General features: G+C 42.2%; 1 protein-coding gene across 7 annotated transcripts; it reads left to right on the top strand.

Annotated features, from left to right (window-relative positions):
• The first annotated feature begins 28,889 nt into the window (after positions 1 to 28,889).
• On the top strand, positions 28,890 to 105,730 carry PHF3 (PHD finger protein 3). Of its 7 annotated transcripts, none has more exons than XM_074991092.1 (16): positions 28,890 to 29,174; positions 45,155 to 45,421; positions 54,662 to 54,823; positions 57,657 to 59,445; positions 79,382 to 79,709; positions 82,411 to 82,594; positions 84,033 to 84,186; positions 84,265 to 84,421; positions 86,438 to 86,554; positions 90,779 to 90,910; positions 91,403 to 91,538; positions 92,909 to 93,104; positions 95,455 to 95,602; positions 97,975 to 98,064; positions 99,588 to 99,783; positions 102,709 to 105,730. In XM_074991092.1, exons 2-16 carry the CDS (start codon positions 45,178 to 45,180, stop codon positions 104,883 to 104,885), a joined length of 6,210 nt encoding a protein of 2,069 aa, XP_074847193.1. In that variant the 5' UTR covers positions 28,890 to 29,174; positions 45,155 to 45,177; the 3' UTR covers positions 104,886 to 105,730. The 7 variants fall into 7 exon arrangements, with proteins under 7 accessions (XP_074847193.1, XP_074847194.1, XP_074847199.1 ...); XM_074991095.1 differs by lacking the exon at positions 45,155 to 45,421 and adding an exon at positions 53,924 to 54,080 and having other exon boundaries at positions 29,059 to 29,174; XM_074991093.1 differs by lacking the exon at positions 45,155 to 45,421 and having other exon boundaries at positions 28,891 to 29,174.
• The last annotated feature ends 38,449 nt before the right edge of the window (positions 105,731 to 144,179 follow it).

Genomic DNA, 144,179 nt, shown 5'->3' with positions numbered 1-144,179 from the left:
GCATAGATGGTGTCGCCAGGAAGGCTTTGGTTTCTTTGACCACGGGATTCTTTTCTGGGAAGGACTGCTAGGCAGAGATGGCGTTCACCTTTCAAGGAAGGGGAAGACCATATTCGGACACAGGCTGGCTAACCTAGTGAGGAGGGCTTTATACTAGGTTCGACGGGGGCAGGGGAGCAAAGCCTGCAGGTAAGTGGAGAGCATGGATACCTGGGAGATGAACTTGAAATGGGAGGGAGTATGGACTACACTGGGAGAGTAAAAAGAGGGCCAGGGCAAAACTGGGAGGCAAGACCAAATCAATGTCTGAGATGCCTATATATAGAAATGCAAGAAGTAAGGGAAATAAGAATTGGAAGTACTAATAAATGAATACAACTATGATATCATTGGCATCACAGAAACTTGGTGGGATAATACTCATGATTGGAATGTTGGTATTGAAGGATACAGCCTGCTTAGGAAGGACAGACAGGGAAAGAAGGGAAGAGGTGTTGCCTTGTATATTAAAAATGTACACACTTGGACAGAGGTGGAGATGGATGTAGGAGATGGACAGGTTGAGAGTCTCTGGGTTAGACTCAGAGGAGTGAAAAACAAGGATGAGGTCCTACTAGGAGTCTACTACAGGCCCCCTAGCCAGGTGGATGAGGCTTTCTTTAAACAGCTAACAAAATCATCCAGGGCCCAGAATTTGGTGGTGATGGGGGACTTCAACTATCCATCTATATGTTGGGAAACTAATACAACAGGGGACAGACTGTCCAATAAATTCTTGGATTACATTGCAGACAACTTTTTATTCCAAAAGGTTGAAAAAGCTACTGGTGGGGAAGCTATTCTAGATTTAATTTTAACAAATAGGGAGGAAATTATTGAGAATTTGAAAGTGGAAGGATGCTTGGGTGAAAGTGATCATGAAATCATAGAGTTCACAATTCTAAGGAAGAATAGAAGGGAATAAAGTACAATAGAGAGAATGGATTTCAGGAAAGCACATTTTGGTAAACTCAGACAGCCGGTAGGTAAGGTCCCATGGGAAGCTAAACTGAGGGGAAAAACGGCTGAGGAGAGTTGGCAGTTTTTCAAAGGGACATTATTAAGGGCCCAAAAGCAAGCTATCCCGCTGCATAGGAAAGATAGAAAACATGGCAAAAGACTGCCTTGGCTTAACCAGGAGATCTTGCATGATCTCAAACTAAAAAAGGAATCGTATAAGAAATGGAAACTAGGACAAATTACAAAGGACGAATATAGGCAAACAACACGAGCATGCAGGAGCAAGATTAGAAAGGCTAAGGCACAAAATGAGCTCAAACTAGCTACAAGCATAAAGGGAAACAAGAAGGCTTTTTACAAATACATTGGCAACAAGAGGAAGACCAAGGAGAGGGTAGGGCTGTTGGTCAGTGAGGAGGGAGAAACAGTGACAGGGAATTTGGAAATGGCAGAGATGTTTGATTTCTTTGTTTCGGTCTTCACTGAGAAATCTGAAGGAATGCCTGACATGGAGAATGCTAGTGCAAAAGGGGTAGGTTTAGAAGTTGAAATAAGAAAAGAACAAATTAAAATTTACTTAGAAAAATTAGATGTCTGCAAATCACCAGGGCCTGATGAAATGAATCCTCAAGGAGCTGATAGAACAGATATCTAAGCCTTTAGCAATCATTTCTGGAAAATCATGGGAGACGGGAGAGATTCCAGAAGACTAGAAAAAGGTGAATATAGTACCCATTTATAAAAAAGGGAACAAGAATAACCCAGGAAACTACAGGCCAGTCAGCTTAACTTCTGTGCCAGGAAAGATAATGGAGCAGGTCATTAAAGAAATCATCTGCAAGCATTTGGAAGGTGGTAAGGTGATAGGGAACAGCCAGTATGGTTTTGTTAAAAACAGATCATGTCAAACCAATCTAATAGCTTTATTTGATAGAATAACGAGCCTTGTGGATAAGGGAGAAGTGGTGGATGTGGTATACCTAGACTTCAGTAAAGCATTTGACATGGTCTCATGTAATATACTTATCAATAAACTACGCAAATACAACTTAGATGCGGCTACTATAAGGTGGGTGAACAACTGGCTGGATAACCGTATCCAGAGAGGAGTAGTTAATGGTTCTCAATCCTGCTGGAAAAGCAAAACTAGTGGGGTTCCGCAGGGCTCTGTTTTAGGACCGGTTCTGTTCAATATCTTCATTAGCGATTTAGATATTGACATAGAAAGTACACGTATTAAGTTTGCAGATGATACCAAGCTGGGAGGGGTTGCAACTTCTGTGGAGGATAGGGTCATAATTCAAAAGGATCTGGATAAATTGGAGAAATGGGCTGAGGTAAACAGGATGAAGTTTAATAAGGACAAATGCAAAGTGCTCCACTTAGGAAGGAACAATCAGTGTCACACATACAGAATGGGAAAGGACTGCCTAGGAATGAGTACAGCAGCAAGGGATCTATGGGTTATAGTGGACCACAAGCTAAATATGAGTCAACAGTGTGATGCTGTTGCAAAAAAAGCAAACATGATTCTAGGATGCATTAACAGGTGTGTTGTGAACAAGACATGAGAAGTCATTCTCCTGCTCTACTCTGCACTGGTTAGGCCTCAGCTGGAGTATTGTGTCCAGTTCTGGGCACTGCAGTTCAGGAAGGATGTGGAAAAATTGGAGAGGGTTCCACAGGAGAGCAACAAGAATGATCAAAGGTCTAGAGAACATGACCTATGAAGGAAGGCTGAATTGGGCTTGTTTAGTTTGGAAAAGAGAAGATTGAGGGGGGCCCTGATAGCAGTTTTCAGGTATCTAAAAGGGTGTCATAAGGCAGAGGGAGGGAACTTGTTCTTCCTTGCCTCTGAGGATAGAACAAGAGTCAATGGACTTAAATTGCAGCAGCGGAGGTTCAGGCTGGACATTAGGAAGAAGTTCCTAACTGTCAGGGTGATCAAACCCTGGAATGAATTGCCAAGGGAGGTGGTAGAATCTCCATCACTGGAGATATTTAAGAAGAGGTTAGATAGATGGCTTTCAGGGATGGTCTAGAAAGTGCTTGGTCCTGCCATGAGGGCAGGGGGCTGGACTCGATGGCCTCTTGAGGTCCCTTCCCTTCCTACTCTTCTATGATTCTATGAACATGCAGGAGTGTACCAATTCTTCTTCGAGTGTCCCCGTGGGTGCTCCACATTAGGTGTCGGGCTCGCCCGGCGCCGCAGATCGGATCTTCCAAGCAGTTTCTGCCGGACCGCGCATGCGCCGGTGCGCGCCGCTCCCCCGCGCGCTCCCGGCCATGTGCGCGATCCGGTCCCCGCCAGTTCCTCTTAACCGCCGTCGGCTGCAGACGGAATCCAACTAGGCTAAGGCCAAGTAGTGTATTCAATGGCTTTATCTGTTTTTTCTTAAAGTTTTTTCAGGCACTTAGGCTACTATAAGCTAGCCGTTTGCTATTTTGTAAAAAAAAAAAAAAAAAAAAAACAACAACGAACAAGCTAGGAGAGGGACAGCTCAGCCAGTCCCAGTAACAAGCGCCGGAGGCCAGGAGCTAGGGCTATCAGCCCTCCGGCTAAGGCAGACCATCGGACGGGGAAAACGGCACAAAGAAGGTGCTAAGTACCCACTTAAAAACACAAAGACTCACCAACAATGTCCTCTTCAGGCTTTAAAAAAAAAAAAAAAAAAATGCTGCTTCTTGACAAGGCCCTCCAGCCAGAAGTGCCGGAGCGGCCGCAGCAGGAGGGACCCTCCGGGGCCCTTAAAAGGAAAGCTGCCTCCCTCACCCCATCAGCGCAGAAACGGAGGAAAGTATCTCCAGCCCGATCCCTGCCGGCAGCAACAGCGAGCGGGACGGGAGGAGCAAGCAGCCCCCAGCCGCAGCAACAGCTGATCGGCGGCGGCACGGAGAGCCACGTGGAAGCGGCTCAGCCTCCAATACTCAGCCAGCCGCCCCGCACCGCAGGCAGGGCGGCGGCTAAGCAAACGCCGGTACTGGCGGCACCGCAGGCAGCGGCACCGACCCCCGGGGAACCGGCGGTGCAGAGCGCGCAGGCACGCAGCCTGCCGGCACCGGAGGACACCGCACATGCGGCATCGCCCTCGAGCGTGCCGAGCTCGGTGCAGACGGGGCCGGAATCCCCTGTATGCTCCCCAGCCCGATCCCTGCCGGCAGCAACAGCGAGTGGGACGGGAGGAGCGAGCAGCCCCCAGCCGCAGCAACAGCTGATCGGCGGCGGCACGGAGAGCCACGTGGAAGCAGCTCAGCCTCCGATAATCAGCCAGCCGCCCCGCACCGCAGGCAGGGCGGCGGCTAAACAAGCGCTGGTACCAGCGGCGCCGCAGGCAGCGGCACCGACCCCTGGGGAACCGGCGGTGCAGAGCGCGCAGGCACGTAGCCTGCCGGCACTGGAGGACACCGCACGTGCGGCACCGCCCTTGAGCGTGCCGAGCTCGGTGCGGACGCCGGAATGCCCTGTATGCCCCCCAGCCCGATCCCTGCCGGCAGCAACAACGAGCGGGACGGGAGGAGCGAGCAGCCCCCAGCCGCAGCAACAGCTGATCGGCGGCGGCACGGAGAGCCACGTGCAAGCGGCTCACCCTTCGATAATCAGCCAGCCGCCCCGCACCGCAGGCAGGGCGGCGGCTAAACAAGCGCCGGTACCACCTACCCCCGGAAAACCGGCGGTGCAGAGCGCGCAGGCACGCAGCCTGCCGGCACCGAAGGACACCGCACATGCGGCACCGACTTCGAGTGTGCCGAGCTCGGTGCGGACGTGGCCGGGATCCCCTGTATGTCAGGGGCGGAGTTACCTCCTCAAGGGAGGGGGAAGACTGCACACAAGAGGAGGCATTGCAGCCCCTCTCCGCACAGGGCTGTGTAGTTGCTTTCTCACAGCCCTCCGCTATGTTGCAGACTCCAACTAGAAGGCAGGGGTCCCCCCCCTCCTTGGCCTACCCAGAGCCCCCTTCTCCATTTCTGCAACCAGCCTCACCCTGGCTGGGACCACCTCCACCCTTCCTGGGATTTGAACCGCTGGACTATTAGGCAAAGTCGCTCTCTCCAGGGTCTCGACGGTCTCCCTCCCCCAGACGCAAAGGGTATGCACCAAGGGAGTGGTCTAGGTCACCTTCCCAAGACCAGTGCTTATACTGCCGTGGTCGCCCCTACCACGCAGGGCATAGACACCATCGGCAATCTCCTAGGGAAAGATCCCTACGAACGATCTCGTACCCCCAAGGGCAATTGTGACCGGGGACAGAGACTTAAGCATCTCAGGGGGGACTGGTTATGGAACCCCGAGATTTTTCCTCGCACACCTCTAGTGAGAGGGTGTACCATCATCAGCAGGAACCGGAAGGGTCCAGAAAGACGTACCCCAGCGGTTCCTCGCTTTCCTCCCCGGATGAGGCTACGGCCCCGGGGGGCGTCCATCCTCCGGACGATCTCAAACAGTTCCAAGAGCTGTTTTACGAGGGTGGCCTTCACGCAAGGCTTCCAGACAGCAAAGGTGCAAGAGCAACACCATAAGCTCCTCAAAAATCTGAGACCTCCGGCCTCCTCCAAAATAGCAATACCGCTGATGACGCAATCTTGGAGCCTGCCACTATGATATGGCAGACTCCCGCGACTATTCCGCCTGTCCACAAAAGAGCGAAAAAAAAAAAAAAAAAAAAAAAATACTTCGTGCCCACGAAGGGCATGGAGTTCCTGTTCAGCCACCCACAACCAAATTCTTTGGTGGCGGAGTCGTCGCAACGTGGGGGAATAAACAAACATGCCAAAAAGCTAGAGCTGTTGGGCAGAAAGGTCTACTCCTCCTCCACGCTACTGTTGCCAATGGCAAATTACGCAGCGCATCTAGCGAACCATAATTTCAACAACCACATTAGGTTGATCTCCCTCATGGACTCGCTTCCAGAGGGCACGAAACCAGTGCTCAAGGCCATCATCCGACCATTTTATAACCAGTGGCAAAGGATCACCACAGACACATGGGTGCTGGAGATCATAGCCACGGGGTACGCCATCCCCTCCCAGTTGCTCCCACCGCCATGACCTCCACCCGGGGCCCCACCTCCAGGAGACCTCCCATGTAGCGAGGCTCAAGCAGGAGGTAGACCATCTCATGCTCGTAGGGGCAGTGGAAAGAGTGCCGGAGCAACTGCAAGGGAGAGGGTTCTACTCGAGGTACTTCCTCACGGGGAGGTCCATCTTAGATTTTCGAGGCCTCACCGGTACCTGCGCAAGCAACGTTTTCGGATGATCACAAACGCCTCCATCCTTACGGCACTAGACGATGGAGATTGGTTCGCAGCCCTCGACTTACAAGGTCCTACCGTTTGGGCTCTCCTCAGCCCCCAGAGTCTTCACCAAGACCTTGGCAGTGGTGTCAGCCTACCTGCACAGACAGGGGGTATTTATATTCCAGTATCTGAATGACTGCCTACTCAAAGGGGCCTCAAAGGAGGAGGTACTACGCATAATATGTGTCACAGCAGGCACGTTCTCTTCGCTCGGCCTGCTTATCAATCTGACAAAACCAAAGACAGACCCCACACAGGACATAGAGTTCGTAGGGGCACGCATAAATTCTATTACAGCGAGGGCGTATCTACCAGAGACTCGCTTTCGGGCCATCGGCTCCCTCGCGCAAGGCTTCACCTTCAGCCCTATGGTGCCGGTTCTGACGTGCTTACAGCCGCTGGGCCACATGGCAGCAGCAACGTTTCGTACAACAGAACGCCAGGTTACACATGCGCAGCATGCAGCATTGGCTGGCGAGCGTATACAAACCGGCAGCACACACTGTTCACAGGATGGCGTCGCCCACAACGGAGGTGCGCAAATCCCTGCAATGGTGGGTAAACCCAGAGAACCTGCTAACAAGGGTACCCTTCCACCAACCACACGTATTGGTTTTTCTTACTACAGATGCCCCCCTCATAGGGTGGGGAGCACACATGGGCGAAGAGGTGACGCAAGGGCTGTGGTCCTCTATGGAGCAGTCACTGCACACAAATATACTGGAGCTCAAAGCAGTGTTCAACGCCTGCAGACACTTTCGAGACCAACTGAAAGGCAAGGTAGTCGGGATCAGTACAGACGATACCTCCACCATGTTTTATATAAATCGGCAAGGAGGAGCTCGGTCCCGTGCCTTATGTGTAGAAACAGTCCGGTTGTGGAACTGCTGCATCGCCAACAATGTAACCTTGAAAGCCTCGTACTTACCAGGCGCTCGCAATGTGAAGGCAGACCAGCTGAGCAGGCGTTTCGCACTCACGCACGAGTGGCAGATCCGTCCCGATCTGCTGCAACCGATTTTTCCACGCATGGGGTTTTTCCCCAGATAGACCCTGTTTGCTACTCAGCACAACAAGAAGTGCCCACAATTCTGCTCCAGGGCAGGACTGGGACGGGGGTCCCTGAGGGATGCCTTCGCGATCTCATGGAGGGGCCCCCTGCTTTACGCTTTCCCTCCCACAGTGCTCATCCACAAAGTGTTGCAGAAAGCCAGGAGGGAAGGAACCTGAATGATCCCGATAGTCCCAACGTGGGATCGACAGCAATGGTTCCCCCTATTCCTGCGCATGTCGGACCGGCCACTGAGGTCCCCTCCGGTGGCGCGGGATCTGCTCACGCAAGCCCAGGGGTCCATAGTGCATCCGCACCCCCAAAGCCTGCGACTACAAACGTGGTTAATCCATGGCTTAGCTCCCTAGAGAGCACATGTACGGAGGAAGTGCAGCAAGTCCTAGAAAGTAGCAGGAGGACTTCCACCAGGAAGACCTTCAAGCAGAAATGGACTCGCTTTACGGCATGGTGTTCTACCAAACAGCTAGCCCCCTTTCGGTGCCTATGGCTGTGATATTAGAGTATTTACTGGACCTCAAGAGAGGAGGACTCTCGCTATCCTCGTTTCAGGTCCACCTGGCCGCCATTTTGGTGTTCAGACACGAAGAGGAAGGGCACACGGTGTTCGCCCATCCCATGGTTACCAGGTTCTTCAAAGGGCTGGTAAGCCTATACCCCCCTCAGAAACCGCTTCCACCTCTGTGGAACTCGGACCTGGTGCTTAATGCGAAAAGGGGACCACCGTTTGAGCCTTTGGCCACGGTTTCCCTCCGCCTCCTTATGATGAAGACGACCTTTCTTCTCGCAATCACGTCAGCTCGCAGGGTGAGCGAGCTTGAGGCAGTTATGGCAACGCCGCCCTGCGCTGTTTTTCCAAGGAGGCGGTAACCATACGGCTGCATCCAGCCTTTGTTCCTAAAGTTTCTTTCTGAGTTTCATACTAACGAACCTATTGTTTACCCTTGTTTATCCAAAGCCTCATAACTCTAACAAAGAGGTGCGCCTACACCTCCTGGACGTGAGCAGGCGCTAGCTTTCTATATGGACAGGACCAAGTCCTTCCGGAGAACGGATAGGCTCCTAGTCTCTATCGCTCCCAAATCAAAAGGAGAATGTCTCTCTTCGCAGAGAATCTCTAAGCACATCGTATCTTGCATAAAAATGTGCTACAAACTCAAAAAGACTCCTTTACTGGCCACGCCCAGGGCTCATTCCACTAGGGCGGTGGCAGCATCAACAGTCTTTTTTCAAGGGCGTTGCGCTAAAAGACATTTGCAGAGTGGCGACCTGGTCATCCTGTGACACCTTCGCCAAACATTACGCCCTTCACAGGGTATTCCAAGAGGATACCCGTCTCTTGGCAGCGGTCCTCTCGGGGACAAGCTGCACATAATCCGATTACCCACCTCCTATCTTGGGTTACTGCTGGGTAGTCACCTAATGTGGAGCACCCACGGGGACACTCGAAGAAGAAAGAAAGGTTACTCACCGTAGTAACGGTGGTTCTTCGAGATGTGTCCCCGTGGGTGCTCCACTACCCGCCCATCCTCCCCGCTCCGGATCTCTGTTTAGTGTTTTGCAGGAGCATCCGAGGCGGTTGGTCAAGGAACTGGCGGGGACCGGATCGCGCACATGGCCGGGAGCGCGCGGGGGAGCGGCGCGCACCGGCGCATGCGCGGTCCGGCAGAAACTGCTTGGAAGATCCGATCTGCGGCGCCGGGCGAGCCCGACACCTAATGTGGAGCACCCACGGGGACACATCTCGAAGAACCACCGTTACTACGGTGAGTAACCTTTCTTTTCTTGTGTTTGCTTTCAGGTGACATAGTAAACAAGTGTTTCATGGCACTTTTGTGGCATATATTGCAATGGATTTACATGCCAGATCTGCTAATTATTCATGTGTCCCCCTTTATGCTCTGGCCACCATTCCAAGATGGTATGCTTCCAAGCAGATGATGCTCTTTCTTTTTTTTTCCCCAAAAAAAGACTGCTACCACAGTCAACGCAAGGTTTAAAATCACAAGTGCCTTCCAGAACTCTGAGGCATGAGGCATAAAATGTGCTTTCAGGAGTCATTAAAAGAGCAACATTCTGCAGAAACTACAAAATCTGAACCACTAGAAAAGAAAATCAACCACCTGCTGGGTACATCTCAGATGAAAAAAAAATGAACAAATGATCATCTATCCTGTTTTGGATTGTTCTCAAGCAGCATCCATTAGCAGCATGGATGCATGTTGTCTGGAATGGTGTTTGAAGCAGGAGAAACACAAGAAACCAGCACATTTGGCAATGCTGGCTGCAAGTCATGTGAATGTCTATGGTCCCTTTCAGATGACATTGTAAATAAAGCAATCAGTTTTATTTCCTTCAGACTTGTTTGAGAGGATAAGTTGTAGTTCTGTGTGGACTTTGAAGATCATTTGTACACTGTTTTTTCCACACTTGTTTTTACAAAGCAAATATTTAATAAATGTAAACTGAGCACTGTACACTCATTTCAACTGCAACACATAATACAGTATAGGCGAAAGTGTAGGAAAGATACAGAAACATTTTAAATAAATGCCATTCTTTTGTTAATGGCATGATTCATCCACAGCTCTCCTCTGGAACAATTCTGCACTATCAAAGTTGATGCTGCTTCCAAATCGAATGCACCCCAAAAATATTCTAGCGGAAACCTGCTTTTAAATGTAGGCTTCCAAAATGTGTGGACATAGCATCCTGATGAGAAGGTGGAATCTCTTACTAGTAAAACTTTTTAGGTACCTGAGTTTGACAGTAATCTTGGGTGTATATTCCTGTTCTTAACTGCCATTTGCTGCCTCTAGTGCTGTGCAGAAGTCCTGAATTTGATTGTGAATCTCAAATTACCAGTTCTGAAAGAATAGCCATGTATGCTATCAGCTTGAGTTTTGAATTGAATTTTGTTGTCAGAAGAAAAAGATGAAAACTTCTAATACACTATATGTTCACAGCATGATTATCTGAAATAATGGACAGGAAGGATAGAATACTTCACGCCACTAAAATCAGTGGGTATCTGCAGTTGCTTTTTTGCTAATATAAATTTTAAAACATTACAAATGTGGATATCTGCTTTATATCTACAGGTATCCACATCTGCTGATGTGGAGGAAGCTATCCACGGCTCACTTTTGTGAATGTAGATGTGGATACACAAGTTTTGTATCCTTCTAGGACTCTAATGACGCTGCTCCCTGAGATTTTGGCTTGTGAGGGGCAGTAAATTCTAGCCCAGGATTGATAAAGAACTTTTACATCTTTTCATTTCTTCCATTGATAATTGCTTCAGTATGAATTAGTATGGCCCCTATTTCTCTCCAGCTATAGTTGTCTGTGGCACTTTGTAATTCAACTCAGACTAGTTTGTCATTGTCTACTCAGCAACTCTAGGTACGTTACAACAACACAGTATTGAGTTTACAGCTCCAAGACAACCAGTCTATAAGCAAGCAGGTCACTACCCTGGCTACCACTTTCTGCTTAGTTTTTGCAGGGTAACCCTAACAGTTTACCCCCCCCCGTCCCAAAATGCCTCAAAAGCCTACCCTGTGATGTCCAGGTCTTGTGGGGAACGCTCAGTTTTCTTGAATGGTCAGTAAACACAGCTCATTAATTTACCTGGTGTTTGATAAATACTTTCTTAAATATTTATAGCACTGAACTGGCTTATAGTAGAAGCAACAAATTTATTAAACAACATCATAGGTTTCAGTGATATCAAGTGTAAAATTCAACAAAATAACCTGCTAAAACAAATTTAATTTCACTAAAATTAAATAGTCTTTGCCTCACTATTTAATTCCTGGAAACTTCCAGCTCTTCGACTGAAAGATACAGTATTCTGTGCTTGCCAGAACTCTGAGCCCTTTAGCCTCTTAACTGATGGATGCCAAAATGTCTTTTCCTTGTATTTTCCAAGAGTGCATTGACACTCTGCTTCAAGAAGACCTCATGTGGGCTCAGCTTGCTTTATCATCCAGGAAGCAGTGCAGTTAATTTCTGCAGTCTCTTACCCTGCCAGCCTCACCACCACTTTTAGCCTCCTAACTGTCAAGATGGTCGCTCCATACTCACTCATTTGATGGCTTTTTATATAACTATCCTTTATTGTCTTTATCTGATGACCAGGCTGGTCTCCCAAGCAAATACATATTGCTTTATCTAAGGCAGACTGCTAACGCACAGCTTGACAAACATTTTAAGTCCTCATACAATGGTTGCACATGTGTACTCTGTACACACCCCACAGGTACATCACATGGGGATGGTAATGATCAGTGAGCTCTTTGTTTTCTGATGATATATGACATACCACCTTTTACGGATATATCATGAAAAGAGTATGTGAGGTGTACTGAATATGTCCATGCTCACATTACTGACAAAGCAGTGAGCCACCAAGGGGCCTCTATCATACTCCCCCACTTCCAGGGCTGAACCAACAGCATGATAACTGGGTAGTTTATGCCAACGTTCACTTCAAGACCCACGCACGCACACATTCTTTCTAAGTTCCCTTCACCAAATGCCTGCCCATAAGCAAGAAAATGTGGTCTATAGGATTTTAAGTCCTATTCTTTTAATTCCAAATCCTCAGTTGCCAAGAGTAGTACTTTGGGGGCACCACATTCCCTTGAGTTGTGGAATAAAGAGAAATGTGACAAGCTAGGAAAACAATGTGCCTGGAATGGAATTGCGTCTCATAAAACCAAACAGAAAAGAGAATCACCAAATCATGTACAGTTCTGAAAACTGATATAACTGAGGTTGCTTCTACACACACCTCCTCCCGTCAGAGGTGGCATCGTAATGATGCCATTTGAAGCAGGCTAATCATCATAGAATCATAGAACAACAGAGCTGGAAGAGACCTAAAAAAGCCATCGGGTCCAGCCCCCTCCTCTAAACAGGACCAAACCCATCAGATCAGTCCTGCCAGGGCTTTGTCGAGGCAAGACTTAAACACCTCCAGGGATGGAGACTCCACTACTTCCCTGGGTAGACCATTCCAATGCTTCACCACCCTCCTAGAGAAAAAGTTTTTCCTAATGTTCAACCTGGACCTTTCCAACTGCAACTTGAGACCATTGTTCTGTGTTCTGCCATCCATGACCACTGTGAACAGCCTCTTTCCAGCCTCTTTGCAACCTCCCTTCAGTAAGTTAAAGGCTGTTATCAAGTCCCCTCTTAGTTTTCTCTTCTGCAGACTAAACAGTCCCAATTCCCTCAATCTTTCTTCGTAAGTCATATGCTCCAGCCCCCTAATTATTTTGTAACAGCAACAAAGGGTCCTGTGGCACCTTATAGACTAACAGAAAAGTTCTGAGCATGAGCTTTCATGAGCACAGACTCACTTCACGAAAGCTCACGCTCAAAACTTTTGTGTTAGTCTATAAGGTGCCACAGGACCCTTCATTGCTGTTACAGATCCAGACTAACACGGCTACCCCTCCAATACCTAATTATTTTGGTCACCCTCTGCTGGATCCTCTCCAGTGTATCCACATCCCTCCTATAATTGGGGGCCCAGAACTGGACACAGTATTCCAGATGCAGCCTCACCAAAGCCGAACAAAGGGGAATAATCACTTATCTGGATCTACTGGCAATGCTCCTCTTGATGCAACCTAATATGCCATTAGCTTTCTTGGCTACAACAGCACATTGTTGACTCATGTCCAGCTTCTCATCCACTACAACTCCCAGGTCCTTTTCTGCAAAACTACTACCGAGCCAGTCAGACCCCAGCCTGTAACAACACTTGGGATGGTTCCGGCCCAAGTGCAAGACTCTGCACTTGGCCTTATTGAACCTCATCAGATTTTTTGCAGCCCAGTCTTCCAATTTGTCTAAGTCAGTCTGGACTCTCTCCCTACCCTCCAGCATATCTACTTCTCCCCCTAGCTTAGTGTCATCTGCAAACTTGCTGAGGGTGCAATCTAACCCCTCATCCAGGTCATTGATAAATATGCTGAACAGAACAGGACCCAGAACAAAACCATGGGGCACTCCACTAGAAACCGACCGCCATCCCGACATCGAGCCATTGATCACTACCTGCTGGGCCCGACCTTCTAGCCAGCTTTCTGTCCATCTTACCGTCCATTTATCCAATCCACATTCTTTTAACTTGCTGACAAGACTATTGTGGGAAACCATATCAAAAGCTTTGCTAAAGTCAAGATAAATCACATCCATTGATTTTTTTCCCCTAGTCACAGAGCCAGTTATCTCATCGTAGAAACTAATCAGATTGGTCAGGCATGACTTGCCCTTCATGAATCCATGCTGACTATTCCTGGTCACTCTCCCCTCCTCCAAGCGCCTCAAAATGGCTACGTCTACACTAGCCCCAAACTTCGAAATGGCCGCGCAAATGGCCATTTCGAAGTTTACTAATGAAGCACTCAAATGCATATTCAGCGCTTCATTAGCACGCGGGCGGCCGCGGCACTTCGAAATTGACGCGCCTCGCCACCGCGCGGCTCGTCCCGACGGGGCTCCTTTTCGAAAGGACCCCGCCTACTTCGAAGTCCCCTTATTCCCATCAGCTGACTTCGAAGCAGGCGGGGTCCTTTCGAAAAGGAGCCCCGTCGGGACGAGCCGCGCGGCGGTGAGGCGCGTCAATTTCGAAGTGCCGCGGCCGCCCTCGTGCTAATGAAGCGCTGAATATGCATTTCAGTGCTTCATTAGTAAACTTCGAAATGGCCATTTGCGTGGCCATTTCGAAGTTTGGGGCTAGTGTAGACACGGCCAATGACTTCCTTGAGGAGCCCCTCCATAATTTTTCCGGGGACTGATGTAAGACGGACTGGCCTGTAGTTCCCTGGATCATCCTTCTTCCCTTTTTTAAAGATGGGAACTACATTTGCCTTTTTCCAGTCATCCAGGATCTCTCCCGATCTCCACGACTTTTCAAAGATAACGGCCAAAGGCTCATCAACAACATATGCCAACTCTGTCAGAACCCTGGGATGAATTAGGTCCAGGCCCATCAATTTATGTACATTTAGCTTTTTTAGATAGCTCCTATCCTGTTCTTTCCCCACCAAAGGCTGTCCACCTTCATCCCACAATGCATCACTTATCGCATTAGTCCAGGAGCTGTCTTTGTCCATGAAGACAGAGGCAAAGAAAGCATTAAGTACTTCACCTTTCCGTACATCATCTGTCACTCGGTTACCTCCCTCATCCAGTAGGGGCCCCATGCCCTCTCTGATCACCTTCTTCTTGGTAACATGCCTGTCGAAGCTTTTCTTGTTATCCTTCACATTCCTCATGAGTCGCAATTCCACTTGTGCTTTCGCCTTCCTGATAACTGCCCTGCATTCTCGAGCTATATGTTTATACCCTTCCCTCGACACCTGTCTAAGTTTCCACTTTTTGTAAGCTGCACAAATTTCAAAATGCAGACGTCGAATTGCAGATTGACAGTGAAGATGGGGAGAGCTTCGAAATAAGCATCCCGCTTCAACATTCCCTTTCTCTGATCTTGTTCTGTGGGAGTAAGGGAATGTCAAAGTCGGGCGCTTATTTCAAAGCTCACCCCATCTACACTGTCAATCTGCAATTGGAAGGCTGCGTTTTGAAATTTGCACGGCTGCCATTATGCTAATGAGGTGCTCAATATACACGTTAATGCCTCATTAGCCTGCTTTAAATTGCCTCGTAACCCTATCACCTCCGACGGGAGGGATTAAGTGTAGAAGCAGCCTGAGCAACTGTTGAAAGAGTCTAAACCAAGATGAGCCAGAAAAACAGGGTGAACCGGTAATAAGGATGGCTTCTCAATGCCAGAAAGAGATACAATGGAGAAATTTGGAAAGAGACAGAACCAAAATTGTCCAGAAAAATAAGATGAAGCTGGAATTAGGATTGCTCCTCAATAAACCTTACAGAAAAAAAGGTAAGTGGAAAAGAAATTGACTATAGCCCTTTTTTTGTTAAAATGTAGCACGTGATTGGAGTTCATAGGGAGGAAAACTTGATAGAATTCCCTTTAAAAAAGGTATTAAAAAGAATTAAATGGACATATTTTAACAATCCTTTTTAATAAGAAATCCAAAATAAAAATAAATAGAAATAATGTTATTTTAGAAAAATAGAATAATGTAAATAGAGCATGTACATTTTCCTCTTATTTAAAAACAAAGAAACCTTAACAATACCAGATAAATCTGTTAATAATAAATACAAAGAGAATTCCATATTTTTTATGCATGGCCTGAAAAACTCCCTGACTTCAGCTTACAGCTAGTGTTGAACAGTGTTACTCTACGTCCTGGTGTAGACAGACAGATATTTGTCTGTCTGTTTGTATGTGTACTACATACAAGGATACGTTCTTTGTTTCCCTCACCAGGAAGTTTGGCGGCGATTGTATCAGATCTCAAGAGGACACATGTAAAGTGGACAAGAAATATGAAATGTTAAAGTCTGATAAATGAAAATATTTTATGAATCCAAGTCCTTATTTTTCGCAAGACTTTTAAGAATGTTAGAGTACCAGTGCCTGGCATATGGTGTCTATTACAGTACATCTAGTTTAAAGGGATACCTAATAGAGTCCTGGAGTAGACAAATTATTTACAGTTCTGTTCCTTCTAGCCCAGGGGTAGGCAAAATATGGCCCATGGGGCAGACATGGCCTGCCAAGCCTCCAGATCTAGCCCATGGCCAAGTAGAAGCCTCAGCTAGACTCCCTGTCTGCCCTGCTCTGCACGATGCTAGGAGAAGCCATTTGCAGGAACTATGTGTGCTCTGAATGTTGTGCACTGGCCCGTCCCACCGCATAATCTCACATACCCTGTCCTTGCAATCCCCGATTCAGGTAACAATCTGAACCCCATCATGCACCTCTCCTTCACATCAGAATCCTCTCCTGTATGCATACCCCATTCCCAGGGCATGTATCCTCTCCTGCACCGATCTCCTGCCCCAGGTCACAAACCCCTCCTACACACAAACACCCTCCCAACTCCTACACCACCTCCTGCACCCTAATCTCTTACTCCAAGCTTCCTTGTGCACCCAACTTCCATCTCAGATTCCACACTTCCTCCATTAATATCATGGAAGAGTGTGACCCCTGGCCACCTAGGCCAAACCCTTGGAGTGGCCCACCCTGAAAAATTATTGCCCACCTCTGGTCTTGCCTAATTTCTATTATTTCAGTTCATGCAGCTGAATAGCCCCACTGAAAAATTCACTTCAAGACAAATTGTGAATAAAACACTGTCTAATAAAGATACCTGCAGAGCACCATCAAACTAGAATATAAAGCTAGGAAAAAATCATTGTTTACTTTAAAACTGAGACTGTTATTCCCTGCTAATATTAAAAGTTGTAGAGCAGTAAGTTTGAGAGCATGATAACTGAATTTAACCAGTTGCACAGCATTTGGACTCTGTGAGAAAGGCTTAAGTGAGCTTGAATCTCTTAGGGTTTGTCTACACTTACAGGTGGGGAGGGGCCTCAAGGTGCCGCTATCAACCTTCCAGGGCCTGATTTTGCCATTTGTTTAAAGACACGGCAAAATCAAACACTCTGGGCTCAGATGTCAACCTTGGTACTCCAGGCTAATGTGTGGAGTAAGGGACATTGGCATGAACCTGAAGATCCTTGGTCCACACCACGGAACTAAGTCAATCCTGATATGTCAATTCTACCCATGCTAATGGTATGGCTAGAATTATGTATCTAGGATCGACTTTGATCCCTAGTGTAGACCAGGCCTTACTCTCACAGCACAGGCTCACATTGAGCATAAATCAATTATGAGGTACAGTAAACCTCAAATATACGCCATGTTTACTTGCGCACCCCTTGCGCTAACATGAGTCGAAAAACACTGCTGTTAAGTGCAACTTGTAGTGGAAAAATAAACTGTTAAAAAAGAGGGCCTAAGGCTGTGGATTAGAAATCAGGAACTGAAGGAAAGGTAAAGGTGTAAAAGGAGTAGGCAGGCAGACACTACCCAGTCCCACTGCTGTTAAGAGATGGGCTGGGGAAGGCACATGAAGCATCTCATCTTAGTGATACACATTTATTCCCCTAGCACCTTAAACAGCAACAATTTATTAGGTGAAGAGCTTTTGTAGGTAAGATCCACTTCATCCAACTGATTCATCAGATCATCAGTCAGATCAAGTGGGTCTTACCCACGAAAGCTCATTACCTAACTAAATAAAACTGTTAGTCTTTAGGGCGCTACAGGACTGTTTATTTATCCCCCAGCTGCTGTGCCCCTCCCTGACTTTGGGAGCAAACAAGTAAAGCTTATTGGTGCAAGTGTTATCTATTTACCTCTTGTGGCCTGATCCCAAGCCCACCAGGGGAGAGAGAGGGATAGAGCTCTGTAAGTGAGCCGTGGCAGAAAATGGGAAGTAGCGTATAATGTGGCCTTGTGCATGCCCCGCCATGTGTCACCTCTCTGCAAGGAAGGGATGAGACAGGTAGGATGGGAGCAGGCAGTCTGCAGTAGCGTTCCTGGGTAGCATAGCGCTCACTGTGCAGAGCTAAATTTGTTATCCAGTCCAAGGGAAAGAGCAACCCCTTTCCTGGATAATTGGGACTCTTATGGAGAAAGCGAAAGAGAAAGGATGAGACACCCAGACTCCAGGAGGCTCCTGAACTCTCTTTTATATTCAAATTCGACACATAAACACGTGGTTTGAACCGCTATGTGAATTTTCTGGGTCATTATAGGGGCTCTTTTGCATGCTTGGCTTAATCTAATTCTTGACTTCCCCCCCCCCCGCCCATATACTCTCTGACTTGCTCACCTTGATAATTTTTTTTCTGATTTGTCAACCTTGATTACCATTTTTGGTTCTCCTCAGCCTTAAATATTGAGTCTATTCTGGTATGGCTATGGTGTGAAGATGTGGGTCTGTCCCATGAAAGCCCACCTAATAAATTATTTTGTTAGTCTTTAAAGTGCTACTTTACTGTTTTTTTGTTTTGATTGCACAATTATCTCAGCAATGGTCCCTGCTGGTCATGTTGTGCCATATACAATCTGGCCCTGCACCACTCCCTACACTCAGTAGGTTGTTGTGAGGAGGTACAATCCCTATATTGCATTTCCAAGTCAGTTTCTCGCTCTGGGTCTATAGCACAAACCCAGCAGCTCAATGTTCTTTATTTTAGTCCTTCTATGGGATGCTGCAGTAGTTGGATGAAATCTCAGCGGGGTAGTCGGGTTGGTTGTTTTTTGTGAAGTGACAGACTAATTCTGCAGAACCTTAAAAGCTAACAAATTTATTTATTAAATGAGCTTTCGTGGGCAAGACCCACTTCTTCAGATTTTCATATACAAAGACCCTTCTTTAGGACAATGGAATCAAATGATTGCCTTAAAAGCGTGATTTATTAACAAAAGTGATAAAGCATACTTGGTTACTAGGTATTACAGGGCAACTAAAAAAAGGAAGATAAAAGCTGAAGTGGGCTTTACCCACAAAAACACATTACAGGTTGAACCTCTCTCCTTCAGCAACTTCAGGGCCTGACCGGTGCCAGATGAGAGAATATGCTGGACTACAGGAAGTAACTATTGTCTAGCACATTACCAACACTTCACAGCTTACCGGGCTCTGACAAGACATTTAAAGGTAAATTACAGCTAAACAACAGCAGAAAACACTGAGAGCAAGGATTGGTGGTTGTATGCAAACTTTATGGGACCATGGGAAACTTGGCCACACCCATAACAAGTGATCATTCACCTATCCGGCAAACTAAAATCATCCAGACAAGAGAGTTCCAGACTAGAGAGGTTCAATGGGTAACTAATAAATAAATTTGCTAGCCTTTAAGGTGCGACAGGCCTGCTTGTTGTTACAGAGAAAATCTGGGACACTGGACTCTCGTGAGCTGCCCAGCTGCTCACCTACACTGCTCAGTAGTAGCAGGCATCCTTCAATCCCGAGGGATCATGGGTTTGTGCCCCAGCTGGACTGATTCGAGCAGCATCTTCTGTGGCTGTGCAATCCAATCCAGGAGTGGCAGTCCTTTCCGCACTATGAGCAGCAGTAGGCAGATATCGCTCTGGTATCACGGGCATGGATCTTCCTGAGGGCTCTCCTGTCTTTCGCATCCTTCACCAAGGGAGTTTCATACAGAGCAAGAGCTTCCTTCACTCCCTGTTTCCAGGCATGCCTGTCTGAGGCGAGCGAATGCCAGGTGTTCACACTGATAGAGAGAGCGCTGAGGTCACGCTTGCACGTGTCCTTGTAGCACAATTTAGGTCGCCCTTTTGACCTCTTTCCAGATGCCAGTTCGCCGAAGAGGAGGTACTTCGGTATTCGGCCATCTGCCATGCGTGAGACATGGCCCAGCCAGCGCATACACCTCTGTTTGAGAAGGGTGAACATGGAGGTGGTGCCTGCCCTCTCAAGCACTGAGCTATTGGGGACCTTGTCCTGCCACGAGATACCGAGTATGCGCCTAAGGCAGCGCATGTGGAATGTGTAGAGCCGCTGCTCTTGTTTTGAGCGCAAAGTCCATGTTTCACTGGCGTACAGCAGTGTGCTCAAAACACAGACTGTGTAGACCTGCACCTTGGTGTGTACAGTGAGCTTACTGTTAGCCCATACTCTCTTTGTCAGCCTGGAGAACATTGTGGCAGCTTTTCCAATGTGCTTGTTGATCTCGCTATCAAGTGACAAGTTGTCCGAGATTGTCGAGCCTAAGTACATGAACTCATGGACGACTTCCAGTTCATAGTCTAACACGTTGATAGATGGCTCATTACCCACGTTTTGGCCCATCACCTGGGCCTTCTTTAAGCTGATCGTGAGGCCAAATTCCATACATGCATCCGCAAAGCGAGTTACGAGTGACTGCAGTTCCTGCCGAGCGTGAGCAGCACTAGCTGCATCATCAGCAAAAAGGAACTCCCTTAGATGCTTCATAAGCACCCTGGTCCTTGCTCTAAGCCTCGAAAGTTTGAAGAGGTTGCTGTCTGTTCTCGTGCGGAGAGAGATGCCCTCTGTAGCAGTTCTGAAGGCATGTTTGAGCAAAACTGCAAAGAAGATACTGAACAGTGTTGGAGCCAGCACATACCCCTGCTTCACTCCGCTGAGAATCTCAAATGGTTCAGATGTGGATCTGTCGTATACAACGGTCCCCTTCATGCCTTCATGGAAGGCCCTAATAATGCTGAGCAGAGATGGGGGACAGCCGATCTTAGCCAGAACCGCGAACAGACTTTTCTGCTGATGAGGTCAAATGCCTTGGTCAGGTCGATGAAGGCAATATACAGAGGTTTGTTCTGCCCCCTGCACTTTTCTTGTAGTTGCCTAACAGAGAAAACCATGTCTATGGCGGACCGTTCAGCTCTGAACCCACACTGAGACTCAGGGTAGACTCCCTCCGCAAGAACACTGAGCCTCTTCAGAACAACACATGCAAATAGCTTCCCCACAGTACTGAGAAGGGAGATGCCATGATAGTTGTTACAATGGCTTTTGTCACCCTTGTTCTTGCAGACAGTAACGATGTTAGCAACCCTCATATCTTGCAGTACGCTGCTTTCTCTCCAGCATCGGCAAAGTATTCCATGCAGCTCTGAAACTAGGGTACCACTGGCACATTTGAGGATTTCTGAGGGAATACCATCTTTCCCTGGGGCTTTTCCAGAAGAGAGTGCTTTTAGCACGTCGCTGAGTTCCTCCAAGGTGGGCTCAGCAACGAGTTCAGTCATGGTGGGCAGAGGCTCAATGGAATTCAGGGCTCTCTCTGTAACTACGGTCTCTCTGGTGTACAACTGTGAGTAGTGTTCCACCCAGCGTTCCATCTGCTTGGTTCTGTCCTTCAAGACCTCGCCTGTGGCCGACTTAAGTAGGGCAGTCTTTCTTTGTGACGGGCCGATGGCCTGCTTGAACCCATCGTACTTTCCTCGCATGTTACCTGTATCCACGGCCTGCTGAATCTTGGAGCAGAGTTGGAGCCAGTAATTGTTGGCACACCACTGAGCAACCTGCTGCACTTGACTCCAAGCAGATCGGAGCGCCTGCAGGTTCACCTCACTGGGAGAGGACCTGTATGCAGCCAGTGCCTGTCTCTTCTTCTCAATCAGGGGCATCAGAACGTCAGTGTGCACTTCAAACCATACAGCAGATTTGACTGTCTTCTTCCCAAAGGTAGTAGTAGCATCCTTCAGTCCACGTAGACTATGGATCGTACCCTTCGTAGTTCCGTTTGGCATCCTCATTTGCAGCGTCGGCTGTGACTGTGAAGACCCACACGAGAGTGACAGTCCTTGCTGCATCTGTTGCATATGTAATGGGTGTCTGGCAGGTCCTTGCTGTGCTTTCTGTGGGCTCGCTTCTCCTTTGCTAGCTGTCTGATCCTCAACTCACCCTTCTGAAGGCCCTTGTAAAGTTCCTGCCTCCATCTGCTGCGATTGTTTGCCAGCTCCTCCCAGCTGTCCGGCTCGATGTCTACTTCCCTGAGGTCCCTCTTGCAAACATCTTTGCAGCGCAGCTGCGGGCATCCGGGAGGTCTTTTGCCGGAGGCTAGCTCTCCATACAGGATGACTTTTGGGATCCTTCCATCATTCATCCTGTAGACGTGGCCAAGCCAGTGGAGCCGCCGCTGCCTGAGGAGGGTGTGCATACTTGGGATTCCAGCTTGCTTAAGGACGGTAGTGTTGGATACTCTGTTCTTCCACGATATTCCAAGGATGCGCCTGAGGCAGCGTAAGTGGAAGATGTTCAGCCTCTTTTCCTGGCGGGCATACAGGGTCCAAGTCTCGCTGCCGTAAAGGAGGGTGCTGAGGATGCAGGCCCTGTTGACTTGCATTTTGGTGTGAGTGTACAGCTTGTTGTTATTCCACACTCTCTCGCTGAGTCTGGACAGAGTTGTGGCTGCTTTACTGATCCTCCTATTTAGCTCAGTCTCCAAGGACAGGGTGTCAGTGATGGTGGACCCGAGGTAAGTGAACTCATGGACGACCTCTAACGTATAGTCGTCAATGCTGATTGATGGAGAAACAGCAACGTCCTGAGCAAGTACATTTGTCTTCTTTAGGCTGATGGAGAGCCCAAAGTCCTTGCATGCTCTGGAGAACTGATCCAGCAGCTTCTGAAGCTGGTCTTCTGTGTGTGACACGACAGCAGCATCATCTGCGAACAACATATCTCTGATGAGGACTTCCCGCACCTTAGATTTAGCTTTCAGTCTTGCAAGATTAAACAGTTTCCTGTCAGACCTTGTGTGCAAAAAGATGCCCTCTGTTGAAGATCCAAAGGCGTGTTTAAGGAGGAGTGCGAAGAAGATCCCGAACAGTGTTGGAGCAAGTACGCATCCTTGTTTGACGCCGCTCCTGATGCTGAAAGCATCCGATAATGTGCCATCGTATTGGACGGTTCCTCTCATGTCTACGTGGAAAGACTGGATCATCTTGAGTAACCGTGGCGGACATCCTATCTTGTGGAGCAGTTTGAACAGTCCATCCCTGCTGACCAAGTCGAAGGCCTTCGTCAGGTCGATGAAGGCAATATAGAGTGGCTTCCTCTGCTCCCTGCATTTTTCCTGCAGCTGCCTCAGAGAGAAGACCATGTTGACAGTAGATCTCTCTGTGCGGAATCCGCACTGTGATTCAGGATACACCCTCTCAGAAATCTTCTGGAGTCTGCCAAGGATGACACGAGCGAACAGTTTACCAGTGATGCTTAGGAGGGAGATTCCACGGTAATTGTTGCAGTCGCTTCTGTCTCCTTTGTTCTTATACAACGTTACAATGTTAGCGTCGCGCATGTCCTGTGGAACCTCTCCCTCTCTCCAGCACAGGCACAGTAGCTCATGTCGAGGTTCCAGGAGAGTGTCTGTGGCACATGTGATTACCTCTGGTGGTATACCATGCTGGCCCGGGGCCTTTCCTACTGCAATGTTGTCAATGGCTTTCTTCAGCTCATCCACAGTTGGTTCCTGGTCCAGTTCATCCATTACTGGGAGGAGTTCAACAGCATCGGGGGCTGAGTCAACCACAATGTTCTCACGTGAGTACAGCTCGGAGTAGTACTCGACCCAGCGCTCCATCTGTTCGGCTTTGTCAGTGATGACTTCACCAGATTTGGATTTCAGAGGTGCCATCTTGTTCTGGGTGGGTCCTAAGGCCTTCTTGATGTCCTCGTACATTCCCCTGAGGTTACCAAAGTCAGCACTGGTCTGGATGCTGCTGCATAGCTCAAGCCAGTAGTTGTTGACACAGTGCCTGGCCGTCTGCTGTACTGTTTTTCTGGCTGCTCTGAGTGCTTGCAGCGTATTGTGGCTCGGCGAACGTTTGTACTCCAGGAACGCAGTGCGCTTTTTTTCGATGGCTGGAATCATCTCATCGGAGTTAGCTTCGAACCAGTCATTTGTGTTTCTAGCTGTTCTTCCAAACACCGACAAGGCCGTGTTGTACATTGTATCCCTCGGATGCTGCCATCTGGATGTCACATCAGCACCCCCAGGGTTGCTGCGCAGATTCTCCTTGAGGGTTGCTCTGAACTTTTCAGCTCTCTCTGAGTTAGCCGTCTTTCTGGCATCGATGCGGGGCCTTCCAGTTGGTTTAGAGTGGTGCAGCTTCTTGGGAATCACCTTGAGTTTGGAGTAAACTAACGAGTGATCTGTATCACAGTCAGCACTATGATAGCTGAATGTCAGAAGGACGTTTTTGAGGTTATCACGTCTAGCGATGACCATGTCTAGTTGATGCCAGTGTTTTGAGCGTGGGTGTCTCCATGACACCGTGCTGTGGCTTGGTTTGGAAAAATGTGTTTGTGATGCACAGATTGTGGTATGTGCGAAGTTCAAGAAGATGCTGACCATTTTCATTCATTTTTCCCACACCAAAGTGGCCTAAGCAGGAAGGCCACAAGTCACGATCAGCTCCAACTCTCGCATTGAAGTCACCCAGAATGTACAGTTGTTCGCAAGCAGGTATTTGCACTATGGCAGCACGAAGCACGTCATAAAACCTGTCTTTTACTTCCGGTGCAGCATACAGGGTTGGGGCGTAAGCGCTGATGAGGTGGAAAGGACCAGCGCGAGTTTGAAGTATGAGCTGAAGGAGTCTTTCTGATCCACCCATGACTAATTCCACCATTTATAGAAGGGTGTTTCTGATGGCGAAGCCAACACCATGCTCCTTGGGTTCTTCTCAGGCTTTACCCTGCGAGAAAAAGGTGTAGTCCTTTTCTTTTAGAGATCCCGAATCTGCGAGGCGTGTCTCTTGCAGAGCAGCAATGTCAACTTGGAGCCTCTTCAGTTCCTCATTGATGACAGCGGTCTTTCGGGTGTCGCTGATGTCCTGAAGATCTTCAGTCAGACCTGTCAGAATGGTCCGCACATTCCAGCGAGCAAGCTTAAAACTCTGATGGTTTCCTTTTCTTATTGATTTTCCTATTGGTTTGCCTGGTGCTCATCTTTCAGGTCACTTGTCAGGTTTGGGAACCTTAAGCCTCACGCACCCAGTGAGGCAGGTGAACTGTGGCGGGACAGTACCCTATTGGCTGGGGGCTGCTCAGCTTGAGGCGGGCGGTGACTGTCCAGTGAGATACAATGATCTCTCCCACCGTCGGAGGCAACCCCTGGTGCTCGTTCTCTATGCCAATCGAGCAAGAGCTTAAAACCAGTACCTGTTACCTCCCGTGTTGGTTCATCGCTGTTAGCGATGCTGGAGTACGTCTCCAGGCGCGAGCTTGGGCGATTACTGGGACCCTGGGCTGCCCAGACGCCAGTGCTCCCCTCTCGGCTTTACTGATATAGTCCAAAGGAGAGGATAACCTCTACGTCTGGTACCAGCTCAGCTGCAGGAGTTGCCGGGTCAATGCCAGGAAGTTGGCACAGAACCGCCTTAGGACTCCCCTCCGGATTTTCTGTCAGGGTTTACTCCCTTAGCCTTGCTCCTTTCCAGGATAGCCCACAAGGCAGTGGGGCATGGAGAACGTGGGTACAGTCCCACTACCTCTTGCACCTCCCTGGCACCACATGTCCCCAGAGCTCCCCGTGACGACCACCTCACCTCCCCAGACCCCTGCTCCCCACCCCTCTGCCTCTCATCAGCTACCGTCACCCCCCAGATCCTCCCTCCCTGTCCCCTTTTCCCCCAATCCACTCCCATGTCTCCTGACTGCACCACACTGCCCCCTATCAGTTCTTGTTGCCCCCAGGTCCCCCTTCCCCTGGCCTCTCCGCACCTGGCCAAACACTGCTGCAGCCCCACGTCCTCCAGGAAGGCGCCGATTTCGCAGCCCAGCCGCACCCTGGGTCCCAGTCAAAGCTACCAACTCTTCATCTGGCTACCGCTGTCCCTGGAGCCCCACAGATCTGGTGCGCCGCATGCATGCAGGGAGTGCAGGACTGGGACTGGAAGCCATGCAATCTGGGGCAGCACGCCGCAAGCAGCCTCCGTGGGTGCTGCCATCCTCACAGCCGTACCAGACACCCCCAAACCACTTGCCCACCACTGACATCCCTCGATCTCGCCCCCCGCAATGCTGTAGCGGGTCCCTCAGCTCCAGCCAGCTGTTGGGGATGATGCTGCCTCTTACACCTGAAGTAGTAACTAGCTCCAAGCTCCCTCTCAAAACTCCCTGCTGTTAGCAACCACCCTGTTCGCATGCACCCGGTCACATGCTCCCCGGTCGCTTGCCAGCAGGGCTTTAGAGCTCTGGCCTACCTGAGAGAGCCCCTCCCTCTGACTACTGCTCAGCCAATCGGCACGCAGCCCAAGCACATGGCCTTTCAAACAAACAAACAGACAGCACAGCACTCCAAACACCAAACAAACAGACAAACCCAGGCCCAGAACCCCCACACCCAGGCACCCACACACTCCCAAAGGTAGATATCTCAGTATTATAGATAGCGTCCCATAAATGCTCCCATCTCTTGCTGATACCAGTGTCGTCCGGGCGGGGCAAGGCCCCTTCAAGTGCTTGGACAAACTCGCATACTTTTGAAGGGTCACAAGTGTTGCCAGTGTCAATACCTGGCCTCCCTTCCTTTCTGGAGCGAAAGAATCTTCGCGGTTGGATGTGCACCTTACTACACACGAGCAAATCGTCAGTGTCACACTCGGTGCTGTGGTAGCTACGTGTCACCCTGACATTACCTAAACGGCTGCATTTGGCGAAGACAAGGTCAAGCTGGTGCCAATGTTTCGATCTAGGGTGTCGCCACGAAACTTTGTGCTGGGGTTTGACGTTGAAGAAGGTATTGGTTACGCAGAGGTCATGTTGGGAGCAGAGTTCAAGGAGGCGCTGTCTGTTTTCATTCATCTTCCCTGTTCCAAACAGTCCCAGACAGGATGGCCAGCTGTGGTGGTCGCTGCCAACTCTGGCGTTAAAGTCACCAAGGATGAACAGCGGCTCATGGGAAGGTACCTCACTGATGGCAATGCTAAGTTCATTATAGAACTTGTCCTTAAGTTCCTGGGCAGAAGTTAAAGTAGGCGCATAGACACTGAAGATGTTGACCACGTCCACTGGTGTTTGAAGCTGGATTTTCAGCATTCTCTCAGTTCCCACATTTGGTGGTATGACTGAGCCAACTAGGCTGTTTCTGACTGCGAAGCCAACACCGTGTTCCCTGGTCTCTTCTGGAGGCTTCCCGTGCCAGAAAAAGGAAAAGTCCTTCTCCCTGAGACATCCAGAGGACAACAGCCTTGTTTCCTGGAGGGCCATGATGTCCACCCGCAGTCTTCTCAGCTCATTATTAATGATTGCTGTCTTCCGGGGGTTACTAATTCTCTGTAGGTCTTCTGTAAGGCCCGGAGTCATGGTCCTTACATTCCATGTGCCCAACCTGAAGGCTGGATTATTTTGTTGTTTGTTTTGCCTGGTGTAAGGTTAACGATCCACCTGTCGGTGAGTCCCTAAGCCTCACACACCCAGTGGAGCAAGTGGACCGTGGTGAGGTAGCACCTACTTGGCTCAGGGCTGCCCATCTTGAGGCGGGTGGTAGCTGCCCAATGAGATCCAAAGACCTCTCCCACCATCGGAAGCAACCCCTGGCACCTCACGCTATGCCAATCGAGTGCAATGGCTTAATACTGGTAACTGCTGCTTTCCGTGTTGTGTCACCGCTCAGAAAGTGATGCCGGAGTGTCCTCTCCAGGGCGCAGGCCTGGGCAAGTAAGTTTGAAGAACCAGCTGATGCCCAGCAACAGGTTCCCCCTCTCCACGCCATTGATGTAATCCAAGGGAAAGGCAAAAGCCAGTACAGCTTGGCACCAATGTCATCGCAGGAGCTGCCAGAGTGAGATTGAGCACAACCTCAAACTCCCTTAGGGGCTCCATCTCCGGATTTTTCCTCGGGCTTTACTCCCGAAGCCTTTCGCATGACTAGGTATCGCCGCAAGGCAGTGGAGGTTTTGTATCAGAGTTTCCTTCTCCTAGGTGGGTGGCCTTCCCAGGCTGACAAGCCCCATCTGCCTGAAGCAGCTGGTTTTAAGGCACCAGTCCCCGCCTTCGCCCCTTCTCCTGTCAGTGCAAACAGTTTCGCTGGGCTTAGAAACTAAGCCACACGTGAAGGCCAGGAGCTGGACTTTGGTTGTCAGAGGCTATCGGAGACACACGCCATGGGAGCATTATATAGATAGTGGGAGCTTATCCCCGCTACCACCCCCAGCTATGACAACCCTTGAAACCACACAGAACCCCAGCAAAGCTATGGGCAACAGGTTGACAGCGCAGCCCCTAGGGGTATTACCTGTCAGGAAAGCAGAAGCCAGGTTGGGGGCGTGTCTACACTTGCCTTTCCTTTCAGAAGGGGCTTGGTAAGGAGCCAGTTGGGAACATGCTAATGAGGTGCTACCATGAATATGCAGCACTGTATTAGCATAATGACAGCCATGCACAATTCAAAAGTGCCACTTTTGAATGGTACCCTGCTGTGTGTAGACGTGGGGGAGCCTTTTCAAAGGACCCCCCCCCAGACTTCGAAAGCCCCTTCTTCCAAACAGGTGCTTTCAAATCGTGCGTGGCTGCTATTATGCTAATAAGGTACTACATATGCATATCAGCATCTCATTAGCATACTCCCAACTTGCTCATTACCATGTTCTTTCTGAAGGACGGGGCTCGTCCAGACTTAGCCTGAGAGGCAGCGCTTCTCCACCAGTTATCCGAGTGTGAATATGCTCCAACACTCAGTGCTTCCCGGCCCGGGCGCTGTGCACCCGCAGGCACTGAGCAGCGTCCGGCCTGGGCTCCCCGTCTGCGCCATTACCGGCCTGGGCAGAACTCATCCCCCGCCCCATCAGGGGCTATGGCCGCAGTGTCTGCCCCGCTCGCTGCAGGCGCCTGCGCAGAGTCCTTCACCGCCAACCACCCGCCAGACCGAAGCGGTCGAGCTCGAGGCCGAGGCGCCGGGAAGTAACGTGCGAAGCAACAGAGTGCACGGCCGGTCAGGCAGCGCCCCGCGAGAAGCAGACCCTACCGCGAGGCGTTGCTACCCAAACGCGACTCCCCCTGGAGACGATTACGCATGCGCCCCGCACCCTGCCTCCGGTAAACACACAGGTCACGTGAGCCGGCCTGCGCGGCCCCGCTCGCACACGCACGCTGCAAGGGGGGAGGGGAGCGCGTACGCGGGCACGCGGCGGTCGGCAGCGAGCCCCAGGCCGGGCAGGCGAGACCACCTGAGGCAAGGGGCGACTGCGGGGGGTGGGCACCTGAGCGCACCCCCCCCGAACAAGGAACGAGCCGCGCGCGTGCGCGCTGCCGCCACCGTCTCCTGCTGCTCGGCCGCTGCCCTCCTTCTAGACCTTGGCCGCGGGCAGCGCTGGACGGCGGAGCAGGGTGAGTTACCGCCGCCGGACAGGGGGGAGGGACCTGCCGTGCGGCCGCGTCGAGCCCTCTCTGGCCGCCTGGGCCCGAAGCGGCGGTGGGGCCTGGTGTAGAGGCCTCTGCGGTGGCTGCTCCGGCTTGAGGCCTCTGTTCCGCCATGCCGCTGGCAGTGGCCAGGGCCAGCCCATGGCCGTCGGGTGTCGAGATAGTGTCGCCTCCGCCCTTTCCTCGGGGGCGGCCTTGGGGTATGTTGCCCGCCTCCGCAGGGAGCAGGAGCCGCCGCCGCCGCCTCCCGCTGCTGCCTCCCTTCCCCCCAGGGACTTCTGCCCAGGGCCTGCTGCCTCTTCCCCTCCCCCGCGTGGCCTACTAGCGCCCCCGGTCGTCTATTGCCTTGGGCCTACTACTCCCCTTTCCCCTCCCACCCCCTGGCGTCTGCTGCCCTGGGCATGCTGTCTTCTCCTGTCCCCTGATCTGCTATCTCTTCCTCTGTCTTACTCTCTTCCTCTTCTCCAGGGCCTGCTCCTGACCATACCGTTCTTAGTCTCTTCCCTAACACTTGCTCCTACAACCATTATCGACTGAAATCCTGTTTTAACCATTTCTTGCCATACCCGTTCCTACTCCCATTAACCCCAAAAGAGTGGTGGCAGGACTTTCTGCACCTCACCTCGCTACCCACAGTGCCTGCTCAATTATTCATTCCTTGCTGTTTTTTCCTATGCACCCCCACCCCCCCCACACACAACTTCCAGTGGCTGGGACCTTACTTTTTGTCTTTTGACCTTTGCTGATTTATTTCTTCCCCTCACACTAAGATAACATCAGAACAGATGCAAATCTCTGCATTAAGTATTTTTGATAGTATTTCTAGTGTGGACTAAAGATAAAAAACAGAGGAGGGGAAATAACCAACCTTCCCTAGCTAAATGAACAGGATTTGCCAAAATGTAATACCCAAAATAGTAGCTGTTTCCCAATTAGCGTGTGCACCATTTGTCCCTTCCTCAATGTCTGCAGCCTAAAGTCATTGAGGAGGGGACACATGGGATGTGATACATGGAGACTGAGGACCATGGAGTAGGGATTTGAAAGTGGAGGTGGTCTGTTCACGAGTAACTCCAAAGTTTAGTTCTTGTATCTGCTTTATATATTTTAATAGATTACAGATTTGTTCAGTGTTCTGATGGTTTTTAAAAATTAGTATAAATTCACTGAAACTAGTAAAATGTTTTGGTGTGAGTATAAGAACTATAATAAATTTTAAGGAGGGTAAATAAATGTGTAACTTCTTTCAATTAAAATGGTAGATTTGCATTTGAATTTGTTTAATAGCTGTATTAAATATACTAATATAATTTAGCATTTTTATATAGGATCTTTTTAAATGTTGGGTTTTCTATTTCTTGAAGTAATTAAACTGTCCAATAAACGGATGAGGGTCTTAGGTTTTGTGTTTACCTATAATAAAAACATTCCTGTAGCCATTTATGTAATTTCTCAGCCATCCTTTTTTTCACAAGCTTTTACTCTATTTCCTGTACAAAAATCTTCAGATATATTCTAAATCTAGACTCAATTTTCCCCGCTATTTCTTAGCAATCATAACCATTTAGATGGGGGGTGGGAAACCAAAACCAACACATAAAAGCAAAATCCTGTATGACTTTATCTGTATGAGCTGAAGCTTATTGCTCAGTCAGTTATCTTCCAGAGCAGGGATGGGGAAAGTTGGCCTGTGGTCTGGATCCAGACTCCAGCTTCTGGCATGGAGGGTTTGGATCGCTAAACCTTCTGGGCTGGATCAGGCATGCCAGGTCCAGATCTGGACCATGGGCTCTGCTGAGGGGTCAGGAAGGCATGAGGGCGGGAAGCAGCTCTGGGCTATGCTGCCACTTGCTTCTGTTCCCCCAGTCAGGTAAAGGGAAGGGGAGCAAGAGAAGCCTCTGCAGCCTGCCTGGAGGCTTCATACCACTGCTCTGATTGGCCAGGATTCTGGCAGCAGAGGGCAGTGCCTGGGAGCAGGTGGAGGGGGAGCAGAGCCATGTGTGTCCGGGGGTGAGTAGCTAAGATGTGCCCCATTGCCCAGACCCCATGCCTATTGGCTAGGGTTACCATATAAAAAAAGAGGACTCCCCTGAGAGGGAGCGTATCTATCAACTCATGTTGTATTAATGTGTTTTATGGACATTAATACAATGTGAGTTGATAGATGCTGACACAGATACACTCCTTCTCACTGTGTCCTCTTTTTTTGAAAGGTCAAAGTAACCCTGTCTTCAACCACTCCTGCAAGCCCTCCCATCCAGACTCCTACTACCTTCCTGCACCCTCCCTCCTGGACCTCCAACACATCTCCTGCATCCTGTCCTCTTCCTGCCCAGACTTCATAACCCTGGCACCCATACAGTCAGGAACCACATCACTGAGGTTTTTTCTTGTTTGGTTGGTTTTTTGCTTTTAACTTTTGTGGTCCCTGACTGAGAAAAGTTTCCCCAATCATGTTCTAGAGGTAATGAGCAATTACAGGGTTAACAAGTAACAGAGAGAAAGCCATGCTAGTCTATATACTATCAAAACAAAAAAGCAGTAAAGTTGCACCTTGAAGACTAACGAAATAACTTATTAGGTGAGCATTCATGGGACAGACCCACTTCTTCAGACCATAGCCATACCAGAACAGACTCAATATTTAAGGCACAGAGAATCAAAAATAGTAATCAAGGTTTTTGCTCACCTTGATAAGGTTAACAAATGTGACCGTACCAGTACTTGTGTGATACTGGGTAGATTTAACACAGCACACTCACTAGACTGTAAACTGTTGATTTACAGTCTCAAAATAATCTTGTTTCCAAATCTTGAATTGAAGCCTAGACTTAGTATATTCGTTATACTCCCTTCATCTCCTAATATTTAATTCATACTGACATTCCAACTTGCTTTAGCACATAGACTGAAACTAATGCTGATTATAAATAAAGGGTAAATTGTGGAACCTTCAGTTGGGTGCCTCAGGGATTTGTTTTGGGTCTGTTTCCAGTTGAAGTAAGTAATAATATGGGAGCTAATAAATATTGAGTTTACAAACTCCATTTAACACATGGCACACACTAGTAAGAAAAGGAATATGTGCAAGAGCTACAAAACATATATTAACTTGCATTTGTGCATCTGGGAAAAATAATAGGAATGTTTGGAAAAAATAAGGCTATAACAAATTGTGATCTAATTACAACAAATAAAAAATGGAATGGTATGTGTAAGAGGCATGAGAGGATACCCCATCTATATTGCGCTAGCACAGTATCACCATACGGGGGCTTGCTTAGGATCTTTGGAAACTCTTAAATTACATCTCAGGTACCTAAGTACTTTAAAAATCTGGCTGTATGTATATTTCAGAGCAGCTCATTAACAGAATGCTGTTGATACATTGAAAGGAATTTCTGAATAAAATTGTTACAGCAATGGATGGATTGGTCTGTTGGTCAACACTAAAAGAAATATATACAGTGTGACGTTACTATTAATACTTAGCATTTACATCAAGTGCAGTTTTAAATGCTTAAGACCAAGAAGACAGATTAGTTAGCTAATGTGGTCAAGGCATATGAGTAGTGTGATAAGACTTAATATAAGAAACTTTAAAATGGGTTTTTGGGAAACATTTAATAATGAGCTCTAATACTGTTGAACAGTTTTCCAAGGGAATTAGAGGAAGCACCTTTGTGATAGAGTGAAGGGTAAGGTTATTTAAAAAAAGTTTTCAATTTTTCTGAGGCATATTAACACATTGTAACAAGGTAAGATGCACAAAAATAAGTGGGAGGGTAGTATAGTGGTTAGTCAGTTGCATTATGAAATAGAATGCATACTGTATTCCAGCAGGGCCTTTTGATTGGAGGGTAGTTGTATATCATCTTGCTGCAAAAGTAGGGAAAAAGGCTGAGTAAAGTATGGGAGGAAGCATGGGCTAATCTGTTTGAGGAGAATTGCTGATGGGAGTGTTGGTGAAATATTTCTGGTTTCTGAGTAGCCTTTCTCCTTTTTTGTCTTCTCTAACCTTGGTTTAACACTATTATTTTGGATCACGTTTACTGGATCTCTTAGACAAAAATCCTAAAATAAGCTTTTTTGATTGCTTAGGTAGTTTGAAATACTGACAAAGTTAATGGTCTAGGATCTGCTGTCTATCAGTGAAGCAAATGAGAAATTATGTTGAGCAGAATAAAGCATAGTACCGAGTTTTTAAAATATATTAGGATCACAAAGTATTGTGATGAGTATTGGTCCAGTAGTAGATGGAAATGGGTGAACTTATAATCACGCAGAAAAGGCAGAGGTGTTAAGTAAATATTTCAGTTCTTTAGGGGAGAAAACAGAAGACATAGCCTCATCATATATTCAATTGCACTGCTATCTCTGGAGGATGTTAAGTGGAATTTACTGAAGTTGGACATTCTGAGGTCTGCAGGTCAAGATAATTTGCATCCAGTTCTTTTAAAAGAGCTGGCTGAGATGTGTACTGGACCATTAATGTTGTTTTTCAGTATGTTTTGGAGCACTGGGAAAGTTCTGGGGAACTGGTGGAAAGATGGTGTACCAATTTTTAATGGGATGACCTTGGTAGTTGTAGGCCTGTCAGCCTGATGCCAAGCTGATGTATCCCTGGCAAGGTAATGGCAGATACAAGGCTTACATAACAAAGAATTTAAGTAAAGCGATGGATGTAATTAATGGAAATTAAGATAGTTTTGTTTGAGAATAGGTCATGTCAGATTACGTTATAACTTTTTAAGTTGAGATTGCAAGTTTGTTTGAGAAAAGTAATTACCTTCATGCAGTTTCCTTAGATTTCAGTCAGGAGTTTGTTAGCATTGTGTGATATTTTAATTAAAAAAAACCGGAATGTTATGAAACTAACATGGCACGCATTGTTAGCTGATGGCTGGGGGTGAGATACCACGTGTGCCTTCGCTTCATCCGAGTCTTTAACTGCTAAGACAGACAGTCACTTTGTAGCGGGCAGCCAGGGGTTGCTGACGGATGCCCCAAGGATTCTCACCTGAGTCTTTAACTGCTAGGACGGAAAGTCCCTTCACAGCGGGCAGCCAGGGAGGCTGATGGGCGCCTCAAAGGTTGTACTGAGAGCCTCCTTCTCCCGCGTCTGACTGCTAGGACAGACAGTCCCTTCACAGTGGGCAGCCAGGGAGGCTGACAGGTGCCCCAAGAGCCTGCCCCATGGGGGCAGCACAACTCAGCATGCCTCCCCAGTGACCACACTAATACAGCCGAAAACCGGCTGGGATTCTTTTATTTGTGTTCGGTTTGCACAGTAACAGGAGGAGTCAGGCTAAAAACTTAAATAGTTATTGTTTATTTGATAAGAGAGCTTAACTTTTATGGTTACAAGGCTTATATTTTACTTCTTTAGTTACAAGCAGCTAGCACATAACAAAGTACTTTAATTCATAGATCTATTATTAAATGCGTGCAAAAGCAAAACACATAGCCGGTCTTATTCTCACCTCTGCATTACCCGACTTTGGCGTGGCCAGCATCTGTCACTCAGTCCCTCGGGAAGAAGAGTATGAGGAGGGCGTCCCCTGGGACGTCGGGAGGCAAAGACCTTCCTGACCAGCGGGTGTAGGTAATTGGAGCTCAATTAGAGGGGGCTGCCAGACACTTCTTTATATCCCTTGGGTCATGTATGCTCTTCCTTATCTTAAAGATGCCAATTGTGTTAGATCATCTTGTGATGCTAGTTCTCACAGGAGTTTCAGGGACTTAATTCACACCTGCGAGGTAGAGATAATTTAGACATTCTTTTCTTATGGGCATGAGATTCCTCTCCTGGGATGATGTGTGGGCATATCAATCACCAGTACTAGCCAAGGGCAGACTGAGGCCCTGGTCGTCTGCTAACCTGTTTGTCTTTGTTGTCTGGTTTCGGCCCATTCAGGGTCATGATGAGGCAGTACATCTGTACGATGAGGCATCAAAGACTGTGCTTGAGATTAGCACATCTGTGCTCTCAGGCATTCCAAGACTGGGCTGTTTCCTTTGGTCCTATGTGCTCTGAAGCACCTAAGAGGGGCAAGATGGAGTAGAGCAGGGGGATTCTGTCTGGCTACATGCATTCAAGGGGTTAAAACTGGCTATACTGTCAAACTAATTGTAAATGGGGAATGGTCGTGGAAAAGGTTTGTTTCCAATAGTATTCTCCAGGGAGTAATTTTTGGCCTTGTAAAAATAATTACAGTAAACTCTTTCATATCTGGTGTTCTGTCATCTGGAATGCTCAAAAAACTGGCATTTTTAACCATAAGTAAATTTTAATTGTTTTTAGAAAGTACAGGAGAGTGAAAATAATTACAAATACAGCAAATACAGTTTGTACAGTAAGTTTAGAGTGTACAGTACTACTGTTTGTAAATAAAGTACTCTGCATACATTTTTGTTTGTTTCTTAATCTTGTTTTTCTTTAGTGTTATGTATTGCTAGTTATAGCTCTCTATTATCCAGAATATATGACTATCCAGCAACCTCCCAGTCCTAGGGCTGCCAGATATGAAAGAGTTTACTGTAATGGTAAAGTGTGCAGATAATGCACAAACTGGGGTGTGATAAATAATAAAGCTCATGTGTTCAGGGTGATTTGGGCTGCATGATAACATGGGTGCATGACTTTCCCCAGCTCCATGCTCCAGGCCACAGGGGCTCTCTGACCTGGGCTGGAGAGACTTCCAGCTGCTGACAACCTCTGTGGCTGGGGCTCTTTGGTCCTGCAACATCCATCGTCCTGCCAGATGATGGATGATGCTGGATCGGATCAGTATGTCCCAGACCAGAGGGATTCAATGTGTATCATTAGCCAACCTAATGTAAAATACTGTTGATAAAGTACTATGTAAACAAAAGTAATTAACTTGTTTGTTCTACAAATAAAAACACACAACTTTAATATTAGTTGTCTTGCCTTTAATGTGGTGGATGTGGCTTCCCTCCCTGGCCACAATAGACCCCACTCTGAAAAGGAGGGGGGTCTGTCCCCTGCCACAGCAAATTATAGAGCTGCAGCTGGGAGGGAGGGCTGTTTTCTCCCCAGAAGCCACAGTCCACAGGGAAAATAGTCTCTCTTTCTGGCTGTCGCAGCCCTGCACACCACAAATTCCCCCTACCCTCTCTGCAACCCTCTTCCACGTACTAACCTCCTGATTTCCTTACTGCAGCCCACTGCCTCCTCCTACCTATCCTTTTTTTTCCCCCAAAACCCACCACTTCACCTTACATGTGCATCTTCTCCAGGGTCCAAACAACTAATTAGTAGAGTCATACCTTCATGGCTTCACTGTCTAGGTGGGCGGCCCTTTATTTTCTTGTGTGCAGCGGCTTAGGCATGTACATGGCAGACCTGTCTGCAGACTGTGTGAGCTGAGCTTGTGAACCACAGTTTGAAAATCTCTGTATTAGATCATCACAGGTGTCCATTCTGGCCTTGGGATTTGTGGATAAAAGTAAGGGACAGAGTGCTGAGCAGATTTTTCCCATGTGGTGTGGTTAATGTGCCATAGACCTGACCTACAACTATTCTGGTATTCATTATATTCTTTTGAGTACAGGAGACTTACTTATGCACATATTTGGATGGCTTTGAGATTGGAATAAAGTTGAAGAGCAGGAAAGAGACTAAATTCAGCGATGTTTCCATCTGCCTTGTGTCTTCTTTTTTTTCTTTTTTTTAAGGACATTTCCAAGATAGCTTTTGTAACTTTAAAATTATTTCCTGTACTTATGTAGGAACTCAGTTGCTTAACAGAAATTGGTGGCCCTACCAAATATTTTTTTCTCTGTGGCCTGCCCTAGTTGCTCTTGACTGTTGGACTTGAGAGATAGCGGTCCGGTGGATGTTACATTGGCAGTGGCATCATGAGACCCAGTAACGTGCAGTATGACTTCTCATCTCTGTACCTCTGCTCCGTTTCCAATATTTCATTTCTCTTGTCTGTTCATAGTGCAAATGCTGTGTGGCATAGAATCTTCCTGTGTGTCAGAACAATAACTGGTATGATGAGGCTTTGTCTGTGAGCGCCTAGCACTACTGTAATACAAATATTTGCTCCTGGCCTTAAAATACAAACCCACAATAACTTGAATCAGAGTAACGTCAAACCCTTATTATCTTTTTAAAAATTTTTATTTATTATGAAAGGATAGCTGGGTTTAAAACTAACATCTACTGAGTTTCTCCTTTCCAACAGAAATTCCTTGGTGTTTTAACCAAGGTTTCCCAGGATGTCAGCAATCTCTGGTAGGTCTCAACATTTATAATCTTGTGGGGGGAAAAGGTAAACTAAATTTTATTTGATAAATTCTCTTATCATTTGGGTTATTTAAGCTATGGTATTTAGCATAAAATTAAACTTTGATTTTTCTGTTATTTCAGTGTAGTTAATTTCATACCAGCTAAGATGGTGCTCTCCTCTATTGCCTCCCAGTCAGTGACTTTTTATCATAGTAGGGCTATATACTGTTTCCTAACGTTATCTCACCTTTTTTGTGGAGTCTCTAAATATGGTCCAGCTCATTTACAATGGTTGTGTACAAACATATTTTAAAACATTTAGTTATTGAACAGTTTGAAAGACAACAAAGTCCTTTTTGAAGGTGGGTAGGTTGTTTAGTGTCTCAGACTTAGGCCTGGTCTTGCAAATGACTACTTGGCACAAGGAGCTACCCACTCCACTGATTGGACTGTAGTGCAAGTATATTCTCTACAAAATATGCACACTTGATCCAGGAGACCTCATTAACACTATTGAGAAAAATACTTCAAACATTGGAACTAATTATATCTTATCCTTAATATATTAACTTTCCACAGCAACAGAAGACTTAATTGATTGACTCAGCTAATACCATTTAGCATTCTAATTGTCAGATAAGGAACCTTTTAAAACTGTAAACTTCGCTTTTTTTCCCCTTCAGTTTGGATTCTGTCAAATTCCATTATTCATAGCTTTAGTTAAATTTGTTATAATTAAAATTTTTTAAGAAGGGAACCTGATTTTCTCATCATCTTTGACCACTTGACTTAGAAAGCTTGTATGAAACTTGACCAAAATAAATTTAAAAATATAAAATGAGTCACATGACTCATTACAAAATATGCAGAGCAGTACTAGGTTAAAAAGTTTTTAAGGAAGGTAAATTATAGTTAATATTAAAAAAAAAGAAAACTGATCTACATAAGCTAATAGTAAGTGGAGGGAGAATCTTCTTTTTTTTAAAAAAAAGCTAACTCTTAGAAAAAGGAGACTAAAGAATAAATTAAAAGAAAAAATCCAAGAAATCCAAAAGAATAAATCCAAAGAAAATCCAGAATATGTAAATACAAAGTATAATTAAAGATATGTGTAATTTGAGGTGGACTATAATGCTGCATCTGCACAGCAGCCTTATATCAAAATAAGCTCTTCTGAAATATGTATTTTGAAATAGGGCTGTTACACACACACAAATATATTTCAAAATAACACTTACGTGCAGATTATGTATTTCAGTATAGATAAGTGATCTTATGGTGTGTAGCAGCCCTATTTCAAAATACTGCTTTGAAAGTGTTTAATTCCAAATAGCTATTTTGAAATAAGCACTATCCAATGTCTTAACAGCACCTATATCGATATAGTTATTTTGAAATAGGTGCTGTTCCTCCTGCAGTCAGGTTTACAGAATTTGAAATAACACGCCCCCTATTTTAATTTTCTTTTGAAATAGCATGTGCAAAGTGTAGAGAACAGCAAAGTTCTTTTGAAATAACAGCTGTTATCTCAAAATAATTTGGTTGTGTGACCATAGCTTAATATTCCTTCCAGACAAGTAAATGTAACAAAAATTTGTGTGAACATCACCTTTCTTCAGTTCTTTCCATCCCTCAGTATTACACTTTATTTTTTTTCCTGCAAGGCTGATTTGAAGAAGGAGAAATTTGACATGTGAATTTCTTTGTCTTGGAAGTTACTTTTAATACAGTGCTGTATATGTACTCTATAAATCTTGTGCTGTATGACTCTCTGCCACACTGAATAATATTGTAACGATACTTTAGTGATGCACTCTTTGGGATGCAGGTACAGGATCAATTATGCTTATTTAGTGGCAGAAAAATAAATTTTACCAACTGGAAACCTCCCAGAATGATGAAAATGAGAAAGGATAGACTAAAACAATGAGATGGAGAACCTGGACCAATGTTAGGTTTTAAGTGAAACTGTGGAAGATACTCAAGTTTCTACAGCAAATATTTGTGATGAAGTTCTGGAAATAAATTTTATTTTCCTAAAGCTAATCCAGAAATTAAAGTTGAAAATAAAATAAAAAAAAAAGTTACTGACTTTAAAAAACCCTATGGGCAGAAAACTGCCTTGTTTAGGACAGAAGACGAAAAACAAACTCCTAGTTTTGCTAATGTATGTAATATATTATTACTGAAAGGATGTTAGGAGGAATGACTTCCTCGAAATCAAGTACCTTAGGTGCAGTATGAAAAGTAATTTATATTTTTCATATGTTTGTTTACAGTAGGGAGTATAGATTCTGAATAACACTCTCCGTGATAGCTTTACAGGTATGACATTTGAAGCCACATGCCGTAGCAGCAGAAACATTTTTGTGAATACTAAACTTCAGTATGGTATAATTTATTGCAGAAGAGTTCAGAACTTCTGTCACTGGAACAGTGACAGTCTATGACCCTTGTTGATCTTGCTTTTAACTACATGTTTTTGAATGTTAAGGCTATTCTGTCTGTGGCCATGTCTACACTACAAAAATAACTTCAGAGGTTGAGCATCTGCGCACACTCTGCTTCGAAGTTGGCACTCCTCCGTTCCCAGGAGTGGAGTAAGGACTTCGAAGTTGTGCTTCCTTAATTTTGAAGTAAGGGAAGACGTGTGTAGAGACTCTGCAGGTTGCTTTGAAGTAGCACCTAACTTCGAAGTTAGTTCCTAGTGTGGATGCACCCTGTGTGTTTTTGTTATAAACGGGGCTTGTGGCAGCAAAACTTGATGTAGAATTTTGCTCCAAAATCTTAAGTTTTTGTATATAAAAATTAAGGCTAACCTGTAGTGTTTCCTCTAATCTTTTATGTCTTTGGATATGTACGATGGAGAGAAACATGCTGGGTGGCTGTGTGCGTTCTGCTAATCAGCTGGGTGGCACCTGAATTTCATTTGGGCAGCTGCCCAAGTGCTGTGCTTACAGGGAACGGTGCTAGCCTGCTGTTTGTGACCACTTAGTATCACTGTTGGCTGCAAAAATGGCATGTCCATCACTCATTAGTTGCTGTGGGAACAAATCATGTTTTAATCCTTTTAAGAGTCTAAGACTGGTTGCTGGCACCAAGGGTCAGCAACCTTTCTGAGGTGGAGTGATGAAATGCAGCCTTTTGACCTTTATGTACTATTTGTATGGAAAGTCACTCATAGTCCTACTTGAAACGGCTTCTTTAATAAATAAGGATAGATGCATAGCTTTACCATTTAAGTGGTGTTTGGTAGCATTATCTGGTATTTTGTTAATCTACAGGCGGCATGGCTTTAAGCAAGCTCCTGGTTGCATCGGGGAGGAGAGGCAAGGCTGAGCTTCCACCTCTCATGCTGATGAAAATCTGCTCACGTGCCACTCTTGGCATCAGTGCTGGGGGTTGGTGACCCCTGATCCTCACCATTTGTTTCAAATTCCACAGTTGAATTTGTAGTCAGTTCAACTACATTAGTGTTGGCAACATTGTTTTAAAAGATGGCGAACTGAAATGCCTACCCTAGACAATGTACCATTTAAAACTTCTCTGAGTACACTGTGTTAACAGTGGCCTAACTGTATTAATGGTTCCCATGTTGTGAACGAACATGTGACTTGTGCCAGCACCCATTTGAAAAACTTAGAAAATCTCCCCAGTGCAGAAAAGGCACAGAGAATTTCAATGTTGTAAGTGAATTCCAAGCTTTTGCACGTTCAAGCACCTTGTATCCACACACATTCAGCTGTTTGTAATAAAGCAAGAGCATTTCCATCACAGTTATTCTTCTTCAAGGCATACATATGTCACAACAATTATGTCCAATATCTGTTTCTCTCTATGGGGGTAGGGGCGGCAGCTTGTTATAAGTTGTTTCACATATATGTCTTTAGTTAATTCATGAAACTAAATTCGTTGTAAGTTGCACTGATATGCACTTATGTCATTTGGGAGCCAAGGGTCTCAAAAGCTAGGAATGTGTCTGGTGGCCGGGTGGCAGGAGCTGTAGTGCAGGGGCCCTGGGAGCAAGCCCAGAAGTCATGGGGGATCAGCGAGGAACCAGTAGGAATCTAGAGTGGGACAGCGGGGAGTTGCGGGGAGCTTTCAGGTAGCCGGGGGAGCTGTGGGGAGTCAGCAGAGACTGTCGGGGAGCTGGTGGGAAGCTGTGGGAAACCAGGGATGGGAGGCTGGTGTGGAGCTGTGGGGAGCTTGGCAGGTAGCCAGGGCAGTCGGCAGAGAGCTGCGGGAAGTCGGGAGGTAGGTGGGGACCGGAAGGGAGCTGAGGGGAGCCATGGGAAGACAGGGCGGTAGGTAGCCAGGCTGGCTGCTGTGAACAGCTGCAGGCTGCCTGGATCTGTAGATGGCAGGGAGCCCTGGTGGGTAGTGGTTGCTAGGACCCAGGAGCAACCAGAAGCTGGGACCCAGCTGTGATCAGTCAGGAGCCAGCTGGGGGCACTGGGGGAAGATGACTTTCCCTCATTCAGAAAATTCTCTTATCCAGCTCGGATCAGGTCCTGAGGGTACTGGCTAAGAGGTACAGTACTGTGCCATAGTGCAGCCATATGGTGGAGCAGGTGTTAGAAGAGACAGCCACACTGCCTAACAAAGGCAGCTGGGGGCAGGGGCAGGCTGTGTGCCAGGCTGAAGGGTGGTGGCAGTACATACATGCCCTTGTATTGCAAGTGGAATGTCCCATTGCAAGGGAGAACATCCGGGGTGTGCCTTGCCTGCACTCCCTCCTGCAGAGCCAGCTTTTTCCTCCCCTTAGTGATGCTGCAGCTTCAGGAAACAGGACTTTACAGTGCCCCCATAAAAAATTCAGCACCCCTCCAAGGGACTGTGCACCCCACACTCTCCGCATCCCTGCTGTAGTATGCCATGACATCACAACAGTCCTTTGCGTCTTCCTTACTTTTTGTAAGTTTTGAAGTGAATGCATTGCAAGTACACATACTTCATCTTAATATACTGTACAGTACTGTATTTGTATAATCTATTTCTATTTACTGCTTTTGGTGTGCTATAGGTACACTATATGCACCATGTGTGTGAACTGTATGCGTTGGGAATGTATATCAAGCTAATTACTTTACTCGTTACAGGTATTAATTCCCCTTTATAAGGCATTTCCCTATAAGCTGCATTATTTAGGAACAAAACCTGAACTTGTAACGAATTACAAGTTGTACCTCATACCTGGCACGCTCAGGACCTGATCTGAGCCAGATAAGAAAATTTTCTGAATATAAAAAGGGTTGATATTACAGGAGCAGCATATTCATTAGCTTTTCCAGCACACTTCCATGATATTGTAGTCCGAATTTCTTATTTTGAGCTAGTAACAGAGAGGGAGCCGTTCTAGTCTATAAACTGTCAAAACAAAAAAGCAGTCAAGTAGCACTTAGACTAACAAAATAATTTATTAGGTGAGCTTTCGTGGCACAGACCCACTTCTTCAGACCATAGCCATACCAGAACAGACTCAATATTTAAGGCACAGAGAACCAAAAATAGTAATCGAAGTTGACAAATCAGAAAAAAAAATTATCAAGGTGAGCAAATCAGAGGGCAGAGGGGTGGGGAGAGGGAGTCAAGAATTAGATAAGAATACTATAAATAATAGTAAATAATTAGAATAAATAATGATCTAAATAATATATAGATAATTTCTTATCTAAATAATTAGATAAGAATATTTGGCTTAATCTAATTCTTGACTCCTCCCCCCCAACCCTCTGTCCTCTGATTTACTCACCTTGATAATTTTTTTCTGATTTGTCAGCTTTGATTACTGTTTTTGGTTCTCTATGCCTTAAATATTGAGTCTGTTCTGGTATAGCTATGGTCTGAAGAAGTGGGTCTGACCCACAAAAGCTCACCTAATAAATTATTTTGTTAGTCTTTAAAGTGCTACTTGACTGCTTTTTTATTTTGAGCTATTGGACCTTTTTTATGCTTTTATGCATACAATATTTGTTCAATAGTTGGTTTGTGGATACAATCATAATCCTGTCTTGTTTTAAAAATTAAAGCTGTGCTAATAGAATATGCTATGTAAAATGACTTTTTAGACTGCAAATGGCTGATTTAAAAGCTCGTATTTTAAAAACATTTTTAGTGTAGCACCTCTCTAGTTGCTTGCTATTTCCTCAGCTGTCTATTTTGAGGCCTCTACTGGGAATTGGAACAGCAATAGAGAATACGAAAAATGGACATTTTTCATTTTTTAATGGTAGTCAGGATAGTTAGTGTAGATACACTACATCATTCAGAAATTACCCATTCCACATTGTGTGTCAGATTGACATATTATGAACTTGTTACAAAAATATTAATTTGTAGTGGCTTTGTTCTTTGAATGTGAATGTCAAAGTACTGCAGCGTTGATAATTATTCCGATGTGTTCAGTTGATATGCCGCATTATTACTGTAAGCTGGAGTGATTGTTGGGTTAAGGCTGCTGCTTACTGTCAAGGGTTACTGGAGTGGAGGGCTAGGAAAGAGTTATGACTCCACATCCACAGAGGCTTGTTCCCCCACCTTAATTAAAAACAGAATACAAAAGCCTTTGACCTTGGCCCCGTAGGGAAGAGAGAACAAGAGAAGATCTGCATCCTTTCTTTTCCAAAAGCCTCAACTATTTTCTGGCTGTCAAAACTTCAGTCTACCAAAACCTTACTCTACGCCAGCATGCCATCTTTCTGTTACCCAGCTTTTGTACATAACAGCCTTCTCCTTATCCCTATCTGTTTCTACATTGCAGTTAATATATTTTCAATCCAGAAACATGAGGCATACTGATGACAATATACAATTCAAATATTGAATGTTAATTTTTAATGTTTAGTGAAATATTCACTCTGCTTTTTTTATTGATTTACTGAATCTGCAACAGAATTTCCAGTTTGTTGTTTCAAAATACTTCAGAAACCAGGACAGGTCTTGTCACAGAATGTAGGCAACTTGATAGTAGAGTACACTTGGGTGTCCTTAACACAACACAGCAAGCTAAAGTTAGCAAGTTGTGAAATCCTGTCCCTATTGAAACAAGTGACAAAATTTTCATTAATTTAAGTGGGGCAATAATTTCACCCCAAATATGTATTTGTAGTATACTATTGAACATAAGTGAAGTATCTGATGTGAGTTTTCTTTTTTTAAATAATATCTCGAAATACGTAGCTTTTTTCGCATGAACTGGAATGTAGTTCTCTCTCCAGTTTTGGGCACAATCTTGTTAGTTGCTGAGCTCCTTCTAGTCTGTTATTCTCAGTGGGAATTGAGGCTAATCAGATCTTTAGTTTTCAAGGTGAAGAGATGTCTTAGCAGTGGATCTTTGAGGTAACAATTGACCCAGATTTAGTTGACCTTGATTCCTCCCCCCCCCACCATTGACTGAGGTCCAACCAGACTTTTTTAAAGGGAATGTTTAAATTCATTGTATGCATATATAAATACCAACACTTCAGTGCTGATATGAGCATACAATAACAACCTAGTCTGTATGTGCTGATGGAGGAAAAAACAATTTTTTTAGGTTTCCTAGGAGTAATAAGCAGGAATTTGTTACAATTCTAAAGTATCTTAAGCATTCTTTAGAAAACACAACAACCAGGACAACTTGTTGGTTTCTTAGCTTATTTACATTTGTAGCTTATTTTCTTATGATATTTTTCTTATCTTTCTATAGGGCTGAAAGACACAGGAATCTTCATGGATATAGTTGGTACATTTAACCATTTAATTCCTACTGAACACTTAGATGATGCCCTATTTCTAGGATCCAACCTGGAGAATGAAGTCTGTGAGGATTTTAGTACAAGTCAGAACCTCTTAGAGGATTCGCTGAAGAACATGCTCAGCGATAAGGATCCTATGCTAGGATCTGCAAGTGCCCAGTTCTGTTTGCCTGTTTTGGATAGCAATGATCCCAATTTCCAGATGTCTTGTTCAACAGGTAAATCTTACAATTTTTTAAGACTACAATTTAAAATACTTAGTACCAACCCTTTTTGGTAATGTAGAAAATAATGAGTTGGGCTTTTCCCCTTCCATTTTATGAATTAGGTCCCAGATATTAAAACCCAGGCTGTTCTTTCATATGAAGGCATCTCTAATATTTAGCTAGGGAGACTTTGTATTGGTGATGGGCAGGGAGGTCCAGTCTCAGTCAGGATTTTTTTAGGTTTGTCTTCAGTATGTGTGACTTTCTTTTCCTGAAACCAAAATAGTGATAAACTTTGAATTAGTACTACACCTAATGAGCACAAGTAGTTATCTGCCTTCAAAATTGCAGTAATTCAGAGTTAGGAGTAGGAGTGCTTGAAAGATGCATATTCTTCCTGAGAGCTCTGATCTTCTCTGATAATTGGCGGCTTTCTAGTACTCGGATCCCAAGGTATTCACCTTTGGTTGGTTTCAAACCAAACCACTGCTGTTGCTAACAGGGTTCTTTTTAATAGCAGTGGTGTATTTGATGGCAATGTTTAGAATTGAAATGCCATATTTAATGGTTACTGAAAAAGCTTTTGCAGTACTTTTGGAAGTTAGAAAATGCCACCAGACCAGTTTTAATCTCATTTACATTGATGGACTACAGTAGAACCGTTAAGTTATGCGAGGGTTCTATTCCGTGCACCATCGCATAACCTGCATTTTGCATAAGTGGGATCAGGCTTTCTCCCCAGCAGAACACACGTTCTGCAGCCAGGGAAGCAGCAGAAAGGTAAGCCGTGGGGTGGGGGTGGGGACAGTTGGGGAGGGTGAAGCCTAATGGTGGGTTGGGGCCATGGGAGGTGGGCGGTGGGGTTTAAGCCTGGGATGGGTTAGGGCTGCAGGCTGGCTAGGGGTGGAGTTGAACCAGAGCTCTGTGTGGGGATTATGAGCTAGAGCCGGGCATGGGGGTGGCGGGGTGAACTGGAGCTGTGCGCAGGTGGTGTGCCAGCAGAAGGGTTGAACTGGGGCTGGGGAGGTTGGGCTGGAGTTGCACCTGAGGGGTGTTGCGCTAGAGCCAGAGGCGGGGGTGGGGAATGAGCAGGAGCAATGCATGGGTGGTGAGCGGAGCTGGGGAGAGCAGGGTGCTGATCTGGGGTCATGTGGAGCCAGGAGGGTTGAGCCAGGACTGGGGCAGGGAGCAAGTTAAGCGCGACTGGAAATCGTGCATTTCCAGTGTTTACTGTAGAAATAGGGGTCAGCCACATAAGAGTGGAGTCACATACCCTGAGACCTTACTGTAATTATATTGAATTCATTGCAAATCTGGCCTGTAGTTCACACATCCTATGGTTAAAAGTTCAAAAAGGTGCTTTTTGTAGTTGATTGGTAGTACAAATAGAATATTGAGATGGATATTATAGTAATTTCAGTAGCGCTTTGCAGCATTTAAATCTTTGGATGTTTTCAGATATTCAAGTTCTTTCATCAGTTTTTTTCCACCCCTCATCAAAACAATAAAGTCCCATAAAACTATTTCCTCACTCCTGTCCTCTAACTTTTCTGTTTCATAATGCCAGCTAACTGATCAAGGAAGGTGACAACCAGGGCAATTATAGATGAGAATTGTAAAGCAAAATTAAATATTTTGACATTTACTTCTCCTTTATTATTACTAAAGACAGCCTCATATAATATTTTCTGCTGTATCGTTCTCCCTTCTGCATTCCCTTCAACCTACAATTTTCAAGCCCCCCGCCCCCAATAAATACTGCGTTATACATTAGACATATGAAATCTTCACTGTCTTCCCTCGTTGTTCATGGACTTTGACAAAATTTGGGTTCTATGAATAATGATAATGCACAAGGTTGTTTTTTCAGTTACAGCTCCATTTTTTTCTAAGTAATGTTGGAGATGCCAAATCTTATCCTAAAATATGTCAGAATTGCACATCCTCTTGGTGCACGTTCTGCATATAAATGTGCATTAATGTGGATATAAATTAGTATACCCTGTCTATATGTATCTTGTACAGACATTTGAGGAAAAGATAAAGGTTGAAACGTGGAGATATACATATCTCATAAAGGTGGAAGGGACCTCGAGAGATCATGGAGTTCAAGTTCAGTCCTCTGCCCTCACAGCACGACCCATCATCTCCATAACAGATTTTTTTTTTTTTTTTAAATCTGTCCTGCCCCAGACCCTTGAACTTATAACACTGGGTTTACAAGGCCAATGTTCTAACCACTTGAGCTATCCCTCTCTCCTAGAAAGAGAAATGACACAGTCAGATTCAGGGGAACCAGTAGACTCGGTGGACAAGGTATGTATGGGTGGGTGGGGTTGAGACAGGGATGGGCAGACTGGCTCCATAGTTCCATAAGGGACAATGCCTCTAGCAGAAGAGGTGAGATCCTGCCCCACCTCCCTGCCCACCATCAGCAGAACTGGAAAGATTATATAGCAAAACTTCATCAAAACTTGAATATACAAAATTCATTTCAGTATGGAGACTCCAATTCTTCTAATCCACGTTGCAGTCCCACAAACACATCTCTGTCCCTCGCAAAGATTTACAGTGCTCACGCTTCCATGTACTCCATAGCAAGCTGAATCTCAGTTCTGCACTAATATTCTTGGAGTTTGTGGCACTGTAGTGGAAATTCTGTAACAGCTATTTTTAGATTTTTGTTAAAGTGGTGTTTTTAATGGCTGAAATATGAGAGCTCATAATATGAGAACAGATCTTATTTTTATTAAAGTTAACATATTTTACTCTGTTCTTACACTTGTGTTTCTCAGCATTCCAGATATTTTTGTTTCTACAAGTTGTATAGAAATTATCAGGACAAAGCTGGAGGATTTGGCAGCTGCAAAGAAAGGAGTTGTGGCTTTTGGCACAGTAGCTGGATGTTTTTGCTAAAATGAGCAGTAGTAATTAACAATACTGATATTTAAACTGTCATACTTGCTTCAAGCTTGCCATACCATTTTGAAAAATGGCCAAATTTACCCTTTTGACAGCTATTGTTTCAGGCTCTTTACAGACTTGAATCACATGGGTTTATACTCTGTTCACATTTTCATGGTTTTCTTTCAAACCCTTAAGGCTAGTAAATATTTTTTTAAAGTATGGAAACTTGTGGTTTTGGGGCACAGTTCTGTCATGCAACCACGATACAGTGGGATAATAGCATCCACCCAGTTGTACTTTTAATTCATGGGTCTCAAGAAAGGCTTTTATTCTAAAGTTGATCTTGCACCAGCATTTTGTATGCTTTGTGTTTGGGAACATCCATTTTAACTTCTAAGTAATTGTTTTCTGGAAGTCCCCACTGAAGAAGTGTTAATATAGTTGATGGCTGATGTGGTAGTGTGTCTGAAGGGCTATGCAGTTTTACTGTAACTGACAAAAGTGCAGTCATGGAAGTTGGTGGATTGCAATGTGCTTTGCATCATCAAGCTCCTGGGGAGCTCTTTGGATGCGTAGTGAACCATCATAGCAGTAATTGTTCACATCTCAAATACTCGCATCTGGGAGTTCTAGTCAAAACTGCCATGCCTTTGTAGTTATTACATGAGGAGAAATAAAACAGGTAGGCCTTTATACCCTTTACGTAACAGCACACTATTGGCTTCTGCTGCTCATTGTGATGGTAGTTTGTGTAGAACGATGTCTGCTCTATCTCTGTCTCTTAGAACTTTCTGCTCAGATATTGAAACCACCAGGTACGGGATATTGAATCATTTGTTGAGAGTGCCTCTGAAACTATAGAGGTTCATTAGATATAGTGATCATCTCATCTCTTTAAAAAGAAAAACTTACAATATATATTCCATCAATCTATGATCTTATTGAGAGGTTTCAGTCTGAATTCCCATCTCTCTTGCAGTCATTCACATGGAGAAAGACCAGTGTTGATGTCTTGTCTCAGCCATCAAGCCGGGAAAAAAGTGAAAGCCAAAACAGAGGCTAAAAAGATTTTTCTGCATTTGCTGTATTGTTGCATGCACCAGCTATAAGACCAACAATCTTGCTGATTAGCTTAGCTACTACAAATTAGATAAGGAAAGAGAAAGAAGCAAGCTTTTGAGCAAATTGTACTTCACAGCTCAGTCTAACAGAAAGATACATTCTTCTCACGTTGACAACCATAGGCATGAAGAGGAAATCCTAGTGTTCTTTTGATTGTGTTTCCATTAATATTCCCAGTTTTTTCTCTCCGCATCCGGCGTAGCCAGAAATATCAGCACAAACTAAGCTTCAGTAATCCTGATTGTACGTTCCTAAGTCAGTTTCTCTGCATGTACCAGGTCTACTATAGATATTTCCAGTTTCTTATTACTTCATTCACTGGTGCTCTTTGATTCACCCTGACCCTAAGGGTCTAATGCTTACTTTATGGAAACTGAAAGATAATACTACTTAAAACAGTTACTCATGAGCTTGTTGATTGCCTCTGTACTTCAGGAAAAGCTTACACCCAACCAAGTTTTTAGGAGCATGTAGAGGATGATTTTTTTTCTTAATTGTCATTACCAATAAAAAGAAAAGCGCTTGGCCCAGTACATCCAACTCCTTCCTATTCCATCCAGCTGCTTCATCCACAATTCCGAAAAGCATATCACTTCAGAGATTATCATGTATAATGTCAGCATAGTCTAGTGTTGTGGGCACTTACTGTATTTTGTTTTAAACCTTTAGTTGAGAGGTATTAAATCATTTTTGACTAAAGTTTGCTTCTCTTTTGACCATCAAATGGGCTAGCTTGGTTCTTAAGAGAAATTGAATATGCCAGCCAGTTAATCAGTCAGTTTTCTTACCTTAAATCTTCTCATGTTTTGGCAAAAGATGTGTTTGTATATATTGTCAAGGTAGCAAAATTTGGTTCACAAAAAATATGATGGAACAAATGTTTGCTGTGATTTTTATTGGGATTACATCTGAGACATAGAGGATTTTGATGCTTTGCTCTGCACCCTTTTCCTAGCTCTAGTTGACCATTAACTTGTTTTCCAACCTTAGTTGCACTAGTTTGGAAGGTTTAGATACTCTCTTTTTGGAGTACAGCTTGGTGGACGGAGAAGCACACAACCTGGTTCTAGAGATGCGTTTATAGATTCATGAAGCACTACAAAATTGACCTTCATTTGGTGTTGCCTTATCATATAGTTCTTTGTTCTGTTTGTGGTGCTTTCATTTGAAGGCTGCCTGTTTCAAAAATAAGATCAATTTTTGTACCATTTGGCTTATTAATTCTACTGCAAGCAATTTTAATTTTTATGCTTAAAATTGTTGTAGGATGTCCTTTATTGTTTGGTAATTCCAAACTTTACAAAATGGCGATTACCTTGACAGACAATTTGTGAAGTCAGAGCGCATATTGTAAAACTGCCTTCTCTAAATGGGAATTCAGTGCTCCACCAGGATCCATACTGTATTATTACTGTAGCATGTTCTATGTATTTGGCTACACAGTGATAATTGAGCCCTCTCTATGTTTTCAGGGCTGTAAGATGAGATGACAAATGTCTTTTAATATTTTTGGGGGGAAGAGAAGAGGAACAAGTGTGCAGTATGTTGCTTTTCTTTTTTGTTTCCCCTTAGTTTCAGCAGTACCAATTGTAGGATATTGTTAGCAACTGTCTCTCCCCCTAGGGGGTGTTGACAGGCATATCTTCTTTGAGCTAAACAAATATACTTTAAAACAACACACAGGATAAATTAATTCAGCATCTGCAATTTGGATTATTAAGTTACGTAAGTAATGACTTAAAATTTGGAGGAAACTGATTTTTCTTTACCAATTAAGAAATAAACTCGGTTTAGATTGTTTAATCTTGGTGTTGCATGAAATAACAGAAATGTGTGTGAAGATCACTTTCATTGTCACGATAAAAGCTTTATGTAGCTGACTATTAATTGTTTCCTTCTTTACAAATCTTTCATCAAACTTCAAGGCTTTCACAGATGTGTGGTTTCCTTAGTAGCTTCCTTCACCTTCTATGTTGATGGCCTTGTTACATCACATCACAGCATGCAACAGGGAAGAAATGCTAAAGCATGGACTGCTTTTTCACAGCATTTATGGGTTTAAACCATGAGTTAATAGAGATAGAGACTGCATACAAAAACAGTAAAAGTAATAAAAACAGTATTTTGTTCCTAATGATCAGCCTGTTCTCCTCCAGCCCCCATCCTGAATTAAACAAACCAGAAATCAAACTGGGATAACACCTGTTGTGGAGAACTGGGAAAATTGGTTTAGAACAACAGTTTGGAATTACTTTGTTTCACGTCAAAAGTTTAACCATCTCCATTTAGTCTTCAGTAATTTTTTTTTATTTATATCTATATAACGGAGGAGTTGTTTTGCTAAAATATAAACCAGTGATGAGGCATACATCTTATAGTTCTAACTTCTGAATGTAATTTGTTCCACAAAACCCCTGTCACCCTGGATTCTGTAGTCTTGTTTTTTTGCAATATTCCATTACTGGAGGAACAGCAAATGGCTGTATCTTTTTATTTTTGTGGAAATAGTTTTTTTTTAATGTTGTAAGTAAAAATAATTATGTATGCATGATGTAAATATGCACTACCATTTGACATTAATACATTGCTGTTGTGGTTTTTTAAAATTTTTATATTTTGGATTACTGAGATTTAAAACATTACATTGATTGTTGATATTAACATCTTTATGTTGTAGTTTACATCTTACTCAGTTTTTTTCCCTCGTCTTTCCTTTATGTTCAAGTTATCCATGTCTGTACAACCCGGTTGTCTTCGAAACACACGCCCACACACACACACAAACAAACCATGGTTCAAAAAAGTGTTATTCTCTTCAGTGGTTTTCACTTTATCTAGCTTGCTTATTTTCTATTGCTGATTGATGCCTCTTTATTTTTCCGTTGCCTTGCTTAGTATAATTTTGTTTGTACTGTACACTTTTTGTTGTACATTTTCACACTTCATTTCTGTTACTTGTTGCAATGTTTGCCCGTTTATCAGGTCTCTTTTCTGTCTTTCTGACTCTCTTTAATTTGCCAGTCTTTTCTTGAGTCATGTCTTTCTGAATAAGTATTTCTGCTCTGTCGCTTTTTTCCCATCATTTTCTGTGTTGAGTGCTCCTCAACCAGTTGCAGACAGTTTGAAATAGTTACAGTGCACCTCAAGGGACTCTAAATTAACATGGCTGAATGGTGCTGATTCCCCTATAAGATGGAAATTTCAGCACAGTGTGTGTGAATGTTGATATTTTAGTTGCAGTGCTACAATAGAGGGTTTCTAGAATCTCTCAGCAGCAGCTGCAAATTTCCCTTCACCTTTAGTAATAAGGAGGTGAGGAGCACTGTGAAAATGCTGCATCTTGAACACAAATATCAGAAAACCTGGGACCTCCAAGTAGTGCTTCAGAAGTTATTTGACTAAGCAATCTTTATTCATTATCTTATGTGGGGAAAGGAAATGTAATTACACACGGAAGAGACAGAATTCTTTGCAAGTAAGATTAGTGTGAACGTGGCTATGTTACGAACCAAATGCAGAAATCTTTGAATAATAAGTCATTCAAATGAGCAGGGTGTAACTACCATTATCAGTGTTGTGGCATACATAAGCGTATTAAAAAGCTTGACTAAATAGTGTCAAAATATTGTTGGTCTTTTGAATTTATACTTGAAAGCTGACACTGTCTTGTCTTCAAGCAGTCTGTGGCATATGGTGCAATGCCAAAAATTGTCAAAATAGAAATCGAGTGAAAGCCAATGGAAGTAAATTAATGTTCGTTTTGGAAACTCTTAACTCTAGCTTCCTAACTGTCTGCTCAACATTGTGCAGAATTAAGTTCAAATAGCAAATTCAAGTGTAAATCTTATCAAGAGACATATATATTGTTTTATGCTGTTTGCTGTTAATCTGTGTAATCTGGCGGTATAAAAACTGAAATATTTTGCTAAAATGATTTTTCTCCCTTTGTAGTAGAAAAATGGAGGGGGAAGTAGGGGCTCCTTCTCTTAAAACTTGCTTATTGACCATTATTTGGTTAGCTGTATCAGTGTTGTGCAGTTTTATCCCTTTTATAGTTGGAGTATTTTAAAAGAATACACAACATTGAACAATGTTCACAGATTTCATTAACAAGTCTTTTTTTTTCTTTGTGAGCATTGCAAAGACATGAGAATTGAAAAAGGACAGTTACTTTCTGATGTGACAGTCTAAAAAATTAATGGTGGTTTAAATCCCCTTTAACAGTTTGATTTTGCTGAGTTTCAAGACAACTATATTGTGTTATGTAACAGTTTTAAATAACCATTTTAACCATTTATCAGAAACTTTTCAAATCCTACTTGTTATATAAATTAGTTTGCCTTGAAATGCTTCTAGATAGCTGTCGACCATTCAGGCATCTGTGTCAGCTGTCTAGAGTCTATGCTGTATTTGTCAAACCCTGCTGCTTATTCTGCAAAATCACTTGGGTACATGAATTGATCTCACAGATTTCGCATCCCACAGGGACCAGGATTCATTAATCACACATAGGATCTTGGGATAGGAGAGGCTACCATTGCAGAACCATACTTAGAGAAAGTGAGGAGAATGGCTGGTACAGTGGCTTTGACTGCCTCTTAGGAAACCTATGTTCAAGAGCAACCTCTGGGATCCTTCTCAGGTTAGTGGAGGCTAGGAATGTGACAGATGATGTTCTCAGTCTCTGGCGGAAAGCCTAGTGCATGCTGTACTCAGTGTTCTTCCTAGTGGCATTAGTGAATAAAATGAAGATGATGCATAATGTGATTTGGGATTTAAAATTTTAAAACTGGCCTAGAACAACAGTGTGGCTTAAACTGTCTTTATTTTTGGATCACCTTTTTTTACTCTCTGCCTTTATTTTTCACTTAGGTGGGAAGGCACAGCTAATCCTATAAACTTGGGCATCTTCCCATGTTGTTTTTTAATTTAAAAGAAAAAAGTGATTCCCCTGGAAGTGGCATGAGTCTTTGACAAGAACCATCCTTAGAAATAAGCTTTGGGTGATAGCTTTTTCTGCACTGAAACTGCCTCATATTAGAATTTTCTGTCTCACTTCCTCATTTTTCATTTGATTTGTTCTCAAATGCCCTCTCTTTTTTTTTTTTTTAAATCTGGACTTCCCTGTTTCCCCCCCCACATTCCCCTTTCCTTCCCTTCCCAGCCTCTTATAGCTAGATACTTTTAAGTTTTAGGCTCCTTTTTGTTTATTTTTTTTTCCAGTTATTGGTCTTGATGATATTATGGATGACGAAGGAGTTAAAGAAAGTGGTAACGATACCATTGATGAAGATGATGTAATTTTACCTAACAAGAATTTAAGGGACCGTTTGGATGAAACTTCAATCAAGTCACCAAGAAAATCACCACGGTTAATGGCACAAGGTGATTATTCAAATATTGCAAAGACTTGTGTACCTGAATACATTTGGGATTTTTCTCTTTTAAACTTTAGGCCAGTGTGGTTAATGACTTGGTTATATGAAGTATAATGTTTGGAAATTTAGTTTTCATCAGAACTGTTCAACAGCATCAATGTAGTAAACATGTAAGGATTTTGGTACAATTGACCTGTTTAAGGTATAGTAAACTCTTGCTTTATGCGTCTTCAGGTTGCGCAAAACTCGCTTTAACATGAGTTTCACACAATATGAAGCTGCTGGGCTCTCAGCCTGCCTAGTTTCCTGCAACTGCAGGCAGCTAAGCATGTTAAGAGCCCCTTCTCCCTGCCTTCCCAGAGCAGCACTAGCCACCGCTCTGGGAAGGTAGGGGGAAGGCTTTTAGCTGTCCTAGCTCCCCACCGCTGCAGACAGCCAGGTGGGCTAAAACCCCCTTCTTAGAGCAGCGCTGCTGTCAAGCTGACAGTGGCCCTGCCCTGGGAGGGTAGGGAGAAGCATTTAGTTCCCCCACCCCTGCAGTCCTAGCTCAGCCCTAACCCGCACATGTGGTTTCCAGCCCCCCAGCACAGTACACCCCCCACGCAGGGCTTGGGCTCCAGCCCCCTGCACACCACCCCCATTGACTCTGCTTCAACCTCTGCAGCCCCAGCTCAGCTCCACCCTCCCACCCTGCCCCTGCAGCAGTAACCCACCCCAGGCTTAACCCCTTGGCCCATTCTCACCCCCAAGCCCCACTGACTTACCCAAAATGCAGTACATGCAAGGGTTGTGTAGCACATAACCCTCACGTGTCCTGAGGGACTGTTGTATATGGTTCCCATTAGTTTAGTTTTGGATGATAATTTTAGTGATTGAGGTGTTGGTATCATTAATCTAACCCAGGTAAAGAGATCAGAAAGATAGGAACTATGACTCAGTTAAAGAGATGAAATAATGGTTAGTGGAGCTATTTTATGTACTCAGACAGCACTGAAATAAACCACTAACTTTAAAATTGGCATTTTTAGACTGTCTGACCAGTGTTCCCTGTCAGCTGAGTGCTTGGGTGGATGCTCAGGAGAGATTCAGGTGCTGCCCAGCTGATTTGCAGAGCAGATTATTATTTATATTAATTACTTATAATTTAAATATTATTGTATTATATTATATTAGCATCCACAGCTGGCAGCATATGTTTCTTCTGGTCATTCACATCCCCTTATGCATGGGTCTGCAACCTGTGGCTCTTTAAGGACTTCTTTGTGGCTCCTGATGCTATAATTGCAAAGTATTTAAAAAAAGAAAAATCTCCTCATTGTTTTCAAAAAATGGTGAACATCCTGCAGTAATCATGTGTCATAGTACAAATTGTGTGTGCGCTTGTCTTAAAGTAGGGGCTACAAAAAGTATAGCGTGTCGCTATTTATTAGGGAACGTCTTGTATTCACGTTCATTGCGGCTCTTCAATTATTGTGGGTTTTTTTTAACTGAATTAAAAAAATTGGTTCTTGCTATTTTGGTTGCTGACCTCTGCTCATATGCCTTGAGGCATGTAACAAAATGTGTTCCACCCATGGATGGACAATACTAGTGGGAGCCCTGACACTAACCATTATTGCCATATATGTAGTGCAGTATGGTATTAAGACTTAGAATTTTTGGAAGTACATTATTTCATATAAAAGTTAATTGAGAGAAGGTGATGAGATGAGAAAGGTGAGGGATGAGAAAATACATCAGAATTGAAGCAGTATAGACCAAACTGCTTTTAAAACTACTGGTTAGGTTTGGAAATGTCTGGTTTATAATGTACACAAAGTAATTTTCTCAACTTCATGTAAGTGATTTTAAATCACATCAGTTCTACAGGTCTTGAATTTCAATGCTTACACTGTTTTGCCTCTGTAGTTTTTAAGTAAAGTTGTTTTAGTAATAATTATCAGAACTTGCAAAAAGAAGTCATTCATTCAAAGATCTCAACATGCTTTATGAATGATTAACTGTGGAAGTGTATCAGAGAGATAGCTGAGTTAGTCTGTATCTTCAAAAACAACAAAAAGTCCTGTGGCGTCTTACAGACTAACAGATATTTTGGAGCATAAGCTTTTGTGGGCAAAGACCTGCTTCGTCAGATGCGTCAGTTTGGGCGGGATTTCAGAGGAGGATTTAAAGAGAGGGTCTCAGTAAAGGGGAGAGTCAGCTGAAAAGGTATATTCAGTCACGGTGGATATGGCCTATTATTGGCATCAAGAGAAGAGAAAACAAGTCAGCTCAGTCGAGGGGATGTGGCCCTTTGTCAGATGCTAATGTGGAAGTGTGAACATGAAGAGCAGAGAAACTGCTTTTGTAATGGGCCAACCATTCCCAGTCTCTGTTGAAGTACAAGTTCACATCAAACATGAACTTTAATTGATGTTAGAGGATTACTGTGAGAACCCCAAAATTTGTATGCAAGTTTGTTTTTACTGAGAGGTTGCCACAACTTTATCGGTATGATATTTACTTCAGGTAGCCATTAAAAGGACAATTAAATATTCTTCCTATATCAGTGATCATATGACCTTTCTGAGCTGAAAAAAAACTGTCTTCCTTACTATTCAGAATTTGCATGTGCAGTTATATTTGTCCAAATAGTTAGTGTCAAATTGAAATACCGCTCTTTTTTGTATTACATTTTAATTTTAATAATGCTATTGAACCCAACAGACAATGATTAACATTTTGTCAGTTAATCTTGTAAGGTAAACATTTTGTTGATTCATAAGTTATTTTCACTCTAATCTTGTATTTTCAAGGAAGAGAATGAAATATTATATAAGATATTTTTTTTTCTTTAATAGAACCTATACGGAGTTTGCGACAAAGTACTATAGCGAAGCGTTCAAACATCGCACCGCTTGCTAATACGAAGAAAGCATCTGTAAAATCTGGATGTGCCCAAAAGGGAGGCGCAAAACAGCAAGAGAAGGCTCAAATTAAAGAGGAAGTTAGTACATCAATTAAACTAGAACATCTTAAAGAGGTTAGGCGCAGTAGTAGACTATCTGGGCAGACAGAGGAAGCAGAAGAAGCCTCATCACCTTCGCCAAGTAGTTCAAAATTGCCTACTTGTGATGAAAAGATGGATGAAATAAAATCTGAAACTTTGAAGCAAGGAAAGTTGGATGAAACGTCCAATGAATTAAGTGGTGGTTCTCTTTCAACGGGCACTTCTTCTTCTACTGAAGAAACAGGTAGCAAAGTAGAGACTATTATGAAAACTGGGCTGGATTTTTTAAATTCTGAAGTTAATGAAACTAGTAAAGTGGATGAAACTCTGAATTCTGATGCATCTTCAGAAAGAAAGAATGAATATAAAATCAAGGAAATAGAGGAGAGAGATGAAGAAAATGACAAAAGCAAGATAAGTGGAAGGACTACCATTTCGTCTGTTACAACAGTTTGCATGAATTCAAGTGAAATATTGGAGACTCTTTCAGTTCTGTCCAGATCTGTAGAGGAGAAGATAGAATGTAGGTTAGATCCACTGACTGTGGAATCTGTTGGTGAAAATGTTGTGTCATCAGAAGAATGTAAACCAGAGTCTCTTGATGACCCCAAAGAGGCTGATAAAAATGTTAATCCTAACAAACACTTGGACAGTACAGAACTTGATAAAACAGATGTGCAAAATACTATTTCTGCTGAAGTAGGAACTAATATTTTAGAAAGCAGTATTCATGATTGTTCAAGCCAAAATGTACAGCATCAGGATAGCTATATTAAAATGGAAGGCTCTGACACAACAAAACTTCAAGGTGATAATAGCATTCCAGCAAAAAGTCCCAAAACTGTCAAGCCCAAACACATTATACAGATTAAACAAAAACAGTTTAAACAAAATTTGACTGCAGATTCAGGACAAAAATTATTAACAACTAAGCAACAATTAAGCCATTCGAAAACAAGGGCTGGTGTTAATAGTTCAGGTTTTCGCAGTGCACCTTCAGTAAGTCTAAAAAGGAGTGCAGATGACCAAGACAGTCAGCAGCATTTTCAAAAACCAGTAAAAGTAAAGAAGAAACAAACTGATAAAGATGTGAAAGCACAGAGCTTTGGTACGGGAGTCCCAGTGAAGAGGCAGACTGAGACATTGGTGAGAAAAGTTTCACGAGTCCAAACACCCATGCATGTTCAAAAGACATCAGTTCAGAGTGTGAGTGACAAGCCTGTGAGTCACCAGGCTTGTTCAAAAGAAATCCACCATCCTGTCTCAGCATCTGTACACCCACTATCTGGTCACTTGCTGCATCAAAATCAAAAACAAACACAGAAACATCAACTTACAGCTGCACTTAAAACAAATAGCTACGTAAAAGAAGAGAGAGAGACAAAAGACTCCATGGGTTTAGAACATTTAAAGGAGGATGAAAAAGAAAAACTGAAATTGAAAAAGTTTGAGAAGACTCTTCAGCCTCGCCAGAGGAGAAGCAGTAAAAGCCTTTCACTTGATGAACCTCCTTTGTTTATTCCAGACAACATTTCTACTGTGAAACGTGAAGGCTCAGAACATACCTCTCCAAGTGAAAGCAAATATGTATGGGTTCCCACCAAGCAGTGTGGGTTTTGCAGAAAGCCGCATGGCAACAGGTGTGTGTGGTTTGGGATACACATTGTTTTTCTTGGTTTCGAAAGATAAAAGTGCTCCTCTTATATTCAGGTTTCTGCTGGTCTTTGTTTTAGTTTATCTTTGTCATATCAAACAAAAAAAAAGCAGGCACAAACTTTCCAGTGGAAATCTCTGTCCATCATGCTATTAACTGCCTACCTGTATATATCTCTGTGTGCTTTCTCTCTGACTTTTAAAACAAACTAGAGTAGTAGAAGCTGTCTTACTCAAAAGGAAATATTACTACAGGTTGAACCTCTCTTGTCTGGCACTCTTGGGACCTGACCAGTGCCAGATGAGATTTGCAGGATGATAGGAGGTCAGTATTTTCTAGTACATTACCAACACTTCTGAGAGCCCACTAAGCAGTGGAAGACATTTAGATTACAGCTAGATAACAGCACAGAACACTGAGAGTCAGTTTTACTGGTGTCTGTTTTAAAAAAACACATAATGGGACCACAGGAAACTTGGCCACACTTATAAGTGGTCGTCTGGCTAACTAAAATCATGCTGGATTATGGAGTTTGCTGGATGAGAGTTCTGGATTAGAGAGGTTCAACCTGTAGACAGTGTTTTTTTTATTATATGCTTTTCTTTAGAGGGACATATAATTCTGCTAACTTGTGTTAGGTAAAATAGAGATCTGAAAACTCACCGTTTGGAAAATATCAAACTAAGGCTTTGGTATTTTAAATTGATTTTGTAACAGTTATTTTTCCTAAAAATGGGTAAAAGTGAATGTTACACTGTAAATTAAAGGGATCACCGTCAACTTGAAATTCAAGTAATAGTTTAAAAGTTTTGATTGTTTATAACTAACCCTGTGATTACCATGCCTGAAAGATTAGAAGAAGAGAGTATTTTTCTAGTTTTCTTTGTGTATTAGTCAATAACATGGGTTCTGTGAATCTCTCATACAACTGTGAGAGAAGAAAAAATTTAAAAAATGGCAGACACGTTTGTTGGAGAGGGGAACTTGCATTCAGATGTGGCATTTGAAGTTGTATTTAGCTCACTATTACTGAATGAAATGTTCGTTTTCAGAATGATATGTGGATGGTGTGGAATCAGGCATCATGTTCTGCTGAGATAGCAGTGTTGTTCAACAGCATGTTCTTTTGCCTCACTTCTTACATTATTTCTACAATTTATGAAAAATTGTTCTTGCTCACTTTAATTTGGGTAATTAAATTGGTAATTTTGCCCATCCTTTGAAATAGAGAGAACATGATATGCTTTCACTACCAGTCAGATGAATTTCTAATCAAAAATACCTGTTATCTTACAAATACTCCAGAACTTCATTTTTCTGACAAACAGGCAACATTCAATTTTGCTGACTAAAGCTGGCATCTTATTTAGCCATTCATAAGACCACATTGTATACAGGTTTGGCATTTGCATCCATGAGCTATCCATGTTCCAGTATGTCATGATTACTTGTCACAACATTCCTGAAGTAAATGTGTATTTTAATATTTACAGTGCAGCTAATTGCATATTAATTCATCTGAGAGAGATGCAGCATACATAAGAAAACAGAAAACTGAACATGCTGAAAGGATATTAAAATTATTGTGTAATACATGATTGAAGGGACATTGCTACATTTAAATGTTTTTAAATCTTGTTACTCTTAATATTGTAGACTTAACATTTTAGTTTAGATAATCTATACTTGTTTTCACCCTTTGATTTTTGTGTGTATCATTTCATTCAGCTTGAACAAAAAATATAGATTTTGTTCAGTTTTACTTTTGCTTTATTATTATGTTCTTACTCACTTGCACAACCTTCAGCTGGCATCCTCTCAGATTAATCCACTGGTGGGCTGTGAGACTGTCCACAGGCACTCTGCCAGTAGGAGCAGTTGGGGGCTGTGCCTGAAAATACTCAACATAAACAAAATGTCTTGTGGACTGCCAGCAGATTATCTTTAGGGACTGCTTGCCAAAAGTTGCTACACAGTGTTTGTATTTCAAAAAATTTAGTGGAATGTTTAAACCTAATCAGATTGCTTTAAACACACAAGTGAAATGATTTTGTAAAATATTTTAAATATAAAATTTTGACCTTAGTTATTTTGACAGCATGCCTTCACTAATTGATGCTGAATTGAAACATTTGTGTGGATGTCTAAATTTTTTCTTCTAATTCTGGATGTCTGATTTGTAAGAGACTTTTAAAGCATTTTGTTTTAAAATTAGGCTGATGAAGTTCAGTAGTAGATAGAGAATCTGATCGCTACAGGGGAGTCTGGAGAGTGGCAGTCAGGTTGGAATGAATTTGGTGCATTTCTAGTTTGACTCATCTTTCCAGTTAAAAATGTATAAAACTTCGGGGCGGGGGGACTAGGATGTTGTGGGGAATTGTAATGGTATGGGACATATTTCATCTTGTTAGACAGTATGTCTAAATGTTGTGTTTGTACATTGGGTAGAGCAGAGAGCCATTTTTATTTGCGGATCTTTAGGTGCAACATCATACAAATAATACAGGTTGAACCTTGCTAATCTGGCACTCTGGTCCTGCATGATTTTGTTTAACTGGATGTCCACTTATCATGGGTATGACCAAGTTTCCAGTGGTTCTGTAAAGTTTGTTTACAGCCACTAGTCCTGGCACTCAGTGTTCTGTGCTGTAATTTACCCTGAAATGTCTTCTAAGAGCCCAGTGAGTATTGGGGGTGTTGACAATGCTGCTAGACAACCTTGAATTCCCATGGTTCAGCAAATTCTCTTCTTTCAGCACTGGTCAAGTCCTGAGGCTGCCATACTAGAGAGTATGACCTGTATTTTCTAGTTCTCCAGTTCAGTTTATGGATGTAAAATCCTGTTTAATTGATTAATCAGTTAAATGGTAGGTGTAACCAATTAACTGATGTGGGTTGTGGGGTGGCTGGGGAGGCCATTGTAACTTCCCCTGCCCGCAGCACATTCACTTCTTTGCCTGCGGTAGAACTGTGTGTACGGGGTGCTCCAGCTCAGATGGAGCAGCTCCTGTCTGAGGCGCGTCACAGGTAGGGATGCTCCAGTGAGGGTGGAGCAGCCCTGGCCCCAGGCATGCCAGAAGCTGTTTGCTCTCCTACCCTCCCCAACTGCCTCCACCCCTCTCTGGCCACTGCAGACGGGGGGCTGCTCTGTCTGGGCTGGAGCACCGCTTCCCACAGGGCTCAGAGGACCAGGGCTGCTCTGGTCTGGTTGGAGCATCCCTGCCCATGGCAGGCCTGTGTGGCTGGAGGAACCCCCTGCCTATGGGGAGGAGGGGTGTGCTGCTGCAGCCGGTACTGGTAAGCCATAACCAGTAAACCTTATCTGTTTAGGTTTAAGTTAACCATTTAACTGCTTAAATGTGAATATCCCTAGTTCAGTCACTGTCCAGGGTGGCAGTGTATAAGAGTTGCCACTATCAGTTCAGTGTCATGACTTTTATATCATAAGCCTATTTTCTTTTGGACGGATTTCTGTATCACTACAATTGGCACTAATTGACACATTCAGTATTAACAGAAATGTCCAGGATCAAATGGGGTTTGAATTGAACCACTTTCTCCTTATACTTGAGCACTCTGTGGCTATGTGTACGCTTGCATTCCTCTTTCGAAAGAGGAATGCAAACGAGAGAAATAAAAATGCAAATGAGGTACTGATTTGCATATCATGTTTCATTTTCATAATTTATTTTTTTTCAGGGAGAAGGGTTTTTTTTGAAGGTGGGGTTTATTTTCAAAAGAGCTCAGTCTACACTGCTTTTTTTATTTCGAAAGACTCTCTTCTGAAAATAGATTATGCAAATAAAGCATGAGATGTAAATCAGTGCCTCATTTGCATTTTCAATTTCCTCATGTGCATTCCTCTTTCGAAAGACGTAGCCTATATGTGTCTCAATTTCCACTGTTTTTACAAACTAAACAGTGAAACCAAACCATTACAGCATTTAAGTTACGGGTTTTTCAATTACTTTTTACTTTATTTTGGACTTGTATGTTAAAGAAAACAAACCTTAAAAGTTTTTTTCTAAAAAACTAGGGTGAGTATGGAATAGAAGAGGAAGCAAAACTCCTATTATATTTTTCTAAGCAGGGATAGTTTGTGGTTGACTTATTAGTGCTTGTTTCTGCAGCAGTAATTAAACCTGCTTTTAAAAGGGAGAGCAGCTTAAATTAAAATTAAATTAAATTACCTCTCTTTGAAATGATTTTTAATAAATATTAGTAGTAGTCTAACATACAGAAGTAATAAAACTGAGAGCTCCAAAAATGTTTACTTTGTACTTAACATTTGTTTTTTCAGTTTCTCCATTTCCCTTGGGTAAGCACCTTGTATAGCCAATTTTCCCTGTGGTTGTGTGGCATGTTGGTGAGGCAGTTCAGAAGATGCTAATGAGGCACTGACATGAATGTGAAGTGCCACATTAGCATCATGGCAGCCGTCCGTGATTTGAAAGTGCTGCTTTCGGAACACATGCTGTCCGTGTAGCCAGGTGCCTTTCAAAGGGACCCTCCCCCTGCCCCCGACTTTGAAAGCCCCTTCCTATTTGGTTTTAGGAAGAAGGGCCTTTTGAATCTACATAGGCTGTGTGTGTTCTGAAAGCAGCACTTTTGAATAGCATAATGGTGGCCGCATGTGAATGAGGCACTTCATATTCTTATCTCAGGGGTAGCCGAGTCAGTTTGTATCTTCAAAAACAACAAGAAGTCCTGTGGCATTTTATATACTAACATTCTGAAGCATAAGCTTTTGTGGGCAAAGACCTGCTTCATCAGATGCATGAGTGGTGGCGTTTCAGAGGAGGGTTTAAAGAGGGAGTCTCAGTCAAGAGGAGGGCCAGAGTTGACGAGGTCTGCTCAGTCACAGAGGATGTGGTCCATTTTAAGCAGTTTATATGGAGTTGTGAACATCGAGAGGAGAAATCAAGTCATTTCAGTGAGGCAGGATGTGACCCATTTTCAGTAGCTAGTGTGGAGATGTGAACATCAAGAGCAGAGAAACTGCTTTGTAATGGGCCAGCCACTCCTAGTTTCTGTTCAGTCCTTGGTGGTTGATGTCAAATTTGCAAATGAATTGCAGCTCAGTAGTTTCTCTTTGGAGTTTATTTCTGAATTTTTTTTTTTTGTTACAGGACTACTACCTTTAAACCTGTTACAGTGTGTCCTGGGAGCTTGAAGTGTTCTCCTACAGGTTTTTGTGTGTTACCTTTCCTGATGTCTTCTGTATGTCCATTTATTTTACATAGAGACTGTCCAGTTTGGCCAATGTAAATTGCAGTGGGGCATTCCTAGCACATGATGGTATATATTATATTAGTAGATGTGCAGGTGAAAGAGCCCCTGATGGTGTGGTTGATGTCGTTAGGTCCTATGATGATATCACTGGTGTAGATATGTGAGCAGAGTTGGCTGCAAGTGGTTTATTGCAGGGAGTGGTTCCAGGTTCAGAGTTACTGTGTTATGATCAATAGTTGCTGGTGAGGATTTGTTTATAGTTCGCAGGCTGTCTGTAGGTGAGGATAGGCCTTCCTTCCAAGGTCAGAGTGTAAAGGATCATTCTCCAGGATTGGGTGTAGATCACTGATGATGCACTGGCAAGGCTTTAGCTGGGGGCTGTATGTGATGGCCAGTGGTGTTCTCTTGTTTTCCTTGTTGGGCCTGTCTTGTAGCAGGTGGCTTCTGGGTACATGTCTAGCTCTTTCAGTCTTTTTCTTCAGTTCCTTAGGTGGGCATTGTAGCTTCAGAAAAGCTTGGTAAAGGTCTTGGAGGTGTTTGCCTCTGTGTGAGGGATTGGAGCGAATGTGGTTGTACCTTAGTGCCTGACTGTGTACAATGGATCATGTAGTGTGCCCTGGATGGAAGCTGGAGGTGTGTAGGTAAGCATAGTGGTCTGTGGATTTCCGGTATAGGGTGGTATTTACATGATCATCACTTATTTGCACAGTAGTATCCAGGAAGTGGATCTCTTGGGTGGACTGGTCCAGGCTGAGGTTGATGGTGGGGTGGAAATTGTTGAAATCATGGTGGAACTTTTCAGGAGGCTCTTTCCCATGGGTCCATATGATGATGTCATCAATGTAGCACAAATAGAGGAGGACACTAGGGGATGAGAGCTGAGGAAGCATTGTTCCAGGCCAGCCATAAAAATGTTGGCATACTGTGGGGCCATGCAGGTGCCCATAGCAGTGCCGCTGATTTGAAGGTATAAATTGTCCTCAAACCTGAAATGTGTGGGTGAGGACAAAGTCACAAAGCTCAACCACTATTTGTGCCTCGGTCTCATCAGGAATAATGTTCCTAACAGCTTGAAGTCCATCTTCATGTGGGATATTGGTGTTAAGGGCCTCTACGTCCATAATGGCCAGGATGGTGTTTTCAGGAAGGTCACCAATGAATTGTAGTTTCCTCAGGCAGTCGGTGGTATTTCGAAGAAAGCTGGTAGCACTGCTTGTGTCTGAGTAGAGATTCCACATATCCGGACAGTCCTGTAGTGAGAGTGCCAGTGCCTGAGATGATGGAGCATCTAGGATTCCCAGGTTCATGGATTGTGGGTAGTAGATAGAATAAACATGCTTGAGGTTCTAGGGGTGTGTCTGTGTAGATTTGTTCCTTTGTTTTTATTGGGAGGGTCTTGAGCAGATGCTGTAGTTTCTTTGTGTACTCTTCAGTGGGATCCTGGGACAGTGGCTTATAGAATGTGGTATTGGAGAGTTGCCTGGCAGCCTCCTTTTGGTAGTCTGTCCTATTCATGATGACAACAGCACTTCCTTTGTCATCCTTTTGGGTGACAGTGTCAGAGTTGTTTGAGGCGGCTGATGGCATTGAGTTCTGCACGGCCGAGGTTGTGGGGTAAGCGATGCCGCTTTTCCGCAGTTTCTGCCTTTGCACGTCAGCGTAAGCATTCTGTGCATAGGTCCAGTTTGTCATTTTGACCATCGTGGGAGAGTCCATGAGGAATTTTTCTTGTAGTGTTGGTGGGAGGTTATGTGTGTGTCAGTGCACTCTTCAGTGTCGTGTTGGAGTATTCCTTGAGTCAGAGACTGCGAAAGTAGGCTTCCAGATCCACTCAGAACTGTATCAAGTTAGTGGGGGTGGTGGGGCAAAAAGAGAGTCCCTGAGAAAGGGCAGACTGTTCTGCTGGGTTGAGTGTGCAGTTGGATAGGTTGACAATATTTTTGGATGAGTTAAGGGTACCGCTATTGTGGTCCCATGTGGAAAGTAAGAGTTTCAATAGTTTACAGTCCTTTCTTCTGTAGAGAAATGTGCATTGTAAATCTCCTGTCTTGTTTTAGTGAAGTCCAGCTATATGGAGGTTTATGTGGAAAGTTGGTTTTTTTAATGTGTGTCTCCAGATTTGAGATCTCTCTCTTGATGTTTTCCTGTTTGCTGTACAGATGTTGATCAGATGCATCTGTGTAGTATGTTGATTTTGGTGTGTTTTTCACCTTCAGTCCTTTTGGTATGATAGCCATCTGTGTGCATTTGGAGAGGAAGATGTCTGTCTGTCTGTATCTGCAAGTTTTTTCATGAGGTTGATGGATTCCACTCAGTATGGCTAAATGCGAGTGCCTTGCATGGTGACAAGTATCAGAGGGGTAGCCCAGTTAGTATTTATTTTCAAAAAAAAAAAAAAAAAAAAAAGTCCTTTGGCACCTTATAGATTAACAGATATTTTGGAGCATAAGCTTTTGTGGGCAAAGACTCCAGTCAGATGTGTGAGTGGAAGTGTTTCAGAGGAGGGTGTAAAAAGAGTTTCAGTCAAGGGAAGGGCCAGAGTTCACAATGTCTGTTCAGTCACAGAGGAGTTGTAAATATGAAGAGAGGAGAAATCAAGTCAGTTCAGTCATGTCAGCGCCTCATTAGCATCTTCCAAGCTTCCCCCTCCAAAAGGAGGGGGCATGTGTAGACACAGCCTCTTTGTGTGACTCATTACATAGGAAAAGAGAGAAATGGAAAAACACTGGAAGCTGGGAACTTAATTTTTAAAAAATTGACTAGATTTTAAGTTCATGGTGTCCCTTTTCACAGTTCTTTAAACATTGTTAGATGTTTCTTATCAATGCTGTATTGTAGATAGTATAGAAAACAAGAAATTGAACTGAAGTCTCAAATTAGGAAAAAGTGTGCCAAGAACTTTTTAAAACAAAAAAGCAGTCCAGTGGCACTTTAAAGACTAGCAAAATAATTTATTAGGTGATGAGCTTTCGTGGGACAGACCCACTTCTCCAGATCATAGCCATACCAGAACAAACTCAATATTTAAGCCATAGAGAACCAAAAATAGTAATTGGGGTTGACAAACTGGAAAAATATTATCAAGGTGAGCAAATCTGAGAGTAGAGGGGCAGAAGGGGGGCAGGTGGGGAGACAAGAATTAGATTAAGCCAAGTATGCAAAAGAGCCCCTATAAATGACCTAAAAAATTCCCATCCTGGTTCAAACCACGTGTTAATGTGTCGAATTTGAATATAAAAGAATTCAGCAGCCTCTCTTTCCAAAGTGTTGTGAAAATTCCTCTTCAGTAAGATACAAACTGTAGGACAACCTACAGGCAACCTCCCGACCTTATGAGTCTTCTCACATACCACCACAGTCTATACTGCAACAACCCCAGTCCTGGAACTTTTCCTTGCAACAAAGCCGGTTGCCAACTTTGTCCACATATCTATTCTGGAGATACCATCCCTGGATCTAACCAGGTTATTCACAGAATCACGGGCACATTCTCATGTTCTTCAGCTAACATCATATATGCTGTCATGTGCCCACATGCTTTGTATATTGGACAGACTTCAAACTCTCTTAGACAAAGAATTAATGAGCATAAAACAGACATAAAAACACTTCTGATCAACAGACCGGTCAGTCACCACTTTAATGGAGTGGGCCATTCTGTTAATAACCTGAAAGTTCGCGTCTTCCTGAAGAGGAATTTTCATAACACTTTGGAAAGAGAGGCTGCTGAATTCTTTTATATTCAAATTCGACACATTGACACGTGATTTTAACCGGGATGGGAATTTTTTAGGTCATTTATAGGGGCTCTTTTGCATACTTGGCTTAATCTAATTCTTGTCTCCCCACCTGCCCCCCTTCTGCCCCTCTACTCTCAGATTTGCTCACCTTGATAATATTTTTCCAGTTTGTCAACCTTGATTACTATTTTTGGTTCTCTATGGCTAAAATATTGAGTTTGTTCTGGTATGTCTATGATCTGGAGAAGTGGGTCTGTCCCACGAAAGCTCATCACCTAATAAATTATTTTGCTAGTTTTTAAAGTGCTACTGGACTGGGTATTTGTTTTCATAGTGTATAGACTAGCACGGCTTTCTCTCTGTTACTATAAGAGTATTTTAGTTTGACTTGCAATTTCAATTTCACTTTTCAATAAAATACAACTTGAATTAAGGCTGCCAGAAATGTTTATTTTAACATGCTATGCAAACTCAAATCCCCACCTCCACCCAACGTAAAACAAAGGTTGCAAAAAGTAATCACTTAAATCAGGGTGAGCAAACTTTTTGTGTGTTGGGCCACACTTTTCATCCCTGCAGTTATCAGGCCCTCCCCCCCCCCCCACCTGTTTAATGTAATCCAAACTGATGGAAATTTCCATTATGTTCATATAAAAAAACCCTTTTGGCATATGTAAGAAAATAAGTATGTAGAATGTAAAAACTTTATTAATCGGCATACAGATGTGAATACAAATACATAAAAACAGTAACATAATTCAACATCTTAATGAGATACATGAGCCTGAAATCCAGCAGCTGATAGTGTGGAGCTCCCTTTATGAAATTTCACGTTCCCCAAGGGGACCCACCCTCCGCTTTGCTCACCCCTGACTTAAGAAATACCAGATGTTTGCTCCATCATTGTTAACTTGGGAATTTCTTGCATGTACAAGGATCACGTTTTGAGATATTGTACTAATGACTTTCACAATCATACGCAACAGTGTCTGTTAAAAACACCTCAGGAAAGGAGGGATTTTTTTGGTATTGTGAAATGCTGGTAACCTTGAACAAAACAGTAAGATTGCTCTTTCAGAGGTTTCCAACTGAACATTCACTTAGTACAGTTGTGAAACTTCCTTGGGAAGAAAGATGCTTTTAACCAACTTAAACAAGCACTAAGTTTCCTTACACTGTCAAATATTTTTAAATTACTTCTTTGTTAGTAGCTTTTGTTTAACACAATATTGTATTGTATTTGCTTTTTTTGTCTTTGCTGCTGCCTGATTGCATACCTTTTCGTATGATGTGTGGTTGACCAGTCAGTTCCATAACTGGTATTCATAACTCTGAGGTGCCACTATAACAGTAATAAATTAGTGAATATCTTTGATCTTTACATTGTTAATCTTCAGGGTCAGTACCATACTGAGATTGTCGGACAGTTCACCTTTTAGGACAAGATGTTGTCAGTCTTTTGCCTTGTGCAAAGCTAAAGTACTTTGTATAGGGGACCTAAAAGAAGTTGATTGGAATGTAAAGTAGGACACTCTGCTTTCAGTGTGAATAAGCTTTATAGACATGAAAATGTGGCAGGATCTGTAATAGCAGTTGGAGCCCATGTTTATTTCCTGCTGAGTCTTGTGCCTGTTGACTTTTTTATTGGCAGATATTCTGGTCACTCACTATTGCCAAAACAGCTCTGCATAGTTTTTGTGCATAGTATCTATTCCTTTTACCCCACCACTGATAGCAGAACCAAGGTAGTATTAGCATGCTTTGGATCTACTGTCATCTATGAAATGTGTAAAGGTATGGCAGTTTTTGTTGTTAGAACCATTGCTTAATTTTCCCTGCTGACCATACTGATTTTCATTGTCAGTGATATCTTTTCATTCTAAGAGTAAGAAAGAAAAGCCAGTGATTTTCTGGTAGTTGGCCATTTTCACCACATTCCCTGTTTATTTTCCTGGCTCAATGTCAACTGTGAGGTGGTATTTTTATTAGTACATACCAAAGATGGGGTATATCATGTCTGAGTTAGTTTTATGAGAAACCCTAAGTTTCTGGATTTCCTAACTTGTTTTATTTTGTAATCTTTTATATTAGTGCTAAGGTGCTCCCCTTCCCACCCTCAATTAATAGCATATATTTATGTGTGATTGCAGCATTTATAAGTGAGAAATTTTTCCTTCCACTTTCTATAAGTACTGTTGTTGAAAATGTGTAGCTTTCTGGATTTTGATCTAGTGAATATACTTTCAAAGTACTAACAAATAGGAGGAATAATAAAGGGGCAGTAGTTTGAAGCTTACTTTTTCTGAAGCTGATGCTTATCTCTTACAACTTATAATAAATATTTTTTTCATTGTGTATAACATGTTAAATCCTGGGATCTGCACACAGAAAGAATCTTATGTTTGTCTCTGTGCTAGTAGAAAACATACAACCCTACACAGCATGTTTCCCCATCCCTGCTATTCCCCTTTTAATTATATTGTTTCCAGTGTTACAGGTTTTTGCATCTATGCACAGGATCTATGGGCTTTGGGGCTTGAAATCTGTGGGAAACTTCGCAAGGGCATACTGCAGTCCCTTTCTCTCTTTTGGCCCCCTTCTTGAGTTTTCTCTTGAGGGAAGAGGGCTCACCAAATGCCTACTTACTAAATTACATTGCTTACTGTATGTTGTAAGGGAAGACCTTTATTGGAAAAATTATTGTAATGAAATTGCAATACCATTGTTCAATTTTAAAAAGGTTTCATTTTTTTCTATCAACTTATTTTCTTTGGTGCAATGCGTTTTTGACTTTTTTAAAAAAACTGTTAGTGCACTTGGTATCTAATCCTGCAGTTTGTGTACGCACTGTGCCCCTGCAGAACTCTGTGGAAGTCACATGCAGCAGTCCACCTGCATGCAACAAATTGGCCTTAGTTGGATTTTCCTTCACTTCAAACTTAAAATAAGTACAAATCTCAAGGTTTCACAGGAGGGTAATTTTAAAATGCAAACATTAAGGATTAGCAAACAATCTTATCTCTGAGTTGTGGTGTGTAAATCATCCACAGATGTGGTCTTGCAGTAGTTTTTGTTTTTCTGGAACATATGGAAAACTACTTTTCTGTCTAGTTTACTTGCCAGCTAGAAAAATATTTAAACTTTCATTTTTTTCCTTGTAAAATTGCAGTTTTCACTATATTAAAACAATTCCATACATCACAGTGTGGAAATAATGTTTAAGCTATTTTGATGCTTTGAGATTAGCAACATGTAATACATCCGTACATAGTAAAGAAGTAGAACAGTGTTGGCCAAACTGGTTTCTAAGCCACGTTCGGTTCATCTTATGCTTAAAATATGGCTGCAGCGTTCTCCCTTTGCTCCCAGAAGACCTAGTCATTCCCCCTGCCCTCCCCAATGTCAGGGTGGAGTGGGTTGAGGTTCCTGTACGTGACAACTGTTACTGGCTGGAAGTGGGAGGCTGCCAGAGTTTAAAGGCTCATTCTCTCCCCCACCCAGGAGCAGCTCCTAGGTGTTAGCTCTAGGTGGAGAGGCAGTAACAAACAACTGGGAGCTGCAGGGAAGGACCACTGCTTTAGCTCCCAAGAGGAGGGTCAGCAGCAAAAACAACAGCTCTCTCTGCCCCTTCCAGCTGCTTGCAGCTGCCTTGCCCCTCAGCTGCATCAAGCTTTGGGAGCCTGGCAGCACCATGTGCCCAAGGGGGCCAGTAAACCCTGGCATAAATGTGGGAGGAAGGGGCAGTAGAGCATGGGACCCCATATGCCTGTCTTCTCACTGATTACCACTGGCAGCCGGGTGTGGAGTCTCGGAACTTGAGTATTGTGGGGTATGCCTTTCGTGGCTCAGGACTGATGGTCCAAGCCCCACTATGTAAGCCTCTGGTCTCGAGCTTCTGAAGATTGTTATATGCAGTTCAGAGGTCAGTTTAGATCAGTAGGAAATAGAATTAAAGGGAAACTATTAAAATTTGTACCAGTAGGCCAACAAATTAAAGGAATGTCAATTGAAAAGCCTAACTGAGGGTTTTTTAGCTGTTTAAGCAGGTCCAGCCAAAGAGCTTGTGGGGCCCAGTGCAGCAAGCTTGTTGATTGTGGTGCCTGGTTGGAGGGAGTGCAAGGAACTGAAGGCACAGGACACGGGGCAACCACATTGCATGCTTTGACCTAAAGCCAGGCCTCTGTTTAAGTTACGAGCAACGCATGAGGCTCTGAATCTGCCTTCATGGTTCTGCTTGCATGTTTGGTGTCAAAAATTTGTATAAATGAAAAATTAGGGAATATATTTGTTTTCAGTTTCATTACATTGTGTATTTGATTTAACTCTGTTTTGTTTGGTTCATCATATTGTTGAGGGTCCTATCTCATAGACTGTAGCTTTTTGGTTTTAGTTGTTGAGTTTTCCCTGTCTTTCTTACTGGAAAGATCTTTCCAACAATAGGCGTTCAGAAGAAAGTCTTTTCTTTTCGTTTGGGAGAAAAATCAGGACACACTTACTGGTTGTTTTATAGAAACTTATTGTAAAAAGTTAAGTTGACATCTTATCTTTGCCATGCTAACAGTCCCATCTGGAAAATTAGATGATATATTTTTAAAAGGCAGGTTGTTCTTGTTGCTAAAAAATAAAAAAACAAAGTCATCGGTAGGTAGATTGGCACTAAAAAAACAAATCAAAGTCAGGTACAAAGATGTTTTAATGACAAGAGAACACATACTAATATATTTGCTGTGAATCTCCTAGAAAATGAGCTGTCTTTCAGACTTAATCTGAAGCAGAGCCTATGGAAGTCAGTAGGAGTTGCTTGTTAGCGTGAAACATAGAAGTCTCTTAAACCCACTGTGGATATCTCTAAATGTGTGCGTGTCTGGCTGGTGGTTGAACAAGAGTGCAGCCATTTATCCTTAGTTCGTTCTCCAACTCCCTAGATCTCTATTAACTCAAGAAAGATAAAATAAAATTTGCTTTCCATCCTGTATCTCCTACTGAGTTGTAGAATGTGGTACAGATATAGCACAACTGAGCCAGCCGTAGATAAATTGTTCCAGAAAATAGATTTCCATTGGGTGAATGAATCTTTTACAATGAGACTGTTTTTTAAAACAGTGCTGTTATATTTCTTGCATTATGTAAGATTTAAAATAATGATGCAATTAAAGAAGGGAGTGGTCTTTAATATTTCTAAATTATTAATTGCACATTACTACAGTTTTTATTTTATCTTTTCTTTCCAGCTAAGCCCCCAGTTCTTCAAACATGCATGTATTTAATATTACACACATGAATAATAAACTTCAAGTGTAAATTTTTGAGAGATTGGGGCCCTTTTCCCATTAATGGAGAGAGTGCTGGAATGAAGCACTGCTGCAAGATGTGTTTTTCATAATCTCCTGTTGCTATGTACTCCAAATTAAAAAGGCTATGCAGATTACTTTCATATGCTAATGTACTTATTAACCATATCAAATAATGTTGATCACAGATGATTGTTGATCTTCGTATTGTCTGATTTATAGGGCCTTTTTCTGTTTTGCATGTGTGATTTTTATTAACCAGTGAAATTTTACGACTAAACTAACTTCTGGATAATGTATTTTAAAACTTGTATTCCTCAGTAATTGTCAGCCATTCAACTATTTGCTTTGGTTGATACACATTCATTCTCGTAAATAGTGTTAGAAATATACAACTTGGACATTTTAATCTTTGAAATTAATCATTAATCATGGTCTTTCCTTCCTTGTGCAAGGAGATGTGCATGCCAGGAGATTGGAAAAGGTGTGCTAATCCTAAAGGAGACAATTGGAGGTTTTCATTAATCTGTATCTTTTCTTTATATAATGCAATTCCTTTCTTATATTTGATACTTCAAGTGACTGTATCTCTTCATCTTAGTTTGTGGAGACAAATAGGTATTGCTCTCTAAAGGGAATGGAACAATAACTTCTTCTGCCCTCAAAAATTCTGTTTAATTAAGAGGTTTCTTGCAGAGACGTTGATATTTCTAAACACAGTCAGCTCTTTTGTGATGGTTCTTGTATATTACTGAATTTTTAAATTGAATAGTCAAAGCTGTTTTTTAGTATTTTAATCTGTTGTCATGAATTAATATTTTAAAATGTATTTCTTTCTCTTTCAGCTTTACATCTTCCAATCCAGCCTTACAACATGGGTAAAGTCCTCACACTACAAACTATGAAGCTGTCTGCAGTCAAAATTTTTGGTGTTAATAGTCCAGGATATCAGAACATCTTCAATCACAAGTCTGTAACAGCTGTGCAAGAAGAAATCCTTGATCCTTCAAGCCAGGCCTCAAACCTCCTTGACTTCTGTTTTAGTCTTTGGGCATTACCTTGCTTCTCCATTACCCAACCATAACTCCTGTTACTTACATTATTTTTATCATGGCAGCTGAACACTCATAATATAGACAAAGATTAGAAAAGACCCGATGAAGAACCAAATTTTTCACTTTCTGCTGATTAAATAGGAGCTTTCATTCTTCCCTCTCTCTTTACTCTTCCAACATAAAGGGAAATAGCAAGATCATCTACCTGTCAGATTTGAAATGCGTAATGAGCTTTTTCTTGATTTGTAAGTAAATACACTGAAAACCATTTTAAAATGAATAACAAATTGCATAAGAATAGAAGAACCTTCAGTTTACCAATGTTGCAGGTTCACTGGTAAAAAGAGTGAAAGTTATAATGTAGGTAGTACACATACGTTCCTCTTAGGTAGGATTAGACAAAATCATTTGTAAGTGTGCGTTTACAGCCTCCATAATTGGTACTACTGGTGGAAAGTTTTGAGGTCCCAGACTTCCCATTTTGGAGATAGCCTTACTTCGTTTATAGGAATTTTTTGTGCAATCTTAAATGCAATAAAAGTTGTCGTTTTCATAAAATTCCGAAAAAGTTAAGGATCTCTTGTCGTCATATAGTCATTTCTTTTGTTTATTCATCCCAGAAAGTTCAGAGTGAGGTCATGTTTGTTGTAAAAGAAATATATATAAAATTCATTCTGATTTGAGAAGTCTATAGGCCTTGTCTCTTAAGAGTCTTACTTTGTTTTCATGGATCTTTAACAAATAGAAACTATACTATGTATAGCATGTTTGTCCTTAATAAAGCAGAAATATATGAGGTTTTTGAGCAACATTAAGTTTCTCTTTTGAAAACTATCTAGCACCTCAAATGTACTTCATGGCTTGAAATTATCCATATTAAATATAGATAGAATAATTAAAGATTCCCTTAAAACACGACACTTGCCTTTTTCAGTATTTGTTAACAAATAGCATAGGCTTTTCTAGTGTGTGTTTCAGACAGGCGAAATTAAAGTTACAACACTTGATTTACAGAATAAGATATTTCAGGCTGATAAAGCTGTCAATATTTAAGGCTCTGAAAAGTAAAGGCTTCATACTTAACCGCCTAGCTCTTCCAGTATTCAGAATAAAATGGATAGCCAGTGAGAACTTCACAGGACCAAATCCTAAGCTCCTTCAACTCCTGGGTTGATGGTGCTCAAGTACCTCTTTATGTTTGGGCAATACGTTGTTCCTCTTGTGAAAGTAACCATACTGACGGAATATTCAAAAATCAGTTTACAGAGATCTTTTCTCTACCCTTGATCATCTTAATCTATTTTCTTCATTTAGAAAGCAATCTAAATGTTTGATGATTTTTTCTTATCTCAAAAAACTTTAATGGTCATTTAACTGCAGAAAAAGTCATGAAGATAAAGCCAAAAGTTTCTTTGTTCCTTCAGAAGTTGTCTAGTCTTGGATTTTTCATATCTGCATTTCCATATCAAATTAGCATATGAGAGTTAAGCAGTGTCTAAATTTAATTCCACTTCAAGGATCAGGCACAACTCCTGACATTACATACCTTGTTTCACTCAGATTTTGACCAAAATGAATTAGAAGAGCGTTGGTACAACAAAAATGGACAAAATGTCTTTGTTTACACATGACAAAAATTAAACTGACTTTGTTTTAAAAAACAAACTATTTTCCAGCTAAAATGGAAACATTTTGTTTTGATCTCTGTTGCAGGGATGCTTTTTTTATATCCATTTTTGATATGCTAGAGCTTGACCTACTTTTTCTTACATTGAGGCAGACATTTGTTTTCTAAATGGAACATATTCCCATGGGTCATTGAATTGTAAAACAGGAATTCATGCTAAGTATACTTCCATCAGGATTTGCCACATGATTGACAGTAAAGAACAATTTTCTAGCTTTTAATATGTCTTCAGTCTCTTTGGATCTCTGGATGGAATGTGCATGGAGATTCGGGTGGTGGTTGTGGTGTGACTGTGAAAAGTGATTGCTTCCAAACCTGACCGAGGCTTCATCTACAGTTATTGGGAATGTTGACAGCAGCGACGCAATTTTAGGTACACCAGTGGCGTACCTAAAATGGATTTTGCAGCCTTTGACATTGGTCCCTGTTTTCATGGCTGAATGTCGATGGGAGTTCTCCTTCTGTGGACATTCCTTAATTCTTTTCGGCTCACAAGGAGTTCTGGGTTCAACGTTGATCCTGGCATGTGGTTTTTGACACGTGCGAAACTGTGTCCCAGAAGATTGAACCAAAGTGTTTGATCTTCCACATATAGTGTAGACCTAGCCCAACTTCCTTAACTTAATTGCCAGAGTATAGATCTGAAAATACTCCTAACTAGAAAGTTTGCAGGAAATAGTAGCTTTATGATTAGAAATCAGCACAACTGTAAGTGCTACTTGCAGCATGTTTTAGGCAAAACAAACACTTAAGAACTAAATATACACAGATAATTAGTAGTGAGAAGATTGTTTTTCTTATTCACAAACCAGATAAGAATAACTGGATTGTTTGAGATAGGGAAACACTAGTTGTGTCAAGTAAAGTTGGAATCTCAAAGAAATTAGCTAGCTGGAAGTGATCATTTTCTAAAACTACTGGACATATTTCTCCTATTACACCAATTTCACATCAGTGTAACTTGAATGACATAACTGCTGATTTATAAGTGATCAGAACCAACACAGCCATATTGAATAGATTCCTACTCTTGGGTCTCAAAATTTCTAGTATTAGACAAATAGGCTTTCAGGCTTTTTGGTCTTTTGAGGTTCCTGTAGCCTCTTACACAGTCTGTGTTCCCTGTTGAGTGAGAATCAAAGATTTTTCCAAACTTCTAAGCGTAATATAAATATATTCTTGCAAAGTCAGTGAGTCGCTAAATAGCTTCAGCATCCCAGCTGTGAGAAGATGGCAGGTAGGTGAATAGGAATCTGATTATTACTTGGGATTTTTTTTTTGAGAAAAGGAAGTTAATAGACCTCATTCCTGAGTCTTTTTGTTTAGAGCAGAGTAGGGTTTGCAAATCATTGTATTTTAACTTGCTTCTAATGCTGTTGCTGCAAAACTGTTCAACTTTGCACCGTGGTGCTTTTTAAATTAGTGTTGTCTTTCATTTATTTGGTAAGAATTCCCTGATCAGGGTGCTCAGCGTTGAAGAACCTATGTACATTGCTAAAGAAATTCTTGTGACCAGTATGGTTTTCATTCATTCAAATTGTAACTCCTTTTTTGTTTTCCAGACTCTTAAAGACAAAATAGGAAAAAGCTGAGGAGGAAAATATGGCGTCAGACATGAGAACTCTGAAATTTCATTTCAGTTGTATAATGATTCTCAGAGTTAGCATGTCTCAGTTTTAAGGAAAGGGGTTATATAAAAAAAGGAGAAATAAGGACAGGTAAAAAGAATAGTATTTCAAGATGGATATTCATGTATTAAATATGTAGTTTTTAAAGAGAGATTTTCTGTGTTCAGAAATGATTTGACTAGAACATTATCTATGATTGACAGAGAATGGAGGACTTCACAGTATACCCAGATTCTTGCAGAATCTTAACCTTGTTAGAGGCCCGTGGTCTTTGCAGACATTAAAAAATGAATCTTATTAATTTTAATTAAAGTTAACTCTATCCACAGAATACAAAAGTAGATCTATGAGAAGACCAAATTAGATGACATTACTCTTTGAGCAGTCAACATTTCATGGGTTGAAAAGTTTTCTCAAATGTCCACCAATATTACCTCTAATTTTTTCATCCATATGTGGAATACGTCAAGTGCACAGAGATGTGTGCATGTATACCACTAGTAGAAACATACTATCAGGTGTGAGAGTTCTGCCATTTAGCTGGGTGGCATTTGAATCTCTCCTGGCTGGCCACCCAAGCACTTAGCTTATAGGGAACACTGATGTCCACTGACTTGGGTGAATGCATGTACAAAGTTTAGCAGTGTAGTGGAAAAAGTGTGTCCACGAATATGGTGGGCAAACCAGACAGATAACATTGCAATAAGAAAATGAGCATTGCTTCACAAAACTACAAAGGAATAAAGCAAGATGTAAGAATTTGCTGAAATCAGTTGCTGTTATTATTCTGTCAGATTCTTAATGGCTTGTGTTTTGGGCAGTAGGAATTCTTTTGTTCATTATCAAAATTTCTGAACTTTTTTTTAGTGCTTTGGCAGCTTATGTTAGTTCAGTATTTGATATATTGGTTATTGCACAGAATTAATGTGCTCAGGCCAGAAAGTTATCTTTTTAATGCTTGTGTTCATTAGTCTTTAGAGACTTCTTTTGCTTTCCCATGACTTTTCTCTAAACTGTACTCCTAACAAGGACTTCTTTATGTCTACATGGGTTACGGGTGGGATTTCATATTGAGGTCCTGGACTATTATGGCACACTTTGAGTTTCACATGGGTGGATCTAACCATGTTGTAAGGCTGGAAAAATGGATGTAAAGCTTAAAAAGAGAACAATATATCCGGTAAGGCCAAACTACTCTATTTTGATAACATTTAACGAGTAGCCTATAGTTGATATGAAATTCTACCTCCCTCTGTGCATTGATTAATACTGTTTTGTTTTATTTTCAGGTTTATGGTTGGCTGTGGTAGGTGTGATGATTGGTTTCATGGTGACTGTGTTGGTTTGAGTCTTTCTCAAGCACAACGAATGGGAGAGGAAGATAAAGAATATGTGTGTGTGAAATGTTGTGCTGAAGAAGACAAAAAAACAGAATCTTATGATCATAATATAGCAGACACTCAACTAAAACTTGAAGCATCTAGAGAAGATAGAACAATGGAATGTGAAAAACCTGGAACATCAAAGCAAACTACCACTGTAAATACCAATATAACAAACGAGAAAGTGAAGCAGACAGATGATACAATGAAGCACAAAGTAAAAATTTTTAGACGGGTAAGGCTGGGTTAAGATGTTTAAGGTTGCTTAAAATAATTCTTTACCATTTGAAATATTATAATTCTTATTCCGTTCAAATAAAAATATTCCCCTCCTGCCAAAGTTTACAACTCTTCATAAAACTTCAGTCAAGGCTATAACTTGTCATTTAGTATCTTTGCCACAGGAATACTGTTGTTTTTAATTGGTTTGGCTATTTTGGAGTGAGCGCTTATGCTAAACTGCTGTTTACATTGTGTTGTGTGCTGTGTGTATCTTCGTGTATGCATGCATGCAAAATATGATTTTGAAAACAGTATACCATCTTAATAGTTAGAGGTTTTCTTGCTTGGCACTCTCTACAGTAAACTATCTCATTAACAGGGACAAAGTGGCATTATAGTTTTGCAGGAGGAAAAACTCCCTCAGACAGAGATTCAGACATCTTCCAATAAATACATGTTTGACATTTGGTAGTGGACGGCAAGTATTTTTCGAACCTTTTTGTGCTCATAATATAAAGAGAGCTTACTTAAATTCCATTCTGTTCAGGTGCCAATTGCATCTGTTTAGGTACATATAAGTACCTGTGCAGCGAGCCTTTTGAATACCTGATCTGAGTACTTCCTGATCTTTCCGGACCACTTTGTGGGTTTTTTTGTGTCTGATGTTCATGGAAATGTCTTGTTCATAGAAATGTCTTTTAAACCAACTTCTCAATTAACCTTTTTTGGAGATAATTTGCTTTAGTCACTTCTTTCAGTGCATTCTTTTATAGATACTGAGAGCATGGATTTCACTGCCATTTGATGTAACTCAATTCAAACTGATACTCTTTATTTTGTTTAACCCAACAGTACTATTACCTTTTATTTTTTAAGTCCTGCTTGTTAAATTAGGACAGATTCCTTATTAGGAATTTGCCTAATACCAGGTGACATGGTTTAACTAGTTACCCCAATGCTAGTCCTGTATTATTTAGGAGGATCAGTGAAGGTTTTGTATGTCATGTTGTATTACTCTGGAGAATTGGGTTAGTAGTTCAGCAAGTAAAGTGCTGTGCTGTTACTGTTTCCCAGTTTGCTATATTATATAATGCACAAATCCAGTGAATGTCAGTGTGACTGTTAAGACACAATGAAAGCAGCGCTTTAGTTCCTTGAACCACTTAAGCTTTTTTTTTTTTAAACATTGTGGTTTAAATCATTGATTTAATAGAAGGGGGGAAAAAGATTTAAATTACTAATTTGTAAGTCTTCACTCTTTTAATTATCTCATTTCAGCTTGTCAAAATCCAATTTTTGGAGCAATGAAATGGCTTTAATTATGATTATTCACATTCTTTATTTTGATATGATTAAAATTATGAATTTCATAGCTAACATTTAATTTAAAACCCAATCCTAATTAATATTCATTGTAACATGATTGAACATTATAACGTTTATAATTCAGCTGAAGATAATCACCAAAACCAGCGTGTACAATTATCTAACTGGAAATAAAACTTCCTCAACTTTTAATGCATGTTTCATTCCTATATTTCCTATGAGGACCATTCTGAAAATATTTATTATATATTTCAGAAATTTTACTGGTTTGGGTATGAGACAGTAGTGAGATGATATATTACCTCATGTACCTTGTGTCTCACATTCTGGGACTAAAATGGCTTCAACATTACAAACAGCAACTGATTTTTGTTTGGACAGTTCTTGAGACAGAATTACAAATTCAAATGTAAATTTTTAACTAGTTAAAATTAAAATAGGTTTAACATGCTTTTTCCAAGTATTTTATTTTATTTAATTTTTAATGTAGCTATTGAGAAAATATTGTATGTCCTTTGTAGGCCCACCGTCACCTTGTTTTTATTTCTCTTGCTGGAGTTAAGAAAAAAAAGGGAACTTTATTCATTAGAATAATTAAAATAAAAAAGCTTTGAGTGAGCCCTTTGGGCCTTTTCGCAGGTTGTTAAATGGGAAATGGGTCTTTTAACATCCCCCCCCTTCACCCACACTAATTGCATTGAAGTCAATGGGAGTCTTTACATTGACATTTGAAGAACACTTCTGTTTTGCCTTTTTTGTGTGTAATATCTATCTATCTGTCTGTCTATCTGTCTATATTTACATACAGTAAATTCCTTGTTTAAAGAAGTTCTATTTTCTCAGATAATTGTTTATAATTTTTAACTATATCTGTGCTGACAGATTACAGCCATCGTCAAAATCACTCATATGTAATAAACCTGGAAAGGTGCACTGCAAACGAGATTAGTTAAAAAGGATCTATCTATCTATCTATCTAGAAAAATATAGAGATATATATATCCTTTTTAACTAATCTCGTTTGCAGTGCACCTTTCCAGGTTTATTACATATGAGTGATTTTGATGATGGCTGTAATCTGTCAGCACAGATATAGTTAAAAATTATTAACAATTAACTGAGAAAATAGAACTTCTTTCAACAAGGAATTTACTGTATGTTCTCTGCAATGCATCCTTGGTAGTACACTATGAGACCAAGGAACAGAGGTTTTAAAGTAACTATAAATACTGCTTTGTGGTAAATTGATACCTTTTTCAATGAAGCGAGTCTTTGTCCACAAAAGCTTATGTTCCAATAAATCTGTTAGTCTATAAGGTGCCACAGGGTTTCTTGTTTGTTTTTGCTTTTTAAAGAAGCATGCCTTAAGATTTTTTTTTTCCTTTCAGGAATCAGGTGATGGGAGGAGTTTGTCAGAATGCAAAGATTCTGATATAAAAAAAGGACAAGTTCCTATTCGGAAGATGGGACAAACAGTTACACTTCCTCGTCGAAGCTCTGAAGAGAAAAGTGAAAAAATAAATAAAGATTCTCTTAATGTTTCTTGTTCAAGTGAAAAGGCCACAAAATCAGGTAATAAGACTCCAAACATCAACTGTAATTCATGTGTAAATACAGCAAGATGTGAAATTCCTCTGTCTAGCAGAACTTAAATGTTGGTCCATGGAACACTTGCTTGTGGTATGGCAAGCTGCTCACATGGTGGCTTTTTTTTTTTTTTGGTTTTGGTTTGGGTTTTTTTGGGTTTTTTTACTTTTAATATTCTTTAGCAGTTGAAAATGCATGAAAAACTTTCTTCAAAGCTGTTTTTCCACATAAGTTCTGTAATTGCTGCACAGAGAGGAGGAGAGGATGTCCATGGAATAAAGAATGGTAGAGGAAAGTGCTTGCAGCCTGCTCAGTTTGGAGTACACTGAAGAACATTTTCTGCTCTTAAAAAAATATGAACTGCTATGTTTGTGAGCTTGTGTATTATGGTTGCTATATACATAATATGTACTTAGAATTTCTTTATTCTTCTGCTTCTAAAATATCACATGGCTACCTATGGAGGAAAAAAATCATAAATCAACATACTACAGGAGTCTGGGAATATGTTTATCAGAAGTGACGGTAACTGGGATCACTTGTAGAAGTCTGAGAAAATTTTCTTGGGAATCTGATAGTTGATATTTTATAATTAAATGTTGGACGTTTTTCTTCAGTACATTTTGTATATGAAAGAAATACATGTGTATAAATAAAATTAGTACAGGTTGAGCTTCTCTAATCTGGCATACTCTGGTCCAGCAACATCTGTGGTCCAGTGTTATTTTAATTAGCTGGATGTCCATTTATCATGGGTGTGGCCAAGTTTATTATGATCCCCGTGTTCTATGTTGTTGTTTACCTCACATTTATCCCAAATGTCTTTTAAGAGTCCAATAAGCAGTGGAAGTGTTGGTAATGCTCCCAGGCAATCTTGACTTCTTGTGGTTTGGCAAATTCTCTGATTTGTCACCTGTCAGGTCTTCAGAGTTCTGGAGGAGAGAAGTTCAATCTGTACAAATAATTTTTATAAATAGTAAAAGTTAGATACTTTATAACGCATTGTTTTTCAAGACATTAGGCTTTGGACATTAACTCTTTTAAGGGGTGAGATTGTTTGTTTATTTGAAATTCTTATTCTCCATATGTTTGTTGTGTTCTGGGGTTAAATAGGAGACATCATCTGCCCTCAGAATTTTTAAATCATCTGAATAAAGATCTTTCCATGAACATCCTATATTTAAAAAGCAAGCAGAAATACCCTTTTTCCCCTCAATATATATTTTTGTAAATTAAACTTTAAAGCTTTTTCCAGACCACTTAATATATGGACTAAAATCTACTGTCTACACTTATTAGGTCATCTTTATGTACTTATTTTTAAAATCACTTCAGGCTCTTTTTTTTTTAAAAAAAAAAATAAACTTTCAAGCTACTGTAAAATTATCTTTCACACTCTAATTTTTAGCTTCTTTTGATTTAGGTGTTCATGAGAAGCAAGAAGTCAAGAAAAAGAAAACTGAGAAAGGGGGAGCAACTGTTAACATACCTCCATCAGCTGTGCCAGCTTCCAAACCTTCTGCTGATCAGATAAGACAAAGTGTCAGACAGTCTCTTAAAGAAATCCTGATGAAAAGGTATAGGTATATTGCCAAACAAATTGTTTTCATTTATAGTTATTTATTTATTTTTTTAAATATATACTTTTTTTCCAGACTTACAGACTCCAGTTTGAAGATTCCTGAGGAAAGAGCAGCAAAAGTTGCCACACGGATTGAAAAAGAACTGTTTACATTTTTTCGAGACACTGATGCTAAATATAAGAACAAGTACAGAAGTTTGATGTTCAATCTAAAGGATCCCAAAAACAATGTATGTGTTTTCATCTCAAGTTCTTTCACATAAAAACATCCTTTAGCTAATTAACTGTTTCACATCCCATTCCCCCCCCCCATTTTTTTTTTACTGTTTCATATTTTATGGAAGTCATCTCCTTCTGTATTTCTCCATATTCTTTCCTCTTTTCTCCATTCAGCTAAGACCTCGGAGTCTTCAGTGTTCATGTTTCCCCATATTGATGTACACCTTTCTTGGCAACATTGTAGGTTGTTTCTCTCCTTTTAGCTATATATATATATATAGATAGGGGTGTGGGTATGTGTGTGTGTGTGCGCTTTCCGTATAATATTTCACACAAGTCCACTTTCAGTTCTGCCCAGAGTCTTGCCCTTCCATTTCACCTTTATTACATTCATTTCAGAATTGTTGGTCCTTTCCACACTACTACTACTACTACTACTACTACTACTACAGTAAAAGCTTTAGTATCCATCATCCTTAAGGAACCGGGCATGCTAGATAATAAAATGTGCCAGTTAGTAGTGCTGGGGCCAGCAGCTGGCCCAGCCCTGTCCCTGTCCCTGGGCTGGGCTGTGGACTGCTGGCCCTGCAACAGCAGAACATTGGCCCTGCACGGTCTGGCCAGAACTGGGCATACTAGTTAAGTAAATTTGCTGGTTATTTGAGTGCTGGATGACCGGACTTTTACTGTATGTAACATTTTCCTGTGAAGACATTTAATTAGAATGCATCATCTCGCTTTTGTCCCACCCACTACCTGCCATCATGCTTCTGGTTCTCATGCTCAAGTGTTTTAACAAGAAAATTGTGCTGGTTCTTAGAATCCTGTCTTTTCCTCTGTTCTTGACCATTTTCTGTTTTGCCCTTCTTGTGTATCTTCCACAGGACTGCACCCTTGTCTTGGTTCCTAGATCATTATGCAAGTCGAATGCTAATGATTTAAGGCCGTGTCTACATGTGCCCCAAACTTTGAAATGGCCATGCAAATGGCCATTTCGAAGTTTACTAATAAAGCGCTGAAATGCATATTCAGCACTTCATTAGCATGCGGGCGGCTGCGGCACTTCGAAATTGATGCGCCTCGCTGTCGCACGTCTCGTTCAGACGGGGCTCCTTTTCGAAAGGATGCCGCCTACTTTGAAGTTCCCTTAATGAGCTGATGGGAATAAGGGGACTTCGAAGTAGGCGGTGTCCTTTCGAAAAGGAGCCCTGTCTGGATGAGACACAAGGCGCGTCAATTTCGAAGTGCCGTGGCCGCCCGCATGCTAATGAAGCGCTGAATATGCATTTCAGCGCTTCATTAGTAAACTTCGAAATGGCCATTTGTGTGGCCATTTCGAAGTTTGGGGCACGTGTAGACATAGCCTAAGAGATGCAAACTTGAGCTAACTGTTCAGTGGGTAATACAGAAAGCTCTGCAGAGCCTCCTTTGGAAGTACAATGAACTGTTTTTTCTTATCTGTTTTACGTTGCTACCCTAGTGACTTGAACCCGTTTAAATTGGTTTAAAATTATATGAAAACTGTGTACAGGCTATTTGCTCTCATTCTTCCTTCAACGCTTTTTCTGCTAAGTACTGTATGGAATTTGCTACCTTCTTTTTCATTTTTTTTAAATATCTTTCATGAAATCAGTGCTGCATTGAGTCTGTTAATTTTCAATTTGTACATCATCTTATAGTATGTTTCCTTAATTGTAAATATGGAATATTTATATAAAAAAGTTTAACCAGTTGCAGACTTTGCTCTAGAGAAACAGTTAATAGCCTTACAGTATTATCTCCCTCCACAAAACCTGTTAATGCTTTCCACAGTAATATTTCTAATGTTGTGGACATTGCTATAAGGTAATTTGTATTTCAGTGAATAATGAATTACAGATAAACATCTCTCGTGCCAGTATTAAGTATAGACTGTATTCTCAAAGCTTATTCTTCTACTCTGGTTATTTTAGTTTGCTGGTCATTGATTTATTGTCAGAAATCAATTTTTTTTTTACAGCACTAGTTAATGTTTGTCCTTCTTACAGATATTATTTAAGAGAGTACTAAAAGGAGAGGTTACCCCTGATCATCTCATAAGAATGAGTCCAGAAGAGCTCGCTTCTAAAGAGCTTGCTGCTTGGAGACAAAGAGAAACCAGACACGTAAGACTTGTCAACTGCTGTTGTAGAGTGAGATATGTAATGATCTTTCAATTACATTTGGCTTTAAAGATACCCGTAAACTTTCAGAAACTCAAAATACTCATTGTAAAAGATCAGATTCAATGAGACTTGATTTGGCTAAGAAGATCCTTCTGCTATTCTGGAAGGAAGGGCAGAAACCGTACTCCCATGAACTAAGACCAGAAAGCTGAATGTAGTAACTATTGCATACAAAGGTGTATTTGAAGAGAAGAGCGAAGAGCTGGATCATGTGAGTCATTTTGTGGTGACAAGAAGAATTCCTGTGGCACCGTATAGACTAATGTTTATAAGGTGCCACAGGCATTCTTGTTGTTTTTGAAAATACAGATTAACTCGGCTACCTCTCTGATTTTGTGGTGAGATGATTTTAAAGTAGGTCAGCCAAACATTTGATTTATGCTAATAGGCCATCTAAGAAGCCTAGAGTCCTGCCTAATGGTAGATGCAGACAGTTGCTGCTCTAAGAGGGAATATGAGTTGATGAACATGGTTCGCTGAGCTGTAGTGCCAGTGAAGCAAGAGGCTAGCTGCTGCCTCCAAACCAAGAGCCGTATATTTTTCCTTTCCCAGTACAGATGCTTATATTCCTCTCCTTCCTCCTAACCCTGATACAGTAGCAAGAGTCTAGGGTCACCCTAGCATTTATACAGATTTTTTCAAGGAAAGACATGTTTCATGTAACTGTCTTAGCTTACCAGCTTGAGCATCTGTTATTGATTATATGACATGTCAGAGCAGAACTGTAGAACAATCAAAGGAAAATAGAGAGGCTAAAAGTCTCACTTGTCAGCTTCAAGAGAATGATATAAAGTGAAATAGTTTCTTCAGACTACAGGAAGTTTAATAGTTTGAAAAGGATTGGTGAACTCACAATAAACTTCCAAATTTAAGCCTTCTGCAGCTACGTTACTGTGGTTGAAAGGGGATGCAAGATTACAGATGGTGATATTTTGTTGGGAAGACACACTTTTTTTTATTTCCAAATTGAGTTTGAGGCTCTGTTCATGTGGGTACTATTTAAGGAACCTAATTAGATAAACTCAGTTGTTTGCCATTGCTGGTGTAATTATTTATGCAATGTTTTACCACTACATAAATTTAACCTTGAATTCATAGCTGAATGGTATTCATATAGTTGCTCTAAATATCACTAGTAGCCTGAAAATAAGCAATTTACTACATTCAAATAGTAACAAAGCATTTACAAATATTTGATCAAGTTACTAACTGAATAAACCCAGGAGTGCTTAAATCAGTATTGGCCAGCTCCAACTTAAATCAGGCTGGTGTAGGCAATGAATCTTCTGACAGATCATCCTTTTATGTGCTTTGTATAAACAAGTGATGTCATATTCTGTTGCTGACTTAGGTAAAAACCAGGTTTTGACCAATTCAGGGTCACTGCTGGTTCAGCTGTGTAATCTTTTCTTAATAATTGGGGCCGCTTCTTCCTTCTGTCTTTTCAGTTACCTTTCAGGTCCTGTTTTTCCAAATAAGCCTTTTTTTTTCAGGCCTGAATAGGAGCTCTAACAAACCTAAATGGTAAAATGATGGGGTATAAATTAGCTGTTACCACTCAAGCAAGAGATCAAGAAAGTGTCATTGTGGCTAATTTTCTGAAAACATCTACTCGTTGTGCAGTGGCAGTCAAAAAAGCAAACAATGCAGTGACTCATTAAGAAAAGAATAGATAAGAAACAATATATCATGTTTCCTCTATATGAATACTTGAATATTATGTGTAGATGTTTGCCTTGTCTCCAAAAACATATGTAGGAATTGAAGATGGTTCAGAAAAGGGCAGCAAAAATTGTTAGGGGTATGGAACAGCTTCCATGCGAGGAGAGATTAATAAGATTGGGACTTCTCATCTTGGAAATGACACAACTGACAGGGATATGACAGAGGTTTACAAAATCATGATTGGTCTGGAGGAAATAAGTGTTGTTTATTACTCATAACACAAGAACTGGAGATGAGGCTGTCATGAAATAATAAGCAGCAGGTTTTAAACAAACAAAAGGAAGTATTCTACGCACAATGCACGGTCAACATCTGGAACTCGTTGCCAGAGGATATGGTGAAGGACAAGACTATAGTGGGTTCAGAAAAAAACCTAGATAAATTCATGGAGGTTCTGTCCACTGATGCTTATAAGTCAGGATGAGTAAGGATGGTGTCCCTAGCCTCTGTTAGCCAGAAGCTGGGAGTGGTCAAAAGGAAAAGGGGGAGGATCACTAGATTACTTATTCTATTAATTCTAGATAAACCTAGGGCTAGATGAATCTTTGGTCTGACCCAGTATGGCCTTATTTGTATTCTTATGACACATAGAATCATGTATTTTTCTTTTAAACTTAACGTTAATACCTTAAATTTTACAGCTGTTAATAAATCTGAAGCTGTTGGAGTAACTCAGACTACCCTTTTTTTCACCAAGAACATGGGGCCAAATTTTTGCTAGTTGTAAATTGGCAGAGCTGTATTGACTTCCGTATTACTACATCATTTTACACCAGATGAGGCTGTAGCCTCTCTTCCTTCCCCTCCCTCCCCCCCTCCCCACACCCTGTGTGGGTGTAAAGTTGTAAGGTAGTCTTGCATCTGTGTGAATCCAGATAAGCTTGGTTTGATGGGTAGTATCTGTTACCTGTGGTACAATCTGTACTTAATGAACACCCATTTTTCTTTTATTCTAACACTCCCTGTGAGTTTGTTTTTAATGCTGCATTGATTGTAGAAAAATATTGGGGTTTTTTGAGTACAGTATTTTATGTATCTTATGTCTCTATCAACATTACTAATGATACAGTCAGATGGCATACATAAATTACAAAAATACTATATTCAGGCTCCCGGCTGTGGGGTTAGTGGGGAGCCCTTGGTCCACCTGCAAGGTGGTCATGGACCACTAGTGGTCTCAGGACCACATTTTGGGAACCACTGCATTCATGTCTTGGAGTTCCATGTGTGGAAGTAGATTCAGCTGTGAAAGGCAATGTACAAACAACACTGTCTCCTTCACCCCCAGAAAATTAATATGTTTATCTAAAACGTCTTTCTGTGCCATTCCAATAACAGTGGATACTATGCTGATTTCATTATGAGTCTGCCACAGAATTTCTGATCTGCTACACCAGAGGCTTTGCTGAAGAATTTAGACCTAACTTGTTCTTCCATAGATCAGTGAAACTAGGGGCATTGGTTATAGTAGTAACTTACCTGTGCAAACAAGCTGAGATTGTTTTTAATTAGGAGTGATTCTGCCTCTGTAGGAGTTGGTGAGGCAATAAGTAGGAATAGTGAGGAAAATTGGCAAATTTTAATTACTAATATGTATTGTGGTCGCTTGTAGAGACTCCAGTCCCATTTTGGCAGGCTCTGTACAGATGTAACTGGAAACACCTTAGTTGTAAAACTGTCAGTTGTGAGGCTTTTCAGTCTTGCCATTGTAGTTAACTTGTTACTCAGTGCACAAAATAGAATATTTATTTTAAAGAGCAAATCCATTGATTAATTACGTTTAAAAAAAGAGCTCATTGAGCTCTTTGTTTCATGAGGAGGGTCAAGGCAAGGTATCCTGTTCTTGAAATACAAACCAGGTGGAGCAAGAAGAGTAGTCTAGCTGCTATATGAGAACATGATAATTCTTGTCAGCTTTTTGAATCTGCGATTAAACTTGTTGCAAAGAATTCATGAAGTTATCCTTAAGAAAATTTTGGAAAATAGATGTTTGGTTTTTAGTTAAAATATGAAGTCTATTAACTAGATTGGGATTATGTAATTAATAATCAAAAATTAGAAAGATACTATATCTTAATTTTCCTCTAGGTTGTATAGATAAACACTTGTATATGCTACGGGAAAAGGGCTAGCAAAATTTTCTTTAGCTATTGAAAACTTAAAGTAACATGTCCTGAAATGTGTGAGAAGGGGACTTGCTTGTAATTTATTTATGGTATATACCTGGTTAGCAGTCACTGACAATGCAGGTGAAGATTTGACACACTGTAGTATGTTAATATTTCATAAAACCATTTGCATTCTAGAAAATGGCCTTTCCTTAAAATTACCTTTGAACTAGAACTTTTGTCCTATTTCAGTATCTCAGATGCCAAGCATTCACTTCCATATCACTTCTAACGTTGTTGTGTAAATATGTCTAATATTACTCTTCTGTAGACAATTGAAATGATTGAGAAAGAGCAGAGGGAAGTTGAAAGGCGACCAATAACAAAAATTACTCACAAAGGAGAAATAGAAATTGAGACTGATGCTCCAATAAAAGAACAAGAAGTAGCTATGGAAATTCAGGTAAATAAGAAACTAAGTAGGCCTTCATTTTAATTCTAAGGGAAGGTTCACTTTTTTTTTAAAAAAAAGCAATATTATAGTGCATACATAAAACAGATGATTTTAAATTATTTTAGTATACTTCAAAATAAAATTGTATGTAATTTTATTCTTTGTCCATAGGGTTTTAGTAGTGGGTTTCTGTTTATCTTATGATTTCTGGTACCAGTCAAGTATTAAATCATACTCTAATTTATTGCTGTTGAGAAATCATGAAATATTTCCTCAGTTTTTTAAACTCTTTTTAAAAGCTGTTTGTATATGTGCACATGCATTTTATTTTTTAAAATAATAAACTGAAACCAAAGCAAAGTCTCTCACATGAGAAGAATTAAAGATTTCCAGATGGTTGACTTTGAGGTAGTAGAAATAATATTACAATTAAGAATTTCTGATGGAGCATAAATGTTTTTGTCTTCTATGCAAAACTGATTGCTTAACCTTTCTTAACAGGAGGCTAGTGTGATTAAGATGGTAGAGAAGACAGAAGAGATTGAAAAAGAAAAAGAAGTAGGCGAATCTTCATTTCCAGACACAACCAGTCAACACAAAAATCATCTGTTTGATCTTAACTGTAAAATTTGCATAGGTAATTATAATAAAAACATATTAAAATTACTAACACTTATCCCAGAGATAATGCTTTCCAAACAAAGATCTTAAAACATTTTAAAAATCCTCATTGTCCCCCACAATTTCCCAATAAAGAAGGAGCTAACGATATCTTACTTCAAAACCACGTCTCTTTAAAGTTTTCTAGTAATGTTGCTCTGTTTGTGGTGCTCCTATACTATTCATGGAACACTGGCATAGCTTGCTGATTCAGCAGACCTTGATTTTATTCATAAAGAGAGACCACAGGCTTGCTATGATGGCAAAGGCCTGCCTGGGTTTATCATCAGCAAACCACAATATTAGCACTCTGTTCAACAGGGATGCTCAATACATGTACGCCCATGACAAGGTAATGTCATAGTCAACGTAGTGTTTGTGTTTGAGACCAGTACAAAGTTGCTCATCGTATGACTTCTCCTTTTATACATGGATGCAAACAGATATTACATTCCATGTTACTAAACAACAAGAAGTCCCAATAAGAAGCACCTTACAGACTAACAGATATTTTGGAGAACAAGCTTTCATGAACAAAGAGCTGTATTCCATATTACTGGTGACCTTATGGTTTGAACAAAACATCTTCATTTATTATCCTGTCATTCCTTCTTTATTTTATGAGGGGCCTTAACATCCCTGCAGGTCAGGAAAGATCTTACTTGGTTAGCTAATATTCTGTCAAGGTCTGCATTGGTTCACATCTGACTTTGGTTAGTTGTGGGCCAGCAAGACCTCCAGACAGCATGAAAGTTCATAGGGGGCCTGGACACTAAAGGAACTCCTCAAGTGAGCTTTATGTTTTTCATTGCTGCTCCAGCTTTTCTTTAGTTCAGTGGTGTCCAATAGGAATTGAAAGAGAGCCACACTTGTGGTTTTCATCCTATATTCACCACAGGTCCCCCCTACCCCCGCCCATGCCTTCCCCCAGCCCTTCCCCTCCCCCAAAGCCAGATGGCCCCAGTGCTCCATTCTAAATTAATGCCAGTGACTCTCTGGAGCAGATGGGGCTGAAGCCACTGAAGCAGCTGGAGCAGCTGAGACCTCCAGGCTGAGGTAACCAGAGCAGCCATGCGCTTTTCTCACCAGGGTGTGGCATGTGCATGAGCAGGCAGTCAGCACTCATGGGAATGCTGTGGGCGGAGTCTCATTTAAAACTTCCATACAGTTCCAGAGCTGGAATCGCCATACCAATGTGTCTGTTTGCTACCTGTGGCGAGTGGCAAATGTATTGGACACCACAGTTTTAGTTCATCCAGCTTGCTAGCATCTGATTGATTATTCCTATTTTCAGATAAAGACCATTTCTTTATTAGTAGAAAATAATATTTATAATACTTTCTCAAGGTCGAATGGCACCACCTATTGATGACCTTTCTGCAAAAAAAGTGAAAGTGTCTGTAGGAGTGGCACGTAAACAGTCAGACAATGAAGCAGAAAACATAGCAGATGCACTTTCTGCGACATCAAATATTTTAGCATCAGAATTATTAGAAGATGATAAACAAGAATTGTCAAAGCCAGCGTTCTCATCTGTCCCAAGGTAATAATAAACGTCTTGTGATATCTGTATTAAAAAAAACTTACGATTGTTCTGTCAAGCTAAGATTAATGTAATGTGAGTAAAAACATTAAATAGCTAAAATAGAGAATGCTGTGTAATTGTAGTGGGGTGTATTCACCTCTTGTGAGCATTCCATAGCTGAGTTGGGTAGGAGCCAGCACTTTCTTTTCCTGTGGTCCTCCTTGGGTTTAGGTACTGAATTAGTTGGGCAGTGTCTCACCCTCTCTGGCTGGGTCAGGCCCCCAAGATCTTCTGCTGAGCCACTAAAGAGTTGAATTCGCTCTGGTTCTGCAGCTCTTCTACTAGCCCGCTGAGCCCTGACTGGCTGTTCCCTGCAGCACATAATTTTGATTGGTTGTGGCCCACATAGACACTCTAGGCAGTTTGGAGGACTCTCCACTGCCCATTTCTGGGGCTGGGGCTGAGTTCCAGGAGAACTCTAGCAGGGGACCCCGGAGGATTTGGTGTGCCCCAAAAGAGTGATCAAACTGTCCAAATGCTTCTCTAAGTAACTAACTGGCTTTTTGTATCTCTCTTGATGTAACCTGACATGGCTTTGACAGATCTTTCATTGTTACAAAATATTTCAAAATAGCAAAAATATAAATTTTCAAAAGTGGTATTTGTTTTTCTAAGAATTTTCAATTAAATCTCCAACCCTCAAAGTCTAAACTTCAAATTGCCATATTCTTTCTTTAATCCTTAAATTGATTCACTGTACATTTTCTAAAAATGATGATGGAACATGCCTGCAAGTGACATGATAAAGTGGAAAGATAAAGCTCTTTGTTAAAGTTTGCATTGGTTTTCATGTGAAAAGCTAAATATGAGTTGGTTTCAACTTTTGATGTTTAACATTAAATATGCCTTAGATTCTAGCTGTCCTGGAGATACCTGCTCTTCCCCCTTGTCTGTCTGTGTGTCTCTCACTTCTCAAAACAAAACTTTCATGTAGCACTTTGAAGACTAACAAAATAATTTATTAGGTGGTGACCTTGTGTGGGACAGACCCTCTTCTTCAGATCTGTACTTTTCTGAAATTACAGACTAACACAGCTATCTGTGACTGTTCTCTCTCTCCTGATAGTTATAATCAGCTGGAAACTTTAGTTTTTTTTGAAATCCCCTAATATAATAGATCTAGGGGAGGGATTGCCTAGTCATCCTAGGATTAATATAGACCCTTCCTAATCAGATAAAGTGTTGATGTTGAGTATATTCATTCAGGGTCCAATTTTTGGAAATGCTGAATACCTGAAACTCTAGTTGATAAGGGTTTTTGAGTATGCTCAACATTTTTGGTAATCAAGTTCTCAGGATTTGGTTTGATTAATTTGTGGGATTTGAGATTCAGTTGTTAGGAATTCCTTAACTGATTTTCCTTTAACTTTATAAGGCTATTTATAATTCATGCATTTTTACATACTTGATGATGTAAATTTTTTGTTAAGCATCAGCTAGCTCTGTAAAACGTAATATTCTTGTATAAATAATGATTGCAAACCATAATTCTATCATTGTTTTCTCATTGGAAAATAATGGTCTATATAGTTCACCAATGCAGTGGTGCTTGACAGGCATGTGTGTTGATGTTGCTGACCTTGAAATTAAGATTTTTGTCATCTAGTGCAATGGTGAGGAATGTGGTGTGAATTGTGGTGTTATAGATGTTGGGCATGTATGTAATGTAAGCAGAGTTGGTCAGCGAAAGTGGTGATGTGTAGGTAGGAGAGCTAAGGTGTTGTGTACACTAGCCCAGAAGATCACCTTGCTTAGGGTCGATCTTCCAGGGTTTAATTTTGTGAATCTGGTAGGGATGCGCAAAATCAACCTCTCAGGGGTTGCAGTCCGTGGGAAAAAAACTCTCCCATCTATCTTCTTCAGTAAGGAAGACCAAGTAAGTCGAGCACAGATACATCAATTCTAGGTACACAGTTGCTGTAGCTAGAACTGTATGTCTGCAGTCGACTTATTTGCTTAAGAAAGGACATAGTTATGGAAGTCACGGAAGGACAAGATTTCAAGGAAAAGAGAATGGTCATCTTCATAAAAAGCTGTTTGACATGTCAAAGAGAGTATGTCTAGCTCTTTCTCTTATCAGCTACATATGATTCTCAACAACATAACTGAAATGCAATAACTTGTGACACGCTTAGTGACCTTTCCAATCCATAACTCTGTGATTGTAAAGATGCTACAACTCAAATATTCACAAATTACTTTTAGTGAGGTGGATTTCAAGTGTTCTACAGATTTACCTGATGGCAAATATTTATCGGTGGCACAGTCTAGCCATTATTTCTTTTGTTTAATCCCTGTTTTTCTTTAGATCTGAGACACCTGGTACCATTGAAAGTGAAGCTCTGTTTCTGGCTCGACTGAATTTCATCTGGAAAGGTTTTATCAATATGCCTTCTGTAGCAAAGTTTGTCATCAAGGCCTACCCGGTCTCTGGCTCTTTTGAATATTTAACTGAGGTACTGTATACTTAGTCAAGCATTTATATTTACCATGAAGAATGAAAATTTAATTTAGACTATTCATTTGTTTTGACACTTTGGGATTAGATTAAAGGTATCATAGTTGCACTGAGGTGAGGAATGAGTAAAGTTGAATAAATCAGGAGTGGCCAATACATGGCCTGCAGGCCAGAATACGACCCATGGAGCCTTTAAATTTGGCCTGCGAAGCCAGCAACAGCACCATTTTGAAAGCTGGCTGCGAGGCACAGGGTTGGCAACTTGTAGCCACAACTTGAAGGAGCTATTTGCGGCTCCAATCACTGCCACTGTGACTTTCTCCAGCTCCCTGCTGTGCTGCGCTGCGCTGAAGTAACAGAACTCAATTTAATTTAACAGTGGCTGGCAGGGCAGCAGGAGGACTTTAGCTATTAAACCAATTGAGTTCCATGCTGCAGAGGGGGAAAGGGTGTAGGAGAGCTGGGGTGCCCCAGTATATGCTATTGCTTCATATGTATATATACATGTTGAACCTCTCTAATTTGGAGCTCTCTTGTCAGGCAGCATCTGTAATCTGGCATGATTTTTTTTTAGCCAGATGACCATTTATGAGTGGCTATGTTTCCAGTAGTTCCATAAAGTTTGTTTACAGCCAGCAGTCCTGGCTCTCGGTGTTCTGTGCTGTTATTTAGTTGTAGTTTACCCATAAATGTCTTCTAAGAACCCAGTAAACAGTGAAAGGTGGTAATGTGCTTGATGATATTGACCTCCTGTGGTTGGGCAAATTCTCTCCTCCACCAGTCACGTCCCATGGGTGCTGGATGAGAGAGGTTCAGCCTGTAGTAGCAGCATGAAGGGTATGCATGCAAGCTTAACCTTAGCATTTCTTGACTTGAATGCTTATCTTTTTTTTTTCCAATCTTTGTTTTGTAACTTTTGCATTTAGATTTGCAAATATAAACATTAATTACAGAATCCAACCTTCAGAGACAATGCATCTAATATCAAGCCATCATACAAGGCAGTCACTTTTAACTATAAACACAGATAAATGTGTGTTTTGTCTGATACACACATAATTTTAGTTAACTCTAAATAAAATCCAGGATAAATTTGACCCAAATTTTAGGATGTAGTGGGGAAAAAACCTAACAAGGTATTACAAAATATAACTTGAGCAGAAGTTTCTCATGATGTCTTTTTAAATGTCAATATAAGTTCTTTTAAAACATCTAAAATCTTCCCATGCAAGTATTTAAAGTAAACTCTTTCATATCCTGCAGCCCCAGGACTGGGAGGTTGCTGGATATTCAAATATTCTGGATCTAGAAAGGTATACCTAGCAATCAATAGCACTAAAGAAAAACAAGGTTAGCAATTAAGGAACAAACAAATATATACAGAGTACTTTATTTACCAACATTAGTATTGTATAATATAAACTTATTCTGTATTTATTTATATTTACTTTTGCCATCGGTATAGTGAATGTAATTAAAATTGACTTATGGTAAAAAAGTCAGTTACCTGAGAGTTTTGGGTAATAGAATGTTGGATATAAAAGAGGTTACTCTAGTTTTAATGCACAACTGGCAATTATCAAATGTGAAATGTCATTAATTTTCATTGTCTAAGATGAAAGACACCACAAAGGAAATAACGCAAGTATTGAAAATTAAGTTTAGCTTTTACAAATTCTTTCAGTTTAACAATACGGTGTTTACTTATATTCTGAATTTGAAATGGCATCTCTAAATTGGTTTGCTTTCTGTCACCAATGTGACAAAAGCATGATTGAAGATTAGGTGCACTTTTCTGTAGACATCGTTTCAATTTAAAATCTTCTAGCCTTTTAAAATTACATATTAATTAGCCTAGGCCCTGATCCACAATTACTTACGGTCTTTTCTGGATTGGGGTATTAATCCTGGTCAGCGCTCTAACTGCATTTTGCAGTTGCAAGCAGCTACACGTTTTATGTAGGGTTGCGAGTTTTGGTTGCGTGTATTCCTGGAGGTTTCATCACATGACATTATCTTTAATTAAAAGATTGCTCTGGAGTCAGGAATTAATTCTCCCGGAATTATACAAGCAACCCTGTATAGAAGTCTGCTTTGAATGTCTTTTACTTATGCCTTTTGTTATTCATGTATAATAACAGGTTTAAGTGTGTGCAAGAGATACTGTGCATTCCATTATACATTGGGTTTTATTGAAACATCCAGTACCTGGATTTAATGCAAACTAGCTTTTCTTGGAAGTGGCATAACTTCTGCTGATACACTTAATTATGTATAATACAAGGACTTAGGAATTAAATGCCTTTATTATTTTGAAATCTATTTCAGTAAATACAGTGGATTCAAATCATATATCTGCTTTTCTAACAGGACTTGCCAGATAGCATCCAAGTAGGTGGCAGGATATCACCTCACACTGTTTGGGAATATGTAGAAAAAATAAAAGCTTCGGGGACCAAGGTGAGCATACTTTTAATTAGATAACTTTACCTGTCTTCTGCAATGTCAATATTGTGCATATATGTTTTAGAATATTCCTTTGTTGCAAATAGTATGACATCATATACATGGCAAAAACTGATGAATAAGGCGGCTCAGCTTGTTGCCCAAATCTTTTTGTAGCAATGCTTGGAGTTAATAGCATTTTATTCTTCCTTCCCACTGTTCGTTAGTGGCTCCTCCCTTGTCTTTTCTCCAGTTTTTACTCAGTGGAAGTCAATACAGACATTAGTCAGGAGGTTCTGACATGACCTTGTAGGGATAAGGGACAAGGAACTCCTCCTTTTTTCCCTTCCTCATACCTGGTGTTATGTTTCTGGTCTTTCCCCCATAGTAGTTAATGATGCATCTTAAAAGCACCAGCAATGATGCAGAATACACTATTCTTCTTCATCTGGTCCCTGTGGGTGCTCCACCGAAGGTGTCGGGCTCGCCCCGGTGCCACAGATCGGAGATTTCCAAGCTGGATCTCGTCGGATCGTGCACGCGCACATGCACGCTGGTCCTTTGCGCGCTTACGGTCATATGCTCAATCTGGTCCTAGCCAGTTCCTCTCAACTGCCAGCAGCTGCAGATGGACTTCGTTTCGGCTCCAACGCTTAGAAAGATAAAACTGTTACTTGTTACTATTTGCTAGTTCCTTTTCAAAACTTTTCCTTAAGACTGTTCTTTAAAAGTTACTGTGTATAGTTTAAAAAAAAAAAAAAAAAAAAAAAGAGGAGGAGGGAGGAGAGCAGCCGCCACTGAGGCCTGCTTATCTGTAGCATGGACTGGTTGCCGAATCCTATCTACGGACTAGTAGCAGCTGTATCTTGTCCGATTGCACATGCACAGATGCACACTGGTCCTTCGTGTGCTTAAGGTCATGTGTGCAATCCGGTCTACTCCAGTGCCTCCAACTACCGCCTCGGCTGCCCCTGAAAAATATAAAGCAGAACTGTTGAGAGGAACTGGTGTGGACTGGATTGCGCATGTGACCGTAAGCACATGAAGGACCAGTGCGCATCTGTGCATGCGCGATCCGATGAGGTACATCTTGGAAATCTCCGATCTGCGGCGCCGGGGGGAGCCTGGCACCTACTGTGGGGCACCCATGGGGACACATCTCAAAGAACCATCGTTAGTGCACACATGAGTAACTGCTTTCAGTTTCCTAAGGAGTGTTTGTAGAATGAAATTTAAAATACTCAAAATTTGGCACACATACTACAAAGGTGGTGTATAAGAATCAGCAGACTAAGAGAACATAATTTTGTCATGTACAGTTCTTTTTGGAAGCTTCTCATTTTCTCAGTGCTTCAGAAACACTCTTTTTGTTTCGCTGTGTCTTACTCTTCCATTTCTCACTTGTCATCTCTTCTGTCTTCTAATCAGTGGTTTAGTCTTTTCTGCAAATTGCATGTGTATATGAAGACCAATCAATATTAAAATGTACTTAAATTTTTTTAAAAGCTTCACACTACCTTTTTTCCTTTTTTAAACAGGAAATTTGTGTAGTTCGTTTCACCCCGGTAACTGAAGAGGATCAGATTTCCTATGCTTTGCTGTTTGCGTACTTCAGCAGCAGGAAGCGCTATGGTGTAGCCGCCAATAACATGAAACAAGTGAAGGATTTGTATCTTATCCCTTTAGGTTCCTCAGACAAAATTCCACATCATCTTATGCCTTTTGATGGACCTGGTAAGTGTAATAAAGGACTTGGTAACGTACGTTTCCTCCCCCACACCCCTCATGAATGAAATACTAAATGTACCGGAAAATTAAACTTCAGTGTTTAAAGTTACATCAGTAGTTTTGGGTAAATTGAGTAGTATATGTAATTATTTGAATGACATTATTGATCATCCTAGTAAGACATTGGAAACCAGTTTCCAACCCATGCGATTATTTGGATTAATGTGTTTAAATATTTAGTGCAAAAAGTCTTGTAATTAACATTTAAAGCCCCCTGCCACGTGGCAGGAGGAGAAGGGGGAAGATGGGAGGAGATCTGATATTTCAGACAGCTTCGTGAATAGTGTAGTGCAAAGTGACTTCTGAAAGAGGTTTATTCACACTCACTTTGAGTTTAAATCCACGCTTACGTAACATTTTTCAGCACTCAGAATGCATTTGATACTTAGCATACTAATGACAAGACATTCGTTGCCATCAAAACTTTACAGACTAAAGAGATGAGAAGTGAAGATTAAAAATAGTGCACTGGATAAAGAGAGGGGTTTTTCGTATGCAAGATCTTGAAAGGACTTAGTTTTTCTATGCACTGTCTTTCATTCTTAACTTTTTAATTATTTTATTTACAAACATTTGAGGAGGGAAGTTGCAGAATCCGGCATTTGAAGCTTTTAAGAGCAGGATAGACAAACACCAATCAGAAATGGTCTAGAATAGTGTTTTCCCAAACTTTGTTCCATGGAATATGAAGAGGTTTTTCATGAAAATTTTTGATGCTGGTAATATTTTTCCTTCTAAAATATTAAATATGAAATTGTGTGTATGAAAAATAAAGTATTTAATATTTAGATTGTAGGTACATTAATGTTCAGAATACATTCATAACAACATAGGTGGTGTTATTCGACTCGTGCCAAAATAATCAGAGCTGATTTGGATTTTTTCGGCATGAGTTGTTTTCCGAGAAATCAGGTGATGCCTCACCTTATTTAAGGATCCAACTTTCCAGCACTATTCTGTCTATTAAGCAGATTTGTAATCAAAAGATGCAAAAAACACTCTTCCCATTAAAACAATCTGTCAAATGTTACTTATTTTTATTTTCCAATAGTTTTCTGTAAAAATAACAAATTTATAAAAAAAAAAAAAAAATTTCCATACCTAATTTGTTTTATATTTTTCATACACATGTCTTTAAACTTTAAGGAACAGTATTTTAAACTATATTGTCCTTTCTATTTTTGCACAAAAGAGTACCACTAACAATCTGTCTTTTGGCTGTAACATTGATGTTTTTTTTGGGCTTGTACTTTTAATTTTTATACTCCATTATACTGTTGCCAATCATCCTCCTATCAGAAGGACATTAGTTGTTCATTCAGATGGTTTTCTCTTGTTTTTTGTTTTGTGAAATAAAGTATCTTAAATAAAAACTAACTTTTAAATTTACCTTTACATGTATCTATTTTTCAGTATAAAACCCTCCTCCCTCCCCCTCTACCAACCAGCATGTGTGTGTTCCAGCAATATATTCCAAGCCCAAAAGTGTTCCATGGCCAAATTAGTTTGGGAAGCACTGGTCTAGAATATAATACTTAGTCCTGCCGGGAATGCAAGGCAGTGAACTAAAACACCTTTCATGGTACCTTCTGGTACTGTGATTCTCTGTTCCCTTTGACACATTTGTGGCAATGGTAGTAGGGTGTAGAATGTGCAGTAAGACAACCAGGAACTCTTCCCTTTAACGTCTTTGTTTCACTTCTTTATTTTGGACGTTAATATTGTGAATCCTTGCACATACAAAAATCAAAATAAATCTCAATTGGAACATTATTAAAGTGAAATGTGTGAGAAATTCTTCACTGAAAGCATCAAGGCACTAGTAGGTATGACTGCTAGTTACAAGAATGACAAATTGTATACTTAGATTTTGTATTCCAAGTCAGGCATTTTAAGTTTTACTTCTTTTATATAGTAGCAAGGGTTTGCCAACCTAAAAATATATACTTCTTTTCTTTATGGTTAGTCTTTAGAAGAATCTTGACATTTTCACTTAGAAAAAATATCCTGTTTGTCATGCTATTTTTATATTCAGTTTTCTTAGTGAAAACACTGCTCCAGCTGTACCTGCTTTTGCTTGGCCAGCCTGATTGTACTGAAGCCCTGGAAAGGGGAGTTCATGCCAAAGAAAGGTCACCTACCTCTACTTTGAGTTGGGGAAAACCCCAAGTAACTAGTCAAGGTGGCTTTTATATGCACTTTCTGCTGTAATGACATCTAACCCATGATATTTCAGAGTATGCTTTTTTTATTTGGAAAGATTTCCCTGGACTAAATTCATTTAAATATGAAAGCAAGATATTGACCTTGTTTCTGTTTTTTGATTGTGGAAATCCATTATCTATATTTAAGTCAGTCCTTCTGGATTTCAGTATTCCTTTTGCTCATTTTAGATGTATTTAAAAATATCCAAAATTAAACGTTTTGCTACGTTTTAATATGGTGCATTGTTCTTTAGACTTTGATAAGCTTTTATTATCATTGCCCTTATGTTTGACTCGTACAGCTAAAAGAAAACCTCCTTTTTTCTGAGAACCTAAGTTATCCCAAACACACTACCTTATGGGTGGAATTTGTCTGCTATGAGGCAATGGCGTGAAGATCAGGTGCACTGCTTGTGCAGCTGTTTGTGGTTGCCTTATGCCTTTAAAATACACATTACCCTTAGGTGCCAGAAGGAGCATACTAGGAAGCAGTCCTTGCTATGTTTTTGTAGCAGTGTAACTAATTGGTCACACAGAACAGCTATCTTGTGTCAGAGGGGCTGCGGAGCTGTTGGCACCCAGAGAATACTATAGACACACAAATATTCTTTTATTACAATTCTCCAGGCAAATGTATTTCACTTACTGCTTTTGTATTTTTATGCAGGGATTGAAATACATCGACCAAATCTATTATTGGGTTTGATAATCCGCCAAAAAATGAAGAGGCAGATTAGTGCTAGCAGCAGCCTTGTGGATGACATCCCTGAAAGTTCCCCCAGTAACTTGCCACCAGAAAAAAAAAGCAAACCAAACAAACCAGATGTGTCTAATGCTGAAGTAGTAGTAGAAGAGGAGGAGGAAGAAAATGATTTTTTTAATTCCTTCACAACTGTGTTACATAAGCAGAGAAATAAGACTCAGCAATCTAATACAGAAGAAATGCCAACAGTTACTGAACCTGTAGTAGAAAACATCAAACATGAACCACCAAAGCCACTGAGATTTCTTCCTGGAGTTCTGGTTGGATGGGAAAATCAGCCTTCTACTCTTGAGCTAGCAAATAAACCACTGCCTGTAGATGATATTCTTCAAAGTCTTTTGGGTACTACAGGGCAACTATATGAACATCATCAGTCAGAGGTGGACCAATGTGCTAGTCAAGAAATACCTTTATTAGATGAGCAAATGAACTTAAAAGAAGAAACAAAAAATGATGAAGGACCTGCTGAAGCGACAGAATCTAAGGCTAGACTAGATGATCCACAAGAATCTGCTGTAACTGTGGATATGCCAGTTGCAGGGACATCAAGTTCAGCTGGAATGGCAGGAACTCTGATTAGTCTTAAGGGAAAACCACCAGATGTTTCTACAGAAGCATTTTTAGCAAACTTATCCATTCAGTCACAGAGCAAGGAACCTGAGGATTGTAAAGAAGATGAGCCAAAGTGGCAGCTGTATGACAAAGAGAATGTTTTGGAAGACAGCAAAAGAATCGCAAATTCTAGCTCCTCCTTTTCCTCATCAAATGCAGGTAAAGGAAGTGATAACAATGTTAACATAGGTTCAGCTGAATGTATGCCTGTTAATACTTCCAAGTCTCCACAGTTTATTAATCTTAAAAGGGACCCAAGACAAGCAGCTGGACGAAGTCAGCAGATTAATTCTTCAGAAAATAAGGAGGAGGACACTAACAAACATGAAGAAAGACAAAATACACAATCTGACCTCTCTGGAAGTGAGCAAATGGAGATAGAGAATACACAATCTGGAGAAAAGGGCTTAAGTGTTTATCAAAGTGGTAGTCAAACATGTGAGGCGCAATGTACTTCTGTTCCAAGTAAAACAGATAATTTATGTACTTCACAGCTGGAAGAAACAAAACACTTACAGGAAGATACACCAATGAAAAATATTGAAACGGTGCACTCATTTAGAAGAGGACCAGCAACAACCTCATCTCATTTTGAAAACGAAAATTCTTCTAATTCTGAATTCACTTCCAAGGTCCCTAGCCCTGTTGTAAGTGGAAACTTCTCACCAATAAGACCTCAACAGCACAATTTTCAACATATGAAATCGAATCTACCTGGATTTCAGTTTCAAACACTTTCACCTCCTAACTTCCCTCCCCAGAACAATCCCATGTTTGGATTTCCTCCTCATCTACCACCTCCACTTCTTCCTCCTCCAGGTTTTGGTTTTGCTCAAAATCCTATGCTGCCATGGCCACCCGTTGTTCATTTGACAGGTCAGCCACCACATTATGTTGGACCCCTTGGTCAAGGGCCATCACTGCCTCATAAACAATCAATATTTCCAGGGCCAGAAAACTTTTATCAGAGTAAAGACAGTAAGAGACCAGAAAGACGTCATAGTGACCCTTGGGGCAGACAAGAACAACATTTAGAGAGAGGATTCAGTAGGGGAAAAGGCGATCAGCATAGACAGAGGTTTTATAGTGAATCCCACCACCAAAAGAAAGACAGACATGAAAAAGAGCGGGACAGTGAAAAATACTGGGAACAAGATTCTGAAAGGAATAGACGGAAAGACAGAAACCAGGAAAAAGAAAGAGAGAAAAAAAGCAGAGATGAAGAGCATAGAGACAAAGAGAGGTTACGACTTTCACACAGTGATCGGGGATCTGAAGGAAAATCCTCTAAGGAGAGTAGAAATGCAGAGAAAAAGGTAGATAAACCTAAAAGTGAAGAACATTCTAATGAAAAGGATAAAGAGAGGGAGAAAAGTAGGGAGAGACACAGAGAACGAGAAAATGAAAAGAGCAGTGACAGACATCACAAAGATAGGGACCACAATGACAGAACTAAAAGCAAAAGGTAAAAAGAGCAGGCAGTCTTTCAAAATCCTATTTAAATAACTGTTAGATGTATCCTAAAATTTTGTAAAAATGCCTGCTAGGGTTGTGCCATCCTTTTTTATTGAGTGTTGGTGTTTTGCAAAAACAAGTCTGTGTTTTGGTACAAAGCTGTGTACCAATACTCATCTTCTTTTACATTATACCAACTATCCCTAGAAATAGGAGTTTAATATTTTTCAAAATTTTACATTGCTGTATATTCAGAATTTTAAAGATTTCTTTTATTAATATGCAATAAAGGCTTTGAAATTTCTTAGTTGAAGAAGTTGGCTTTAGTCAAGTATGCATTATAGGTACTGCCTTTAGTAATTTGTGCTCTCTTCTGTTTTAAGATGCTCCGGTAAAAGATGAATTTCACAAAATAGCCTTGTTTTTTAAATTGCACTGTTTTTGAGAATTGCAGCAGAGTCTTAGTATCACTCATACATTGCAACACAAAATACAACATATGTTAAATGATGTGTAGTTTTTTTTATGGTTCAGTAATACAGTAAAATAATTTAGCAGTATTTCCAGTTATTGGATATTTTCCAAGCATCTGAAACAGTTTGTGATCACAAATTAGAAGGCTGAGCTGTCCAAATCTCATTGCTTTAAACTGCACTTGTTTTAATAAGAAAAAAATTTAAACTATATTCTCTAAACTGATTTGTTACTAGTCAGTTCATTTTCCCATAATTTTTCATGCTTCAAAAACTTGAATACCTAGGCTTGTACATTATCTTGTGTTTTGCTATCCTTTTTACTGTACAATGTAAATATTTTAAGGGATATTTTGATTCTAAAAATGATAAAACTTTCTCACATACTTTGTGTGTTTTATTTCATAAGTGTGAAGCAGAAGGCTAAACCAGTATAACAAACAAGATGTAGAATGACTCGTGTAGCTTTGCTTTGCACTTCATTACTAGTGGGTTTTTTTTGTTGTTTTTAACCATGTCAGGGCTTTTAATAAACAGAGCAGTTCAGATTTTATGGTGACTGGCATCCACTGATACCTTCTTTTTAAAAACAAAATATTTCTGTCTCATACACTTTCTGGAAAAAAATACACCATATCGCTCATTTTGTTGAATCTGTTTTTGAAAAACAAATACTCTATCATTGCTTTATTCTGTGCATCACACTATTTTGCAATATTTAGTCTAATTATTTTTACTTGAGACTATTGTGTATAAAGAAGTTTAAATACATTGCCTTATCTATGAACACAGTTTTTTGCACTTTGGTGTAAAATAAACCTTTTCTTTCCAATAATAGAAATGTGATTAAAAGACAATATTGTTAACTTTTTTAAATGGTCATATATTAAAAGTAGCTTCCTTTTGCAGATGTTGCACATAGCTCTACAGCCAAATTACATAAGGTTAAAATTAAAAACATTCTACCAAATAAAGATGGTAATAGCTTTTATTGTATAATTATTCCTAGGCCAATAGCTCTGAAGGTTCACAAAATAATTTCTCTAGTTTAAGAAATGGAGGCCATATTTAAACTCTTAGTTTGAGAATTTGACATGTCTTACAGTCTACAGGACTGAAACCACTCGGTTCAAAATGGCTTCATAATTGATGTGGTTGGACTACTAATTCCATGGCTTTTAATAAATTGTCAGAGTTGTATCGCATAGCATTTCAGCAAATTGGGTTGCATTAGCTAAGAAATCAAAGTTTAAATATCCTATTCCTGTGGGAGGGGGAGGGGGGGGAATCTGGATGCACAATACCATTCCTTTCTATTCATTTTTGAATTAGGTAATGTTTTGTTTGATTTATATTCTAGTTTAAAGTGGTAATTTTCTTCATGTGGGATTAAGTTTGAAATAATTTCATTGTCTGTACTAGATGTTTGTTGTATAGACTTTCTTTTAATCTGCTTTATTAGTCTCTTTACCAGTCTGTTTGGAATTAACAGGCCACCTCATATTCTCTTTGTATCATAATAATTCAGCACCAATGAAAATGAACTGCATCCCTTAAAATTAGCATACCTAATTATATTAGGATCCTTTGTTTGAGAAGGTAATTTGTGGACAGGATAGCTCTGTCCATACTGCATCATATTTTCAAAAACATGCAGAGTATATATAGGGCAACATGGTGTCCAGCATGCAGCTCTGTTTTTAGTTGATGACTGGGAAGTCTGTTCCCAGAATCTTGCCCTTTAGTGAAAATAAAAATAAATCTTATCATTCTAGAGCAATAGAACAGGGTGCTGCTTCCTGTAGCCATGAGAACATCTCTGGCAAGAACTAAGCATGCTGTGAGTAACCATTCTCTCTTCATATTGCAGCTGCTAAACTGTTTCCTTGCTGCATCAAATCACAAGGGAAGGGGAGAGTATCTGGTTACTCCATTTTCTGGCTACCTGCTACCTGGGGGACACTCAGAGAAAAGAGCAGGATAGATACAAAGGATGGCTCCCTTTCTGCCAAGAGGTAGCCTGGAAAAGGTTTCGGAAGAGAAACTGAGCACCTCCCAAAACCAACAAGAAGTCCTGTGGCACTGTATAGACTAATGGATGTTTTGGTGCATAAGCTTTCCTGGGCAAAGACCTGATTCATCAGAAGTATGAGTGGGGAGTTCCAGGGGCGGGTTTAAATATATGGGCTTATGAAAAGGAGGAAGTCTCGGTCAAGGTGAGGGCCAGAGTTGACAAAGTCTATTCAGTCATGGAGGATGTGTCCCATTATCAGCAGTTAATGTGGAGTTATAAACATCAAAGCCGCGTCTACACTAGCTGGCTCTTTCGAAATGGCTAGCCCAACTTTGAAATAGCGCACAGCAGGTCTACACAAGCCATGCGCTATTTTGCAGTTGAAATCGACATAAGGTGGCAGGACATTGAAATCACTATCCCCATCAGAAGAGGGGAATAGCGCCCTACTTCAATGTGCACCATCGAAGTAGGACATGTGTAGACGATCTGCGTCCCGCTAGGTCGAAATAGCGGGGTCCTCCATGGCGGCCATCAGCTGAGGTGTTGAGATGCTCTGTCCAGCCTCTGCGGGGCTGTAAGTGAGTTGCCATATGCAGCAGCCCTTAAAGCGCCACACCCCTGGATTTCCTGTGGCAGGAAGCTTGAGAGCGTGCAGGCAGCAGCAGCACAGACGTGCACACCCTGTATGCCCTCCAGATGCCCCAATCCGCCACCTAGCACCCATGGCAGCCAGCCAACCCTCTGAGTGCTCCCAGGACACACGCCTCAGGGCCCCCAGCTGTCCAGTCAGGGAAGAGGCTGGGGCTTTGGGGCAAGGAGGAGGTGCTCCAGGTAATGGGGAGCAAGCGGCAGAATGCAGATGCGTTTGTCTGGCTGGCCAAGGGCCTGGCTGCCTGGGGTCACCCTGTCTGCACTCCTGACCATGTCAGGAGTAAAGTCAAGGAGCTGTGGCAGGGTTATGCCCGGGCCTGGGACATGGCCAGCTGGTCTGGCGCCCCCGCCACTTGCCCCTTTTCCAGGGAGCTCAGGGAGATCCTGAGCCCCCGATACACCACCTCCCCCCAGGCCACCCTTGACACCTTGGCTGATGAGCCCCAGCAGGCCCCAGAGCTGGAGTCCGGCCTGGAGGCCAGCCCTGCACCCCAGGGGCCCCCAGAGGAGCCCACCCCTGGGACAGCGAAGGAGGAGGGCTCCAGCGATGGGGGTCTCCTGATTGACCTCCCCTCCTGCAGCTCCAGCAGGGCATCCACCCGACAGGTGTCCCCTGACCATGGGAGTGGACTGTCAGGTATGTACCCCAGGTTAAGGGGCAGGGGCAAGGGACACAACCAGGGCCCCCCACACACCCAGCTGACTCCAGCCCACCACGACACAGCCAGGGACAGCAGCGGCATGGCCCCCAGAGCTCGTCAGCACTTGCCCCCTAGGACAGCATCACGTCCCATCCCTGGGTGCGGGGGAGCAGAACCCCTGAAGGCGGTCACCCACAGGGACACCACACCCATCATCTTGGGGGATGGGACGGGGATCTAGCAGCTGGAGGGGTGGGGGGCATGGGTCACAGGTCAGGGCCCGGGCTAACTCGTGTCTTCACTTTTCCCCGCTCTTTTCCACAGCCACACCATCTGAGGGCCACAACAGCGCTGGTGCCGCGTCCTTTGTGCTGGACAACCGGCTGGTGGTGATGCGCCATGGCAGCCAGGCGATGGAGCAGAGATCGGCCCCGGGACGAGCCCACTACCGCCGGAGCCAGCTGAGGGTGGCCACTGATCCCCAAGTCCTCGCCATCCTCTGGCGCCAGGTGAAGGTGTCAGCTGCCTGCATGTGGAGGAGCGCCGGCTTCACTTGCAGGAGCAATCTCTGGCCTGGCTCCTGGAGGCCTAGGGGTCCTTCATGCGGACTGTCGAGCAAATCGCCAGGACTGTGGAGGGGATCGTCAAGCGGATGCCGCTGCCCCCCCGCTGCTCTAGCCGCCATCCCTCCCTGGTGCCTTCCACGTGCCTTGGAGCCCGCCAAGGAGGAGGACCATGGGGCTCAGGAGCTGGCCCTGCCATACCTGATAGTCCTCCCAGCCCCCACCCAGCCTCCACAGGGTCTCTGGCCCAGGTGTGGGTCACGCCCCTTCCCCCCCCATGCCAGGCACTGGACAGTAGGGAAGGGGGCCAAGGACTGGGCCACCCAGGTCCCCCTCCTTTGCACATAGTTCCCTCCTTGTTGTACATTGTTATCGTGTCCTTCCCTTTAGTAGCTGTCCCCCCCAATGTACATAGTTCCCCCATTCCTGTTTAAAAATATTAATAGTTTTTGTTGGTTTCAGTAATTTTCAGGTTAATTTTTAAAACAAAAACATGTTGTTGTGTGCTCTCAGGGCACAGTAGTATGTTGCGGGGGGCAGTGAGTGGCCCACCGGGAGGGCCCTGTCAGCGCTCACCCCACAGCCTGGTCGAAATGGGCCCACAGGGCCTCCTGGACCTGGATCCCCTCGTGGTCAGCTTGGAGGCTCGGGGCAGCAGCTGGCTGGGGGTGGGCCTTGCCAGCCTCCACAGCCCAGCCCTGCACGAAGGCCTCCCACTTGCTCTCCACCAGGTTGAGTGCGCAGCATGCGCCCAGAGCCTGGGGGATGTTGGGGAGCTCATGTCCAGGCAGGTGAGGAGGCAACTCCAGCAGCCTTTGAGGCAGCCAAAAGTCCGCTCAACCACATGGCACGTATGGTTCAGCCGGGTGTTGAACCCCTCCTGGCTGGCGCAGAGGTGTTCTGTGTAGGGGCACATAAGCCAGGGCTGGAGGGAGTAGGCCGCATCTGCCATGAGGCAGAGTGGTACGGTGGTGTCCCCCAGAGGGATCTCCCTATGGGGGTTGTAAGTGCCCACCTCCAGCCGGCGGCCCAGGCCTGAGTTCCTAAAAAAGCAGGTGTCTTGGATGCTGCCAGGCTAGCCCATATATATGTCCTGGAAGCAGCCCCGGCTGTCCACCATGTCCTGAAGGACCACCGAGTGGTAGCTCTTCCTGTTCAGGAAGTGTCCTCTGCTGTGCTCCAGGGTGCAGATGGGGATGTGGGTCCTGTTCAGTGCCCCGAAGCAGTTGGGGAACCCCATGCTACCAAACCCCGCGATGGCTGCATCCAGGTCCCCGAGCCACACGAGCCTGTGGAGCAGCAGAGTGTTCAGTGCATGGGCCACCTGCGGAGGGAGGACATGAGCACCTGTGAGGGGTGTGCCTGCTCTCCCCCCCCGCCCCCCTGGAGCTGCCCCTCGGCTCTTCCCTGGAGTCCCCCCTCCACTCGCACAGCCCATACCCCAGTCCCTTCCCAGGCCTCCTTACCTCCATGATGACAACCCCAACAGTGGCCTTGCCCACACCAAACTGTGGCCAGACAGCGATACTGACCCATTTCTTGCCGGTGAGGGCACGCTGCATGGGGTGTTCAGGTGCTGCAGGGCAGGAGTGAGCCAGTGGCAGAGCTCGAGGAATGTCTGCCGGTGCATGCAGAATTTCTGGAACCAGTGGTCATTGTCCCACTCCTCGAGGACCAGGCGCTCCCACCACTCCATGCGGGTAGGGTACCTCCATAGCTGTTGGTGCACCCAGCGGGGGGTGGGCTGGGAGGGCCCAATCATGGTCTGGGGCAGCTCTTTCATCCCCCAAGGAGGAGAGCTTGTCTTCCAGGAGGTGCTGGGTGGCCTACTGCGCGGCGCTGAGCAGGGTGGCCCCTGCCTGGGAGATGGCCCTGAGGGCTTTGCGGAGCAGCAGCAGCTGGGGGTATATGCTGCGTGCACAGGGTCTACAAACTGTTGTCGGCTCTGTGGACCTTGTGCTGTGCAGGCCGTGTGTGTCTGGGAGGGGCCTTTTGGGGGAGTGGCTTGCTGTGGCGCCGGAAGGGCTAGTCTGCCCTGTGACCCCGTCTGCAGGCTTTCCTACCCCCTTATTCCGATCGGGGCTGCTTTTGTATAGTAGATGCTCCCCTGTGGGGCCATTTTGATGTAGTGCTTTCCTATGTCGACAGCAACAGCCCCAGAGGATGTGTGGATGCTGTGCGTTGAAGTAAGCTTATTTCAATTTTGCTACATCAAAATAAGCTATTTCTACAGTGTCCCAGGGTAGACATAGCTCGAGAGGAGAAATCAGGTCAGCTCAGTCAGGGAGGATGTGGCCCATTACCAGTAGCTAACGTGGAGGTGTGAGCATCAAGAGGAAACTCTTAAGTAACTCTAAACCTGGAACCAATGCCTGTAACAAACCTCGGTGCCAACTCTGCTCACAGCTCCGCATTAACTGCTGATAATGGGCCCACGTGCTCAATACTGAACAAACCTCATCAACTCTGGTCCTCCCGTTAACTGAGACTCCCTCCTTTTCATAAGCCCACATATTTAAACCCTCCTCTGCAACCCCCCACTCATGCATCTCATGAAGCAGGTCTTTGCCCACAAAAGCTTATGTTTTGAAAGCTTATGTTAGTCTATAAGGTGCCACAGGACTATTGCTTATTTTTGAAGATACAGACTAACTTGGCTAGCCCTCTGATACTTGTCACCTCCCAAAAGTTGCCTGTTACACCTTCCTCCTGTTTGGTTATCATTGTAGGCTTCTTTAACTTGCTAACTGGCAACAGTTTGTTGGGGGTAGCTGCAAAGCAATGTTCTTCAGCTACTCTTCTAGTTTTGATATATCTACTGGAGAGAGGAAGACATAAGAACCTTTGTGCTCATTGAGGACTACCTCACACGAGAGGAATCCTCAATAGAGGAGTTACTGGTTGGTTGTTTTTCCATTTTCTTTGCCTAAAAAGCATAAAGGAGGGGAACAGGCCAGTATCTGTCCCACAGTATTAACTGTTGGCCTTTTAACATATAAGAAATATTTTGATGAATAGGTGACACATTGCTGCATTATATATCCTGAACTGGGCATCTCATAAAAGATATCTTGCCTGTATATTATACAATTTTTGCTCAGTAGCTGGTTTTGTATCTTGGATTAAACCAATCTAATTTCTCTTCTGTGCAGTTGAGCACACGGTGTATATATGTATGTGTATATAGAGTTAATACTGGAAGAGATGATGATCTTTAGCTGTAATAAAACTGAATAGGGAAGAAAGTAGAACGCTTGTTTTGATGTAAACATTTTACTTATACAGTAAATAGCAGTCAGCTGAAATTAAATTTGAAATAGCATTGACAGCCATATCATAACTGAACACATGAAATATAACACAAGTATCTCTTTTGCTTTTGCAAAATGAATTAAATTTGTTTACTTTGTATGAAAGGTCTTTATCTGTAATTGAGGTTTTAAGCTGCCATGAGGATTGAAATTCAGTGGTGATCTGTGTCTAAATCCCCTACATATCTTGGAAAATTCAACCTATACCAAAGGAAAATACTGGAATTTTTCCATGGAACGCTATATGTGTATTGTTATCCATAAAGGCTGGATTTTTTCCCCTGCTTTACAGGCAATTTATAAGAGAAGTTAACACTAGAATAAAATTTGTATATTGAAATAAATGAGAAAAATAGTTGATTTTGGATTATAGTAGTAAAGATTTGTGTGTGTAAATAAAACTCAGATAAATATAGTTTATTTTTTGTATACAGTTGCAAGTTGGTTTCCAGGAATTCCAGGTAAAATTGGGCAACCTGTATTTCATCACCCTCCCTGAGACCTAATTTCTGATGCCTGCTTTTCTGTTTCTTTACTAATATAGTATACCTAAGAATGCTGGGCTAAACAAGCTGGAAAGGAGGCCATGAGATTGAACATTTTCTAGGGTAGCTAATATGTTATTGCCATAAAAATTACTAGATATAATCTGAAATTGCATTAAAATATATACACTTGTGTGGAAAAGTGACACTTTCCTAAATGCAACATTTGAAATCTAGGTCTTTTCTATCCTTCGCTGTTGATCTCAAAGCAGAGTGTTTCTTCTTTCACTAGTTCATCCCTTCTGATGAGTACACATAAAGGGCTAGTGTTTTGAATGAGATCAGCTCTCATTTTAGTCATCTAATTGAAATGGACGGGTTTTCCAAATGATTCCATGAGTACCACCCATTGCCAAGAAAGGGAGAGCAATAAGAGTTTGTCTGCCTAGCGAGAAAAAGTGCCTTTGGAAGTGGATTAACTTACACTGTAAAAATGCACACTAAAAGTATGCCAACAGTGAAGCTTGAAGAGGTAATTTCCAGCTCAGACCAATGTAACTACAGCTTTGCTTGAGCCAATATGGTGAAAACAGAAGTAGCTATGGTAGCATATGGGGCAGGATGGACTAACTGCTCCGAGTATAATTTCAGCCAAGATAGTTATGTACTCCATTGCTTAGCTCCTCCAGTTGCTTGTTCTGTCATGACTACACATCTGTTTTTAGTGCACTAACTGGATGGGAGCTAGCACAGTTTTGTCTAATCTAGCTGGAAATTACCCCTTCCAATTCCAGTGTGGACATAGGCTACAAGACTGGGTTAATTATACTTTTATTTAATCCACTTCCAAAGGCATTCTAAAACAATAAACGTGTCCGCTTATGGAGCTATTCTGAGCTTTCCCTATGACTACCTGCTTGAGGCTTGTCTACCCACTGCAGCAAAGCATGTCGGATTTGTAAAGGCATTAACATGCTGCCCTAAGATGTCTTTTGGGGTTTCTGCTAATACATCTTTTCTTTAATCAGGTTATTCCCATTTGAAGCAGTGCTGTTTTAACACAAACTAGGTATATTTTTAAAAAATTCCAGAAAGGTTTACACAGGGTAGCCAGTGTCACATGTTAAAGCACTTTATAAATTACAACCTGCTGGCATGGTTTGCTGGGCCCTTGTAGAAAAGTCCTCCAGATGGAATTTGACCTGCCAGCTTGGCCACACATCATTAGTGCAGAATAGAGCCCTCACAAAAGGAGACAGTGCAGAAGAGCTATTGCATTTTAAAGTTACCATAGCTATTGTGCACTAACTTCTATGTGACTTTCCTGTGTGCCTAAATGGGTAATTGGATGAGCTCTTTTAAAGTTTCGCTCCCCTCAGGCCCTCTAACCCCCTGGCCTTTTAAATTGCTTTTGATGTAAGTCTACTTGAGAAGTCTTGAAAAATCTCTGGTGCCTTCCTTTAAACAGTGCTGCTTTTTTCATGTTAATTTTCATAATAGAGATTTGACATAACTACATCATAGAAGAGGAGAAATAGCACAGTTCCTAAGATCTTTAATTTTAAAACGCTAGCATGGTAGGTGTAAAAGGGTAAATATTTTTGTTCTGGTAAGATGCAAATATTTTTAACACTGGCTTGTCATTTACTCTTGTAAACTATCATTTTTAGAGTACAAAACAGTCACAGGCAAAATCTATAAAACTGAGTTTTCTGATTTCAAAACAGTGTCTGGAAGTGAGATTAACAGTGTGAGTAAATCTGACCCACCATATTAAAAGGTACTGTAGTTCATGGTAGTAAGCAAGCAGTCATATTGTGTGCGTAATACAACTAAGCATGTTACTAAAAAGAGTCTCCAGCCAATATTACTAGCCAATAGAAATTGGGACATAAAGCTACTTGTATGTTCATGTGAGGGGGTTTTAAACCCAGTTTATTTTCAGTTAATCCCTATCTCCATCATAGATGTTGTAGCCTTCGGCCTTACTTAATTGGATCACTTTAGAATCTTGAAAGAGTACCACATCTTTAATTTTACCAACCAGCTGTTGACTAAAAAGCCCAGAAGTGACTATGCTTGCTTTTCTGCTAAATTCAAACCCACCAAAATAGCAGATGCCTCCATAGTTTAGAGCAATATATTTTCTTTGTGGATCAATATCCTCGAAGAGAATCATATACTCATCAAGGAACACTTTAACAGAAGTCTGGTTTTGCGCTATGGTGATAAAATGCCATTTCTCGCAACAAAGAGAATGTTTACTGTAAATTAAAGGGACGGAGATACTTTCTCCAAGATTAACCACAACTTTCAAGGTGCTGTTAGTAAGACCAACTGCAAGGAAATCATTGTCTTCATCTTCAGCTTTTCCCATCCATAAGATTAAGCCTTCACTCTGACTTGTAGTAAAATTTAAAGATACACTGGTAAATCTGAGATCTCTCTTTCCATAATGAGGATCTATGTATTTTATATAGGAATTGCCTGTAAATTTTGCTGTAGAAAATGAGATTTCATTGTCACAATATCTACCTGACCATCCTAGTGAACATGCACAACTGTATGAAAACAATACAGGATCAGGAATACAAAGAGCCTGGTGCAGACACACATTATGTGAACAGTATACGGATTGTTCACATGTGTTCCCTGTCCAGGATTGAGAACAAAAACAAGAAAAGCTTGAGTTTTGAATTTGACATTTACCATTATTTTTGCACACTGTGTATCCACAAACAGTTCCATCACAGTCACCTACATTGGAACCATCTTTAGGGTCTGTCTCAGTGAGTTTTAGTTCTCTGTTGTTTATAATGATTTCTCGTATACACCCACTGAAACCTACGGCTTCATTCTCTATTGCCATTGAATTGACAAGATTTAAAGATGACACTCCTCCAACATAGAAATCTGTCTTTACATCTAGGGCAGTCATTCCAGGACTGGCTTTCTGGGTAATGTTGATGCCATCCAGATCCAGGTAGCCTTCATTACCTATTCTTCCTGCTTTGAGGAAATGCCAACCACTTCCATTTATATGTATGTTTTGAAGAGACTGTAAGATGACCGTCTTGTCGCCAAGGTTGTAGCGTAGCTGCACAAATCCATTTACTAAAGATATGCAAAGAAAATCACCTGTGGAAATAAATTACTTGATGTGAAAATCATTTTACTTTAGGTGGTGTAGGTAACAACTCATTGTTAAATCGCCTGATGCTTTGTTTTAATACTCTTTTCAGTTGGCTGTAACTTTGTCAAACTGAAAAACCATTCAGGCTAGAATTTTCAGTGTTGGATACATTCTGCAGCATTTTTTTAAATATGTATTTCAGTTATTTCTGATAATGGGATTAGGGAAATGGCTTTGGGCCATGTTTAAGTCTTATGACTTGTTGAGGACCTCTGTCATTGCCATGCTTTGGAGCGGGGACTTGACATTTTTTAAGGTGGAAGGGGAGATGATGAGAGCAGCCTCATATCCACAATATGTGTTGTGCCGTCCCTGTGGAAAAACTCCAAATTTGACTAATTTATACATCTCAGAATAACCTCAATTTAAAAATGCTCAGTAGAGGCTTGATGGAATTTAGTAGCTAAAGTCTCTGAACATTCTGTCTTTACTGACTGAACACGCATTATCCATTCCTGCCTGCAGCCAGATTGTGCATGTGCCATCCCCATAACACCCGTGTGTGCCCCATCAAGGGCTTCAGGTGCTGATCGGGACTTTCCTTACAATTGCTTCTCCCTGGGACTGCTGTGGCTCCAGGCCCAGGAATCAAGTAGGGAGATGTTCTCCCCTCTGCTATCCATGTTTCTGCTAGATCCAGCCCCCATTGAGGAGAAGGAAAAAGTAGAGCCTGGAGCTGAAAGCAGAGGGGTGAAGAACAGGTGTGTGTGTGGGAGGGGCAAAGAAATGGACAACAGCTGTTCGGTTAAAAACGAGGTCCAGGAGTGGGGGTACAGGAGCTAAATGAGATGGGACTGGAAGGGGAGAAGCAGGAGATGAGGGAGGGGTGAAAGAGGAAGGAGAAAACATGGACAGAAAAAGTGGGGGCAAGAGAAGAAGTGACAACACTGTTTACTCTTACTGTGTTATGAGGCAGGGCTCCTGCAGAAAAATTGTGGTCATGAAATTAAGGACTATCATACATGTCCATAATGGGGGCTAAATTGAGGTTGGAACAGTAACCTTAATATTTGCATTTCCTAACATTTGAGTGTTTGACATTGCACCCTTAATTTTCTTCTAATATATTTTTTCTTATCTGTAGTAGCAGTAAGTGACATTGCTATCAAAGCGCCTTCCCCCCTCTAGCTATTATCAGTAAAATTTACATTAAATATGGTGTTTTGATTGAAGTTCATCATGCATAAAAATGAAATCACAGGCCAGTGGTGAGTTCACTAGGATAAAATTCCTGAATGACTGGAAAGTGTAGGTCACATGCATCTCCAGGAGTGCTGCATTGACTGTATTGTAGTTACAGTAGAGATGAATTTGTAACATTGTTTTCATGCATCTGTTGTAAATGAGGCAGTTTGTGTTTCAGTGCAGTAAAGATTTTGCTTCTCCTTGCTTTCAGGCTATCTGCCTCCACAGCAGTAGAAAGTGGTGGTTTACTGTGCTCTGACCTTTACTCCTTTCTCCTTCAATTTTTATGCACAGTGTTTTGGACAGTAGGGAGTAGTGTTTTCCTTCCTCAGTATTATTCCTCCTCTCTGGGTCGGCTATATCCCTGGGGCAGGGGTGGTGGTGGTGGTGGTGAACTGTCCTTGAGCCTCCATTGAACCATCTTGTCTTTCAACTCCTCTGCCCCTTAAAGGCTGGCAGAACAGTCAAGAAAGCACCAAGTAGCTTTCTATTTATAGGGCGGGCTTTGGATGTTCAACAGCTAATGAGTTGAACCCAGCCATTGTCCCCCAACTCTCAAGTTCCAAAACTACAACTGGGACAGGCCAGTGTGGTTCTTTATACATCAAAGCAACCACTCTAGCAGGGGAAAAATGGACCAGTGTAGACCTGGGACAGACTCGAGAAGCAAGGAGATCCCTGACCATTTGACTTGGGAAATGAGTCACAAGGGACTCCTTCAAAAATAAGCCTTCTGGCCCCCAAGTTTTAAATGGGTCCTGAACACACTGGGAAAAGAACGCTTTAGGTCCTAAAGAAGATCTCATGAAAGCTATGCTCTCAAAGTCAGCAAATCAGATGAAATTAAGAAAAGCCTAAAAATGGAAAGGCAGAAGAAAAAAATCCAGGATTGGAGTCCACTTTCCTTTTATCCTCTGAGGAGGATGTGTTGCCTGGTTCTGAAACCTGAGCAAGTTATTCAGTGAGTTTGTGTAAATTTCTCCTCTCAGAATGCTCCTGTGTCTGTAGTTACCCCTTTATTCCTACTTCATGGAAGTGAGTAGAGACGAATGAAATAAGTCCTCAGAGAGTCTTCACAGACTCCGGGATGTTCAAGAATGAATGACGCTGTTCCCTCAGATGAAAGGTTCTGAGGTCAAATGCTTGTACAATTACACCAATGAGACAACCTGTGTGTTACTCTCCACTATAAAGCAGTTGTGAAGTCAGGTGATTTCTTTTCAAGAACAGTCCATTGTAGTGAAAGAGAAGAGTAGAAAAGAGAAGCTTTTCAATTATCCCCCATTAGACAAGGAATTTTAGAAAAATTTTAGAAAAATTCCTTGTTTTATGCAATCAATTAATTTATTAAATCTTACAGAACTAGATAAAAAGAAAAGGCATTACATAAAACACGGTGTAAACTAATCTGCAAAAGAAAGTCCTTCACATCTGTCGGCTGCTAAGAGTACTTGAGTCTTTCATTAGTCAATTTCTGTCTGGATGTGATGGGATTATATGAAGGCATATGTAAAGAGCCTGCAAGATTAGTGTTTCCCAAACCCATGAAAACTTCAGTGCAGTGAGAGTGGGGCCTATGAAAACTGTAAAGCCGTTGTTACTCCGTAGATGACAATTTTTGTTAAGGGAAAGGAGCAGTATTTTGGGGCAAATAATTTGACATTCAGTTTATATGGGTTGGGATGATGGTTTTAAGAAATATTCCCTCCTGTACAGACCAACCATTGTCACTAATAGCAATAAAGTAGGACATATTCACGCTAACTAGTTTCACTCTAACTTAAAAAAGGCTATAAAATGTGTTAATACACTTTCTTTAGTTCTCCTAAAGGGATAACTAATTTCTATCATCAGCTGCTATCATTACCTTTAATTTTATTTCTTCTGAGTTAGGTTTTTTAAATTTTCCTCTATTTTCCAAAGATTTATCTAGTTAGGGAGGAAATTATTCACATAGAATCTCAGACTTATTTAAATTATAAACTTACTAAAGAAACCAAGGGGAAAATAGAAAGCTATTTCTTAGCCTATGTCTGCACCACGTCATAAAGTCTATATTAAAGCATTTAGCTCAATTTTACAATGTCACGGTCCTCCCCATAAATACCACTGGATCGATTTTAGGGAGTGCGAAGGTCAATGTAATGCTGTCAAAAGCGAGGTGGCGTAGTGTCAAGTTTAAATTTAAATGTTCAAATTAAGGATAGTGTGAAAACACCATGTCTTTAAATTGACTTTATTAGCCTCCAGAGGTGTCCTGTATGTATCCCACAATGCTCCATGGTTGTTCACTCTGGTCGCTTCCATCTCCGCTGCTCTCTAGGTGCACAGGAATTAGGTTACAGGAAGCCCATGAATTTGAATTCTTTACCAGGAAGACCATGGCAGCTAGGGGGTGGGGGTTGTGCATGTATGAGAGAACCCCCTACTCCACAGCATCCCTAATGGAATGTGTGGGGGCCAGCCCCCAGAGTCACAGTCAAGTAGGGCTACCCCCACGACCAACACCCTGAAGGGACCATCTAACTGACCCATCAACTGATTACCCCTCACTTTGCAACCTGCCTTATAGAATGTGGGGGAGATGAAGATGGCAGTTCCATGCCTGGAGTGGTAGGTGGCTTATCAGGTGGCAGCTATAACATTCTGCCCATGTAGGAGTGCTTTCAAGGAGGGGAAAAGTGGTTGGAGGGTCAGCTGAGATGACGCAGACACGTGGTGATGCCAGGGCAGTATGACAGTCCCCTTCCTGGAGCATTACACCTGAAACCATCCTATTTGGGGGTTCCCTACTTTTCCTTCTTTAACCCTGAAAAAATGGCCATTTGCTTTCCGCAGGAGGGGAATGAGGGCAATGCAATGTAGGAGGATGACACCACATACCCAAACCACTTGTGGGGCATTATTTTCCCATACTGCACCAGTGAAATTACCCAGAATGCCATGGGGCTGAGGGAACTGTGGATAGGTTCTCAGTGTGTTGCGGCAACAGTCAATATTTAGCCATTTAATATAACATCAATAGGTTGACTTTAGGGGAACCTTGTGGGGAGGTGAGGATAGTCAGAATTTATAAAACCCGGCATAAAATAGATTTTAACAACATTGAATTTACATAACAAAAAAGAAGTTACACACTGCCATCTATTTTCTTTGAAGCTGCTTTTCTATATTGAACTGCTCACAATTTGAGCAGATGGTGCTCTTAACATCTGATGCCCTTGTTAATCTCACCTGCCAGTAACCCATGAAGACAGCTGGGTAGGGAATGAAAAGGTGGTAAAATCTGTGAATATGGCTCAGTATGTTTATTGAAAATTCTAAAATTCTTTAGGCTTGGAACAAAGGAATCTAAAAATGACAACCTGTTTTCCAGTACATAAATCGCTATTTCTGCATAATTTCTGAACTGGATGTCAAATTACACCAATACTTTATTGTTAATAATAACTTAGGCAGTGATATGAAATGTTTTTATCTAAAAGCATGAGATGCACCACAAGGGAGTACTAAGATAAAATAACAAATTTCCATGTTCAAGTAAGACTAGGTTTGAAGAATTATATGTACTGCTTGGCAGATATGTTTTGCTTTAAAAATGTGACTAACTTACTAAGGTTTAAAATACTATATACAGAATAAAACACTTCTACTTGGATACTTCTAATTTTATAATTCTGTGTGTCTAGCAAGTACAGGACACATTTTACTGGGGTAAATATTTTTCTAGCAAGAGTAAACTTGTCAGCATTGATCCATCTTTAGGTATAATAAATGTGTAAACTCTTCATGAGCTTCATGAGCTCTGTTTCCTTTCTCTCATCTTCAGCTCAGCTAACTTCTGCATTTCCTTATTTTTGATGGTTTAAAATTAAGGGCCAGATCTTCAGTTAATGCAAATTGGCATAATCCTTTATGGAGCTACAGCGGCTGAGGGGTGATTGGGTGTTAGAGGCTAGTTCCAATCTCTGTGTAAATTCTTCAATGTGTATATGTTGGACCACCTCTATTAAGTAGCTTCTGCACACTTGAGCTTTACACACTTGCTTGGTATTCACCCCAAACTTGTGACATTGTATCATTTTTAATGAACTTGATTGAAAAGTTCAAAATCCACAGGTGCTTGAGTGTAAATTGAATACTAGTAAGAAAACTGACCATTTATACTATTTACATTTATGTTTCTGTTCTTTAAAGAAAGCATCCTTATGTACAATATAGACCCAGTGCTTCAGGATAGAGTCCTAAATGTCCTTACCTGATCGAGGGCTAAGGTGCTGGGCAGTGTAAAAAAGGATACCATCTGCCGAAAGAGGCTGAAACTGTAGCTGGATGTGAGTCTTGTGTCGTATATGAAAGGAAGCAAATGACATCCATGATGATTCGTTACTTCTGAAAGATGCATCACTTATAGATAAGGCTGGAAAATACAGGAAGGAAAATATTTTATGATAATTTTTTTTAAGTGGGGAGTGGGAATATGTCATGATAGAACTAATTCTCTGTAGACATTTTGCATTGTTCCTAAGTGCAATACTTTCAATTAGTCTCCTTCCACAAGATTAAACATAACCTTAGCACAGATTTGAAACCACTAGCAAAAAGATCCAATGTCATTTTGTTTTGGTTCATTATTTTCAATACGCCACCCAAGTCCATGGTCCTCTCAGTGAAATTAATATATAATGGGAACTTGGTAGATTTGGTATAATTTAAACATCTTTTAAAAGTTAAGTATCAAACTTTATTTTTTTTCCTGGAGTACAAATCAGCAATTCCTTCTTCCATGTACAAAATCAAACTTTAATACAGGGATATTTATAAAGTATTTGGATAATTACAATGAACCATTCTGTAGCTCAAATTATTTTGCAATATACTGGTATGGAGGCATCTCAAACAATAAGACAGAAGACATTATGTTGAGTTATGAACTGTACACATGTCTGTTACTCTGATTTGTTGTTGCATTTTGGGTTTTTCTACACTAGGAGACAGGTTGAATTTGTTAAGGTTGCTTTTGTAGCCCCAGTTTTGTAAAGTTGAGGATGTATGACCTGCCAGCATACAAAATCAATGGGGTGCATCCCCACAAATTGGGGCAGCTTTGACTTAGTCAGCAATGCACTGTGGGTACCTATCCCGAAGTTCCTGCTGTCCCCTTGCATTGTGGCTTAATCTCCCAGTGCCTGACAGGGGAAAACAGTGCTGTGCGTGGTTCTGGGTATGGGTCGTCAGCCTACCATAGTGCACTTACCTCCCTCACTTTGGAAAGCAATGGCAAAAAAGTGTTTTTGCATCCTCTTTTCACGGGGTACCTGTGTAGAAGCTATTGCAAGGCTAGCATGGACGCCGTCCTGCTTCAAGCTGTTGTGGCAAATATTGTGAACACCTCATGCCTTGTGCTGCTGTATGTGCAGATTCTAAGCAGCTGTCAGAGTGATAAAGACTCTGAGGAGGACACAGATATACATGAATGTAAAACACTGGAGAGGAGGAATGGGGCAATGGTGGCTGAACTCAGCGATTGGAGCACCAGTTCCGATGCTATGAAACAACCTCTGATTGGAGGGATCACATTGTTATGCAGGTGTGGGATGATCAGCAGTGGCTACAAAACCCTCCCATGCATAAGGCCACTTTCATGAAATTTTGCAAATTGCTTTTCCCCACCCTGAAGCACAGCACTACCAGATGAGACCTGCTCTGACAGTTCAGAAGTGAATGGTAATAGCTCTGTGGAAGCTTGCTATGCCAGACAGCTATCAGCTAGTGGGCAATCATTTTGGAGCTGGCACATCTACCATGAGGGCTGCTGTCATCCATGTAGCAAAGGCAATCAATACCCTTCTACTACATAGGACAGTGACAGGGAAATGTGCAGGACATAGGTGATGGGGTTTCCTAACTACAGTGGGGTGGTAGATGGAGCACACATCCCTATCTTTGCACCAGACCACCTTGCCACAGCATACATGAATGGCAAGGTCTACTTCTCCATGAAGTTCCAGTGTAGTGAGTTGCAGTGGGCCTCCTCCAACTTCAGAGACCTTGGCAGGTGACCCCAGAAGACCTGTGCCCAACCACACAAAAATCACCTGGGCTCGGACGTGCCAGAGGCAGGGCCTGAGGCTCGTTAAAAGGCTGGCCTCTGAGCAGGGTGGAGGCTTCTCACTGGGCTCCTGTGAGGTGGAGCCAAATGGCCTCCTCTAGTCAATCAGGTCCATGAGAGCTGGCCAGCCACCTGGACCAAACTGGGCCACAGCTGAGCCTGCCTCTTGCCCAGTACCTGGCCTTCTCCAATCGACTAGGGCCCTCAGGCCTGCAGTGAGCCCCACGCCCCAAGGACCAGCCTGAGCCTCCCCGCTGCCAGCTACCCCGGGGTCCCCGACAGGCACGAGCCTGGAATCCTGCTTGCTGATAGCAACCCTGAGGCCTCGGACCTGCCAGACCCCACAATTCTGCCCCCCGTCCACCACCCAAATGATGTGGAGATGCCTGACTGGCTGGTCCTGCCAGCCACCCCTTTCCAGGAGGAGACCTAACTTCCCAAACTCACCAAGCACCCCAAGTGGGACCAGGTACCAATGGAGGTGGAGGTAGGAAGTGGCCCAGGGCATGCTCCACCCGAGCCCATGGTAGTGTATTGCGGTCTGGATCCCTGCTACCTGGCCCCTAGTGAGAACTGTTAAGGTCCCACTGTAGAGACTGCATCCTCCTACCCCACCCCTGGAGAGGCAGCCCTTCACCTGTCCCACCCTACACCACTTTTAGTGGGTGTCTGTTTGCTGCCCCACCCTGAGTTCGAGCCTGGCCCTTCTGAGACTGTTTGTTTTGCTGCCCTGCCCTGAGGCTAGGGCCTTCTGAGAGACTGGAAGTAATTCCCCCAGATGAAACTGTATGAACTGTGTTTGCTGCTCTGCCCTGAGCTAGGCCCTGGGCTCTCCTAGAACTGTGTGAATTGGGCTTGCTGGCCCATCCTGAACTAGGGCCTAGGCTCGCTGAACTGTTTGTTTGCTGCCCAGCCCCACACCAGGGCTCAGGTGACCTAAACTGTAGTTTGTCCGCTGCCTGCCCTGACCCAGGGCCGGAGCACTCTAATGGTGTTTTGTAGCCACCTAGGCACCTCGAACTGCTAACTGTGTTGGATGTTCACCCAGGTTTAGGGCTATGACTGGGCGGCTAGCTGGCCTCACCCGGGTCCTGGGCGCACATATTACCTTCCTGCAGCCCCGTTAAAGGGGACTAGACTCCAGGGACACACACCTGCCCCAGGTTCAGCAGTACCCCACTTGGGAGAGGTGCAGAGGCCCACATGTCTGAAACAGCTGAAACTGTTACATGCAGGCAATTGGTGGGTCATAAAGGCCATTTCACTGACATCAGTTGGATGGGTAGGAAAGGTGCATGACATGCTCACCTTTAGGAATCCTTGTCTGTTCAGAAAGCTGCAGAATGGAACTTTCTTCCCAGACCAGAAAATTACCATTGGAGACATGGAGATGCCAACAGTGATCCTGAGAGTTCCAGCTTACCCCTTGCTATCTTGGTTCATGAAGCCATACATGGGCAGCCTGGCCTTCAGTAAGGAAAAGTTCAACTACAGGCTAAGCAAGTGCATAATGGTAGTAGAATGTGCATTTGGCCCTTTAAAAGCCAGGTTTAGGAGACTCCTGACTTGGTCAGACCTCAGTGAAAGCAACGTTCACCTCATGGTGGCAGTGCGCTGTATACTCCATACCTCATGTGATGGTAAGGGGGGAATTGCATCTCAGGCTGGAGGTCTGAGGTAGATCACCTGGCTTCTAATTATAAGCAGCCAGATACCACTGCAATAAGGAGAGCACAGCAAGAGGCACTGCTAATCAGGGAGGCTTTGAAGAACCGTTTTATGAATGGCCAGATAGCGACATGACAGTCAGGTCTGTTGCTATTAAGGAGGTGCCCCTGGTATGATGTATGCTGGCCTGTAAACCCTGTACAGCATCACTCCCCCAACCCAGGCAATAAAGAGACTGTTTTTGAGAGCTTAATCATTTTTATTTAGGGCACAAAATGAAGCACACAGTAAAGGAGTTCATGGCTGGGGCTTCGGAGTTGGGTAAGCAAGGGCAAGAGGCTTTTTGCCATCACAGGTGGGGGAATGTCAGCCAAAGCTCCACAAAGCATCTGGGGGAGCGGACTGGAAGGCTGCTTTTGACTCTGCAACCTTCTGCATTCTGGGGCACTGAGTGGGAGATTGGAACACCATGAGGAGGACATGTGGTTCATCATGGGCTGAAAAGGAGCTCTGTCTTCCTGCACCAGGCACTTCGGGACATCTGTTAGCTGAACCATCCACTTCAGCATAGTCTGCTGGGACTGGACTTGACACACTTGGAGCACTCTTCTCTCCTCCAGCATGGTTTTCCACCATGCATTCTACTGTACCCTGTCCATGCGGGTGGCTTCCATGCGCTCCAGGTATGTAACTTCCAGTATTCTTTTTCTCATTCTGATCTGTGCTAGTTTAACAGTGTTAGGAGTGTGAGGAGTGGTCAAACAGCACATTGTTGCACACACTGCAACCAAACATAAGTGAAGGCCAGACATTAGGCAGACACATTTACTGTAGATACACACAGTAATTTCGTGAAAGAGCCTCTGCCAAACAAGAGGGATGTGTTTATGTACAAGGACAAATTTTTTGCTTTTAGGCATTCTCTGTACAGCAGGTACTACACAGAGATCTCATAGGCCCTACTTGACTCAGTTTGCTTCCAGTGATGGTAAGGCACAGATTGGGATAGGCTTTCAACCTTGTGATTCCAAAAACCATTTCTGTGGCTGCAGGGGACAGGGGGAGCATGGTGCCTTTAGGGGCTATGGCAGCTGCAGTCAATTTGTATTTCTCCTCTCCTCTTTGCTGGGATGCTGAGTTTCCCTTTCCCCAGGAGCCCAAGGAAGGGAGGGGAGGGGAGGCAGGCATGACGGCACAATTTGTGTTATTGGGGCTGGATGGCTGTCATGGCCATGTGTGCTTCCCTCTCCGCTTGGCTGGGACAGAGAAAATTTCCCTTCTCCTGGGAGCCCAGAGAAGGGAGGAGGATAGTCCAGGCATGGTGGAAACAGCTTGTGTGATAACAGCTTAGTGCTTCCTCCCCTGCTTCCTCTAGATTGCAATGTGAGATGCCAGCCTGCTTAGAATAACATGCTAAAGCCAATACTGCTCAGCAACAAAATCCTTGATATGCTTCATATCAAAACTATACCCTACCCTACTACTACAGTTGCAGTGTCATGGTACAAATAGCATGTTTGGATCATAGGGCAAGGAACCTCCTTCACCTCACCAGCATTTCTCCCTCTGGCAGAGGAGGGCCTGAAGCAATTGAGTCCTACTCCAGAGGTTTCCAATTCCTCATGCTGGTTTATTTTTCAATATACACACTGGACCCCAAAGCTGACACAAGTTGTTCTCTTAAGCCAAATAAAAGACACGTACTCAGAGCCCAGAAATAAATACCTCTCCCGGCCCCCTCTCTGCAATGCAGCATCATTATGCTGACTTCTCCCACCCAGTCCCTCTCCAAATTAGAACATAAGAACATAAGAACATAAGAATGGCCATACTGGGTCAGACCAAAGGTCCATCAAGCCCAGCATCCCATCTGCCGACGGTGGCCAATGCCAGGTGCCCCAGAGAAGGAGAACAGAAGACAAGTGATTTATCTCCTGCCATCCATCTCCTGCCCTTGTTATGAAGGCTAGGGCACCATACTTTATCCCTGGCTAATAGCCATTTATGGACCTGACCTGCAAAAATTTATCAAGCTCTTTTTTAAACCCTAATAGAGTCCTGGCCTTCACAGCCTCCTCGGGCAAGGAGTTCCACAGGTTGACTGCGCGCTGTGTGAAGAAAAATTTCCTTTTATTAGTTTTGAACCTACTACCCATCAATTTCATTTGGTGTCCCCTAGTTCTTGTATTATGGGAAAAGGTAAATAATTTTTCTATATTCACTTTCTCCACACCATTCATGATTTTATATACCTCTATCATATCGCCCCTCAATCGCCTCTTTTCCAAACTGAAAAGTCCCAGTCTCTCTAGCCTCTCCCCATATGGGACCCTTTCCAAGCCCCTAATCATCTTAGTCGCCCTTTTCTGAACCTTTTCTAATGCCAATATATCTTTTTTGAGGTGAGGAGACCACATCTGCACGCAGTACTCGAGATGTGGGCGTACCATAGTTTTATATAGGGGAAGTATGATATCTTTTGTCTTATTATCGATCCCTTTTTTAATAATTCCTAACATCCTATTTGCCTTACTGACTGCCGCTGCACACTGCGTGGATGTCTTCAGAGAACTATCCACTATAACTCCAAGATCCCTTTCCTGATCTGTCGTAGCTAAATTTGACCCCATCATGTAGTACGTGTAATTTGGGTTATTTTTTCCAACATGCATTACCTTACACTTACCCACATTAAATTTCATTTGCCATTTTGCTGCCCAATCACTCAGTTTGCTGAGATCTCCTTGTAGTTCTTCACAATCCCTTTTGCTTTTGACTGTCCTGAACAACTTGGTGTCATCTGCAAACTTTGCCACCTCACTGCTTACCTCATTTTCTAGATCATTGATGAACAAGTTGAACAGGATCGGTCCCAGGACTGAGCCCTGGGGAACACCACTAGTTACCCCCCTCCATTGTGAAAATTTACCATTTATTCCAACCCTTTGTTTTCTGTCTTTTAACCAATTTCCGATCCATGAAAGGACCTTTCCTCCTATCCCATGACCACCTAATTTACATAAAAGCCTTTGGTGTGGGACCGTGTCAAAGGCTTTCTGGAAATCTAGGTATATTATGTCCACTGGGTGCCCCTTGTCCGCATGTTTATTAACCCCTTCAAAGAATTCTAATAGATTAGACAGACACGACTTCCCTCTGCAGAAACCATGCTGACTTTTGCCCAACAATTCGTGCTCTTCTATGTGCCTTGCAATTTTACTCTTTACTAGTGTTTCTACTAATTTACCTGGTACTGATGTTAAACTTATCGGTCTATAATTGCCAGGATCTCCTCTAGAGCCTTTTTTAAATATTGGTGTTATATTGGCCGTCTTCCAGTCATTTGGTACCAAAGTGGATTTAAAGGATAGGTTACAAACCACTGTTAATAACTCCGCAATTTCACATTTGAGTTCTTTCAGAACCCTTGGGTGAATGCCATCTGGTCCTGGAGACTTGTTACTATTCAGCTTATCAATTAATTCCAAAACCTCCTCTAATGTCACTTCAATCTGAGTGAGTTCCTCAGATTTGTCGCCTAAAAAGGCTGGCTCAGATTTAGGAACCTCTGTAACATCTTCAGCCGTGAAGACTGAAGCAAAGAAATCATTTAATCGCTCCGCAATGGCACTGTCTTCCTTGATCGCTCCTTTTATATCTTTATCATCCAAGGGCCCCACTGCTTTTTTAGCAGGCTTCCTGCTTCTAATGTATTTAAAAAACATTTTACTATTGTTTTTTGAATTTTTGGCTAGCTGTTCCTCAAACTCTTTTTTGGCTTTTCTTACTACATTATGACAGTTAATTTGGGAGTGTTTATGTTCCTTTCTATTTTCCTCACTAGGATTTGACTTCCACTTTTTAAAAGCTGCCCTTTTCTCTCTCACTGCCTTTTTAACATGGCTGTTTAGCCATGGTGGTTCTTTATCATGGTGGTCCTTATCATGGTGGCTGATAAGGCACTGATGCTCACGAACATGGGCAGCAGGCTGGTCAGTGGGCTGCAGTGCTCTGTGCTGCACTGACAGCAGATTACTTATTATTCCCTTAGTGTGGAAAGGTGTCCTACCGTGGAGGTCACAATAAGGCAGGTCCCCCCAGAAACCTTGTGAGAAGGATCAAAGAGTACCTGTCTGAGAGCTTTATGAAGATGTGCAGGGAGGATTGCTGCTCCATCCCCAGACACATTAATAAGTTGTTCTTGGGGGAGGGGGCAGGCAGTGTAGGTACAGCACCCCACGCAGATCACACACAATTGCCTTAGTCAACTTGTAGTGTGATGAGAACCCACCAGCAGTGCACTCTCTGCCATCAGGATCCTGCTCGGAAATGCCCTGGGAGGAAGGGATGATATTCAAAGTTTAAAAAAAGTTCCAGTTAGATCAGCTACTCTATTTGCCTGCTGACCATTGTCACCATCCTCCTCTCCCCCACTGTTGCCACAGGCTTCCTGAGGAATCTCTTCAGAGGTATCAATGCATTCTTTGGGACTGTTTGGGGATTCTTTGTCTGTTTCTTTTGCTCCTTTGTAGTTCTGCCACCACAGCTTCATCCCCCCTACATGGCAATAAGGTTCTGAATCTCCTGCATACTCCATTCTGGAACTCATCTGAGACCCTGGAATTCATGACTAGAGGTGCTGCTGAGGTGCGGCCTGCACAACTTGCCACTCTAGCCAAACAGGAAATGAAATTCAAATTTTCTCAGACTGTTTCCTGCACACTTGAGCTGCGTCTACACGTGCACGCTACTTCGAAGTAGCGGCACCAACTTCGAAATAGCGCCCGTCGTGTCTACACGCATCGGGCGCTATTTCGAAGTTAACTTCGACGTTAGGCGGCGAGACGTCGAAGTCTCTAACCTCATGAGGAGACAGGAATAGCGCCCTACTTCGATGTTCAACGTCGAAGTAGGGACCGTGTAGACGATCCGCGTCCCGCAACGTCGAAATTGCTGGGTCCTCCATGGCGGCCATCAGCTGGGGGGTTGAGAGATGCTCTCTCTCCAGCCCCTGCGGGGCTCTATGGTCACCGTGGGCAGCAGCCCTTAGCCCAGGGCTTCTGGCTGCTTCTGCGGCAGCTGGGGATCTATGCTGCAGGCACAGGGTCTGCAACCAGTTGTCAGCTCTGTGTATCTTGTGTTGTTTAGTGCAACTGTGTCTGGGAGGGGCCCTTTAAGGGAGTGGCTGGCTGTTGAGTCTGCCCTGTGACCCTATCTGCAGCTGTGCCTGGCATCCCTATTTCGATGTGTGCTACTTTGACGTGTAGACATTCCCTCCCTGCGCCTATTTCGATGTTGGGCTGAGCAACGTCGAAGTTGAACATCGACGTTGCCGGCCCTGGAGGACGTGTAGACGTTATTCATCGAAATAGACTATTTCGATGTTGGCTGCACGTGTAGACGTAGCCTTGGAGAGCAGCAGAGTTGAAAGTGGTGGCCAGATTGGGCACATTGAGGCGCTGTGGGACCTCTAGAAGGCCAAGAACATTGAATTTCACAACATTCTGTGTGCACCCTAAAGTTAACTATGCAAGGTCGATTTTGGTGTTACTCCTTGTGAAAAGCGGGAGTGCAAAAATTAACCTTGAGAGCCCTTAAAGTCAGTGAAGTGAACCCTGTAGCATTGACTGCTTTCTTAGAAAATCTACTTAAGTCAGCTAAGTTTGACCTAACCTCCTAGTGTAGGCCTTAGTAGTAAACATCATCCTTGTGCTCACAATAAATGGGGCTGAATCAGATGCCTTCACCCAGTTCTGTTTATGCTGTTCCAAACAGTTTCAGCTTCTCTTCTTTTGAAAAGGTAGCCATTATTAAACAAGAGACCTAATTAGGTTAATCATTGGACAAATCAGTTTAAGAACTCGAGGATCTCTGCTGTACAGATGGTAATAATAATACCTTGCCTTGGCCTTTGGATTTATTTAGTCTTTTTGTACAATTTCCTTGTGAGGAAATACCTTCAAGTCATCATCTAAATATTTCACATCTTTGTAATGGTACAGGATAAAGGCCAGATTCTTGTCGCAATTACCCCAAAGTTGCTTTGGATTTACAGCTGTATAACTGTTATCAAAATCTGACTCTGTTTAATACATACAAACATATTAATGAACACCCCCAACACAGAGATATTATGTTGGGAGATCAAGTATAAAAATCTCAATAATGTATGTAGTTAGAGACATTTTTATAAATGTCACATGCAAAGTTTCTGGCCACTTTAATAGAAAGTTGACAACTCACTGATGAAGTGCTCCCAGGAGAAGCAATTATATTACTTAATATTAAGCAATAATTAAAGCTGTCAACCAGCTTATTTAATGTAGTATATGCTATTAAAATACATGATGAAAACAGAGTTACAAAAGGTAGCATGAAAAGCTATTAACCTGCACCTGCCGCCCAGGGTTCTGAAGTTTCCATTGTTTGGTTTTGCAATATATAATAAATGGTAGTTTTCATTATCAGTTTAGTAAACATCTACACTCCAGTGGTCTTTTGAAAGAAGGTCTTCCAGAAGAGATCTTCTGAAAAAACTTAGAATCATAAAACAATAGAGCTGGAAGAGACCTAAAAAAGCCATTGAGTCCAGCCCCCTCCTCTAAGCAGGACCAAACCCGTCAGATCAGCCCCACCAGGGCTTTGTTGAGGCGAGACTTAAACACCTCTAGGGATGGAGACTCCGCTACTTCCCTGGGTAGACCATTCCAATGCTTCACCATCCTCCTAGAGAAAAAGTTTTTCCTAATGTTCAACCTGGACCTTCCCAACTGCAACTTGAGACCATTGTTCCGTGTTCTGCCATCCGTGACCACTGTGAACAGCCTCTCTCCAGCCTCTTTGCAGCCTCCCTTCAGTAAGTTGAAGGCTGTTATCAAGTCCCCCCTCAGTCTTCTCTTCTGCAGACTAAACAGTCCCAATTCCCTCAACCTTTCTTCATAAGTCATATGCTCCAGCCCCCTAATTATTTTGGTTGCCCTCTGCTGGACCCTCTCCAGTGTATCCAGATCCTTCCTATAAATGGGGGCCCAGAACTGGACACAGTGCTCAAGATGCGGCCTCACCAAAGCCGCATAAAGAGGAATAATCACTTCTCTGGATCTACTGGCAACGCTTCTCCTGATGCAACCTAATATGCCATTAGCTTTCTTGGCTACAATGGCACACTGACTCATGTCCAGCTTCTCATCCACTACAACCCCCAGCTCCTTTTCTGCAAAACTACTACCGAGCCAGTCGGACCTCAGCTTGTAACAATGCTTGGGATTCTTCCGGCCCAAGCATTTTTGAAAGACTGTGTCCACACACAAAAAAGCAGATTGAAAGATCAATCTGCTCTTTCAATAGAGCCTCCACCACAGCCCCTGCTCTTCTGAAAGAATAGGCCAGGGATCGAAAAATCCAGTGGCATGAGGACTGCTCTTTTGAAAGAAGGACTTGCGGAGCATCCACAAACACTTTTTTTTTTGTGAAAGAATCATTCGAAAGAAGGCACTTTTCCTGATCTGGGAGCAAAAAGAGCTTCTGGAAGAAGAGCCATGTTCTTTGGATTTACTGTTGAAAGAACACATTTTGTGTGTGGATGCTCCATGCGTCCTTTCATAAAAGGGCCAGATTTTTCTGAAAGTACTTGCTAGAGTACAGACAGCCTTATTGTTTTTGTTTTGTTTTGTTTAATAGTCACTCTTGTTTTCCTCATGATTTGACAACTACATTTCATCTAGAAAAAATGTTCATAGCTGAATTATGTGGAGAAGGAGTATGTTGTAGCATTCACCCTTGTCTTCAAATATACCACTTTTCAGAAGGAGATATTGGGTAAAACATTCACAGATCAGCTGTGTCTGGCTGTCAGCATGACGGATTCAGTTTTTCTGAGGCTACATCTATCTACATTTACCAGAAATGTCGATGACTGCTACACAATTTTAGGTATGCCAACTGTGTACCTAAAATACATTTTGCAGCCATCGACACTTGTCCCTGGCTTCACTGCAGAATGTCGATGGGAGTACTCCTCCTGCTGATATTCCTTAATCCTTGCAGCTCATGAGGAGTTCCGGGTTCGACATTGATCACGGAATGTGCTGTTTCATGCATGCATGAAACAGCGCCCTGGAAGATCAAACCTAAGCGTTTGATCTTCCACGCCTAGTGTTGACCTAGCCTGAGTTTAGCTCAGTCTGTCTTCCCTAGGATGTCACAAAGACTGTGGATACAGTGAACCCAAACTGCTTAGCTCCAGTGGGTGGAGTGTTTCGCTACTATTTAGGATCCTCTTTTTGGATAATGGAGCTGCATTGAGCATCTGTGGAAACTGGGCCCAGAACACATCAAACAAAAATTATGGCTCAGGGCCTTTGAAGAAAGAATGTACAAAAAGGAACAGAATATTTCATTTTATAGACCGTATGCTGACAGGTCTGAGATATGCATTTATTTCAGATAGATTACTTTTCTAATACCCAGTCTCAGAAAACAACCCTTTCATGTCACAGTGCAATAGGACTGACTTGCTGGAGTGCTTTGAACCAATTTAAATGCATGTGCATTATCTTGTAAAATTAGATACTGCATGCATAAAAACAGTGATTTGACAGATACATGGAAATATGAATACCTATTGCTGAGACCACATGGCTTTAAGTTTATGTGAGAGCCATGATGCTCAGGGTGCAGTTTGATGACATTTTTCAGAAAATTCATTTGCACATGGCCTTAGCAAAAAAAACAAATAATCCGTTATTTGCAGAGCTTTAGTTTAGAATAAAATTTGTTTTACAATAACACAACATAGGAAAACTTTTAAACCCCAACATAAGATAGCCTTAAGTTCTTAAATTTGCTCTTAAAATGGGCATATACAAAAATATCATCCTGTCAAATGCATACCTGACAGCGGTGTGCTTTGCAACCCACTTCACCTATTTTGTTTCTGAGCTTTAAAAAAAAAAGATGTTTGACTGGTGGGACTTAGCAGCAGGATGATTTTTGTACTCAGCATACGTGTTTGAGAGACTAGAACCCAAACCAACTAAGAAAAATGGACTTGTACATCAGCCCTTTCAGAAGCCAAGACTTCAGGATTAGTGCTGTATCACTATATTGTTATAATTAGGCCACCAAGCATCTCTCTGTTTAATTGCTTTTAAAATAAGCACAATAGATATTTAAACAAACCCTCCTGTTCCATGTCAGACTAAGTCTGTACTTACCAGTAGATAGCTCAGAAAGTAGGTGCGTAATGAAGCCAACACATCTCTAAATGCTATAATGAAACTAAATCCCTATAGACCAATTAGAGTTCCAGGAACATGTTGCTGTAACTACTATTGCTACAGCACATTCTTCTTTCCCTTTAGAACTCGTTATCATCTGTCAGGTTTCTCATACTATGCCCTGTTGGCTGATCCTGCTGTTTCTCAAAAGTCCTGTCCTGTCCATTGGTATCACTCACACAGTTCTCTAGGTGATTCTCGCTGCCCAATTCCCAGCAGGTGTACACAGGGTTGCTTAAGCATATTCCCAGCACTCTGCCTATCCAGTTTCATTGCCATGGCGTCTTCCAACAGCTTTTTGCCTCAGACCTATTAACAGGCCTCTTTCACTGGAATGGTCTCCTGATTCTCACAGCCTTCAAAGCAAGAGGGCTATAAGTGACATAATACTGAAAAAGGAGCATGCTATGGAAACGGGAATGCTGTGTGAAATAAGGGGAATAATTAGTAAAGAATTAGGCCCTACGTTCAAAAGAAGTGAATTGGAAACTGAAACTTCTAGACAGGATCTAACACTAGCCCACCACTATTGTCTACCCTATCCCCTGGCCCCTAAACTGCTTATAATTTAGCGGTACCTTTTTGTAAACACACTGGCCATGTCTACATTAGCCAAAAACTTTGAAATGGCCATGCAAATGGCCATTTCGAAGATTCCTGATGAAGTGCTGAAATACATATTCAGCACCTCATTAGTATGAGGGCAGCCGTGGCACTTCAAAATTGACGTGGCTCGCCGCTGCGCGGCTTGTCCAGACAGGGCTCCTTTTCGAAAGGACCCTGGCTACTTCCAAGTCCCCTTATTCCAGGGATGAGGGGACTTCGAAGAGTCCCCTTATTCCAGGGATAAGGGGACTTCGAAGTAGCCGGGGTCCTTTCGAAAAGGAGCCCTGTCTGGACAAGTCACACGGTGGCAAGCCGCATCAATTTTGAAGTGCCGCGGCCGCCCGCATGCTAATGAGGTGCTGAATATGTATTTCAGTGCTTCATTAGTAAACTTCGAAATGGCCATTTGCATGGCCATTTCGAAGTTTTTGGCTAGTGTAGACGTAGCCACTGTCAGCCAGTTTTCAATCCAGGTAATACAGTTTCAATGCAAACTAATCTGAATTACTTTGGCGGTAACATTTTCATGAGAAACTGTATCAGATCTTGGCAAGTTTAATTCTTCATAAACTGGTGCTATTTATTGAATTTCAAAATACTTTTTTTTGGCTCAGCAGTTTTTTCATTTTGTTAGGAATAGAAGGCTGATGTACAGAATGCCCTAGTAGTACAGGAGCAGTAAATAGCACATAAGTAAAAGCTTGGTTTCCATCAAGTTACAATTTTTAAACAGGAAGAGCTCCATAAGGGAGAAACCACCTGTACAGACCTTTTTAATACTTGCTGAAACGCTGAAGAAATAATAAAATTAATGCCACGTACAAATCATAAAGTCTGTGTTTCACCATGCTCACAACCATTATTGGCCCAGGTATCATTGAAGAAAACAGCCTAATGCTACTTGATCAATATTTATATATGTGTTATGGCCTATGTTTTTCTAAAAGCCACATACCATTTTTCTGTAGAACTGTATTAAATTACCCTCTAGTAATCCATGTTGAGCTGTTACCAATGAACAGTTATGGACCAAATTCTCAGATCTATATTAAGACCTGGTATGCACTACATTGGTAGGTTGCTGTAAGACAGTTTATCATTGACCTAATTATGTCAGTGAATACACAACAGCCTTGTCACCGTTCTAAGTGACCTATTACACCAACATAACTCCATGTCTGAGGTCAGGTTTACACCAGGTGGGGGTAAAAAACCCCCAAACAACTTAAGATACACAACTCCAGCTATGAAAACAGTGTAGCTGGAGTTGGCATATTTTAAATTGATTTTTGCTACCATCCTCTCAGCGTGAGGTCATCTGAGGGAAACTCTCCCATTGGCTTCCCTTATTCCTTGCAACTACGAGGAGTACCGGGGTCAATGGTGGCGCCCTGAGCATTCAATTTGGCGTGGCCCCACGAGGCATGCTAAATCTAACCCTGGACAATCGAACACCAGCATGTTGATCTTCTGAAAGAGTTGTAGGGCTCATGTTGGTGTAGTTAGGGTGGCAGAGTATCTACGTATGCACTGCACTACTTACATCACCTGTTGGCTCCATGCTGGGCTAATGAAATTGACAAGAAATCTGTCCAAGTAGAGTCCAGCTGCTCCTGTCTACCCATTCTTAGCTGGGCTAAGGCCCACACAGCTTCCTGCATCCCATCCAGAGAGCTGAGAGGCCTGGGGATCTGTCCCTGGTCTTGGTGAGGATTGGGGAGAGAAGCCGAGGCGACTATCCCTTGCTCCAGGCAGAGAAGGGAGAGGCAAGACGATTTGGTGGCTACTCTCAGATGGGCATAAGAAGCTGAGATCCTGGGGAAACTGTGCAGAGCTGAGTGTCCTGGCTTTCCACCCTCCACAATGACCCTCTTTAGTTGGTGAAAGCTTTCCTGGTACACACATGCACCACTAACAGGAGAAGGGTTGTATGGACATCAGACACCACAGTTGTAAGTGTAATACTTTTAAGGTGATTTAACGTAGTTTGACTTATTCCTTGGGCCAACTAACTTTCATTTAACAGGGATTGTGTTCTGAGGAAGAATTAAATAAGGAACTCAGGATCTGACCAAGTGTTAAGAAGGAGGACCCTACCTAATTCATTGTCCTTTTTGGTCAATTTCACAGGGACATGATTTTTAAAATAGTAAATTTTGTGAATTCAGCTATTTAAATCTTAAATTTCAAGGTGGTATAATTGTAGGGGTCTTGACCCAGAAAGGAGTTATGGGGAGATGGAGGAGTTGTGAGTGCTGGTATGTCACCATCACTTCTGCACAGGCTTTAGAGGTCAGCCATTAAAAGCAGTGTCAGTTGGGCAGGTGTGGGTTCTTCCACCAGTCTCTTGGTGTGGAACCCTTACCCCTATAACAAAGGGTAAGGACTACTGAACCCCAGAAGGTAAGCACTAATGGTAATGATACCACCACTCCTCTGGGTGCAGGTTAGCTGGGCACAACTTTAATTTTCCACAAGAGAGGTGCTAGATTAACAGGACTATAGTTCTGTCAATACAACCTCTCACCCATGTTCACATCAGTATGAAGGAGGTTACAGTTTTTTCTATCACTCTCTTCCTTGGAGTTTATGTATGGTATAAACCACAACATGCATTTATCCTGACAACAACACTTTTTTTCTACTTGGCACTATAAAGTAAAAAGAAACTTTTTTTTTTAATGAAAGCATGTTTTTCTGATGGGTCCCCACTGTGAAATAATAAATGCACTGGGCTGGTAATGATAAATCTAAAAGTTTAGATGCTTTTTTCTTTGTAGACCATACTTAAAAGTGTGTTTTATCCTTAAAGAGCGTGATTGCTATAGCAACCACACAGAAGTATTTTTTTAGCACAATATCACCAGGTTTCAAAAATCTCCAGTGAATCACAGAGCTTGATGGGACCAGCGTTCCATGAATTACCGAGACAATATTTATTATGTCTCAAAATAATAAGTAAATAAATGCCTACAATTACATTTTAAAATGATTGAAATGCATTGGAACAGCTATGCATTACTATATTCCTCAAATCCGAGAGCAGATCTAGCACTTAGGAACCACTGTGCCATCAGAGAAGCGCTGCTCCCCAAATTTGTAATTTATGGTACAGTTTGTGGCTTAAAAAGAGACACTTGCCAGAATGAAATTTATGGGACATCTTCAGAGTAATTACACTGGAAGTTAATTTGGTCTAATGTAATCATACAGATAAGGAAATTTGGTGTTTGTGTGTTTTTTTTTAAATAATGCCTTTATTTTAGTAAACCCAAGGAGTCTAAAAGGCAAATTTTAATTTAATCAATTAGTCTGTTCTACCCCATGGTCAGGTGACCTATATGTACATTTGGTGCAAGGAACTCCTAGCCCTCAGAGACTGTGTGGGGGCTTTGGAGGCCAGGGTGGCTGAACTGAAGGAGATAAGGGAGGCAGAGAGTTATGTTGATGAGGACACTGTAGAATTGCCCCACCTTGGGTATGTCTACACTAGCCGGCTACTTCAAAGTAGCCAGCACAACGTCGAAATAGCATGCGTCGCGTCTACACGCGCCAAGTGCTATTTCGACGTTGAAATTGATGTTAGGCGGTGAGACGCTGAAATCGCTATTCCCATCTGAAGATGGGAATAGCGCCCTACTTCGATGTTCAATGTTGAAGTAGGGCATGTGTAGACGATCTGCGTCTTGCTACTTCGAAATAGCGGGGTCCTCCATGGTGGCCATCAGCTGAGGGATTGAGAGATGCTCTGTCCAGCCCCTTCGGGGCTCTATGGTCACTGCGTGCAGCAGCCCTTAGCCCAGGGCTTCTGGCTGCTGCAGCTGGGGGTCCGTGCTGCAGGCACAGGGTCTGCAACCAGTTGTTGGCTCTGTGGATCTTGCGCTGTGCAGGGTAAGTATGTCTGGGAGGGGCCCTTTATGGGAGTGGCTTGGGGCTTTGCTGGCCCCTTATTTGTGCGTGTGGACGCTCCACATTTCCTTCCGGGGAGGCTCCTTTCGATGTTCCCCGTCGCTACTTCAACGTTGAACGTCGATGGCAACCAGCCCTGGAGGATGTGTAGACAATACGCATTGAAGTAGCCTATTTCGATGTCCTTACTTCGAAATAGGCTACTTCAACATAGTGTGCTAGTGTAGACGTAGCCCTCCAGTCAGACAACCCCTGCACTATTAAAGAGGATGGAAGGCTTAGGGGAGGAGAGTAGTCAATGGAAGCAGAGGGAAACCATCCCATAGTTGGGGCCCTCCTTCCAGAAGATGTTGTGGTATCCTCTTGCACTGAGGATGCCTCTCCAGGGTAGGGAACTCCAGTTAGTAGGAAAAGGCAGGTATTAGTTATGGGAGATTGGATCATTAGAAACAGAGCTGGGTTTGTGATGATCAGGAAAACCGTACGGTGACTTTCCTGCCTGGGATGAAGGTTGTGGATCTCTTGAGGCATCTAGATAGACTTATGTGTAGTGCTGGAGAGAAGCTGGTGGTCGTAGGTACGAATGACATAGAGAAGGGTAGGAGAGACTCTGTGGAGTCCAAATTTAGGTTGCTAGGAAAGAGACTGAAATCCAGAACCTTTACGGTGGCATTCTCAGAAATGCTTCCAGTTCCAAATGCAGGGCCACATAGGCAAGCAGAAATTTAAAGTCTCAATGTGTGGATGAGATGATGGTGTAGGAAGGAGGGGTTTAGGTTTATTAGGAACTAGGGAAACTATTGGGGTGGGGGCTCCTATACACGAAGGATGGATTCCACCTAAACCAAAGAGGAACCAGACTGCTGCCACATCATTAAAAAGGTTGAAAAGCCATTTTAAACAAAGAAATGGGGGAAAGCTGATTGGTGAAGAATAGGATGTGAATTGGACAGAGACTTCTGTTAGAGGAGAGTCTATTAATAGAAATTTTCTAGTTTTAATCAGGAGGAGAAGATGGAAGAGGATAAAGCACGGACCAAGTTAGAAAATTAAAAATCACATGGAAAAGAATTTAATGCATCATGAAAATGCAGATGAATAAATAGTGACAAGTTTTTAAAGTGCCCATACACAAACACTAGAATTCTAAAAAAATGAGATGGGTGAACTAGAGTGTCTTGTATCAGAGGAGGATATTGATATAATAGACATCACAGAAACCTGGTGGTATGAGGACCATCAATGGAGGACACAATCATGCCGGAGTACAAAATACATCAGAAGGACAGAGCCGGTCATGCAAATGGGGGAGTAGCTCTATATATGCGAAAGAAAATGTTGAATCAAATGAAGTAAAAATCTCAAACAAATCAAAATGTTCCATAGAATCTCTATGGATAGAAATTCCATGCTCAAATAAGAATAGAGCAGTAGGGATATATTATCGACCACCTGACCAGTGCAGTGATAGTGACTATGAATTGTGAAGGGACATTAGAGAGGCAGTCAAAATGTCATTGAGGAAGATGAGGTGAAGCTAGCGAAAATGGTGCAGGTGCTAAACAAACAAGGGAAGCGGTATGGACTGATTATGAACATCGATAAAACAAAAACAATGGTATTTGGAGATAAGGAGATAGGAAGGAAAATTAGTGTTGATGGTATTGAACTAGAAAATGTAGAGAAGTTCACATATATGGGTAGCAACGTAACTTATGATCTAGACTGTAAGAAGGAAAAAGAGACTAGAATAGGGAAAGCAAGAGCGAGTTTGAAGGTGTGATGAGGTTCAGGGGTCCCCAAGCTCTGCACCCCATCCACAGGCAGGAGTGACTGAGGGTGTTAGGGAGATCCCCAAACCTGAATCATCCTTTGTATTTGACAAATCTGAGGAACTGTCCAAGACTGAGGTGTCATTAGAAGAGGTTTTGGAACAAGTTGACAAACTTAAGAGTAACAAGTCACTGGAGCCAGATGGCATTCATCCAAGAGTTCAGAGACCTCAAATGTGAAATTGCAGAACTATTAACTGTGGTTTGTAACCTGTCTTTTAAAATCAGCTTCTGTACCCAATGACTGGAAGATAGCTAACGTATCCCCAATATTTAAAAAGGGCTCTAGAGGTGATCCCAGCAATTACAGACCAGTAAGTCTAATGTTGGTACTGGGCAAACTAGTTGAAACCATAGTAAACAATAAAATAGTCAGACTCCTAGAAGAACATAATTTATTGGACAAAAGTCAACATGGTTTCTGTAAAAGAAAATCACGTCTTACTAATCTGTTAGAGTTCTTTGAAAGGGGCCACAAACATGCGGATGGGGGAATCCAGTAGATATAGTGTACTTAGATTTTCAGAAAGCCTTTGACAAGGTCCCTCACCAAAGGCTCTTACGTAAATTAAATTGTCATGGGATAAGAGGGAAGATCCTTTCATGGATTGAGAATTGGTTAAAAGACAGGAAACAAAGGGGAGGAATAAATGGTAAATTTTCCAGGATGGAAAGGGGTGACTAGAGGTGTTCCCCAAGGTCAGTGCTAGGACCAAGTCTATTCAACTTATTCATAAATGATCTGAAGAAAGGGGTAAACTTTGAGGTGGCAAAGTTTGCAGATGATAATAAACTGCACAAGATAGTAAAGACCAAAGCAGACTGTGAAGAACTTCAAAAGGCTCTCACAAAATTGAGTGATTGGACAATAAAATGGCAAATTAAATTTAATGTGGATAAATGTAAAGTAATGCATATTAGAAAAAATAATCCCAAGTATATATACAATATGATGGGGCTAATTTAGCTACAGCTAATCAGGAGAGAGATCTTGGACTCATTGTGGATAGTTCTCTGAAAACGTCCATGCCATGCTTGGTGGCAGTCAAAACAAATAGAATATTAAGAATCACTAAAAAAACGATAGAGAATAAGATAGAGAATATCTTATTACCCTTATATAAAACCACGGTACAACCACATCTTAAATACTGCATACAGATGTGGTCACCTCATCTCAGAAATGATATATTGTCATTAGAAAAGGTTCAGAAAAGGGCAACAGAAATGATTGAGGCTTTGGAATGGGTCCCATATGAAGAGAGATTAAAAACACTAAGCAACCATTATATTATATGGTAATCAACCCATGTGCCATTAATATTGTACTGTACATTAACAAAATTAGTATAGTGTTTATATGTATATGCGACTCTGATCCCCACAGCATCTGAACATAATACAAAATCCAGTCCAGTAATTTCCCTGTAAGGGTTGCCTGTTGCTAAACAAATCTGGATTAAATTTTTACACAAGTAGAGCCCTGCACGGACACATAATTTGTATGTGCAGCTGCAAAAATGATCTGCTGATATCCATATCCACAGATGTGGATACTCACATAGATAAAGTGGATCTCTGCAAATTTGAAGGGTTCTAAATACAAAGTTTGTATCTGTATATGTATTCACAAAAATGAGCTGTGGATGCACCCGTGGCTTCAAAACAGATATGTATGGATCTGCAGGGCTCTCTCTTATAGTGTTGTGATGTTTTTTAAAAAGCCATATGCAATAATTCTCCAATACTGCCACCTGCAGTGTCTTTCTGCATACAACACCATTGTCACCAAAACCAAATATCAGGCACTACAAGCAGGTATCATCAACAATTAGGCATCCACCGCAAGACCCCACAGAACGAGGCTTTACTTGTACTAGACAAGAAAGTTATGTAAAACACTTCCACTTCCTACAAAAAAGAAAAGAGAATACACTGTTTAAATTGCTTCATACCTCAGGATACCACAACTACAATAACGACAGCTCAACTAACAATATTGTTAACCTTTTCAGCTACCATCTCAGCCCAGCAGAAGAGTCTCTCTTATCCCGGGGTCTTTCCTTCTGCCCTACTTCCCCCACAAACTTAATACATTTCTGTGGTGACCTTGAAGACTTCTTTCACCACCTCCATCTAAAGGAATTCTTCCAACACAACTATGAACAACGGTCTGACTCTCTCGACCCCCCCACCAACGCCAAAAGAAGAAGAAGAAGAACTCTATGTGGACTCCCCCTTACAGTCGTAGCGAAAGTCTGGATTTCTACATACAATGTTTCCGCAACCATACTCAGACTGCCATTATATGCAAACAATGTCAAATGAGACACAATCTCAACTATGCTGAACGCTATGCTGTCCAGAGTCTCAAAAATAACCCAGACATTATAATCAAACTAGCTGACAAACGGGGTGCTGTTGTCATCATGAATGTGTCAGACTATGAACAGGAGGCAGCCAGACAACTCTCCAACACCACATTTTACAGACCTCTCTCCTCTGATCCCACTTTGAAATTCCAAAAGAAATTACAACAGCTACTTAAGGAACTCCCTGCTGCTACTCGGGACCTTATTCACTCAGACACACCATCTGAGGATTATTCTATTTACTTCCCAAAATCCACAAACCTGGGAACCCCGGAAAACCTATCATTTCGGGTATTGGCACCCTTACCACCGGACTATCCAGTTACATGGACTCCTTCCTCAAACCCTATGCCACCAACACTCCCAGCTATCTCCGAGATACCACTGACTTTCTGAGGAAATTACAAAACATCGGAAAAGTTCCTGACAACACCATACTTGCCACCATGGATGTAGAGGCTCTGTACACTAATATTCCACACAAAGATGGATTACAAGCGATCAGGAATCCCATCCCTGATGTCACCTCAGCCAATCTGGTGTCTGACCTCTGTAACTTTGTTGTCACCCACAATTATTTCTGATTTGGGGACAATTTATACCTCCAGATTAGTGGTACTGCTATGGGCACCTGCATGGCCCCACAATATGCTATTATACTTATGGCTGACCTGGAACAATGATTCCTCAGCTCTCATCCCCTATTACCCCTCCTCTACTTAAGATACATTGATGACATCTTTATGATTTGGACCCATGGTATAGAGAGTCTAGAAGAATTCCAGAGACTCTAACAATCTACACCCCACCATCAACTTATGCCTCGATTACTCCACACAAGAGATACATTTCCTGGAGACTACAGTACAAATCAAGGATAGCCTGATCGGTACCACGGTCTACTGGAAACCCACTGATCACTATACTTACCTACACGCTTCTAGCTTCCATCCTGCACACATAACGAGATCCATTGTTTACAGTCAAGCCCTTAGGTTCAATCGTATTTGCT

The sequence above is a fragment of the Carettochelys insculpta genome, chromosome 3 (assembly GCF_033958435.1).
Source record: "Carettochelys insculpta isolate YL-2023 chromosome 3, ASM3395843v1, whole genome shotgun sequence".
Taxonomy (NCBI): domain Eukaryota; kingdom Metazoa; phylum Chordata; order Testudines; family Carettochelyidae; genus Carettochelys; species Carettochelys insculpta.
The sequence above is the reverse complement of the archived record's forward strand: the minus strand, read 5'-3'. Positions and strand labels throughout refer to the sequence as shown.

What these genes read in the sequence shown, in the direction of transcription:
- PHF3 (XM_074991092.1), top strand. Translation starts at nt 45,178, where the DNA reads ATGGATATAGTTGGTACATTTAACCATTTAATTCCTACTGAACACTTA. An exon ending in ACCACGGTTAATGGCACAAG is followed by an intron (nt 54,824 to 57,656) that starts GTGATTATTCAA and finishes TTTCTTTAATAG; the next exon opens with AACCTATACGGAGTTTGCGA. An exon ending in TAAAGGATCCCAAAAACAAT is followed by an intron (nt 84,422 to 86,437) that starts GTATGTGTTTTC and finishes TCCTTCTTACAG; the next exon opens with ATATTATTTAAGAGAGTACT.